The sequence below is a fragment of the Xiphophorus couchianus genome, chromosome 22, assembly GCF_001444195.1.
Source record: "Xiphophorus couchianus chromosome 22, X_couchianus-1.0, whole genome shotgun sequence".
Classification (NCBI taxonomy): Eukaryota; Metazoa; Chordata; class Actinopteri; order Cyprinodontiformes; family Poeciliidae; genus Xiphophorus; species Xiphophorus couchianus.
The window spans coordinates 27,140,799-27,260,291 of record NC_040249.1 but is presented as its reverse complement, the minus strand read 5'-3'; the positions used below and the strand labels follow the sequence as shown (position 1 = coordinate 27,260,291).

General features: G+C 40.1%; 12 protein-coding genes across 14 annotated transcripts; 9 read left to right on the top strand and 3 right to left on the bottom strand.

Moving 5' to 3' along the window:
• Window positions 1-3,002: 3,002 nt before the first annotated feature.
• On the top strand, window positions 3,003-35,238 carry LOC114137445 (potassium voltage-gated channel subfamily H member 8-like). The gene is made up of 15 exons (XM_028006018.1): window positions 3,003-3,467; window positions 12,788-13,021; window positions 13,178-13,309; window positions 14,354-14,499; window positions 14,670-14,928; window positions 16,059-16,216; window positions 17,270-17,477; window positions 19,088-19,459; window positions 19,908-20,107; window positions 21,166-21,415; window positions 24,800-25,014; window positions 31,189-31,463; window positions 33,715-33,824; window positions 33,920-33,972; window positions 34,443-35,238. The coding sequence occupies exons 1-15, from the start codon at window positions 3,392-3,394 to the stop codon at window positions 35,073-35,075; spliced, it is 3,321 nt and encodes a 1,106-aa protein (XP_027861819.1). The 5' UTR covers window positions 3,003-3,391; the 3' UTR covers window positions 35,076-35,238.
• Window positions 35,239-40,047: 4,809 nt separating this feature from the next.
• LOC114138390 (DNA-binding protein SATB2-like) lies at window positions 40,048-65,501 on the top strand. Its single transcript, XM_028007612.1, has 12 exons — window positions 40,048-40,226; window positions 45,394-45,642; window positions 48,378-48,557; window positions 51,281-51,407; window positions 52,208-52,331; window positions 54,588-54,690; window positions 56,940-56,990; window positions 57,107-57,639; window positions 57,715-57,936; window positions 58,850-59,002; window positions 61,815-62,006; window positions 63,372-65,501. Exons 2-12 carry the CDS (start codon window positions 45,438-45,440, stop codon window positions 63,984-63,986), a joined length of 2,505 nt encoding a protein of 834 aa, XP_027863413.1. The 5' UTR covers window positions 40,048-40,226; window positions 45,394-45,437; the 3' UTR covers window positions 63,987-65,501.
• Window positions 65,502-81,731: 16,230 nt separating this feature from the next.
• Window positions 81,732-87,599, top strand: LOC114137536 (protein boule-like). The gene is made up of 11 exons (XM_028006183.1): window positions 81,732-81,939; window positions 83,108-83,260; window positions 83,342-83,433; window positions 83,537-83,591; window positions 83,660-83,735; window positions 83,838-83,986; window positions 84,071-84,148; window positions 84,228-84,263; window positions 84,339-84,455; window positions 84,571-84,642; window positions 85,470-87,599. Exons 1-11 carry the CDS (start codon window positions 81,904-81,906, stop codon window positions 85,611-85,613), a joined length of 1,008 nt encoding a protein of 335 aa, XP_027861984.1. The 5' UTR covers window positions 81,732-81,903; the 3' UTR covers window positions 85,614-87,599.
• A 1,623-nt stretch (window positions 87,600-89,222) lies between these two features.
• Window positions 89,223-90,105, top strand: LOC114137512 (gamma-crystallin M2-like). Its single transcript, XM_028006144.1, has 3 exons — window positions 89,223-89,381; window positions 89,466-89,708; window positions 89,784-90,105. The coding sequence occupies exons 1-3, from the start codon at window positions 89,373-89,375 to the stop codon at window positions 90,057-90,059; spliced, it is 528 nt and encodes a 175-aa protein (XP_027861945.1). The 5' UTR covers window positions 89,223-89,372; the 3' UTR covers window positions 90,060-90,105.
• Window positions 90,106-90,167: 62 nt separating this feature from the next.
• Window positions 90,168-91,043, bottom strand: LOC114137514 (gamma-crystallin M2-like). The gene is made up of 3 exons (XM_028006145.1): window positions 90,951-91,043; window positions 90,576-90,818; window positions 90,168-90,507 (listed from the first exon to the last, which is right to left on the bottom strand). The coding sequence occupies exons 1-3, from the start codon at window positions 90,957-90,959 to the stop codon at window positions 90,238-90,240; spliced, it is 522 nt and encodes a 173-aa protein (XP_027861946.1). The 5' UTR covers window positions 90,960-91,043; the 3' UTR covers window positions 90,168-90,237.
• Window positions 91,044-93,408: 2,365 nt separating this feature from the next.
• Window positions 93,409-94,409, bottom strand: LOC114137883 (gamma-crystallin M3-like). Its single transcript, XM_028006713.1, has 3 exons — window positions 94,355-94,409; window positions 93,976-94,244; window positions 93,409-93,873 (listed from the first exon to the last, which is right to left on the bottom strand). The coding sequence occupies exons 1-3, from the start codon at window positions 94,407-94,409 to the stop codon at window positions 93,604-93,606; spliced, it is 594 nt and encodes a 197-aa protein (XP_027862514.1). The 3' UTR covers window positions 93,409-93,603.
• A 1,494-nt stretch (window positions 94,410-95,903) lies between these two features.
• On the bottom strand, window positions 95,904-96,787 carry LOC114137515 (gamma-crystallin M3-like). The gene is made up of 3 exons (XM_028006146.1): window positions 96,760-96,787; window positions 96,321-96,587; window positions 95,904-96,227 (listed from the first exon to the last, which is right to left on the bottom strand). Exons 1-3 carry the CDS (start codon window positions 96,766-96,768, stop codon window positions 95,949-95,951), a joined length of 555 nt encoding a protein of 184 aa, XP_027861947.1. The 5' UTR covers window positions 96,769-96,787; the 3' UTR covers window positions 95,904-95,948.
• A 535-nt stretch (window positions 96,788-97,322) lies between these two features.
• On the top strand, window positions 97,323-98,162 carry LOC114137516 (gamma-crystallin M3-like). Its single transcript, XM_028006147.1, has 3 exons — window positions 97,323-97,382; window positions 97,480-97,728; window positions 97,836-98,162. Exons 1-3 carry the CDS (start codon window positions 97,368-97,370, stop codon window positions 98,112-98,114), a joined length of 543 nt encoding a protein of 180 aa, XP_027861948.1. The 5' UTR covers window positions 97,323-97,367; the 3' UTR covers window positions 98,115-98,162.
• Window positions 98,163-99,938: 1,776 nt separating this feature from the next.
• Window positions 99,939-100,716, top strand: LOC114137517 (gamma-crystallin M2-like). Its single transcript, XM_028006149.1, has 3 exons — window positions 99,939-99,973; window positions 100,046-100,288; window positions 100,384-100,716. Exons 1-3 carry the CDS (start codon window positions 99,965-99,967, stop codon window positions 100,657-100,659), a joined length of 528 nt encoding a protein of 175 aa, XP_027861950.1. The 5' UTR covers window positions 99,939-99,964; the 3' UTR covers window positions 100,660-100,716.
• A 1,554-nt stretch (window positions 100,717-102,270) lies between these two features.
• On the top strand, window positions 102,271-103,089 carry LOC114138443 (gamma-crystallin S-1-like). The gene is made up of 3 exons (XM_028007701.1): window positions 102,271-102,370; window positions 102,437-102,679; window positions 102,767-103,089. Exons 1-3 carry the CDS (start codon window positions 102,362-102,364, stop codon window positions 103,034-103,036), a joined length of 522 nt encoding a protein of 173 aa, XP_027863502.1. The 5' UTR covers window positions 102,271-102,361; the 3' UTR covers window positions 103,037-103,089.
• A 690-nt stretch (window positions 103,090-103,779) lies between these two features.
• Window positions 103,780-105,940, top strand: LOC114138301 (gamma-crystallin M2-like). The gene is made up of 3 exons (XM_028007480.1): window positions 103,780-104,142; window positions 105,236-105,478; window positions 105,581-105,940. The coding sequence occupies exons 1-3, from the start codon at window positions 104,125-104,127 to the stop codon at window positions 105,851-105,853; spliced, it is 534 nt and encodes a 177-aa protein (XP_027863281.1). The 5' UTR covers window positions 103,780-104,124; the 3' UTR covers window positions 105,854-105,940.
• Window positions 105,941-108,387: 2,447 nt separating this feature from the next.
• Window positions 108,388-117,096, top strand: LOC114138388 (ETS translocation variant 5-like). 3 transcript variants are annotated; one of them, XM_028007608.1, is made up of 13 exons: window positions 108,388-108,539; window positions 109,897-109,962; window positions 110,051-110,132; window positions 110,220-110,267; window positions 110,448-110,498; window positions 112,610-112,718; window positions 113,031-113,273; window positions 113,359-113,636; window positions 113,753-113,815; window positions 114,453-114,521; window positions 114,660-114,811; window positions 114,912-115,013; window positions 115,106-117,096. In XM_028007608.1, exons 2-13 carry the CDS (start codon window positions 109,915-109,917, stop codon window positions 115,337-115,339), a joined length of 1,479 nt encoding a protein of 492 aa, XP_027863409.1. In that variant the 5' UTR covers window positions 108,388-108,539; window positions 109,897-109,914; the 3' UTR covers window positions 115,340-117,096. The 3 variants fall into 3 exon arrangements, with proteins under 3 accessions (XP_027863409.1, XP_027863406.1, XP_027863407.1); XM_028007605.1 differs by having other exon boundaries at window positions 114,912-115,019; XM_028007606.1 differs by having other exon boundaries at window positions 108,429-108,539; window positions 109,874-109,962; window positions 114,912-115,019.
• Window positions 117,097-119,493: the final 2,397 nt, after the last annotated feature.

Genomic DNA, 119,493 nt, shown 5'->3' with positions numbered 1-119,493 from the left:
AAGTAAATTGCACAGCTGATCGTTTTTAAGTTGACATTATGCTTGTAGTTGACAGAATTTGGGTAGAACAGCTTACATGTTCGGCTTTTTAACCCAAATACATAACTATCACAAAACAATCTTCCACTTGTTTGTTCCTGTTAATTAAATGTAGTGAGATATTAGACATCCCTTTTGGTAGTGATTACGGGATAAATATTCCAATAGCTTGCCATACATTGAGCTCTCCACCTCTACATTCGTTTCAATTGTGCGTTATTTCCTGCAGGTGGCAGTACATCCTTGCCAATACAACTTATGGGCTGCAGATGCCATGAAGAGGAGCAAAATAACGAGTGATGAGAATCTGTTGAGCAAATCTATTTTTATTTTAACCTACCAGCAGCCAATTTTCCTCACCACGACCCCAAGCCCAGTCTCCGTCTTCTATCCCCCATTCGAGAGGCCTGTCCTTCATGAGAAAGTCACCTCTGACCCGCAAGACGTCCGTGATCCTGTGCGCCTGCTTTTTCTTAATTCTTACAGCTGCTGCAGGTCTGTAGCATCTGTAGCAGGTGTAGAGCGTTCAATTTAGCATCTGCCTTGTTTGAAGACCTGACTTTGTGACATGACATGACTGTACATGGACATTAAAATTCTTTTGAACATTCAAGTGTGACAAAAGCGCAAAGAAGAAGAAATCTATGTGGTGGAAAATTACTACAAGACAGATAATACTTGTTCACAGCACAACATGAGTCGATGTGTCTATAATGAGAAAAGCAGTCAGTGACATCAAACATAACTCGCTTTATGCCTTTGAAAGTGATTGGAACAGAAGTTCACTTAGACTGGTTTCTTCTCCTAGAGACATTTGGGAATCCTGAAGTAGCTAAAGTGCAGCAGGTGTGAAAACCTTAGAGCCTTGATGTTCCAGACACTCCGAAGTGATGACAAAGTGATGCTTTTGTTATATAAGAGACATTCTAAGTCAAACAGGGATTCCCACATGAGTTTTTCTTACAAAAATGGATGAAGGGTCTGGTCAGTCCAAAACAGCCACAGGCAGTTTTATGGCATATTCACAGAAACTTAAAATTAATATGATAATCATGCTGTAAACTTCCACGTTTATTTTCTTTCTTTTTTTTTGTAGGTGAGAGAAACGTAGGACCAGCTGACTAGAAGGGATCTTGTCAGCTGAAACCAAAAGAAGATGCTGTCTCTTGCTCAAAATAAAATCCATACGCAAAGAAATATATAATTTGGATCCTCACTACCTCTGCTTAGTTAAAAATGTGTAAATTAAATACATTTTATTGTCAAAGTGAAGACTGAATGTCATAAAAGGCTGGTTACCAAACGTCTCATTTCATTTGAAGATGAGCAAAATTTAAATACAAATTTAAACACAATTGGTACGGATGAACTGAAGTTACTTTTTCTTTACTCAATCAAGACAAGATCTGCCCTCCCAAATCAACCTTCTGACGACATCACATGAGGCATAAACCAACTAATCACGGTCTGTTTCAATGTGTCAGTTTGTGTCCTACTTGAATTTTTCCTTCTTTAATTAAGTACTTAATTAAAGTCTTCCTTCGGAGCGGTTTATTTGGATTCTGTTGTGCAGCAGGAAAACGTTGAGCGGCAACTCTGAATGGTTTTCAGGAAAATCTGGCAACAATAAACCACATGGAAGTAGTTTGCGAAGAGCATCAAGCGGCATATTGGAATTGGCAAAGTTTATCATCAAAGGTCTTTTTGCAGCCATTTCGAGTCAAGTCGCAATAAAACACTTATAGAAATCTGGTTGGTGTCTGCAATTAACACGAGAAGTCCTGATGTTTCCTGCAGAATGGCTGCCTTATCTGCTACTGCTGCTCAAAAACTGGTCGCCTGGCAGAAACTATATATTATGCTATACAACGAACCCAACCTTACCAGGTGGGTACATGCTGTGCTGCCTCAACCGTCATCATCCGAGTCAACTGCAGAGGGAAGAAGCGGGAACGAAAATCGAATGCTTTCACGCTGAGGCGCACCTGGAAAGCAAATGGTGCTTTCCAGGTGCACCATTTGCTTTGGTGCAAATGGTGCACCAATCAGAATCGACATCAAAACACCAGCTGGCCAACCTGGATAAACGTAAAACAGAAGTATTGGATTTATTTCTTTGGTGCGCTTATAAAAAGTTCGTATTTTGTGAAATTCGGCAGTGGGAATCCATCCTCCGCGTCTAAAAAATTGCAATATAATGCTAAAATATTCCATGTTATTGATTGTTGTCCTGCAGTGAATGATGAGTTTATGTTAAGATCATTTATCAGGTGTGTGAATAAATTAGCCTCTGAAATTTTATAATCTGTGAGCGCCCGCTGATGCTAAAAGTTTTACTTTTATCAAAATAAATGTTACAGAGGACGTCGAACCTGACCTCATTTCAGCCCCATACATCCTCACTTGTTTGCAGCTTTTCTTTTCCTGATATGCTGTATATTCTTATTCAGATCACCTATTTCCTCTCACCCGTCCTACATGATTTCATGAGTTCATAATCCATAATCCCTGAGATCATAGGTCAAACAGCATAATATGGAAACATCTCCATATCATGATACCTAAGCTGGAAGTTATCCTTGGAGTGACTCTAAAAACACCTACCGGTACATGAAAAATTAACATTAATACATAACGCATATTTCAGTCGTTAATTGCAAAATTAATTTAATCTTGATGAATCTTTTTAATATGCCAAATCCTGAATGAGTTGCTCATTTTGTTCTGGAAGTGACAAATTCAGCAGCTTCAAGTGTGAAACGCGACAGACTGAGATGGTAATTTATTATTAATAATAATAATAATAATAATAATAATAATAATAATAATAATAATGAAACTTTCATCAGCATTCACCAGGAGATTAAAGAATGGGAGGTGAGGAAAGACTCAATTTCAAATATGGGGGAGGGGGGAGGGAAAAAAAGGAGAGAGGAAAAGCTTTTTCAGTCAGCATGCTGAGGAGGGCGAATGTGTGGAGTTAAGAAAGTGTTTGAGCTGAAAAGGAGGAGAGGCAGAGAGGTGAGAGGGGTGGGATTGCAGCACATCCGTGCGTAAATGTGACCATCCTCGCCGTGGTCCCTCCATCCCTCCATCCCCTCCGTCCTCGCCCCCCTTTGCCTGCCTCTAGCGGCTCCATCTCTCCGCCTCTGCGAGCCGGGATCACCCGCGCGGTGCTCGGCGGAAACAACCACGGACCGTGGAGTCCCCGCTGTCTCGGCTCGGCGCCCTCCTCCAGGGCTTGGGAGGAGCGCCGGGGAACTCCTCCAGGTTCCTGCCGGGCTTCGTGACCACCGCCGCGGAGAGCCATGGCTCGGAGCGCAGGGAAAGACGCGGCTCGACGCGCTCCCGGATGCCGGTGATGCGGGGTCTGATTGCGCCTCAGAACACCTTCCTGGACACCATCGCCACTCGGTTCGATGGGACCCGTGAGTGCACCAATCTCTGTATTTCAGTGCGAAACCACCATTTAAAAAAAAAAAAAAAAATCACTTTAGGGACTTCTTTTATTTCTGCTCTTGGCCAGATTTGTTTATTGTAGAAATATGAAACTCCGGGGAAAAAAAATAACTTGCTGATTTGGGAAATAAATCATGGTGAATTAATCCACAGATGTAAACTTGTGTAGGTCTAGTTGCTAATATGAAGACAGAGAGATTCCTACTTATGCATGCAGCAAAGAAGTTGTGAATTTATTTTAAAAAATGGACATAAGAAGTGCTAAGTGACCCATCTAATCTACAAGGATTTTCACAAAAGATAAAAAAAATATAGAATGGAGAGTAGTAATCATATATTTTTCAACATTTAAACTACCAACATCAACTCAATTTATAACAATCGCATGTGATAAACCAACGTGGCATGTATACCTCTAGAGAGAACCCAGTGCAACCAACTATTCCAACTTATCTTTATTTAAATAAACAGTGTTCATACATATTATAATTCCTTGTCAGTGCACACTCTCTTCGCCAACAAAGGCGATAACCTAATTAATAATTAAAGTCTAAATGTGTGTAATTTAAAAGCCGTAAGACAAGCCATGGAGGGGAAACAAGACAGCAAAATGAAAGTGCTGTTAGATTAACGAGGAAAACTGTCACATGGTGAAACACGGTGGCGGTAGCATCATGATGGCCAGCAGAAGAACAACCATAACTTATGGAACTGCTTAGGTCGAAGCATTTAGAATGGTCCAATCAAAGTCTGGATCTAAATGCAATTGAGAAATTGATGCTGGCCACAAAGTTAATTGAAATCCACAAAAAGAAAAGGTCAAGGTGCATTCACTGTATACTCAGAATGCTAATAATTGCGTATTCTTTTCCAGCTTCGTCACAATTACGCACTTCTTTGTGTTGGTCTATCTCATCAAATGCAAATTACATTCAACTATAGTCATATTAAAGTCAGTACACCACAAATCTAAGGTATAAGATCCAACACAATCCATAGAAACAGAGGTTTCAGAATCAGAAGACAAACCAGAACACGTTTGAGGCTTTGCAGCCTGGCCACTGCCACTCTGTCAAAGTCTTACCTTTTAAAATTGAGAGCAAGTTTGGTTTCCCGCCACCCCAACAAAAACTCAATTCAGTGGAAAAACCAGGTCATCACTTTTACTATGCAAATGTGTGGTCTCCTGACAGCATCTGTGGTGAGAATACATTCAGCTCCTGCATAATGTACTACCGTCCTTTCAATCTATAGTGGTAATTAATGCAGATTTGTAATTTATTCTAAGGCGTACGCTGAAATGTTTGAACGTGACAACTGTCCGTCATGCTTCCACACAGCGCCGCATTTAATCCACATCCAAACATGCCAGTCAGTCAGTCGGCTGGTTGTCAGGGCAGGACAGGTAGGGGGTGTGGGAAACTGAAATTGACTGTCAGGCTCCGATTAGCAGCTTGTTCCCACTTCTGTCGTTGTAGTGTCATTTTTCAAAGATTTAATCATTTCCTGTCCGATCTGGCGATGTCCTGAGTCGCTTTTGACTCCAGTTTTTATCGACTTTCAGTCAGCCTTTGCCGCAGAGTCGGCCGCAAGCCTTGGCTGTGAGTTTCCTGCCAGCTTCGCACATCTGCAGACTTAAATCTTCCACCGATTCCCCTCGGTCAGAACATCCGCGGAGCTAAATTTCCAAGTCTCGCCAAAGACTTGGAAATTCTTGGCTCCAAAAATAACAATCATCGGAGCGACAGAGCAGATTTGAATCAACACAATGAGGGGTCATTCATTAACACTGCCAAACATCTCCCATCCAAATACTATTCACCTGGTTTGCTCTCGCTGCAAATCCCAGCTCATCCCTCTGAGTATTAACCCCACATTTAGTGTAAAGAGACTCCTGTCAATCAATACGCAAACCGTCATTGTTTCAGTTTAAGCGTCTTACGTAACGAGGTCCTGAAGGCGCATGCCAACAAGCACGGAGGTGCTCCGTTCTGAAATGGAGATCCAAACCAAAGGAAATGTATATTTATAAATTTATATACAAGATAAACATTGCTGGTGTTTGCCACAGTCATATTTTTGCTTTCATAAAATGGAATAATCAGTCAAATACTGATAATCGGGGATATCTGGGAGAATTCTGTTTTCTATCTCTCTTAGAAGCTAATCAATAATCACTACCCGCTTATTCAGCATTGAGCATAGTTAAATAGTTTTGTCAATTATTAATTTACAACATACGTCTTCTGTGCTCATTGTTAGATATATTAACGGTTTCACACATTTTGCAACCTGAGCAATTTTAAAAGCTTTATTTAGTAAATTGTGTCAAAATGTCTCAAAAAAAACTCTCGAAAAGAGTTCTACAGTCCAGTTTGGGAATTTAAACCCACAAGTCTTCCTAGTTCAGTTCAGTTCATTCAATCAAATTCATATCTGGATCATTACAATCCGTCTTCTTTCCTCCTCAATTCCTGGTGACATAGATGTGGCTTGAGCCGCACATCTGCAGGCAGCTGCAAGCAAAAACCGACTGAAGTCGTTATCCGGGCTAACCCCCGCATCACCCCGAGGGATGAAATCATCCCTCTGGACAGACTGCAGGTGTTTTCTGCAGGTAGATAGGTGAGGCTTATTTTTTACTCCCAAGAGCCCAAAGAGAAGACTGCTGATAATTTGGCTCTTGCCTCCTCTGATTCATTTGGATTCCTCCATAATGTGCTTCTCAGCTCTCTCATTTTGAAGTGTTTAATCAGAAAAAGGCTTCACTCTGCATTGAGAGGTTGGTGTGCTGGTTACCTAAGAGATGAAGTCCTGAAGTGGTGAAGTCCAACTTTGACAATACGAGTTTGTCGCTGTGACTTTCACCATCCCTAAAGTTTGTTTGATCTGCATCCAGAGAACATGTAGATTTACATATTTTAGATGCAAATGCAGGCGGGATAAAAATGCAAACGATGTCATTCAAAGTGTCAGTTTGACTTTGCGTTTGGATTAAAAAAAAAAAAAAAACAGATCAAATCTGTACTGTGTGATACGAATGAGGGTTGAAAAAGTTAGAAACCTGGACGATGAGCGCAGATAGCAATACTTCAAAAGACTATATCGTCATTTTCCGTTGTAGTTGTGTTGAGATATGTTTTGAAAAAGTATTTTAAAAAAAGAAAAGAAAAGGCACAAAGAAGTCAAGAAAGCAGCTTAATTTGCGGAAGCGTGGGGATGATACCTTTGGAAATGCTGAACTTGGGGATCAAAGCAAAACTAAAATGACAGCCAAGGCTAAAGTAGTGAGAGGAAAATCTCCAAGACAAATTTTAGTTTTGTAGAAACTAAAATTTATCCAGTAAGGAGGAGGAAGTCCTGAGAAGTAACAGCGGGGAGTGGTTTGGAGACCTAACACACCAGCAACCTATGGAGAAATTTAAAAGCACTCTGACACAAGCTGCGTCTGATTGTAATTCACTAAAATGGTGAAAATATGTTATTTCAAAAGATTAAAATTATTAGGATTTTGAAGATGCTTCAACTATTTTACCATCATCTGAAAAATGGGACACAACAGATTTGTGATAACACACAAAGAAAAAGTCTAGCCAGGGAACACCAACTGGATTTTATGCGAACAACTTGCAATTTCTTGAAATACTGGTTAAACTATGATCCAACTTTATTCCTTTGTTTAATGTCATGGAAAAGTATAATCAAGTGACCATCAAGATGGTCTTTACATCAAGCTGAATATCAAATTAAATTCAAAAGTACTTTATTGATCCCGATGGGAAATTAATCCTATTCTCCTGGAGCGTTGGTTAGGAACAGGTACACCATGGATCAAATAACTAACAACCTGATCTGTTAACAAGGAAATCAGCACTCAAGTTTGGTATTTAGGATCTCTAATTCAGACTCTAACGTACCCAGTGCAGCTGAACCGCAGTATCATTTCCAAACTATGTCATGCTGAGCGACCACTGCTATCTCTTTTAAACACAGCGTAGTATCTGATGTGCAAAGATTTCCGTACGCTGTGCATGTTTGAGATAACAGCAAAAAAATAAATAAATCACAATTTCACAATTTCTCTTCCAATGTGCATGATGCAACCCAGGGCAACCCAACAAGAAGAACGTACAGTTTTACGTCGCTATGTAGGTTGCACATTAGAGACAGAGCGGTGAGGATGAATGCTAACACAACATATTTCCTGTTAGCGTTGGTAGAATCAAGAGGATTGTTTTGCAATTGCTTTGGAAAGCCAGGGAAACTTCATCATCGAAAAGGAATCTTATTTTAAAAATCTAATAAAGGAAGTGAAACAGTTGCTCTCAAGCTATTGTGATAATCACTGTGGAGGAATTTTGGCCCACTCTACTTTACAGAATCCTTGTAAATCAGTCTCACTTGGGAGTGTTTCAGGCTGTTTAGAGGTGAACCTGCAGATCATTGTTCTGTTTCATAACCCACTGGGCTTGAACTGAACGTCACAAACCATCACACTGCCACCGGCATTCTTAACAGTCGGCCATTCCTTGTAGATCTCACACAAATCATAAATTTTTGCAACTGCTTCTTCCACACGTTTTCCTTCCACTCGATCTTTCATTCATATGCTTGTGAACAGCCAGCTTATTTTAGCACAGACCTTCTCGCGGGTGGCCTGAACATTTCTGTATTTTATTGGTGTTATGTAACTAGAACTTATTGAGAAAGTGAATTTATGTTATTCAAATTATCATCTAAAGAAACTGTGCGTAATGGATCATATTTGAGTTTCGCTTACTGAACTGGATAGATTTTTTTTTCTCTTCTTTTTTGATTACGTGTGGCATCATATGCTGAATCACGATGTTCCCACCTCCAAACTTAAACTGTTCAGTTCTTTGCATCGATTGCGGTGGTGTGTTGGGTTGGCTGCGAGCCTGGCTGCCACAGCCACAGTGTAAGCACCAGGGTTTATCGGGGTTCCCTGAGCTCAGCGGCTGAGCGTGACGGGGGTTTGGAGTTCATCTCGTCGTTATTACGCCCGGATAGCAGTGGGGATGGGACGGGCCTGCCTGGCGTCTGGGGAGAGAGCAGGCGCTGAATGAAAGAAGAAATGATCCGAACCAAAAGCCAGGAGGGAAGTAATGGCGCACCAACAGTGTAACCAGATTTTTTCTTACAAAAAACCCCAAAACAAAATAAATGAATCAATGAGTGGAAAACAATTTAAAATATTTAAATGCAAAGATCTGAGTTAGTACTAGTGCGTGTTCTTGCATTTATTTCAGCAGGAGTTAAAATAAAAATGTCTGAGTGCAATAATTGTTGATTTTTTTTTTTGTATATTTTGTCAAGCAACAACCAGAACATATAATTTATATTTCTAGGATTTCACATGGCAGATCAACACATAGGAGTGTGCATTTGTGAAATGTGAAAGAAAAGATTCATTGTTTTAGCATGGTTTTCATGTAAAAATCTAAAAAGTGTGGCTTTTATTTGCATTTAGCCTCATTTATTTTAATACCCCATATGATGACAGAATTTTATTCTTCTTTTTAATAAAATCACAGGTCAAATATCAACATTTGAAACTGGAAAAAATATTGCTCTTTAGAGAAAACAACAGAAGCTAATTTTAAGACTTTAACATCTTTAACGTGGATATCTTGGAGTTATCTGCTACAGGTAAGACATTTACTGCCCATAATCTTTCAAGAGAAGCTCACTGTAAAAATAAAATAAAAAAATCTGAATAATCTCTTAAAATGCTCCTTTTTTTGCCTATGACATGAAACAGTAATAATTTGGTTGACATATTCTCAAAAAAAAAAAAAAAGTTAAAAACCAATCATTAAGCCACAATTCAAGCAACGACTGGGTTACTTTCCCTAAACAATACAATGTTCATCTTTTCTGCCAGTTAATCATCCCAAGAGCACAAGACTTGTTTTTTTTTCTCTGCAAAGTGATTCATCCAATCCTATTATACTTTCTCACACTCTTTAAAGTCTCTGGCGGCGTCATACTTATGGCTCAGAGTCACAGTGAGCCTCCGCCCCCTGCTTCAACACACAACCTCTTGAACAATCAGACAATATTACAGCCTTTCCCTGTCTATTTAGGACACCTGGTGGAAATGACACGCTCAAGGAGACGACAACGCCGTCGCTGTTGTCGGCATAAATCCGTCTGACTCACTGCACTTTGCGTTCTGTGCCAAGATCTACTGCTTGGAGATCTGTATTATATTTGCAAGACCTGAGCAGTAGGTAGAAGCTGGGAAAGAGATTAATAGCTCACACAGAAAATTATTAAAATGAAAGTTTGACCGGGTGAATCTAACAGGAACAAGTCAGGTCGTTTTTAAGTGGGGTTTTGAGGAGAGGATGCTAGCAGTCACCGTTTCATCTGCTTCAGATCCGTTTTTCCTCGAGGCTAAAGATCCGATCCGACTTATTCGCCAAGCACGTTTAAAAACAACAAATGTTTGATCAAAGAGAGGTAAATAACGAGAAAACGTAAAAATAGCAGATGAAGTCAAAAACAGACATGAAACAGTGTTAGGTGCAAGCAAGTCATGCTGTGTGGAACTGTAGGGAAAAAATGATGAGATTTCAAAAAGGATCTAAAAGAAGACATGAAATACAGAATACAATCATCAAGGTGTGAGGTAATAAAGGCGTGGATGATGCTTTCAAAATCCTGCCTGGACAAATTTTATAAAATATTTGACAAATCTAAGATCCAGTATTTAATGTTTTTTAAGGTAAGAGAGGTTTGGAAATTGAACAAATGAATGGATCAAGACCTGTATTTTTTTTTGTGTAAATCAACGCCTGCACGACAGCAGTGTGGCCCCTGCTGTAAACCCTCAGCAAGGGCCACACTTGTTGCAATACTTGTGTTAACAACACTCAGGACACAAGGTGGATAACTCATTGTCACAGATGAACCCAGACCAAATAAAAACTGAAGGTAAAGAAATATTATAATGGTTAAAAAAAAGTTGTTAAAGTAGGTGAAAGGTCAAATCTGACATGTTTGTGTGCACTGCACCGCATTCAGCCTCTGTTTTTGTTCAAAAGAAAACCGTTTACCATATAACCCATGATCAGCTCCTGTAGAAATAATACCACTTACTTTAAACTCTAGGATTACACATTATTTGCTTTTTCATAACTAAAAAAATCACAGATAAAATCTTTAGAAGCGTATCACTTACAAGTCAACTATGTTGTAATGAGCAATTCTCATATACAAGCCACAAAACGTCCCCTTTGCACATGTGCTTCCTTCAGCACTGAGAGGCTGTTTGTCAGACTCATGTTTAGATTAACGTTCTTTGTTAATATACAAATCATAAAACACCATTATCCGCCGTTCATCGTCTCTGCTGATCTCTGCTCTGTCCGCTCGTCTTCTCGCTCCCATCATTTATGCTCCTGCCTGTTCCGCCTGTCTTTTTATTGCTCGCATTCTTCAAAGCGAGCGCTCCCGTCAATCCGGATTCATTTACGTTGGGACTTTAATTATCTCCCCTGAAAATGAATGATTCGTCGGCTTCACTTCTTTACATTTCATTATGTCCTCAGTCCAGATTGTTCCAATACCTCAGGCTGTCAAGTCAAAACTGCGGCTTTTATCACTGCCAGATAACTTTATAGTTGTTCACGAGCACGAAATCGTTTTGATTCGCAATCAGTGCCAGTGGAAAGCTTTAAAAATATTGTTGTTTTTGCTCTGACTCTTTTCCAAACTAAAAAAGTCTGCTGAAAGTGATTGAGTTCAAAATGTAGAAATTATGTCAAAACTGTCCATATTTCTACAAGGATTTATGGACTTTTGAGTGGTACTGTATTTTCAGACTCAGCAGAAATCAGTGACCAATATTTGTTTATCTGTGTGTGGACTTTGTTCATTTTGTTGTGTATCTTGGAGTTAAATGTCTATTTTTAGCCTCAGGAAAGCCCTTCGTCTGTATGAAAATATCCATACATAAAATCTGAATGAAGGATCTCGGTGAGAAAATCCCTCTGCTAGTGTGGGAATAAATGTGTGGATGAAAACTGAATTGCAAAATGTTAAATTTAAGTTATAAAGATTAAATAATAAGATGGAGCACAAAAAAAATATTTTCTTCAAAGAACAATTTCCAAATTCCAACCTTGAGAACACTGCTAATGCTATGATGGCTGCAGGCTGATGACATACACAGATTACTTTTAATAACCGCCTTTGCCCCATAGCTACAGGTTATCTTTGTAGCCCAGAGCAATATATTTTTGGATTTTTGCAGCAACACTTCTCTAAAATAAAGCCTTGTAGAAGGAATAGAGGTGGTAGAGCAGAGGTGACGTGAACTAAAATGGATAAGAAGAGAAACAAGAGAGTATGGTAGTAAAGTGGAGTTCATTGAAAATCAGGAGGCTTGCTAAATTCTCATCAAAGACTCGCCTTCAAAGTGGGATGAATTGCTTTCCAGAGCTTAGACCCAAATGGAGAAGGAGACCAAGAGAAGATGTTTTTGCATAAATGTTGCCTTCTGTGAATTAGCATAAAATCCTGGGGAAATTGTAGGTCAAGACCTCTCGACTTCATATATCATGAAAAGCGTGAAAATGACGGGGCGAGTAGCGCAATTCATCTTTAAAGAGGCACTTCACAATTGCCCCACATTCATCCGGCGGGCTTTGTTTATGAACAGCGGGAAGGAAAACCCAGATGTTTCTTCTGAAAATTACGCATTTCAGCGCTGTCATGTAAACACAGTATTACACGATGCTATTGTTTTTGCTCTTCATCACATTTACACAGTTTCACTGCACATCAATTGTTGTCTCATCAATACAGAAAAGAAATTCTCCCAAAAGCCTTGAAGATTATTGAAATCTTTTGGTAAATGAACATTGGAGCTCTCCTAAGGATGCCACTTCCACATAGTCTATCTTCCTTATTGTTGAACTCTGACCATAGCTGAGACAGAACAAGTTCAAGAACAGATGACAGACGACCTGCAGACCTGTTAATAATATTTTTTTTGTCATCTCTTCTTGAATTTGTTCTGTCAGTCGACTTTAGGTTGTCAGTTTGGTTTTGATTGTGTCAGTAGGTTTGTGACTCATCTGTCCAAAAGAAAAATTGGTTTTACCTAGCTTACCATTGTCTGACAAAAGAAATTTGAGTGATTTAAAGCAACTAAGTGTGAAGGGACAAAAGCAACAATAACAAAAAAATTAACCCTGTGGTACCACTAACTGTCTTTTCCTTCCCTGTGTGGTGTTTTCGTTTTCTTCCCTCTACCCAGACAGTAACTTTGTTCTTGGAAACGCTCAAGTCCAGTCCGTCTTCCCCATTGTCTACTGCTCCGATGGCTTCTGCGAGCTGACCGGCTTCGCCCGCGGCGAGCTGATGCAGAAGAGCTGCATGTGCCACTTCCTGTACGGCGGCGAAACCAGCGACCGGATCACCTCACAGATGCAAAAGGCTCTGGACGAACGGCGGGAGTTCAAGACTGAGATCGTTCTGTACAAGAAGAGCGGTAAGGGGAAGGAACTGTCACACTCAGTCATCTTCGATCCATACATACATATATATATATATATAAATATATACATATATATATGCTGTATATATATGTATATATATATATATCACTGCAAAAATGATGTTCATGTTTGCACTTCTTCAACAAAAGGCTCCAAGTTCTGGTGTCTGCTGGACATAGTTCCCATCAAGAATGAGAAGAGCGAGGTGGTTCTCTTCCTGGTCTCGCACAAGGACATCACAGAAAATAAGGACCTGGACCAGAGCAATGATTCTGACATCGGTGAGTGAGAAAATGAGAAAAAGAAAAAAAAAATCCAATTCCACTGTAATTCACATGAAATGATTCAGTGGAGGGACTGCAGCTGAGCTTTTATTAAGAAGGGAGTTTGGTAAGAGATGAAACAAATTTTTTTCAGAAATGTATTGGGTTCTTCCAGCTGTTTCGCTTTGGTTATGAATTCTCCTTTCTGCTCAGGACTTCCTCCCATTTTGGTGAATAAACATGCCAAAGTGGTGAAATTTGTGCATGATGGCAGCCAGGCCAATATGCTAAATACATTAAAATGTGGACACTGTGCAATAAAAAAAAATACTCTGTGGTATTTCATTTGCAAACACAGGAATTGTAGGAAAAGTTCAGTCTGCATCCTTTCTTTCTGGGGATTAGAACTGAATGAAGATGGTCAAAAGAGACCTAAATTATGAACGTGTACCACTTCTTTCTGTAAGCTTTTCTCCCTCACCCAAAATCTTTGCAAATATACGCTTCCGGAAGGAATGGGATTGTTCTGAGGATGTGATTGATTTGATACGGCTTGTTCGCGAGAAAATCTGGCCTTTCCCTGAGAGGAAAGGCCAGGAAAACTTTTATCAACGCTCTGGATTCCCCAGTCCTTCTCTCCGCAGTCAACAGTTGCGCATTCCTGCAAGATGCTGTTCGGCTCTTTGACAACCATAGTAATTAATCCCTGCAACAGCAGCAGAGGGTTGTAAGAAGATAGCTTTGCATTTCCACAGAGCTGCTTCCTGCCTTTGTAATGCAGTCAGAAGAAGCAACTGATAAATGCAACACTGAAAGATAAGCTAAGGCCTGCAAATGCAGAAACTGAGACCAATGAAAGCTGTTTAAAACCGTAATATTTTTTATTTATTCATTTTTTAAAAAGTATTTATATGGAAGTCAAGGGAGACAATACTTAATAAGATTTAATAATGTATCATGTACAATTCGTGGTTCAGTATTTGCAAATTGTTCTGTGGTTTTACGTGAATACTGAACAATGAATAACTTGGCTTGTTGGACTTTTTTGTGGATTTTTTTCAGATGAGGAAAAGGGATTGGAGGTCCATCAGGTCAATCGGCCCCCGGGGTGCAACATGGAGCGCCGGCGCAGTCGTGCCGTCCTCTACCATCTCTCTGGTCATCTCCAGAAACAGGACAAAACCAAGAGCAAACTGAAAATCAACAATGTGAGACATACTGTGTTTGAACATCTTTTACCAAGCGCTGTTGTAATCCAGGTGGATGGGTGGTAGAGATTGAAGCGGTGACCCGTTAGAACAAGTATTTGTTTTGAGCCTTCCAACTTTTTATGGTCTCTAGGGTGAGTTTTTGGTTACACGTGCTTCTCTGTTTGAAGAGTGTTCTCGGAGCCAATGCCAACCCAATCCCAGAGTATAAGGTGGCCGACGTCCAAAAGTCCCGCTTCATCCTCCTTCACTACGGTGCGTTCAAGGCCGGCTGGGACTGGCTCATCCTTCTGGCCACCTTCTACGTAGCCGTCACTGTACCCTACAACGTTTGCTTCACCGCTGTAGAGATACGGGAAGACGGCGCCTCGGCGGCCAGAAACCCTCCGAGTGTCAGCGACATCTTGGTGGAGATACTTTTCATCATCGGTAAGGTTTCTATGTCTCATATGCATTTATTTATTCAATTATTTTACTTTGGCAGAAGCATTACTGATCTTTCATCTTTGGTTATCTTTTTATGATGGATTGTACTCCACCTACATTTTATTATTTCCTTCCCAACATGGCAAAACTGAGGTGTGCCATGTAATCGGATTCGTTGAAGTGCTGTACAGTTTATGCAGCATATGTTATCCGTTACCCTCAGCCCTTGAAACAGCTCCCTCTGTCACAATTTGCCGTTGACTGTCTGAGTGATTTATTTCCCTGAACGATTTCACAAACCAGGTCAAGCTCACATCCCATCCGTAACAAACTCCAGGTCTGGGTGAACACAGTTTGCCCCTGTTTTATTTTTTAGTTTTATTTTTTCATATTTGCAATCTGGGTCAGCCTGAGAGTGAAATTTGTGGTACCTGACCAGGTGTATGAAGAGATAACTTCTGTTTGGGAAGGAGAAATACTCAGTACCCACTGATAACTTGTCTTACACATAAAGCAATGAAATCTTCCATGTTTTTTGAGTTTCTTGGGACTAAAATAACAAAAAAAAACAACTAAAAAATGAAAGCTGAATTTGTTCAGTTATTTTTTTATGACATAAAAGCTTTGTTCATCTAAGACGCAAAATTTCAAAGACAGAAGAAGTGCGTGAGAGTGTAATTACGTTTTTACAGCACTATACATCTATAATGTGCTGCTGATTTAACTGTTCACAGCCTTACCACACTATATACACTGGCACCATTTTACTGTTTGCCACAGGAAGTTGTATAAATGGTGTCTGTAAAGCGCCTGTTGGCTATATTTGAGTTTAAATGGCTTCTTTTCTAAAGCTGCTGCAGGAAGTTTGTGTAAATTTAAATTTAGGTTATCTGGTAGCTCTTTTTTACTTCTGGTGGTGTTAGATTTTTCAGTTTTGGTTTGGAAATTTTAGAATTTTTTATTTTTTTGCAATCCTCCTCGTTTTATTAAGCTAAGCTACAAATTTTTTGCTGAATATTCCCCATATGGTAAAACAATAAGTTTTAAAAATAAGCGTACGTCCCAATATTTTGTGCCGCAGAAGTAAGTGATTGTCGTTGCCTCTCTGTTCATACACTGTGTTTACGTTGCAGATATTGTCCTAAATTTCAGAACGACCTACGTTAGCACATCGGGGCAGGTTGTGTACGACGCCCGCTCCATTTGCATTCATTACGTCACCTCCTGGCTGTTTGTGGATCTGATTGCAGCGTTGCCCTTTGACCTTCTGTACGCCTTCAACATCAGTGTGGTGAGTCTGACGCATTCAAAGACGTCCGTAAGCCGACAGACCTCTCTTGTAGGAAACACAAAAGGTCACTCCTTCACTTCCCCGCGTTTAAGTGTGCAGACGTCATTCGATTTTACCCCCGGTAGCCTCCCCCTGCTGTTAGTCTCTCTACAGGCATTGACTTAAGTAGACTTTAAATAAGGCTGCAAATGTTCGGCTAACACCATGGCAACAAAACTATATCAAGTGCGCGCAATTAGAATGTGGACAACAATATTTCCCTGAATTCCAGCCCTTTCAAAATGTGTTTTACTGCTCCTTCAAGGCAGAAAAAAACCAAAGACTTCAAGCTTCATTGTGTAACTCCTCATTAGTTAGCTGGCGATTAGGCTGATAAATGAGGAGGCTGAGGATAAATTACAGTTTAAAGGAACCAGATTAAATAAATGATGCCAAGCGGATGCAAGCTGTTGAAAATGCCAACTGAACTGTGGGGAGCATCACTAGATCTTTTAGATCTCTACAAAATAAATGGCAATGAAATTATTACACATCAGAGAATATACAATAAATTTATAACCCTGCAACTCTTCCACATTGCGTTGAGTCGCAGCAATGGGACTTGACTGTATTTTATCTAGGATTTATGCGATAAACCGACACAATGTAGTGCATTTCGCCAATGAAAATCAAAAAAGCAGCCAAGAGGCTCATGGTAGCTCTGGAATAGCTGCAGAGATCCACCACTCAGCCTCAGCTGCAGCGTAAGCAGATTTAGTTTTCTGACCACCTGTTGCTACTCAAAAAAAAAACATGATGCTGCAGGAAAATCTGATCTATGATAACCGCAACAGGGTCCCAGTTTCAGTATAAACATATTTATCCATCACTAATCTCTGATCAGATGCTTATTTAATCTATTGTAAGTCTGTACGGCATTTCTGAATGCTTAAGTGTCATTAAAAAAATTAAAGTCACTCAAAACAGTGTACTCCATCTCAGAATAACTAATCACTTCCTAATATCCAATTATTCTTACTTGTTTCATTTTATTGGACTTCAACCTTTTCCCAGAACTTTGGGGTCCACCTGCTGAAGACGGTGCGTCTCCTTCGGCTTCTTCGCCTCCTGCAGAAGCTGGATCGTTACTCCCAGTACAGCGCCGTGGTCCTCACGCTGCTCATGTCCACATTCGCCCTCCTGGCACACTGGATGGCCTGTGTCTGGTACTTCATCGGGCGCAGCGAGATTGAGACCAATAACCCCGCCTCCTGGGACATAGGTTGGTCTATCAGTCTGCTTGGATGGATGGATGGATGTCTTTCCATCATAGTACGTCTAACATAATAAGTCCCTCATCATTCGTTCTGATGATCAACCATCATCTTAGCTGAACTCTTGTCTTCTTCTTCTGTTCAAAGTCTGAAGTTTTTTCCTTGAGGCTCAGTGAAAAGTCAAAAGTACTGACGTACATATTTCAGTGGCTGTCTCTGGCATTTAGAAACTCAATTGCTGAACCTTCCCAGAAAGCTCATGTATCACCAGACGTAAGATGGTCCTTCATAGTTTGTAGCATGTGAATTACTTTCCGGCAGAGCATCCAGGCACTAGGTGTTTGCCTGTTCTCTTCCTGAGAAAACACTTCTAATTCTGGAGATCCGTTCCCCCTCCCACTGCGCTCACCAGTGCTAAACAACAACACGATGAAGGTGTATGTGAAGCTAGTGGCTATACTGCTCTGGGGATTTAAATCAGAAAACTGTGATTAAAAAAAGATTGCGACTGGTCATAAACAAATGGAAAGGTCTCTCCTCGGATGCAAATATGACCATAAACTGGGGGTGGGCTGCAGCGCAGACGGTGAAGAGGGTCAGCCATTAATCAGAGGGTGTGTAATTGAGCAAGATAAAACTGCTTCCGATGGGCAGAGCAGTGCTCCTACACTCAGGGTTAATGAGTATGTGGATGCATGGCTTTTAAAATGTCGCAAAATACAATCACAAATTCAGAATCCTTCATCTGTAACCCTCAGCTGCTTTCATATTGTGATAAAAGTGAGCAAGTCTTTTTAAAAACATAGCACACTGAACTATAACCATCTAAAGACAAGATAAACTCTTAATTTAAAGGCAAGACAAAATAATAATAATAATAATAATAATAATAATAATAATAATAATAAAAAAACTTTACTCAAACAGATGCATTCTGGATCTTACCTTGTACTTTCCCCAAACTTTCTTGGATGACACCAGATCCTTTCCTGACTCTTAAATGTTCCTTTTCAGATCTTCACTGAAAATAATAGTTTCAGGAACTTGCATGGTAAGTCTTGGAAAGTACCTAAGGGCTTTCTGAAAGGGATAAGAGCCAGAAAGTTCCAGGAAAGTAGTTGGCAAGTAACCGTTAAGTCTTGAGGAAGAAATCTTTGAGTTTTAGTATAGAAAAGGCCGTAAAACTCTTATTTGTTTCCACACCAAAAGAAGGGATTGCAGCAAAGTCAGTGATTCTATTCCATCCACTGAGTTTGCTTAGGCTGCAAACTTTTTACCATTTCGGTATTAGGAAGTTATTTACTTACTGTATGTACAGTATGTACCTAACTAATTGTTTTTAATTTCTATCAATGTTTCCTTCCAAACAACAAATAAAAATGTTGCATATTCACTGAAAGGAAAAAGTGACCAATCTAATCTGCGCACAAAAATAAATGTATCCTGACATCTCCTGAAATGTTAGAGAGCCATTACTGTCTATCTGAATTCACAAACATGACAAAGTTCCTGCTGCACTCCAAACATTGTTTTCACTGCAAAACCTTAAAGAAAAGGTCACCTATGCATTCTCATTAAGCTAGCGACCTCTTCTGGACGGTCCCTCTTCTCCCACCAGGCTGGCTCCATGAACTGGCTAAACGTCTGGGAACGCCATACTTCCTGACTCCTCTCACCTCCCTGCTGGGCATTTCGGATTCCCCTCACGGTGCAGTGACAGCCGCCAACTCCAGTCACTGGAACGCTTCGGGGCTGGAGGTGCTGAATGTGACGGGGGCGGCGGGCCCGAGCCAGTGGAACGGCACCAGGACCAGACTGAGGATGTTGAACGGCTCGGGGATGATGCTGAGCGGCGGGCCGTCTGTCAGGAGCTCCTACGTGACATCGCTGTACTTCGCTCTGAGCAGTCTCACCAGCGTGGGCTTCGGCAACGTCTCGGCCAACACCGACTCCGAGAAGATCTTCTCGATTTGCACCATGCTGATCGGAGGTGAGCTAAACCTCAACAACTGTACTGAGGATTATCTTCATAATCTGATGATTAATCTGTTAAAAATGTATACATTTGGCAGATTTTCCTTTTAAGTTAGGTTAAAAAAAGCAACAACAACAACCACTCCAAAGCTCACTGGCATTACCAAATCTTCATATCAACCACCAAAGTTTTTCTGCTCCTTCTGCTGGTGTTTTACGTAGATTATATGTCAACTGGATGTTTGAGAGGAAAACCAAGAAACAGCCTACCATCACAAATGCAAATGCATGCCGTTTTCTGAACATACCTCTAAGTATGATAACAGAAAGGGAATTGCCTTATGAAATCTTTGAAATACTCCTCTCCTGGAGGTTTCGGCAGGAGAATATAAACAAAATACAAAAAACAACAAGAGAAGAGTCCGTATAAAGCCCGTCTATCCCTTCTGCTGTCTCCTCCGTAGCCTTAATGCATGCTGTGGTTTTCGGAAATGTGACGGCCATCATTCAGAGGATGTACTCGCGTCGCTCCCTCTACCACACCCGCACCAAGGACCTGAAGGACTTCATCCGTGTGCATCGGCTACCGAAGGCCTTGGAGCAGCGCATGATGGAGTGCTTCCAGACAACCTGGTCCGTCAACAACGGCATCGACGTCAGCGAGGTAGGAGGGCTCAACTGCATGAGCCAGACATGGAACTTTTCACCTTCAGACACCAAAGGCCGAGGTAACGTACGCAAACGTCGAGACATTCAGAAACGACTCTGACATGTTATGTCTCTCATTATGTGGCATTCAGCAAATATAAATACTATTAAGCAGAGAAGCTGTTTGTAAATGTTTGGTTTTTGAAAGGTCAAATGTCCAACAATCACTTCAATTCTTTGAAATGTGTCATAAAGCGTAAAACGTTTTCATTTGGATTGACTTTGCATGTAGCAGTAGGATTAATTTGATCTGAGGCCTCCTTTCAGTGGACAGGGAGGATTTGGGTTGTGTTTTGGCTCCCATCATGCTGGAGTGGTTCTTAATTTAACAGATTAATGAACAGACATGAAGTTCAGACTTGGTTGGGCCTTTCCATGAATTCAAATCGAGATAATCCTTTTTTTTTTAAACGTTAAGATGATGGTAAGCAGACTGTGTAGTAAGAAGAAGGAATAACTTGCGTTCCATAGATTCGATTTTACTTTCAGTGCTCTGAAAAAGTATCTGTCTCCTTACAGATTTATTTTTCTTTTCTTCATGTGACATGTAAATTTGGCAGATCATCAAACTAATTTTAATATAAATCAACGATGAACTGATTTAAATTATGACTTTTCTATCCAAATCAACTGATTTCTACAGATTCAGGAGATCCTTTGCCTATTACCTGTTGTCAAACAGGTGCTAGCGTAGGTCTGGTAGTATTTAAATAGAAATTATTTTTAAAAAGGCATTTAGTTTTACTCAGGTTATCTTAATTTGATATAAAAATCAGTTTTATGAGTTGAAGCATTTGCTGTAAATTTGCGGAGACGCTGCGTAGCTGTTTGCTAGATGCATGTATCGGTTGTGAATATGTGGGAAGGTGAAAGGTTCAATTTTGCCAGTTACTTCCCCCCTCCCACACAGTAATGGTCAGAGAACGAAGCAGAAAGAGAAGACGTCTCTTAAAGCAACGTAAAGACTTGGGTGTAGCCCATGTAGTGATGATTTTCTCCTGAATTTCTCCTCAGCTGCTGAAGGACTTCCCGGACGAGCTGAGAGCTGACATAGCCATGCACTTGAATAAAGAGCTGCTGCAGCTGCCGCTGTTTGAGTCAGCCAGCAGGGGCTGTCTCCGGTCCCTATCGCTCATCATCAAGACCTCCTTTTGTGCTCCAGGAGAGTTCCTCATCCGCCAGGGCGACGCTCTCCAGGCGATATACTTCGTCTGCTCAGGATCTATGGAGGTTCTGAAGGATAACACCGTTCTGGCCATTCTGGGTAAATGAAACCGTGTTACAGTGACCGTCATCAAAAGCTTACGTCCATGTTAGCTCCAGGATTTTATGTTCTGCTTCATCTATCATCGGTAAGCTCATCAGATTCGGTGCATACCAGGCGTTCGACGCTAATCAGAGCCATTTTTCCACCTGAATCTTGAAGGTCTTTTTTGTTGAGGAGTCCAAACCAAAGAAGCCCTCCTAGATTCCAGTAGGAAGGTGACTCAAAAACTGACACGTTGGAGCTTGGCTTAAGAAAACGTAGCGAATGCTGCATCATCATCGAGAAGAAGAAGAGTCCAATTATGATCAAAATCACTATGAACTCCGTTCTGACAAACGTTTCTGAATGATTATTGCAACCTATAAAAAGGACCTATGAGAAAAAAGAAGCCATTCAGCACTTATGAAGTCATTGATCATTCAATGTTTTGCAGAGAGTCAGAACCTAATCAAGCACAGGCTCAGTGTTCACAAAGCTGCAGTAATGTTGGTATTAAGCTGCCCCTCTGGAAAAACAATTCACTCCCCATCAAGTGGAAGATGGAGTTTCACTGAGACGGTTAGCAGAGCCCTGAGGTCCTGATAAACTTTAAACTGCATGAATGTGAAATTTAAACTCACTTTCCGACACCGGTTAAACCCTAAATGTTGGTATCAGGGATCAACGCTGGAAAATGAATTCCCGTTTGCAAATCCAGCTCCGGTCCAAACAGATTTCCGCAGTTTTTGCTTTCTTTGTCATGCTCAAAAATGCTGAGTGAACAGAAAAATCCAAACCAGAGTCTGAAATCTTGAACCTAAACATCAATGGTGCTGCCCTTCTTCACAACAATTGATGATGTTGTTGTGATTCTTTGCCATCTATCTCAGATGCTAGACATAAACGACAATTAGTCCTTTCCGTCGCTCCCCAGTTGTTTGTCTCTTCTTTGCAGAATTGTTTTAATGTAGGCACATTGGATTATATTCCATAGTGTTTAACGACGAGTACAGTAGAAAAAAAGAGCACAAACTGAAGCTTTTGTAAAAGGCCATTAAAAGTCTGAACTGAAAAACAACAGAGTTGCTTTAGCATTGCAAATCTCCTTCAGGATTTTCTGCTAGAGAGCAAAAAGTATTATCAATCCTAAAGCAGCAAAGCAGCTCCACATCACCACACTGCCACCACCATGTTTGACAGTGGGTATGATGCTCTTTGCTAGCTTAATGCCAAACTTAAAGTACCATTTTTGTTTCAACGGTCCACAAAATATTTTCCCAAACGTCTTGGGCACCAAGATGTTTTTGGTAAAAGTGAATCGGGCTTTTGTTTTTCACCTGTTTTTGAATTTCAGACTCAAACTCAGAGTTTCGCTTTCTGAGAGCTTTTTGCCTTCTTCATGTTGTAAGACAAGTGCTGTTTTAGTAATCTCTTGAATTCTAACTGAAATAAAAACAACAAAAAAACAATCCCAGTTTGTGGATAAACTAGAAGGGCACTTGTATTTTCACACAGGGTCAGGTTGGTTAGAATAGCTGTTTTTCCTAAAAGATGGAATCATCATTTGAAAACTGCTTTTTGAAGTTCAATCTTAAAAATTTGTTTTCTGACCAAAAAAAGCAAAAAGTGAAGAAACTGGTAGCACAAGTGCAACCTGTAATTCAATAGGATAAAAAAAGACAACAAAAAAAATTCATAACCAAAGAAAATAATGAGTGGGAAAAAAAGCTAAACACTTCCCCCTTTGTTGAAAAGCCTCAGACGTGTGTCAGTGTTACTCCTCCAGATAAAAGAGCCTCTCCAGGGTCATGTCCCGCAACGTGAACGCTGACACTCCTTCCCGTCCACAGAACAAGGATAAAACAGAATACAGAAGCACAAACAGAATCCCAAACAGTCCTGGAAACAGTTCAGCCTCATACAAAGCGCCGACCAAAAATTACCAACGCAGCTTTTTAAACCAAAGGCCTAACTGCTGTAAATAATAAAATGAGCGCTGCCCACAGAGGATAGATGCCGTGCTCATTAGTTTGATGCTCGTGCGCCGGCATGTGGATATTAAAACAGCACTGAGCTCTTTCTGCTCCCTCCTCCTCGTGTGTTTTCCCAGAAACACAAACACACACACACACACACACACACACACACACACACACACACACACACACACACACACACACACACACACACACACACACACGACACTCTCTCCTGTGCAAAAGGAGAATTAGGAAATGCATGTGCTATTCTTCTTCCTTGTTGTTGTTCTCCCTTACATAACCACGTGAGCACTGAGCGGCTTTGGCAGTGCCACTTCGGCTTTGCGGCGCAGGTGGAAACGGTGCGCAAAGCAAGGAGGCAGAAGCAACAACGAGTAACACTGGGCCACTTTGCTTTCCAACGCTTCGCTCCGCACAGAAGAGAGAACACAATCAGTCGTGGCTTTGAAAGTTTTGTACAAATAAAAACCTGGCACATCTCTTGGAAGTCACCTAATGAGTAAAACGTGGTTTGAAATGTTACCTCAGGTTTGTCAGAGAACAATACTGAACAAACATGAATACTTACAACAGAACAGCCACTAGCCGTGTTTTGAACAAATTTGGCCGTCATGGAATCATGACACGACTTTGACACAAGGTTTCTAAAGTGTTTGCGTATTTTAGTTATTTTGGTTCTTGTTCCTAACCCCTGCAAATACAACTCAACAGCACCAATCAGTTTGTTTTTTTTACCTAAAAGCCTCTGGTGTGTGCAAGGAAGATGAAGAGAGATTTGATTTTCTTTTTCATCTTCACAGTTGAACACCAATCTTTAAGAGAGGGAAAGTTAAGGGAGAATTAAAATATCTGGAGAAAGGATGGTCTCATAATCTAAGGACTTGCACATCCTTTCTAACAGCAAAGTGTGCAAATACTTCCAAGGGAAAATGTGGGATTCTGACAGACTCCGGAGAAAGAGCGGCGAATGCCAAAACTGAATCAAAAGGTTATTCGGCGTGATATTAGTTCAAGGTTGTGAACACTTACAGAACCAAATTATTGCGCATACAGATTTGCTCGTATTTCAGGTTGTCCACGTATGATATGGCATTTATTCTGTTCAGTGCTGAAATGATCCTTCCTCTTTACAAGATTCAGATAATATGCATTAAAATTTGTGGCTTTAAGGTGGCAAACGGAGAAAAACTTTAGAAGGTATTAATAATTCAATATTTATTTGTATCACTGTTGTATTCTTAACACCGATCCTTCCATGCCATGCATGCTTTAAAAACTACAACACACCGAGTGTTAGAAGCCATGTTACGAGACACAACTTCACTGGGAAAAAAGAAAAGATTTTCTCAGACAGTTTTTTTTTTCACGCCCGCCTTCAAGTACCTGTGTCTCTCCCTCTAAGGTCGGGGTGACCTGATCGGCTCCGACTGCCTCACCCAGGAGGAGGTGATTAAGACCAACGCCTGCGTGAAGGCCCTCACCTACTGCGACCTGCAGTACATCAGCCTCAAAGGGCTCCGCGAGGTGCTCTGCCTCTACCCCGACTACGCCCAAAAGTTCATCACCGAGATCCAGCACGACCTGACGTACAACCTGCGAGAGGGACACAGCACCGAGGTACAGCCGCAAGTCGCTGTCAGCAAAAAAATAAAAAAATAAATAAAAATGTTGGTTTTGTTGGCAAGGACGGCAGTATCAAGACATATTTTAAAAGATTTTAAAAAATATAGCAAGTTTTCTATGACTTGTATGCATGTGTGGTTCATGGTGAGTTAGGACTGCTCTGCGTTTTATCCAGTTGAGGTGATTTCCAGCATTTTGATTGGTTAGGGGTGCAGCACAAGGGAGGCAATAGTCACTGGGTTCTTAAGCAAAAATATGAATCCACTGATGTCAACAAACAAGGGCCGCGTTTCTAATTAAACTCAGAAATGAGAAGTTTTAGGTTGAGGTAAGGTTCGAGATAAGGACGACTTTGGCTCCTAGAAAGGCTTGAGGTCAAATCGCTGAGTTAGAGATTGAAAAATGAATCACAACATACCACACAGTGTGCAGGACTGTTCTGTGCACAAGCCATTACTCATATCTCTACATCTTGCTTCCAATAGGGCAGACCTTCCCGTAATCCTTCTTAAGTTTTGATTGAAAGTTTGAAAGACTCTCTCAAAGCTGCTGCTACTTTCTGGCCGGCTCTCAGTCTGACGCTTCACGTTTTCGCTGGAACAATGAAGAGTGGCAAGCAAAAAGAAGTGCTTTGTCACAAGCTTGAAGAAAAACAGATGAAAAGGTTCTCTGGTCTGATGAGACCAAAAGCAACCTTTTTGGCCTAAATGGAAAGTGCTCTGTGGCGAAACACGGTGGAGGCAGCATAATACTGTGGGGATAGCATTCAGCATAGAAAGAAGAACTGGTTAAGTTGATGGGCAAACATGGAAGAAAACCTGAGACTGAGGTGTAGGTTCATCTTACACCTCAGTGTAAGATGAATGGAATGGTTTGGATCAAAGCATATGTACTGGAATGGCCCAGTCAAAGTCCAGATCTAAATCCAATTCACAATTTGTTGCAAGAGCCAAGCTTACTGAGTTCGCCACTATTTTATAGAGCTGGTGGAGACATTCCCTCAAAAGGCTAGCAGAAACAAAAAAAAAAGTTTTTTGTTTGTAAAAAGATTGAAAAACATGTTTCCTTTCTCTTCAACATTACACATTAACAATTTGCAACAAATAGAACCAGAATGAGAAGAGTCCCAATAAAGTACATTGACGTTTGTGGTCTTTAGAACGTGGAGAACCTCAAGGGACCCTAACACATCTGACAAAATGTAATGTCTGTTGCTTGTTTCATAATGGGTGACTGTGATGTTCTGATTATGGAAAGCACTTTGCACCGCCTTGCTGCTGAAATGTTCTACACAAATAAACTTGACTTGACGAAACGCAGAGTCCTCAAGCTTAAACTTGCACTCGTCTCCTAAGAAACGCAGGAGGAAAGCCATCCTCAGCCAGACGGAGCACAAAATCCCCTCAGCGTGTTCCACCTCTGCTGAGCAGCTTTCTCCTCGTTCGGCATGCTCTCTTGTGTTCTCCTCAGATGCTGAAACGTCAGGAGATTTGTCTGGAACTGTGAAGACAACCGACTTTCCGGTTACCATTTCATTTGCTCTTTCTGGGTATCGCTTATCCACCTGCTGCTATCAAGAGCTTTTAATAGCCTCCTTTCATTTTAATCAGCAAATGCATAGTGTTTCCACCAGCTAAATTACAGTGATCCAAATTACTCTTAATGCTTTTTTTGTTTGTTTTTGTTTTTTGTTAGCTGATTGTTGATTGCGCCTTATATCACATGCAGGACTGTGGGAAATGATTTGCACCTTCACAGATTTCTCCTGTTTTTTCTTTTCTTTTTTTTTTGGTGTCACACTTAAACGTTTAAGTTGGGTAAATTAAATAGGGACAATTTTCAAGCATGAACACCTTATTTAAGGTCATGCTAATTGTCTCAAATGGATTTCACAATTCAGATCTGCTTTACTGGCCATATTGGGTTCACAAATGAGGAATTTGACTTCTTTGTCAAGCGATCACTGAGTACAGACCTAAAGCATAAATATGTAAGGTATAGAGGGATGAAAGTAGAGCACAAATTCAGAAAATACACACGAGTGGCAGTTTAATGTGCCATCTTCAGTGGAAGAGTCCAAACATGATTAAAGGCGCTCCAAAACCTTCATTTTTGCATAATCCAAGTGTGCTTTAGATTAAGGTCGCAAATGTATAGCTTATATGTCTTTAGTCAGGGGTCTGCAGGGTTCAGGGTTCATCTGTGACCTCCTGGACCAAATGCTGATGCGCTCCCTGGAGTAATTTTGGTTGGCCGGGGAAGGTGTTCCACGTTTTATTTGTGAAAGAGAAATTGATTTTCTAACTACTAGTGGCAATTCACGGCTCTCCACTCTTTACATCTAACATCCGGCTCCCACTTTTGCCCAACTGGAGATGTTTGATCAGAGTTTATTTTTCTACCTCCTGCATGACCGCTCACAGCACCCTCTCTATCTTAGACTTTTCTAATCTACAAACTCCTCTTCCTCCAATTTTAAATTTTTTTTTTACACAATGCCTTTGCAGTTGAGAAGGATTAGCCATCTGGTCTGTGTGTGTGGGGGGTGAGCAGAGGAATCCACGGTTTCTGCTTGAGAGGCCGCCAACAGATGACAGACACGAGCTGCGGATTCAGATGCTGGGAATCTCGCGTCGGATCTCAGCTGTAGTCCACACATGAATGAATAGCTTCTGTTGGAAACAGCTAGGTCACATTTTCTCTGTGAGTAAACATGTTAATTAGAGCAGTGATTCCAGGGAAGCATCAAGAAAGAAGAAAGAGGGAAATGTGCACCCTTCGCTTAAGAATTAAAATATCACCGCAGCATGTTCTGAGGTTTATTTTTTCACCTCAGAAGTGCAGGTGCATTCTCAATAATTGGAAATATCACTAAGAAGTGATTTTGCTTCGGTGAAACTAATTTGATGTGGATTCCTGGCACACAGACTTTGATATTACAGAGGCTGACAGAGTGCTGGGTCTAGAGATGTTAACGGGAAGTTGAGTGGAAGGAAAATATGCGGTAGAAGAAGGTGGATAACCACTTCCAAACTGCTGAAAACGATTCACTGAAAAAGAAAGTTATACAGTACAATACATAAACTTACAGAAATGTTATGTAAGGTATTGGCAGCTACTATTTTAACATCACTTAAAATAAGAAGCCCATTTTTCAAATGGTTTTATTTTGTTTACAGACGACGCTGTTTAATTTCAGAAATCAGAATCTCACAGGTGCAACTGCAGGTTTGGTGTTGTGGAGCCAAATTTCGGCCCTCAGCCAGGAGGTAAGCAGGTGGAGAGCAGGAGATGGCTTTAATTAAAAAGAAAAAAAAAACTGCACATCAACGGGAGCAGCTCTTATTCTGAAACACTGCCAGCCAGAACAAAGCAACGCTCAGAAAGCAAGGATCCAATACAAGAAACCTGAAGTATGAAGTTTTCTGCATGCTAAATGCTTATAGGGGCTGACGTTGCTTTTTTCTGATTAAAATAGCAAACGATTCTTTGTCCATTTGGGGGATGTTAATAGACTGTGTGCAAAGTATTGAACTTTCACCCCAAGAAGGTTAAGCAATACAAGCAATGACACATCATACTTGAGACACATACTTACAGGACTTTAACAAAATAAAGCAAATTTTAGATACACCTTTATGTGTGGCAATAATATAAATAATAAACATTGTGACCACAATTTTAATGAATATAAACCGAGAACATGAACTTAAAAGCGTGCAAACCAAGCTGGAGCCACAACCAGCAGCCAGGTGGAGGTTATTCACCCAACTCTTTTCTGCCCTGATGCTCCTTCCACTCATTGCCCGTCTTTATGCCAGCTGAGCTGATCTCCTGACTTCAGCTTCATGTCTGCTAGAGAGTCCTGTCAGTCCTCTAATTTCATTCAGAGAAGCCCCGCTGCATTAAAAATCTTTGTTTTGTGATTTATTTAAAGTATTACAACAAAATCGCAACTCCACAGCGTTTCATTTGATAAAGAGCAAATATGACTATGTTGAAAACAGTGATGAACTTCTGCAAATCTGGGTAAAAAAAAAAAAATTAGAAAAAGGGGAAATTGCCTGCATAGGAGTAAGCATATTACATGCAACATATCTATGCACGTGCAGGGAATTCAGTGGCGCATCCTCAATCGACCGCGGTGAGAGACTAAAAATAGCGCCGTCAGATGGGTGGGGGAGGGACAGGGTCATCCCTAACTGGATAAAAATAGAGCACCAACCAGATGGAGACAAGACGATAGAACATCAGGAATGAAGGGAAGTGGCAGGGGAGGAAAAGAGGAAGAAACTCGCTGATATTTGCATTCACGTGCCACCACACAGAGTCACAGCCGTGTCTTCACCGCGTCTAGATCTATTAGACTCTTCTCCTGAAGGCTTAACCTCACCCCTTACCCTTACCTCAAGCCATGCTTCACCTTGAGATTAAATTATTAACATCATGTCACTGCAGCGGCCACGATGTGACTGTGCAGAGAATCCCACATTACAGTTTCATAGACCTACATAGCGAAGCCCGGCAGATTTGTCCTTGCACAAAGACGGAAAGTTCATCCTCAGTGTGGAATCCGAAACTGCTCCTGGCTATATTTCAGCTTGCAAAAAGCATGCATGGTGCCTGCATGTCACCATGCATGATTACCCTCGCAGAATGCACGCGTTTACATCTGAAAACACGCATTATTGTGTTGGCACGCTGCTTTTTGAGGCGGCACGTGCTGCTCTCACATAAACAGACACTTGATTCTAAACAGTCCCTTCTCCACTCACTCCGCCCCCCCCCCCCCCCACCCCTCCACTGCTCCTCCACAGGCAAACCTCTGCTAAAATTAAACCTCTGTGATCTATAAATACCAGTCGGGCATGTGAGCCAAGAACTGGATGGAGAAGACGGCAAACAGAGGGTGTGAGACGGGTGACAGAGGGAGATGGATAAAGAGTGAAGGGAAGAATGAAAGCTGTGTTTTAATCAGCTTTGAGAGAAAATGTGCAGAATCCCCCCCCAAAAAATAACATGCATGCATGTAGCAACAATGACTGCAGGTCTGCTTTAATGCAACTTGTTGGGGTTTACAAACTAAACAAGGCCCTTCACATTTTTCATCTTAAGAACTCAGACGATTTCCATGCCTGCTTGATTTTGAATGGAGATGCTTCTTTGCAGTGCTCTCTGTTAAGCTGAATGGACATCAGCACTAATGCGGCTCTTGTGAATGGCGTTCGTTCCCTTTCACTTTTACTTTTAGTGACTCAACTGCACCCCCTCCTGACCCAAAAGGGAAATGACAGCAACCGTAGTCAGGCATGAGAGGTTTCAAAAATATGAGATCATTACTGTTAAGGAACAAATAATGAATAAAAAAACATAACACTATGTGCACCCAATAAAGAGACCGTTGAGTATGTGCAACATTATAGGAACATTTAGCATGCAGGTTTTTGTAAGTGATTATAATAAGAGAAATTAGGCATATTTCTTAAATGTGTGAGAGAAAGTAGCAATTCACACAACATGGCCAAGGTGAATAATACTGGAAACTTGGTAATCTCAACTTGGACAAAGAACCCAAAATGTTTAGTTTAAACTCAGAAAAACTTACAGTTCAATGTTGTCTCCGATCTGGCAGAGTTTTTTTTAAAACTTGCAGCTGGTGTCTCTTCCCCACACTTCTTCGTAGCATGAGTACTTTCTATGAAAAGGGCAAACAAAGAGTAAACAAATGTAATAACTGCAATACATCTTGTTGTAGCTCTATCTAAACAAGAAAACAGCAACAACAAGGGCACCAAAGTTGTCACAAAAGTTAAGTATTTGGGTTTAAGCTGGTCTGTTCAGTAAAAGTCCAACCGGTGGTGGATATACTCTTCTGAATTGGCCAGACCACAAAATAGCACTCGTGGAAATGATGCAGTAGAGGCAATGGTACCAAAAGGTTTATCTTCTAAGTAAGGGACACAATTAAACATTGTATTATATGTATTATATGCAGTGTTTTTGGATGTCTTTTTATTATAGTTGGTCATTACTCTTGTTTTATCATAACTGTAAGTAAAAGAGGTTGTTGAACAGCAGCTGTTAGCTTGTAAGTTGTTAAGAATATGAGAATAAGTTTTAGAACAGAGGTCAAGAATGTCTCTCCAATTTGTGATTTCCTTCATCCAGGCAGACTATGAGAGCAACGGAGGCCTTGTGAAGAAACTCCCCTCCATCAAGGAGGATGAGGAAGGGTCCGGGTCTGAGGGGGAACACTCTCCTCTGCCTAAGATCTCTTCCTTGGGGAGGTTGGGCCGAGGTCTGCGCTCTCCTCTGCGCTCCCCGCTGCGTTCCCCACTGCTGCCACCGCGACCTTTCAGGCCGATAAGTGAGCCGGCTCGACCCTCCAGCCTGCAGATCCCCGTGGTGAGCTTCAGCTGCCTGCAGCCGGACCTCAGCCCTCGGTAAGGAGCCAGTTAACTTCCATCTCTGTTGAACTTCACCCCGGCATTGATCTGGGTTAGTAGGATTCAGTCCTATAGAAATTCTTTAACGAATGTTTTCATTGTATGTTTTAAAAATGCAAAGAATGGGTACCTTTGCATATATCTTACCGTTTTACAGTCGCATCTCTGTCTAGTATGGAAGTAAACCCATTCATAAACCCCAGAAGACGGATTGTGAATCTAGGCCACTTAGACACACTCTTCAGGTCTGTAGATATATGGAAGTCTGGCTGGTAATTGTCATGCAGGTGTGTGCTGCTTCTCTCCAACAGTCCATCATCTGCTGTCGCTGAGCACGACCTCTGACCTTCCATCTTTTGACAGCTGGACAACGTCTCAGAAAAGCTCTCCTTGTAATGATGTATTTTTAGGCAGGTGCAGGAAGTCTCTGGCATTGAGATTTAAAAAAAATAGAGGCAGGTTGCAAGGCTACAATGGTTTCAGGATCCTGAAGTGTTTCTTCTTTTGTAAAGACTTGACAAGTCTCAGTGGCTTTTTGTTTACTGTAACCTGGACTCCAAACTGGCACCGCTCTCTCAGACCACATCAGGATGCAGGAACGATACCACAGGTATCGTCCATGCAATATACTTTTCTGGCCATGACCTGGATGTCATCTGGAAAATTTTGTACATATATGGAATCCATGTCTAATGGTAAGACTATGGTCTAACCATTAGATCAGAGTCCAAGAAACAGTTAAGAAAGAGCAAAATCCTCAAACTCACAGTCCTCTGGTAGAGGAAACTAAGTTGAACCAAATCCACCCAGGTGATTAAGGTGAGTGGGAAGTTATTAAAAATTTGAGGTTTTTGCACCTCCACCATCAGTTTCAGCCACATCACAGACAAGAAGTATCTTCATTAGCTTATCAACTTCATTTGGAAGGCTGCATAGTTTCTAGTATCAGTGGAACCAGAGTAGACCCATCATCACTGAGCCACCACCATGCCTCCAAATGGACACAATGTTCTTTTCAGCATAAGCTTCATCTTAAAACTGACAAGTTTCAGTTTTTATTCCGATCTCAAAACTGTTTTTGGTTTATTGATGTAGTTGTAAGCAAATTGGAGGCGAGTTTTCTTGTGCTTTTTGGGTCAATAGTGGTGTACGGCTTGGAGTTCAAGCATGAAATCCTTCAAGCTTAGGTATGTCCTGTGTATGTTCAGATCTTGATACAAGTCTTTAACAGTCAGTCAGGAGTTTGTAACCAAGTGATTCCTGAAAAATCTGCAGGTGGAAGTTAACTTCCTCTCTCTGCCAAATCCAGTTGTAACTACTGTTCTAAGCAAGAAATGCTTCCTACTATATTTCTAGGAAGATTCAGTGACTTTGTCTAGTTTGTGACTTCTTCTCTGAATGTTTTAGAGAATTATATCACCATATATTTAACATGCAACAAAATGTTACTATGAGCAGTCCAGGTATTTGAGGTGTTTAACCCAAAAACCGATGATGGGGCCAATAAAACCATTTATTGCTCCTGAAACTGCATCTTATTTGCAAAACGCCTACTTTTTAGATTAATTCTAGGTAGGGGATTAAATAATTTTCGGCACAACTATGAATGCTGCTTATCAGAAATCACCCATGTTTTGCAACCATGTTTTGGTTGGAAATTCCTGCACAGACAATAACAGTGCTACCATTAGCACTGCCACCTTTTTTCTGCAAACTGTCTCATTAGCATAAATTGACTGAAGCTATTCCTGCTCCCAGAGGGACGGACGTCGCTTTCGCAGCCCTGAGGAGAAGCTGTTTTGAGTCCGCCATGAGGAGAGGCAGTGGATTAAATCATGAATCAAGTCGAAAGTAAAAATTTTAATTGAAATGTTTGCTGATAGTCTCTGGCTGTGCCTCAATTATATCTCTAATTAGAACTTTAATAGAACTCTGTGGGATTGGTTTATTATTACAGCATCTCTACAGCACTAATGACGACCCTCTACTCTCTATCAAGTCTGGTGCTAAATCTAATTAGTGTTTTGCTTTTTTTTTGTTTTTTGTCTGCTGTGGAGACTAAGGGTCTTTTTTTGCTTTAATAAGGTACATTTCGATTCCAGTCAAATGCAGTGTGTGCCGTTGTTTTAAATGATCTGCTGCCCCCATGTGGAACGTCTTTCTTACTGCATCATAGTTATTTAAATCAAGCTAGATTCTCACTCACTGATTGAGATGACTCCAGATCTTTTTTGCTGTGAATCTTCAGGTTTGTGGATGGGATTGAGACTGAAAACCACACCAGCTCGGCTCAGAGGTTTGACTTTTCTCCCAGTGCGACGCAGAGTTTTCTCCCCAGCCCTGATTTAGCCACCCCAGGTGACAGTTTGCACAAAAATTACCACAAAAAGCAACAAATAAGTCGATCTACGTTTAACAGCTTCCTGTTTCAACGCACTGTTATGTGTACCCAGGAGCCCAGGACGGAGGAGACACCATGGAGACTATTGAAAAGCTAAAACATGAGGTAAATTTGCTCCCCCATCTAAAAATGCGAATAGTAAATTTTCTTGATACATTTTTACAGAAAGAAGCATAGATGTTATTTACTTTATGTATTTTTAGTTCATTCAAGTGTCCAGGAACTTTTAATGAGCAGGTTTGTGTTTTCCTGGGGGATGAATATGTGATAGAGGTCCATTTCTATCCTTTAAATGTTTCAGATGTCAGACTCATTATAAAATCAGACTAAGATAATCTGAGTAAATACAAAATGCTGTATTAATTTATTGTCTTATTTCAAGTGTACAAAGGTATTTTTACTAGAAACTTCACCAAATATTTGGTAATATTTTGTGTTTTTTGCCATGCAAATTGGAAAGAAATCCTAATAAAATATCATGCGGTTGCTGTCTGACCTCATTAATTGCCCAGTGATTTGCACAAATGCTCAACAACTTGCAGTGTTTCTCCTCCATCTCTCATCTCTTTCCCCAGATGTGCATCCTTTTACGCCAGGTAACAGCTGTGAGTCAGGAGCTGCAGGAAATGACCCGCCTCCTAAAGCCTCTCTTCCACAACTCGTCCATGCTGCTGATGCCCTGCACCGTGACTCCGCCCCCCAGCGTATCCCCTCGCTGCTGCTCGCCAGGCCCCACAGTTTTAACCCAACAGGCTCCAGCGGATCCGCCGGACAGACGAAATGAAGCTGACCTCCACTCACCCCAGCTGGACATGGGAGCCGAGTTTCAGGGGCAGTTTGATCCCCTCCGTTGCTCCCTAACCATCTCCCCTCCCCCTACCTCCCAGCAGATCCACCCCGCTCCCCCGCTCTCTCATCGCTCAGCTCCCCCTTCGCTCAACAGCTCCCCTCATGAGCACGCCGCTGTGTCGCACCCCTGCCTTTCGACGTCTATCCCCTCCCTCCCATTGGTCACCACTCCCCTCCTGGTAGATTTATCAGAACCAGGCACCAAGCTGCAGACCCTGACCCTCCCAGCAGCATCCCACTCACACATCCAGCCCTTTTTCCAAACCTCCAGCATGGCAACAACAAACTCCCAGATGCCCATACTGAACCTGCATGATGTGCAGCTCAGCTTCGTCGATGAGGGACGGCCGTCAGTGTGACGGGACTTTAAATCAGATCTGAACCGACGGAGGCGACACGACTTACTGCATGATGAACAGTCTGCCTGAAGTTTGCCATGTTACAGTGTAAATATGATGTTTTTAAGCTGTTCTCATGAGCACTCTGTATGAAATCTGATAATAAACTTGCTAAGCAGTTTTACTTTATGGGTTTGGCACTTCAGTGATTTTAGAAACAAATTAAGGGAATTCTGGGAATTGGAGAAAGTAAATCCTCAGGTTTGAATTATTAACTTTACAGATGCTCCTCTTTGTTAACTTTGGGCTTTTAATGATTTATTTTAACTATTTTCGTCCGGAGTGGTGTAACTACGACTGCCTGGTGGCTCAGTTGGTAACACTGTTGCCTTGCAGCAAGAAGAATATAATGTGAACTGCATTTAAAACCAGAATTGAGTTTAGATTTTTGTTGTTATTGTTTTAAAAATCCCCAGATGGTTGAAGCGATAAAAGGCTTCAAAAAAGTTGAAACCAGCAGTTTAAATACACTGAATAGGAAAAAAAACTATTTTGTTCCTTATTCCCATGACAAATTGAGTCACACTAGACTTTTGTTTTGTCTTAATTTAATTCGAACTACCAAAATTATTTATATTCTCGACGTGCCAGTGGCTTAGCCAGAAGAAAATAAAGTTTTCAAACAAAAACTCCTTAATCTGGTAAGGACTTGCAGGACTTAAGAGGTAAATATCAAGATTTGCATGTTAAGTGCACACACACTTACACAACTATGCATTGAAATACTGCTGTATTCTAATCAGATATTTAATCCTTCAAACTGAAGTGCTGTTTTTTTTTTTAGATGCAGGGTCACACAAGGATTGTTGTTTGTGGTCTCCTTTGATGTATCTTCGCATGTGTTTATGTAAAGTCTCATTTTGGCCTCTTTTATGCCATCTGAGCCCTCTGTAATTGAGACAAGTGCTTTGTCATGGGAACCAGATCCAAAATATGACTCCATGGTTCCACTGCTGCTCCTGTTCCCCCCGCCCCGGAGAGAAGATGAGGAATTACTCCACAAAAAAAAAAAAAGAAGTTCAACCACTGGAAACCTCACACTCTTTGATGATTTTGCACAATTTCAAACAAAAAGAGGTTCTCTCTTGTCTTTCTCATGCAGTGGGAAGGGAAACAAAAATCAACCTGTCAGCTGTCTCCGCGCTCACTAAACCGTAACATTAACAGACGCCTCTAACAATGATTTTCCTGTTTAAATTTATGCTTACATTAAAAAAAAGAGAGGAACAAAATAACAGTTGGACTGCTTTAAATTATGTCAGGTAAGTGGAACGCAATGGGAAACAACCCACTTTAATCAATCAAAATATGCTGCAACACATATTTATATAATTTCTGTTTAAACTTAATAAAGTTTGTTCTGGAAATATAAGAATATGATGACATTTTTAATAAATAAAAAAATTCAGAAGGTACAGTTTTGGCATGTTATGAATCCAAGTATGGAAACGCAGCGCTCTCATTGGTTCAACGTCGTTACCACGGAGTCACCACAGTGAGGCAGCATTTCTATTTGTACCATCTATGGTGGCCACTTAACGCTACTGCAGTCTGGGGTCCTGCTTAGGTTTCCTGCTGGATGAACATTTGTTAGGGAAGAAATTATAACTATTTTTGTTAGAGCTGTATCAGCAAACAGGAAATGTCTCTATTTTTGAGTCCAAAAAAATGTGAGGTTATAACAGATGGATTTTATTGCACATTTAGTTTTTTGTGTCTTGTTGTTTTTCCCGTAGTTATTTAAATAATAATATGGTACAGTCTGTGTGTATTCGCTTCTGTATGTGTGGAATGATAAACTGCAGTGGATCAATGCACTGATCCATCATCACTGATTATGAAAACTTCACACTGGTCCCCATCCAACTTGGACCCTGTACCTGTCCAGTGTTTATCCGGGCTCTGGGACATACTGTACATCTTTTAGGTGAAATGAAATCTGAAAAGAGCAATCGTCTGAGCCTTTTTCACCTTAACCTCAAGTAAGATGCTTCTAATCTGCCATCCCTGTTGCCACTGTACGCTTTTGTCCCATAGTTTTTCCTGCCCCCAAACGTTCCATTCATCAGCTACATACAGAAACTGCAGAAAGTTTCTTCAACGTCTCCAGCCAAAAAAACGAAGCTATTTTCCAATTAATTGTACTACTGTAATCAAGATGCATACTTCCATCTGAGATATTAACCCTATATGCCTATTTTTAACCATAATACAATAAATACAAATATAAATTTGTTTCATAATTTTCTTTTTATCTATGTGGTTGCTGACTTGCCTCCCACCTCTGGCACTAATTAAGATAATAACATTATTTTGTAGCCCTATTGATTATATTTTTCTAGCATTGCATTTTTGTTTTTGGAAAATAACCCTATAGTATTGAAAATGCTATTAATTATTAAGTATTTTTCTTAGTATCAGGACCAACTTTGAAAATTTAGGTACGCAACAATTCCCCCCTCTCTATATACAATGCTATTTCCTTATCTCTAACGCATTTTTTACTTAAAAATTGCTTCAACAACATGTGATCTAAGTCAACTGGAGGAATAGCCAAAATGATTTACTCTGACACCATAATGCAACCAGACCCACATGTCCTTAGTGTGCTGCCAGTAGAGCACACACACACAAAATAAAAGAAAAAAATCAAAATTTGATATTACTTGACTTTTAATGTTTTAATGTCAATTTTGTAGAGGAGCATTACAGTTATAAAGATATAAAAATGAGCAAATTAGTACTGGAAGTTGACTTTTCTGATTGTTTTAAGTGCTTGCTCCTAAGTTCATACACACTGTGTAAGTTAGGTAACATAAACACAATCAGGAGTGCTTGATGATGAACAACATGACTCTCTGCTGAAGCAGGTTAAGACCCTGGCATGCTTTCATTCAAGCCTTGGGAAGCCACTGCTAAGCCTACATGATGCTGAGTGACTTGCGGTGGAATGTCAAACACGTTTAAGATGATGCTGCACAGGTGGAGTGTTGGCAGCGACGAAAACCACAGAGGAGGAGGCAGACGGGCTGAGTGGTAATGATAGGTGACGATTCCTCCATCTTAAATAAATCAAAAACTGCTGACCACGCTGTTGGTTAGCAGCAGGCCTGTGATTTGGACGAGCCGGCAATGAACAGACCGCGCATATTTGGGAAATCCCGATCAGGATGGCCTAATTTTTGTTGCCCTCCTTGAAAAGAAAAGGATATATGTTTTTGATGATTTATTCGCTGAGGCATTTTAACCTCTGACCAGTCATGTTATTTTTTTCCCCCCTCTGTTCCCAGTCATGCTGGGCCAGCTGCCACATAGTTCCTGCAAATGAGTAACAACATGGATCCTGTGAAGTCATTCCCCTAAAAAAAAACACACAATGTGCAGAAAGACTAATAACAACTCATGAAGCAATTAAAATTGACCTACTAAAATAGATCATAAAACTAAATACTAGCCCTTTATAAAAGAAATCAAGGTCATGCGCTTTACTGTATAGATTTGTTTCTATTACAGGGAATGCCATTGACAGGACCATTACTGTCATTATAGCCGTATTCTCTGAACGTTGTCCCTTTCCAAAAGAAAATCCTCCTGACTCAGCACTACTGTGTTAACCTGTGTCTTGTTCCTAAATAAAACCATTTGCAGAACTACTACAGTTAACTTTGGGTTAGTAACTAACTAACTCTATCTGACTGTATTATAATGTGTAGTCAAATTATTCAGATTCTATGTAGTTAGATGAAATGGAGCCACATAAATAAACTAAATTGAAGCCATTTCAGCTGATTTATGGGTACACCTAAAAAAAAATCATATCGTGGAAAAATTTCAACAAATTTTTGTCCCTCATGTTAATGAATGCAGAAGAAAACATTACAAAAAGGCGTCAGAAATGAAAAGAGGCACTGACTGCACAAAGGATTGTGGGAAATGTTGCATTAAGGGAACAGGAATATGAACATGGGCTGCACAGTGGCGCAGTTGGTAGCACTGTTGCCTTGCAGCAAGAAGGTCCTGGGTTCGATTCCCGGCCGGGGTCTTTCTGCATGGAGTTTGCATGTTCTCCCTGTGCATGCGTGGGTTCTCTCCGGGTACTCCGGCTTCCTCCCACAGTCCAAAAACATGACTGTCAGGTCAATTGGTTTCTCTAAATTCTCCCTAGGTGTGAGTGTGTGTGTGCATGGTTGTTTGTCCTGTATGTCTCTGTGTTGCCCTGCGACAGACTGGCGACCTGTCCAGGGTGTACCCCGCCTCTCGCCCGGAACGTAGCTGGAGATAGGCACCAGCAACCCTCCCGACCCCATTAGGGACAAGGGTGAACAGAAAATGGATGGATGGATGGATGGAATATGAACATTCCAGCTTGTATCCAAAAAAGTGGTGTCAAGGAAATTAAAGTATGTTTTATAGTTTCCCTTTTCACCAGCAGAGGGGACAAAGAACTCCGCCTGAGAGTGATGTGAAGCCGAGATAAAACTTCTAAAAAATGGTCAGAACTTCAGTATTTTCTTGAAAATAATAGATGTTCAGTCAGATGCACCCACTTCTAATTATACAGTATCAAGGTGTGACGTTCACATATTAATCACCTTCCATCATATTCCCCCCCCTCCTCCTCCTGTTCTCCTGCCATCACAGCATCTGGGACATTAATAAGCTTTTCTAAATCTGCCATCACATTACTCATTTATGGTTTGAAATAATTAAGAAGCGCTTCAAATTCCATCCCAGCCTACAAGATCTCAAGCTAAACACTTACTTGGTGTTTTTTTTTTTGTTTTTGACTTAAAAGAATGTGTTTTTTTGTTGTTGTTGTTTGGAAGGAAAAAAGATGCAGTTGTTCATACATGTTGTTTTGCCTCAGGATCTCCCTCCCTGCTTTTGCTCCCTCCCTCCATTCCTTCTCTACATGTGTCATTTTACATCTCCTTACCGCGTCGGCAGCAGCAGTCTGCCCTTGTCACTCCTCCTCTGTGCATCTCCTGCTCTGCGTTCTGTCAAGAAAAAGGGGGAAACGTTGGGGAATTCATATTTTTTCCAGGCTGGATTCACTCGTTTTCACCAATGGATGGAGTTTGTCGCCCGGCGTGCACAGTGACTTCCTAAAAAGTGAGTGAGTATTTGCTGGAAACTTTTCTATCAGGCGTGGAATTGAGAAATTTTCTTATTTTTCTTTTTATGAAGAACTTATGTGAACTTCTAGAAAAGCCTGCAAAATAAGAATTGTTCCACTTATATACTGTATGGCAATATTCTGTTTCTTTCTATGTAACTGCAAATGAATTGAACCTGTCAGGTGTTTTGACATTTGTTATAATTTGGCTAACTACAGGCAAATGCATCATGTTTTTTTAAATGGTCTAGATTTCAAAACAGCAAAAAATATATTGTATTTTTGTCATCAGTTTTTATTTAGACAGTTATTCTTATTAACACTTAAATGGTTGGTTACTATATAATACCTACTGTCTGCTTCTGGTCGACACAATTTCAAAATTTAAGAAAATATTAAAGATAGTTGCTGCGTTTATTCTGAAAATAAATGCAGCAATTTTAAGTTTAGCATAAAACAGAGGGGTGGAGGGAGAGCAATAGTTCAAAACCTAAATAGTCCTAGTTTTAAAGCAAAAAAAAAAGGGCCAGTATGGCAATAAATAACTTTTTGTCCAAAACTTGACTCAAGTGAAGAATATTTTACAACAAGATAAATTGTTTTTACTCAAATTTACTTAAACATGTCCAATTTAACGTCTAGAAACCTGAATGTTTCAGTTTTTAATGTCAACAATCACTTACCCACTAACCGCTCCCCCTTTTAATCCTACAATTGGTTAAACGCAGCTGCAGCTAATAAAATTATTAATATGTCCGATTAAGCATTCGCCTGAGCATGAATAATTAGCCGTTTTGTTGTTTTCCTCTCTCACATTAGGATTACATTGTAATTTTTGTGCTCCACTTGGGACACCTGGATCAAACGGAGCCATTATTAGCCTGATTTTATTAGCCGCAGCTGTGTGTTTTTGTAGCACACCGAGCTCTGATTTTATTTGGCGTTGCCTCTCTAGTTGGAATTTAACGACTGACGACGACCATACAGTGAGTGATAATGAGCATTTATGTATGCCGAATTTTATACAAGGACATGAAGATTTAGGAAGCGTAGTAAAACATATTAATTTGACACAAATTAGCTGTTATCAGTGACTTTTTCTCTATAAATGCAGATTATTTCAAGGTAATTTGGTATTTAAGGAAAAACTACTAGACTTGTTTTGATAAATTTTTCAAGGTGAAGTAACAATGAGACTTATTAAGCTTATCGAAATTGCTTACAATTCTTAAACGTATATAAAATAAAATGTCAAAAGGCTAACATTTAAAGGTAAAGATGCTCTTATAGCTTTGGTTTGAAACGTTCACGGTTGAATCACCCAAAAATGAATTTTTTATTCTTTTTTGCTTGAACACAAAAAGATGAACTGTGGCATTTGAAATAAGCATATGAGTGTAAACTATATAAGTAAAATATAAGAATTTGGTCATTTCAAATAAGTTAAAGTAGCTTATTAGGGGGAGAAATGTTGAATTTTGAAGTGCTTTGATATTTGTTTACCCATATAGGCTACATCCTATTCTCTGTTTCATAGATTCACGTGGATGCAGTCAACATATTGATATTATTTTTATTTAAAGTAGATATATGCTTGGGGTGTGTGATTATAATTGATCCACAGGAGAGCAATATACATTTTCTAGGCCAATTAGGCTCATCTAATAATTGATTCCAATTCTAGAAAAGAAATCCAACTTGGAGCCACTGCTTGTTTTGATTAGAAATACTTGGCTATTTTACCAACTTGTTTGTTTGAATTCTCTGAAAACTTTCCTCCCAGGTTTAATTAACCTGCTGTCCAATTAAATCCCCTTTAAATCATATGAACTCAAGAGAGATTTCATCAGACCCAGACCCCCAGAAAGACCCTTAAGCCTCTGCTACACACCCTTTACATTAGACCCCTGTCTTAATAAATCAACTTTCATGTGCGCTTTGTCAATCAGTGGCTACCGAGTGCATGCCATTTGTCCTCCATGTGTGCTAGTAAAGTGAACACAGTCTGTGCTGGGAGTGTGTGGTCCCTTAAGCTGTACACCCACCTAATATGTTGCTTGAAGTGGGTTTTAAATGCGTTTTAGGCCGCCCAAAACTTAAATCAAGACTTTCATTGTGAGTGTTTATTCATTTAACATTTAAATAGATAGTAATTAAGTTGAAAATTTAAGGAAATAAAATGTGAAATGGTCCTTTAGTGTTTCTTTTCATTTTGCCTGTTTTGATATAGGCTCTCGTAGTTCGCCTTGCTCTGCATGTTTTTGGGTCACGAATGACTCAAGCTTACACCATTTCTTTTTTAAATTTCCATAACATTTTCACCCAGAAAAACATTATGAGTGGCAAAAATGTCTGTATTGTTCTAATGCATGTCATTGATGGATTCCATACCTTCTTATTCAGCAGTACTTCTATCATTGTGTCAAACATTTCCAAAGAAGAAGGCTATTTTTCTTTTTTTTTTCTTTTTTGACCTCTTGAAATTTTTTACGACACTCTTTTTAATTCAAGTTGCATATTTATTCCTCATGCAATAGCTTTCCTTGTGTGTTCTTCAAACACCACAACCATCCTTTTTTTTTTTTTTCTGTTCCCACATTTTATGTCTCCCTCATTAATGGCTTGATAATTGCTCTCGTTAGAGGAGGAAATATGAAGCAGGGGAGAAGTGGAGGGGCAGGAGGGGGGGCGATTATAATCCATTACCCCAAATATTCCAAAAACGTGTTTATTAGAAGCAGATGAAACTCAAGCTGAGGGAGCACTTTGTACGTCTGAGTTGCATCAAACCTTTCCTGCGCGGTACTAAAATGCATATTTGAGGGGATTTACTGAGAAAAAAAGGGGAGCAGGGGAGATGAGTTGACTGGAGAAGATTTTAGATGGGTTTTTTTTAGGTTTTGGTGGAAGGGGTCATTAAATCAAGATAAAGGATTGATGGGTGAATTAGAAAAGGCAGCGTGGGATGGACAGCTGCACCCAGAGGGACTCTGATGGAAGGAGATCGGCCTCTCAGTGATGCAACATCTGTTGTGGAGAAACATAAGAGGGAGGACATTTTGGAAGGAAAAATTGGCCACACACTTGACTACAATGTGCAACTAAAGTGTAAAACTCAACTGTAAAATGGTCATTTGATTGTATTTAGGCATTTAGGAGCAGTGAATCAAAAAATGTGTTTGACTCAGAACAGAGAGCTTTAAATACATTTATTTTAATGTGATGATTGTGGATTGACTCTCTTGTCCTCTCTTCAGCGACTCCTGCCGAGTCTGGCTCGTATTAACTCTGTGAGAGTTTGGGCAGACTCAAAATTGCTGTCATTGTGGAAGCAAAACAACGCAAAAAGAGAGGAAAGAAGCGTTTAGTTTGCTGTTGGCTCTTTGTTTTATTTTGTTTTGTTTTTTTATGACTTTGATTGTTAAAGAAATTTAGAAGATCTGACTTCTGTCAATTCTAGACAATTCAGGTATAAGACTGTCACGGTCTTAAATCAGGTTCAGCAAAAGAAGATATGATCTAAAATTGTTCCTGTTATTGCACAAATTATATTTACATCCAGATTACCTATGACATTTATCTTTTGTTGATACAAAAACAGAAGAAACGATGAGCACCACTAAATGTAGTCATATTTTGGTAAATGTGCGTTTTGGGCAGAATTTGTTTTGCTTTTCTGCTCTTTATAGAGTAATGCAAGTTTAACAAACTGTTATTAGCTGGTTAGTTGGGCTTCTTGGTTTGTCAGCTAGCCAGCAGTCGGATGCCAACTGTAGTTTTAAAGTTGCTTTATAACAATGAACGATGGGTTGCGTTCCTTTAGTTTCTCCATCACTGCATGACGACTGCAACCCGAAATGTTTAAGTTCTTTCAAGTGACCAGAATGGGTAGTATCCCCTTTCTTTTCAGCCAGCTATCTGGCAGTGTGCAGCAACAAGTGTGGGAAGGGCAAAAATTCTGGTCACTCTGGCCTCTTTGGCATCTAAAAAACACTACAGGTTGCAGAAATACAGCCGTTGTGTAGTTAAAACTTTACAGAAATTGGGTCCTTTGTGCAATAAATGAATAACAGTAAATGTTGGCCGAAGTTCACATTACACAGAGTTGCAACAAGCTACATTAAAATTTAATTTCATACAGCTTTATATGCCATTTGATCACATCTTTAAATAATCTTTTGGGAGATCTCAAACTGTTAGCTTTGCTAAAGGCGATTTATAACTCATTTTGCAAATGCGGCTCATTTAGCCGCTTCTGCATCTGATTTAAACATCATTGTTTAATGTTTCTTTTAACAGAAATTAAGTCGGTCAGAGCATAAAGCAGCATTATTTTCAGGTCCTGAAGTCAGATTTAGAGCTTATTAATCGTTCCAGATGATCATAAGTTATAAACCCACTTTTTAAAGTATCTTGTATTTCGTAGGAAAAAGTTTAAATCGAGTCCAACAATTTGAGTTTTCTAGAAAGTAAAGAAAAGCAAAGGCGTGTTTTGGTGAGTAGTTGTTTAGAAACAATGGGGGGGGGAATTTGTTGAACTCAGGTCTTAGATTTCAAACTGACTTTCAACAAAGATTATTACATTAAAAATTCATACACAAATACTTCCGGGTAAAAAAAAAAAAAACAGCTTTATGGATTTGATTTCTATCAGCAGGATTAGGAACTTGGACTTTGGCTTTACTGTGTGCAGCTGTAGCTAAAGGAATCCTTCTAGAAATGTGAAGATCAAATACAGAGACTTAAAATGACTCTTTGAGCTCAGTTGTATTTATTTGTAACTACAGTGCATTGTTATAATGTTCCGTCCACGCCTTAAACGCCTTCACGTCTTTCATGGTAGCCTGTTGTGTACTCCTGTGTCTAAACAGAGGATAATAAACAGTTCTGTATTTAGTCTGCTGTGGCCTTCCATGCCTCCTTTTTCTGTAAATAACTAAGATATTGGTTGGTTGTATTGACTAAAAAAAGAAAAAACGCAGAGTAAGATTATATATCCTCTGTGAGTAAACGTACGAGCAGTCTCATGTCAGAAGTGACGGTTCTGCATATGCTATTAAATCACGCTGGTGTTTAAGTTTTAAGACTGTTCCTCATACAATGGCTGTAATTATCGGGCCCTTTCTCGAGTTACGACTGTAGATCTTCCCCTTTCTCCACCAGCGTCCTACACCGTGCTGGGCGCTCCTCTCGAAGGTTATCTTGGGATGGAGCAGTGCGGAGGAGCAGGAGGGGGGCCGGAGAGCCCGGACCTTCCTGACCGAGCCAGCCCGGAGGAGAGGGGGGCAAAACCCGAGAGCCCAGCCTGCAGCGGACCCCCGCAGTGCAAGATGAGCCGCCTGGAGGTGAACGGCAGCCCGGCTAACCCGCAGATCCAACAGAACGGCGGCACACCGCTGAGACCGTTAGGAGGTAAGGTGTCAAGGATTCCACACAGAGACCTGGGCGAACATCTAAATATATAGATTTTTTTTTAGATGTGAAATTCTCATGTACTTGAGCATAAGCAATAAATCAGTGAATCCCATGATAAATTAACATGAGTGCAATATTCAACAGATGCTCACCTTTTAATATCGATGAAAAGCGTTTTGAGAAACGCTTCAAATATTTGACACCCAGTATAACCCAGTTAGTTTGAACTGAATGCCACTTTTGCTTGTTTTCCCATCTAAACTGATTTATTTTTATTTTTTTTATGCAATTTTGGTTACTGAAACTTTATAATCAAATTTACTTAGTTTCAGTTGCTTTTATTTTGAATATTTAAAATGTTTTTCAGTCCCAGTGGGATTTTTTTGTTCTTTTTATAAATTAAAGGGTTTTTTTTATCTTTAACCTGCATTAATAAGCCATTCATATAATATTAGCTAAAAATAGTCTCAAATAGTATTGTTTATTGCAATTCTAAAACCTCATTATTGTTGTTTTAGTTTTTAAAAAAATTTTCTTTAGAAACTAAAGTTGTTTTGATCTTTGAGAGGGTATACTTGTATTAATAGGCCATTAATACTATCATAATTGTTAAAAAAATGATCTCAAAATAATATTATTTTATTGCAATAATTTCTGGAACAATTTATTGTCCAGCAAAGTTTGTTACCATGAGAGGCCTGTTTTGCATGAGGACTGGAAAAATGACCGGAGAACTACGTCTGCATTTGCCACACTAAGTCCAAATTAGAAAAGTTTATAAAGACATGATTGTGTATTTCCTTTTAAAAAGTTATAAAGGAAACAAGTTTCACTGGTTAAATCTGAAAAGGTTTCATATTTAGTGCTGTCAGAGAAAAGAAACTCATGTTTTTGAGCAAAGTTTGAAACAAAAGTAAAATTAAATGCTGGAAATGTTTGAGCTGAATTTCATTAACTCTTATTTCTGACTCTGTCAGGTAAAAGGGATGATGTAAAAGTCACATATACAGAAAAAAAGCACTTTTTATTTTATTTACCAGGGCAGCAAATTGACCAGAATACACACATAACGCCCTAATCTAGAGAACATCATCATGCATCATCACACAAACTATCTGTTCACACATGGACGCGTTGTGCCGTCGCCTCCCTCCGCCCTTCCACTGAGCGGTCTGGTTATTGGCCGATGGCGTGCCTGGTGCTGCTGCGGCTTTGGCTCCGGCTGATGTGTCCCGTTCTCGTCAGGAGAAGGATTGATAGCTTGCTAATTAACAGCTCCTGTGGGACAGACTGGTGGACTGGATGGGTGTGAACTGCTGCACAGCTCTTCGGCGCTCTGAGTGCCTGCCCAAAAAAAAAGTATAAGAGAAAACCCAAGTCCGGCCCAACCCGCTGAAACCGGTTGTACCGCTGCAGTTGTGGCGCAGCTCCTGAGTCCTGGATGAAGTGCTTTAATAGTGGTTCTGGAAGCGAGTTTTATCCCATGTGGGTTTTAATATGTGGTTGAAGCATAAATGCAGTTGTGCAACGTTACGACGAAATGCATTCACACAGTCGTCTCCCCGGTTGTACAAAAAGACCACCAAGCTGGCTTCCTCCAGAAACATGGACGGTACTGAGCAGACGACACAAACACAGAAAGGGCGACTTTAATGATGACTTCCGGAGAAATACTGGTAACAAATGAACTTAAAATAATCCGTTTTCTACGTGTTGCAAAGAATAAGTGAGCCAGAGCCTCTTCCTCTACATATTCTGCTGAATTAGGTTAGGAAAAGATGCGATACTGGTGAAGGTTGTGATAAATTTAAAAAATGCAACTATTTTATAGCCCTACTTTAGATATTTCAACATTGTCAGCTGTTTCTTTGTTCAAACATGGCTCAAGATAATGCAGAGCATCAGTATTTAAATCTAAAATCACTGCATTTAGGTCTGGATTTGACTAGGCCATTCATGCTCACGAAGATGCTTTGCTCTAACCCGCTCCGTTCTACCTCTGGTTGTGGGTTTAGTTTTGTTTGTCCTGTTTAAAGGTCAACCCATCTTCTCTGACCAGCTTCATAGGAATTTCACAGAATTGAAATAACCTTTATTGTCCCTCAATGGGTGAATTCAGGTGAGTCAACAGTAAAATGACAGAAAGATCTAGATTCACAAAAGTAAAAATCATAAAGTATAGTCGGGGCTAAATTACAGAATAAGAAAGTGACCATAAAAAGCATGATGCTGCCACTACCATGTTTCACTGTAGAGATGATGTGTTCAGGGTGATGTACAGTGTTGGTTTTCCAACCCCTCAGCGTTTTGTCTGGCAAAAAAAAGCCTAAATTTGATCTATTCTGGCTTGAACTTCTTTTGGTGTGGCTTTCTGGTATTATGGATATGAATGTTTCAGATTTTTCTTTGTTGGAATTTTATTTTATTTTTTTCTATGAATCTGCCACATAAAACTGAAACCTTTGCATGTAACGTGATCAAATCTGAGGATTTGGGGCAGCACAATGTGTTTTATCTCAACTTTTTCAAGTCTGCTGTAAACACTAGAATAGAAACAACCTTTATTGTCCCACAAAGGAGAAATTCGGGTTGATTTGTGTCCCTGGAATCTCACGTTTAGCTCTTTAAATGTTTGAATTAAAGACTTGGAATGTGGGACAAAATGCAACATTTCCTTTAAAACGTGTTAATTTCCCATTTGTGAAAGGTGTGTACGCCTCTTTTCACGGCAGGTTTGATGATCCCCATCTACTGCGTGGTGGAGCACGCAGACGCAGCCGGCAACTGCGACAGCCGCAGCGACCGTCACGCCGAGTTCGTGCTGGTCCGTAAAGACGTGCTCTTTACGCAGCTGGTGGAAATGGCACTCGTTGCCCTGGGATACTCGCACAACTCAGCAGCGCAGGCTCGAGGTAAGTCGATGGAAGATACAAATAGTCTTAATTTTTTTTTTTTTTTTTAATAGCTTGTACTAAAAGATGTACTAAAACTAGTCATTAGGACCCTTTTTTGCACCTGTTCCAATAAAATGTTATGAGTTTTTGATTTTTTAAAATTTTTTTAACAAAGCAACCCCAAAGTTTAAGTAAACTCCATTGCAGGTCGTTTCTGGGTTTTACAAAGTAACAAATAATGACAAATAAAATCTTTACTGATGTTTTCAGTCATCCTTACTAAAATTAAATGTAGCTGGAGTGCTTTATTTTAAAAACTACAGCTTTTCTCCCCTATAGGTTTGGCCCTACCGTTTTTAGCTGCCTGAACTTTGGCAGCATATGAAGTTTTACCACCAACATGCCAGACATTAAGTGGCCGTCTGCTCAGTTTATCCACTTGAAAGGAAAACAGTTTTTCCTACCACTGTGTTGTTGCTGATGAGTAATTATTAACGGAAGCGGCTGAGTTAAAGTGCGACTGTTTCCCAGATGTGCTGGCTTTATCAGACGACATGAAACATGCAGGAAAGGTATTTTATAGATAAAACCTGTCTGCTTTCTCTTTCCTTATCTCCTCCTGCGATTCAGTCTGGTCTGCCCACTCGGCATCATAATGGCTAACCCCAACAATAAGCTTATATCAGACAAACGCCACTCTTTTTTTCTTCTTTTTTTTTCTCCCCCAATCAGTCTGAGATCCAACCTAGAAGCCGATGGTGTTCAATTTGTGATAAGGAGAAGCCTACAGACATGTGCACAGGGCACACACATAAAATAGAGCAGTTTGACATTCCTGGTGTCCCGTAAACACAGGCCACTCTGACCAAGTGGCCAACGCCCTGCGACCCGTCCCCTCCTCCCCCCCTGTCCTTCACCTCTCCTAAATAGCTAGGTTTTGTTCTGAAAAATAAGCCTTTTCTTTTCAAATAAATAATTTTTGGCTGGAGTCTTGCATTTTTTCCCCCAGTGTGGTTGCAACCAAAATTATACAGAGTCTCTTCTATTTTCTTCTGTGATTGAATTGCATCTTGCAGGGTTCTGACTGGATGATTATTTTTAAACTCCTAACAGATTCTCACTGGGATTTTCCTGTAGTTCCACAAAAAAAGCCATTTCTTTTCTTGGGGGGGCCGGGGGGTTAATAGTCGCTTCTGGTTTTTGTATAAGCTGAGGTGACAAATAAAGGTAATAAAACCAAAATAAATCTCACTTAAGACCCTTATTTCTAATGAGTAATGACCACAGAGGAAACTATTTGTCCTGAAGTTTTATGTAAAGCTGCCCAACATTCCCACTGGAGGCTCAGTGAGCCGCTGAATGAGCAGCTCCAAGAGAAAACAAAACTACCTGAGGAGTCTTTACATAAGATTAACAGTACAAAGGTTCATAACTTTCTTACACCAGTCTGTTAAATACGATTCAGTAAAATCCCGAATTGTCCTGCAGTTGCACATTTTCTTCTGGCTTGCTTCAAATGCCAAGCAGTCAAAATAAGATAAGTTGACAAAATGTGAAGTTAGTGTTATCTGAAACAAGCTGAGTCACTGCAGTGGGAAAAAATAAAGCAAGTGATTCAGCTTTAAAAAAGATTATTTGCTACAAGTAATCAAGTAAAGTTTGTCCAAGTAAATATTAAGTTGTCATGTTAAAGAATGAGAAAATGTTGACAAACTTAATTTGATTACATGTAACCTTTTAACTCTGTTTTTTGTGTGTGTATTTTTTTTTCATTGTCTTTTTCAGTGCCAGACGGGGTTTTTAAAGTTTTTCAAAATTGCTGAAATGTTTTATCATAAAGCTCTGATGATTTTCAAGACTTTTACTAAGAAAGTTTTGGAATTTCAAGATTTTTCTGAAATGATGCAAAAAATTCTCTAAAGAACTAAAACTATCCGTATTGCCAGGATTGTTTGTTTTATTACTTTTTTTTCAGAGAAAGTATCAAAGAATATCAAATAAAAAAATATATTTATTAAGTGCAGTTTGGTGATGAATGGCATTTTATGTGACTTGTCCTAAAGAAGAGTATTACAAATGTTTATTTTTAAAAAGCAGTATTTGTTTGCTGTGTCAGGCAGTATTTGTTCATACAATTACCAAAAAAAAAGTCTTAACAAATCATTCTTGTCACTTTTATTGGTCTCGCAATTATACCACAAAATATCATGATAAAATCATAATAAATCCATATTGCACACCCTTCGATTTAAGCGTAGCATAATGCAACACTGCCCTTCCCCTACCTGTTGCTGCACCTTGCCTGCAGAAAGAAAGACCGGACTGGAAGCATTATTTTCCAGGCGCTTCTCATTGCCAGTAATGAGAAGCAGATATGGTGCAGATAGATGAAACCTGCTCACATTCCAGGTTTGATTCACTCCTTGATCTTTGCACTGATTTCATATTTCTCCTCTGATTAATCAACTAGAGTCCAAATAGACAGTATTTTTGTTTCTCTTTTCCTCCTTGCAATTAAAAGAAGCGTCCATGCACACGCAAACAAGGCCATCCAAGGCTACACAGCCTGTGTTTGATTTCTGGAGATCCTAATGTGATTAGGTGTGTTTACATTTGTGCTTCCAGTCGAGGGTCAGTCTGAGGCTAGGTGAGCGTTTGGGCGACGCTCCAAGGCCAGGACAAGCACGTTCCGATTAAAGGAGATTTTTTTACACTTGAGCTCTGTTTGTGTTTTCTTGCAGGCATTATTAAAGTAGGACGATGGAAGCCGATGCCCATCCATTACCTGACGGACGCTCCAGAAGCAACAGTGGCGGACATGTTGCTGGATGTTTACCACATGGTTACGCTGCGGATTCTCTTGCACAGGTCAGCTCACTGCAGGGAAACTGGGTCAAAGTTTCAACTTCAGCTAGCAGGGGGAATGATGGTGCCTCAACACTACCAACCTAAATTGTTTCTCCCAAAACGAAAGGAGTTATTTTAAAGGTCAGGAACGACCGGGGTGGAAAATGTAGCAAAGTTTACATGACTGAAACACGTCAACGACATGCAGATCACTAGGCTAAGTTTCCCTGGCACTTAGCCCTTTAAAAATCAAACAGAAATCTAGCAGAAGCTTGTTGTTGACTGTAAAGTGTGTAGTTTCTCTGAAACTTCAAACCAACAAAATATTAGTGCTGCTTATCAATAGATATATGCCATAATGTTGAATTTCCACCTTGTTTGGATTGGAGAAAAGAATTTAAAAAAAAAGTCCTCTCAAATCTTTTTAAAAATAATTTTATATTTGACGTATACCAAACTAGAATAGGCAAAGTTGAAATAAATCATTTAAAACCTCATGTTGAGTGTATGTTTAATTCCTAAACATATTAGAAGAGGTGAGACGGTTTGCCATAACTTTTAAAACTTGACCGAAAAGAAGATTAACTCAATCATTATTGTGATTGTGGTACTTGTCTAAATTCTTGGCTGAAATTCTTGGTTTTACAAATAAAAGGTTGACTTTAGGACCAAGATCTCTCCCAATTACTGCAACACAAATATCCTGAGCCCTATTTTGTGGTTCACCAATTAAGTCTCCAACCTTTTTTTACTAATTTAAGAACTGTGTGAATGTGAAATATTTTTTACGCGTCAGCTCCAAATGAATATTTATATTGCAGCTTTTCTCGGCTGGAGGATCTGCCGTCGGAGCAGTGGACCCACGCCACAGTGAGAAACGCACTCAAAGAGCTCCTCAGAGAAACCAACCAGAGCACTGTGGCTAAGGAGAGTCCCCTGTCCCAGGTATCTGCTGCAAGACCACACTACACTCTAGGCAGGTGCAAGAAACAAAAAAAATCCGTTCGGATATCGCATTCCGAGGCGGTGGAGTTAGGTTTTGATTCACACAAATGTGCAAGCAGAGATAGCCAAGTATTTTCTCTAAACACATGTTTCATCATCAGTTCACCACACACTTAGTGCAGTATGTAATCTGACTCAGTCACACGCGCAAAATATCGATACCATCCCATGGGAAAGGATGCAAGCACGCACACCTCAATTATCCTGCTGCTCACACACACCCTGTAGTCATTAGCCTCCAGTGTGTCATTTCGACTTGTGATTTATACACAAGACTTAGTCATGATGTAATTAGTGATTAGGGGAAGCGTGTGGGTGGTGTACATTCGCAGCCTGACTCATGTGAGTTTTCATCTTCAGCATTTCCCATGTTGAGTTTGTGCATCCCCTGCTCTGCGGAGGTGACCACAGGTTATATTAGGAAGGGAGGGCAGTAAGTGTTAATAAATCAGCACCGAGTCTCAAAATACCGTCACTCCCAGCACAAATACGCAGGTGAAGTGGTGTCAAAGATGAGTTTTGGAGCACTGCAGAGTGACATCCTCTAAAGAACTGTAAAATAGATTCGCTTTTGTGAAAATGTATTCACGTTTTGTCCCGTCACAACCGCAAACTTGATTGTTTGCAGCGATTTCGTGTGACAGAAGTGCAAACAAATGTTGCTTGGTTGTAAAGAGGAAACAAAATGTTCCAAGAGTTTTATTCATATTCTGCCCTGCTGAGACAGCACTTTTAAGATATGACTCCATCAGGTTTGCAGATCGAGAGACTGAAAGGTTTCATCACTCTGTGCAAAATTGATCAAACTCAGTCAGATTGGATGGAGAACATCTTTGAATATACTTTGAATTATACTCTCATCAACAAGCTATTTCATTTGCCAGTTTTTTTTGGTGGGAAATGGACAAGTACATCAGGTAGAACCGAAACTCAAAGGGCTTTAGATGTTTACCTTATTGGAAGAAAAATATCCTGTTTGCGAATTTCTTTGAAAGGCTCCATTTTTTTTTTTTTTTTTTTTTTTTTTTTTAAGGAAACAAAAACAGGAACAGTCTATTCTCAGAAATAACAGGGTTTTGGTTGCTCTTTGTTAAATACAGCAATTGTTTTCAAACAAAGTTAAGCTAATTAAACGCAGATTTGGGTGCATCAAAGTCTTTTTCTTTTTTGAGTAAAAGTCTCTGGATAGATGTGGTCCTATTTACTATGAAATTAAAGACGAGGCAAAAAGCCTACTCGTAAAAAGACAAATACTTTGTGTTGCCACAAATAGCCCTCTGGGATGCACTTTGGACACCCCTGGCTTAAAACTTTGACTGGTCCATTCTAACAGATGAATATAATCTGATCTAAACCAGTATGTGTAGTTGTCCTGCAGGAGGTGTTGAATGTTTTGCAGCCTCTAACAGGGTTTTCCTCCAGGATCGCCCTATGTCCTTCTCCATTCGTCTTGAAGTCAACTCTGATAGCTTGCCTGCTGATGAAAGCAATCACCCCCAAAGAATGATGCTGACACCACCATGTTTTACTTTGGGAAAGGTGTGTCGAGTATGATGTGTCGTAGGCCAGAAACTTAAATTTCACACCAAGGATCTTCTTCCATCTGTTTGCCGTGCCCCGTACGTGGTTTGTGGCAAATGGCACTTTTATTGCTTTCTTTTCGCCTCCCTTTCATGAACGACATTTGTTTGGAGAATCTGGCAGACAACTGTTTGTCATGACTTACGCTCTTCTTGTCTGGTCTCTCAGTTTAGTCAGAGCTCCACATTAGTGCCATAATCTTTCCATTTCAGATGATGGATAGAGCAAGACTGTAAAATATTCAAAGCTTGTACACTTGAAATAAACAAGAAGTCAATATTAAGAAATTATTTACTTAAAACAAAATCCTGTAGCTTGCTGAAAATGTATTTGTAAGTTCGTTTTGTCAACAGCATTTTATTCAAGGGTGTCAGATTTTAAAAGGTTGAATGGAAATGCATACCGCACACTTCATGTTTTTATTTGTAAAACCTCAGTTATGATCTATTTTTTGTTTGCTTGTCTCAGCTTCAGACCTTGACATTTCTGGATGCAATTTGACAGACTGGTTCAAATTATTTGAACACAAAGCACTGTAGTCAGGCCTTCCTTTAGCTTCAGTAACCAATGAGCTCAGGCTAATGTGTTTTCCTGTTTGTTTATTTTTCCCCTAAGAGTATGATCTCAGCGATTGTGAACAGTTCCTACTACGCAACTGTCTCCACCTCCAAATGCCACGAGTTTGGGCGCTGGTACAAGAGATACAAACGCTTTAAAGGTAACTTTAAACCCACACTCCAATTTTAAACGGTTAATAAAATAAACTTCATCACTTTCAGAAGGCAGATGAATGTCAGCAGCAGGTTCCCTTTGAGCTCTAAAGCACTACGTTAGCCTCTGAGGTTTCTGCTCCCTGTGAGGCAAATCCCCATTTTTCATCACAACACAACGATGTTGGAAATGTTTGGTATCTGTCACAGTCGACAGCATGCAAAGATTTACCAGATCAGTTAGTAATTAGCTGCAGTGCTTAATGCCATTTGAATTCCTGAATAAATTACAGTTGTAAGATGTTAGGTTTTTTCTTCTGTTTTTTTTACTAAAAGCCGTCACAAGAGAAAATTGTTCCTTTATATTTAATCAGTTTCAGTAAAACTAAATTGTTTATGGTTACCCGATGTTGCAAATGACTTCTTGTAGTACACAACTGATTGTAAGAATTGAAATCCCTTCTAAAAAAAATTTTTTTTCCAATTGGGTGAGTTTACAATTTTGTTGTTTTTTTTTTTTTTTTTTTTAATACAGCTATGAATTTAAGCAAGGTGATTCTATATACGTTTGGTATAGATCTATTTGGTCTATACAAAAGTTTTAGTAAAAAGTCTGAACCATAATATCAAATTTTGAGGACTTTTCTTGACCTTTTACCTCCTGATCTTCTTGACAGCCACATGTGTTGTCCTCTGACATCAACAACATGTTGTTCTCCACACCGCCGCCCCAAACTGAGTGCTTTGTCATTTTTGAGTCCATTCTCAGGAAAGCAGGAAAATGGCTGAATGTGAAAATCCCAGTAAATCATCAGTGTTAAAATGCTCAGACCACCCCGTCTTCCATTGACAAACATTCAGAATCCATTTTCCACCTCATTCTGCATTCCAGCAAGTCATCTTCAGCATGCCTGTATACTATCTTGATCGGCAGAGTCACTATCTTTGATGATAATGACATTCCTTAAACGACTCACAAAGATAGACGAACTTCTACTTAAATGATTACAAAGTGCTCTAAATCCAAATTCATAAAATGGCTTCAGACGTTAACGCCAAACAACTCCACACCAGATTAATCCTTTGTCTTGGCACTGGTTTCTTTTGTGTTTTTTGTAAATATGTTTATTCTCTCATTTGTGGCGTTTGTTCCCTCAAAAGTTGTCTCCCTGCCATCACGTTAGAAACTTTGACAGTCTGCCTCCCCTGCACCTCAGCCACCAGCAGTGTTTATACAGCTTTTTTTACTTAATGAAACCTCCTAAAGACACTCAGACACTCTAAAACCGACACTTACTGCTTGTCATGTCTTAAGTTAATAACTCACCTACCCAAGTGCCTTCATTTTCCTGATGTTTTCACACTCCCCTGTCCGCCCCCTGTATGCATATGAATATTTACCTCGGCCTTTACATGCCGACTGTGCTGCATGAGACGTCCGTCAGCGACGGCTCTCGTTAGGAAGGAACTGTCACACATGGTTCACATTAACGTCACCCTTGATACACATGACAAAACTAAATGCTCTTAACTCCTAATGGAAAACAGCAGTACCTCCCTCCCCCCAAAACACACACACACACACGCAGTCTCTCTAAACCAGCAAACACCAAGAGTCGCGCACGTAAAGAGAAAATCTGATGCCCTACCAAGATGTATCAAGTTTTTAAGTTGCCAAATAATAGAAAATGTGACTATAAATACAGAAAATGACCATTTAAAATATAAAAGCAGCATCCATACAACATGGTAGTTTCATTTTAATTTTAAGTAGACCCGACGTGTTTAATCGTGATGAATCGATGAAATTAACTAAATTAGTTTAGTTATCTATTAATTGTTAACTACAGTATACAGACTCAAAATGCCTTCTGATGGGGGGGAAAAAAAAAAAACTCAAAACTGTACAAACAATATGTACATTTCTCATTTAACATAAAAATACCTTTGTCTGTAAACAAAATTTTGGCTAATGTGTAGCTTTAGCTTTAGTTCAGATTTACTACATTTTTGTATTTTAGGCAATAAAATATTTCTCATTAAAAAAGGAATTGAACTGTTGTATCTTTTCATGCACTTGTAAAACTGTATGAAAAGGTGTAAGTGTTTGAAAAAACATCTGTAGAATGGGACGTTTTTTAAATCCTGTTCATTGCATGTTTCTCAGCTTCTACAACTTGGAAAATCAAGCAATCTGGTTTAGAGCAATTGTTGTGGATTTTATTTAAAGACTTGCTGTTATGTCATGTCACCCCAGGTGAATACAATGAAAAGATGTGGTCCTCACTGGAAAAGTCGGACATAAAAGGTATTTGTGCCTACTTTGTCCATATTCAGTATTCACAAGTTCAACTGTTTTTTTCCCCTTTTTTGGGAGGGAGTGTGATTTTTATTTTTTTTATTTTTTACTGTGTGTTGGTACAGTAGAGAGAGATTTGGACCTGAGTATCCTCAACCACCGTCCTCCACCTCTGCTGCCGTCTCCCGGCCATTTGGCCACGTTGGGCGCTCCAGGAGCCCTTCCCATCAAAAGCACCCTGGGTGACGCTCACTCCCCCCCTCAGCCTCACAGTCTGCCTCATCCTGCCGGCCCGAACCACCCTAGACCCCCACTCCGTCCGCAGGCCTCCACCCTGCTGGGTCACGGCGGACTGCTGTCCTCCCAGCTCTCCCCGCAGCTCGTTCGCCAGCAGCTCGCCATGGCTCACCTCATCAACCAGCAGCTGGCGGTCAGCCGCCTGCTCGCCCACCAGCACCCTCAGGGAGTCAACCAGCAGTTCCTCAATCACCCGCCCATCTCGCGGACCTGTAAGGTGTCTGGGGTCGCTGCAGACCCCGGCCTGAGCTGCTCGGGTGCTGAAGTCTCCTCTGACATCTATCAGCAAGTCAGGAATGAACTGAAAAGAGCGAGCGTTTCTCAAGCCGTGTTTGCCCGCGTTGCTTTCAACCGCACGCAGGTAAGAGTTGCTGTTCCAGATTTAGCGCTGTTGCAAAGAAGAGAACTTCATAAAGTGAAGCTGGATCTCCTGCAGGGGTTGCTGTCGGAGATCCTTCGGAAGGAGGAGGACCCTCGCTCGGCCTCGCAGTCTCTGCTCGTCAACCTCAAGGCGATGCAAAACTTCCTCAACCTGCCAGAGGCCGAGCGAGACCGCATCTACCAGGAGGAGAGAGAGCGGAGCACCAGCACCAACCACGCCACCACCCACATCTCCAGCAGCAGCAGCTGCAGCAGCAGCACAATCAGACACACACAGGTACACACACACTAAACTCTGTGAAGGATTTTTCTTATATAAGGAGCTGATGAGGTGTGTGTGTGGGTGTGTGGGGTATCTGATTACCCGCTGTGGCATACCATCATGACTGCATCCTCCGATAAACAATGCGGGCGATTACATTGCAAAAGCTAATTTTTATATTTTAAAATATTGAATAACTTGTAAGTTAGTTTTGTCTTATTTCAAAACTAACTTGGTAGTTTTTGGTCTACATGTAAGTTAGACCAAAAACTAACTTACAAGTTATTTTACAGCAAACAATAAGAGCTTGTTGTAAGTAAATTCCTTAATATTGATGAAAAGGTACTAGTTATAAGTGAAATAATCGACCAGTAGAAGATAATATTTTTTTCAAATATTATAAGTTAAGTTTTTTTTTCCAATGGCAAATTATTTCAAATGTTACTATTTTTTTCATCAATATTGACTTAAAACAAGCTCCTATATTTTGCTGAAGAGCTACTTGTAACTTTTCTAGATTTGATTTTTTTTTTTTTTTTTTTTTCAATGAACATATTTAGAACGGCCTGGTCAAAGTACAGACCTGAATTATTTTGCGACCAGATATAAAAATTTATGTTCACAGACGATTTCCATCCAATCTGACTGAGCTTGAAAGTTTGCGAAAGAAAAATTGGTCAAATAATTCATTTTCAAGATGTGCCAAGCTGGTAGAGACCCGACCCAAACCCTAGCAGCTGGAACTTCAGCAACGCAAAGCCCTTTACTTGAAGTTTATATACAAATAAACAATACAGTGTGATTCTTAGATTTTTATGTATAAAGAAAACCATGCAAATTTGACAAAATATGAATAATTTAAAAGAGTAAGACTCTCTTTACATGGCTCTTTTTTTTAATCATGTTTACATTTTCTGTCCCTTCCTAGACTAAATGCACCATCTCCGGTCCAGAGCTGCAGCTGAAGCTCGACTCGCTCGCCAACATCACGTCGGGGATCTACGAGGAGATCCAGCAGGAGATGAAGCGGGCGAAGGTCTCCCAGGCTCTGTTCGCCAAGGTCGCTGCTAATAAGAGTCAGGTCAGTTTCAACAAAAAAAACGCCTCCACACCCCTTGATGTTACTGTGATAATCCAAACACGCACAAACACCAGACTATCTACAAAAACTCAAGTCTAAACCTGTATGAATGATTTCCTGCTGCCACAGACTCTCCAGATAAAAAAAAACAACAACAAAACATAAACCCAAAAATATTCAAAGCTTAAAAACCTGAGGCTTCTCTGATTCAACTTGAACATGTTTACACACATTAAACTCCTGTTATACAATCCTATACACAGACACATAGAAACACTAGCTGAGTTGATCATGTTTGAAGGAGCTGATGAGGTGTGTGTGTGGGTGTGTGGGGTATCTGATTACCCGCTGTGGCATACCATCATGACTGCATCCTCCGATAAACAATGCGGGCGATCAAGATCAAAGCGCAGTCTTGCACTGGAGATGGAGACAACATCAGGAGAGTTCAGAGTGAAAATAACAAATCTCTGCTGATTCTCTGTGCAGAACAGACATATTTTCATAGCTGCAGAAAGAATCTAAAAGAAAAAAAAATGCCCAAGAGTTGAAGGATGAGGCTGTAAAAGAAGCAAGACACAGATGGATGATTGGTTTAGTAGCATTAATTCATAGGATGAAAGCTGCTTGTTAAACAGCTGGTGGCAGATTCTGGGTCAGAGAAAGCGATCTTTGCACATTCTCAACACTCTACTCGGATTCTGCTTCTTTTCCAACCTTTACCTTGGGAATAACATTTGCTGTTATCTTCTAAGGTGTTGGGAGAGTGCTAACGAGCTAACATGGACCACAAGTTGCTGAACTGAAATTACCTCATGTCGCGAAGAAATACAGAATATAAAATGGTGTATACAATTTAAGACTTTTTCTCATAAGGAATTAATTGGAACACCTGTACATTCATTCTAACTTCGTCTCTAAGTTCTCCTAACTGAAGTGAGAATGAACATTATAATATCCAAAAATGTGTCTGAGGTCTTCAGGAAGAAGCTTATGGGTGTGATAACGGCTTTTCTGCGTCTGATGCGCTCGACATGTTAAATGCTCAACACACTCCATACAGTTCAAATCACGCCCCACTAGACGCTCGAAAAGAACCGCAAAGGGCCCTCGACGCTCCTCCTCACAGACTTTGAATGTAAACCAGACACGCCTGACGCTCAAAACGTGTTTGGTGTGAACATTTAGATGCCCAAAAACACAACCTGTCTGGCAAAGCTACAGTATTCAAAAAAAGAATATCTTCCTAACTGTGAGGCATTGTGAGTCTGATGGAAGACTCAGTACCGTAGAATCCACTGGACATAAAACATAACATTCTTTTGGAGTTAAATATTTTATCCGCTTCTTTCTGTTTCTGTGCCTTCGATCTGTTGATGGAGACGTTTCAGGTGACTCACGTCCATCATGTTTAGGCATCTGCTCTGACTCACAACCTCGGAATAACATGTTCCTCAGTAAATCTGATAATATCAGAGCTACTTGTTATCAGACCTGTTGCCAATAGGAACTTACTGCTTACTAAGCTACAGCTGATTGGACATTCCAAACACCTGAAGTCCAAGGAGATCGTCTTATGGCTGCTGATTTTGGAGAGTCTTTGTCCTTATTTAACCTGGAAAAATGGAAAAATTTATTCCTCGGTTAACCTGAAGAAAGACATTGAAAATCCAGCTTGTTCAGCTCATTTGATAAAACCCAAACATCTTTTTTTCAATCACATTTACGTATTGGCAGTAAACTTTAGCTGTGCTTTGATTTATTTAAAATTACTTTTATCCATTTTATGTCATTGTGTTTTAGGGATATTTGGCTCCATAGCACTTCGATCCAACTACAAATTTTTACGTGTTCTTCATAAATAAACGCTCACAAACATGCATTTAAAAAATGTATTTAATGACAACAAAAAATGCATCCATTATTCCCTTTAATTTTGCTCTTCTTGCCTTCTCTAATGTTTGTATTTATTCTGGTTAGTTGGAGAAAACAGCATCAGTCTCTCAGAGGAGCTTAGAAACAAAATGTTTTTGTTTTTTATAACTATTTCATCTCTCGATTCTGCAAAATAGTGAATTGACCAATTAAAAACTAAAAGAGAAAATTATTTTTGTCTCAATTTGCAGTCAGGTTTTGTTTTAATATTTGAAAGTTCAGAAGTGTAATATGAAGAAGCGCAAACATAGTTGAAAAGCTTTTCCTTTAATGCTCACGCTTTCCAAAAGCCTCAGGTTTTTTTTTTTTATCCAAGAGTCATCTTGACATGTTATGAGTTTTATTTTTACTCTTTTCAGTTCATTTTCTGAAAGTCAAGCATTTTTTTCACTTTGTTTTTGGCAGCTTGACACTAACCTCTGATTTATTAAAGTGTGAAAAAGCCCATAAACTCGGAGGAGCTGCTTTTTTAGATGCTTTACAGAAAAACTTGGCAAGCAACAATTTTATTTGGTTTTGTAATATTAAGCTGTCATAAAATTGCTTCTGTTTCTGTGGCTGCATTGACAAAAATCTGTCCAAAATAATACATGAGCATAAAGCCAGCAAAGTGCTTTGTCAAGAATTATGACCATCCTGTTTGTATGGATCCCAAAAAGGGTCAGATTTAGAAGAGAACCTGTTATGTGAAATCCACATTTTGTGCTGTGGATCTCCCAACGGTTCTAAAATCATCCCCGCTGGTTTTTGGCAACAAGTTGATGTTTTTTGGTGTCTGGAAAAGCTCAGAAAGCGAGCTCTGATTTATTTAATTTTTCCCCCCCTATAGATATTTCAAGGTTAAATGAATAAATTCTCCTCTTTCTGTTTGTTCTAGGGTTGGCTATGTGAGCTGCTCAGGTGGAAGGAGAGTCCGAGCCCTGAGAACCGCACTCTGTGGGAGAACCTGTGCACCATCCGACGGTTCCTGGCCTTACCGCAGGTCGACAGAGACCAGGTCTACGAGGAGGAGTCCAGGCAGCAGCACAGCGACAGACTCCACACCGTCCTGCACATCCCAGATCAGCAGGTAAACGGGATTCAATTTGACTAATTCAAGCTCGAAAATGCCTTCTGTTGTGCAAACTTTAAAAAAATAAAAATAAAAATAGCTTCACTGTAAAATCAACCGGTTCTGCACAGAAAACATATCTGCCTGATCCCACCACCTGCTTCTCTCTGCCACCCTCCTCTCTGTCATGTTTGTCCCATAACTCATTGAAAATAGAAGTGGTAAATGACCGGCCCACACATTTCCTGCTAAACACTCCTCCATCCCACCCTCTCCCCGAAACCAAAACGCTCTCCAGTCTGGCTCTAACCTCAATATTATTCAGAACACAGCCTGTAATTATTGAAGCTGAGAAAAAAGGAATTGCCATTATCTTTATTTAGGTCCTTTAATTTTGATGGACCACAGATTTATGGTGTAGGATTCCTGTGTTTGGGTGTGCTGGCCACCCCACCCTGTTAATAGGCTGTAGTAGTCTGCCTGTTTGTGAATTTGGGAGCTTAGTGTGCATGTCAGAGGTTGATGGAGGCTGGTCAATCACACTTCCTCTTGTTTTTGTTTCCTTTGACACAGCAGAGGCAGACAAGTCGAGCTGCTCATTTGGTAGCGGAGGAAAATTTTGAGCTTATTAAGCGTCACTGGATAAATCTTTAAAAAGATTCCATGAGAACAACTGGAAAGAGATGTATCAGGAGTCAGAGTTGCAACAGCAAATTTTGATATTATTGAGGTTTCCTCCAATGGACCAGATAACATCTTCAGTAAACCGAGTCCACCTCTGTGTAATTTAATCTGAACATCAGCAAACAGCATCTTGCAAACCAAGGCAGTTCACTTTCCCTAAACGTACAATCAGAGCTGCAAGGTAAGCGTTTAGATCAGGGGTCTCCAACTCCAGTCCTCAGGGGCCGGTGTCCTTCAACTTCGACATGAGTCTCTGCTTCAACACACCTGAGTCAAATGGTCGGGTTATGAGCAGGACTCTGGAGGACCTGACTGCACACTGAGGAGCTGGGTTCATAAAGTTGTTTGAGATTCTGAAATGCTTGAATTTCAAAATGGTGGTTTGAGGGTTTACAGAAAAGCCAAATGTACACATTCAAATGACACAACATTTATGAACTGTGCCATGCTGTGAGAGTTCTGGTGGAACCAGCTGCATGCTGTCTGGAAAAAAAAAAAAAAATCCTCGTACTACTTCCTGTCTTCATTGTTTTTGCTGGTAGTGACATTAAGTTGTTGATCATGTAACCCGTGAAGTGTTTCAGTTTTGTAAAGTAAATCCATTTCGATTTATCTTGGTTCCTCGTCTGAACGCGAAAACTTTTTATCCAAAAATTGTTAGTTTCTTTCACACCTTGTTCTCATTTCTCTCTTCTTCAGCCTTTCCACAGACATCCTCTTCCTCCTTTAACCACTCCATCGCCAGTCCATGAAGAGCCTCAGCCCGTCTCCCTGATGCCATCGTTGCAGGGTCCAGAGGACATGCCGCAGCGAGGTTTGAGTCCCGGCCTGGGAGGCGGAGCGAAGAAGTCCAGATCTCGGACGAAGATCTCCCTGGAGGCCTTGGGGATCCTGCAGAGCTTCATCGGCGACGTGGGACTCTACCCAGACCAGGAGGCCATTCACACCTTGTCAGCCCAGCTAGACCTTCCCAAACACACCATTGTCAAGTTCTTCCAGAACCAGCGCTACAACGTGAAACATCACAGCCAGACCCGAGAGGACGACCAGGAGAGCTCCAGCCCCAGCGAAGGAGGCGCCTGCGCCACCGAGAGCAGAGAGGAGGAGGCCCTGTCTCCTTCTGAGGAGCTCAGCGAGGACGGCAGGGGTTCAGTGGAGATGTTCAGAACAGAGCGGGACGTGAACGACGGCGAGGCGGAGATGGAGGCGGAGAAGGAAGAGGTAGACGATGAGAAAACCTCAGGACCGCCAACTTCCTCTCTGTCTCCCTACAGCAGCGTGGACAGCCCCCACTCTGCTGAACAGCAGAGATAACAGCAGCGAAGGATCCCATCAAACCCCCAGAGCCTGTGAAGAACCACCCATCATCATCATCATCATCATCACTATCATCTTTACCAGAGCTGCTGATCAGAGCTCGTTAATATCTGAACAACTGTGGACAAATATTTATCCAAGGACTGATTGAAACATGACCTGAAGGTAGTGTGAGGATCTTTGAGGTTGGACGTGGCCTGCAGAGGATTTTCACTTTTTTCTTTACCCCAAGTTGATTGAAAATCATCAAAAATGTAATTGAACTACGAGAAAACTCTTATGGAAGGCATTGATTAATTAAGTTTGATGTTTTAGTTAAATATCTAAATATGAAATGCCATTGTTCTCAGCCAATTTGCTCCTACAGTCGTCTAAACTGCTGCTAAACCAGCCAAAGTAAATCCTTTCTACCATTTATTTTGCATTTCCAACAATTCAGTTTCTGTCACCACCCATTTTTAATCCAGTAATTTATAAATTCATATAAAAGCATGCATATATGTTATATGCATAATTTCACATAATTTCTACCACTTACTCAGGTTATGTTGGACTAGAAAATCTAACAATGTTTCAGTTTAACGTTTTGTATCAGTAAGCAGGGAAAAACTTCTGCCCAAACTTCAGCTGATTTATTTATATATATATATATATATATATATATATATAATTTGAATCATTCCCTAACCCATGTCCTTTGTAAAGGTGCATCTCGATATCCTCAGTTAATTTATTTCAGTAATTTAATTGAAAAAGTTGCTCATTCTAGAATCTTCACACACAGGGTTTGATTTATATTTTAAGCATTTATTTCATTTAATTTTGAGTGGTTGAAAGTGAGTGAAAACCCAAAATGTGAGTTCTGCATAAAACTGCTAAAGGATTTAAATGCAGAAATATAAACATACTGACCAGGACGTCCATGCAGTTCTCGGTCAGGACTACTTTTGCATGAACAACTGCGGCGTAGCAAAGATGGTACGCCATATATTGGTCCTTTATTTCTTTATTTTCTTTATTTTGGTGCTGTAACGAGAGCCATAAAAAGTCAACCATCCTGTGCTTATCCACACTGTGAGTAGTTTACACAGGAAAGAATGAGGTGATTCAAAATTATCCCCAATTCTTTTTTCCTTCCCTTCCACTCAACTTTCCATTAATAGCTTTGGGTACAGCTCTCAGGGTAAGCTGCAGAAGAAGATCGAATCTGTTTTTTGGCTATTTGGCAGGTAGGCAAGGATTCTTTATGTATTCTAATTTTTTTCTGATTGGTCATGTTTTCCAAAGAACTGAATATTGGGTTTTCATCAGTTGCAAACCATAATCATCAAAATTAACAAAAAAAATAAACACTTGAAATATGTTAATTTTTAGAGTGCAAAACTCTATTTTTCAACGATGATATCCACTGAGATGTTCCTTTATTGTACAGAGACTCTTCATTGACTGATCTGTATGTGAAACTGTCACATAAGCCTCTGTTGATAATAAAATAGTTTTACAACATCACTCCAAGACATGGTTTGGTTTCCTCTTTTCAATTAAATTTCACCATTAAAAAGCCAAATGGTTTAAACTGAATATGAAATTTTCATGTAGAACCCATAATTTGAACTTTTTTCCTCAACAGAATTTGAGTATCTGATCGTTGAAATGTTTTTAAAAAAATAGTTCTGCATATAAATGTTCATTCTGCTCTTGATCTCGTTACAAACCATAACTTAAGGCTCACAAACTGTAAAATGACTAGTAAATCTGAAGAATGTGTGGCCTCTGACCATACACAAACCAAATATACACTAGTGTTCGCTGCCATTGGGTGGATTTTTCAGCCATGTTTAATCTCCCATAACATTTTTTTTTTTTTTTTTTTTTTTTTGCATAAAACTGAATATCAAAAGGCTCCACTTCTTCTTTTTATTTTATTTTCTTTATTTAAAGGTTCTACTATGACCAGTAAGTGAGATTAATTCAACTTCTACTGTATCTCTCTATCATACCTGTGATTCACAACAGGAGTAAATCTTCAGCTTTGTGGATGTCTGTGCTGAATTATCGGATCTGGGAATCATTAGGAAGGGATTAATTTATGAGTCCTGCTAACTGTGTGCAGCTTCTTGTCTTCTTGACTTGCCAGAACACCTGCTAACAATTTGAACATGCTGCTTTACTTCTTCACACTGGTGCTGGAGAGCCAGGAGGTTGGCGTGTGAGGTCCTCTGTAATCTGTAGCTGTCTCTTCAGAGCAGATTAAGGAACAATAGATTAGCTCAAGCCTTCATACCACTTCCAACTTTTATACACAGACTTCCAGTGATATTGGATTTAAAATACAAATGTGTTGTATACTTTTAACTTTAAAATAAAAAAAGCATGTGGAAAGGAAATGAGAACAGTAAATGGGGAGTTTTAAAGGGTAAAAGTCCATGAGCTCCGTGTCATGTAAACGTTGCGTGAAGTATTTGTGCTCTCATGTCGCTTTTTCCTTGTGTTCATCGGCTGTTTTTTAGTGTGATGAAAACTAATCTGAGATCAGTTAACTCATCAGTGAGTGCCGGTACGCTCCACCGCTTTCCTGCTCACACAGCTGGCTATTAGAGCCGTATGGCGAGCTGATACATGGCCATTAGAGGTGTGTGTATGCGTGTGTGTGAGAGAGAGAGCGAGCTGTGGGACAGGGACGCAGGTGCTCCATGGGCTGATATCACCCAGGATGCCCCAGTTGGGGGGTGTTCAGGTTATATGGGTAAGGAGGCTCTCCGTGGAGCTCGCAGCCACACCTGTGATCCCCTGCTAAAGTGTTCACACACACACACACACACACACACACGGTTTCCTCAGCTCCTGCACTGCAGCACGTTAATATACACTCTGATAAACAGGCTAATACTCGCAGTGGCAGCACTTTACACACCATTGAACGCAACACATGGCTCGGAGTGCTCGCGCGTGATGTTTGTGGAGGTTTTCTGAGTTAATCTCGCGTGGACTGAACACAGTGAGCAGGTACGGCAAGTCGAGAGGAAACAGCTCGGCGAACTGTTGTTTTTCGGCTTTTACTCGAGATTTTTCTGCGACAACTCTATTAAAAAACGTCCACGCGGCTCTGGATGACGCGCTTTTAGGGATTATTCCCACTGGATTGTGGCACATTTGCGACATTTACTGTGATGCACGACCATAACAGACGAGGTTGCGGCCGCTGAAGCTCAGCAAAGCTCAAGAAACTCCTTAAATAAGACTCGAAACGAAAAGAAAGGAAACGTTGCAAAGTATGAGACGGAAATGTTATGATGCAGATGCAGTCATTTGTTTTAATGAACTTCATATCAGTGTTGTTTAAAATTGTGCAGAATAAATTCTGTTTAGGGTCCAATAATGACTCAATGACCTAAATCTCTCGCTGTTGGTTTAGAAAATTATGTAGGTTCTTCAAAAATAAAAGCACTTCCTGGATTGAATGTTCTGAAAAACAACCAAGTAGAACAAGTTCAGTTGTTGAATTAGGTTTAAAAACAATGATTTACCAGACATGTCTGGTGTGTGAATGGTAATGAGTTGTGAAAATCTTTGTGTCGCAGTCCAAAAAGATGCATGAGTGTGTGTGCATCTATGTCTGATAAAATCGATGCAGAGGTGCATCGATTTTATCCGATTTTATGGTCGTCCTCTGAACCCTCACCACCCTCCATACTTCTTTCTTAAGTCATGAATTAGCTGATAACCAAAATGTGTTTTGTTCAGTTTTATGAGTCCTGATTAATCCCAGACCCATAGAATGGAAACAAAATCACTTGAGCTTAAAGTTTTCAAATGGCAACACATCTTTCCCTGAGCTAAAGAAATTGATAAACAGCTGAGACAGTGTAGTATTATATATATATATATATATATATATATATATATATATATATATATATATATATTATTTTTGTTTGTTTGTTTGTTTGACCTGAAAGGTTTCAGCAGAAAAAGAACAAATTTGGGAAGGGGCAATGACTTTTTCAGGAAATTTTAGAGATGCGTTTGCAGGCAAAGTGAGGATTAACAGCACCGACTTGTTCTCTCTGCCATCGGCCGAACATGGCAACACAAAGCCCTGACAACTTTGACACACACACACACACACACACACACACACAGATGGTAAAACACACCCAGAAAACAACCGAAGATGAAACGAGTCAGCAAACAACCACATCACATCTCCTTGAAAAACAAACATTTAATTATAGCAGCTATGCCGCATTATTGGCAGAGCGGCGGGTTTTGATGTGCGCCACTAAATAGCGTTACTTTGAGCCAGTAACATTTTTACACCCACAAAAAGACACTCAAAGCAAATCCCTTTAAGGGGAAAATGAAAAAGAAAATTCCAAATTAATACGGCTTTAGCTTCTAACAGTCTGGAATCGGATAATTTAATGTCCCATTTCGAGTAATAAAAGGCTACATTTGTGGAAAGCACAAAAACTTGCCACCAAATGGATTTTATGTCAAATTATGGAGCTAGCTCCTCATTTATGTGCAACAAATGGACTCATTCTTGGTTATGTCTTGGTTTTCTCTGAAACGAATCAACAAGTTTTCATAAAAAATGATTTTGTTTGCTGCAGCTAAGAGAATATTTAACGTGTTAAATCCACCTAATATTGATTTAAGTTCCCTGAGAAGGTTTCTACTGGATGGTTTGGTGAGGAAATGCATCACCTCATTTATTGACACGCCTGGGAAAAATGTGAGCATAAAAGGAAAGCACAAAGATGAATAAATCTTTTATAGCTGTTGCTTAATCCTGTGCCTGTAATCTTGACAATGACTTTAAAACAGATCGTTGTGAGGACTTTTTTTTATTATTATTTTCTCATGGACTTTTTCAATTCGATCAGATGGGACAGAAATAAAAGCTAAATAAATAAAAATAACACGACTCAGCCTGTCGTTTCTTTTTGTCGCGCTCCGAAATTTTAAAGGCGCGAGAGAACATGGCGCCCAAGTCAGAGGCGTGTGTTTAGGACAATCAGAGCTATTGATACATTTCATGTTAAACAAGGCTGACTGAGAATTTTCCTGTGAAATGTGACTCCGAATTATTTGTGGAAAATTTGCTGATATTTTTTTTTTTTTGTGCATCGTTTCTGAAATATTTGAAAGCAAATGCAGCTTGGTAAGCTGAAATACGTCGACAAAATGCTATTTGAAATACTTTTTGGCTGGTGTGAAAATCATCAGATAGTGTAGTGCCGTATGACAAGGTATGAAAACATTAGATATTTAATGAAAACTGAAGCGTTGTCGTACTGTGAAGAGATTTGTGGCTGATTCAGAACAAAGATGGTTTGTACAGATAAAGGCAGAATGAGGAAGGTTTCTGTTTGACAAATTCATCAGATTAAGAGAGCAGCTGTTAAAATGTCCTTACAAAGCAGCAAACAGTTATTTGAAGCTGCTGCTTCCTCTGGAACCTCAAGGTGGAGGATCCTCCAGAGGCTTGTGGTGCATGAACCTACTATTGGGCCCCTAACCAGAGCTCACAAGCAGAAACGGTGGCAGTGGGCCCAGCCGTACATGAAGATTAATTTTCAAACAGACTTGTTCACTGATGACTGCTGTGCAACCCTGGATGGTCCAGATGGACGCAGTAGTGGATTGGTGGTGGATGACCACCACGTCCCAACACGGCTGTGACATCAGCAAGGAGGTGGTGGAGTCATGCTTTGGGCCGAAATCATGGGGAGAGAATCATTGGTCGGCCCCTTCAGAGTCCATGAAGGTGTGAAAATGACCTCAACAAAGTATAAGGACTTTCTGACTGATCACTTTCTTTCATGGTTCAAAAAGAAGAGCCGTACCTTCTGTAGCAAAATGATCTTCATGCATGACAATGAATGCTGCAAGGAATACCACTGTGTCATTGGCTGCTATGGGCATAAAAGGGGAGAAACTCATGGTGTGGTCACCATCCTCCTCTGACCTCTGACCTCAACCCTATTGAGAACCTTTGGAGTTTCCTCAAGCAGAAGATCTGAGGGTGGAATGCAGTTCATATCAAAACAGCAGCTCTAGGAAGGTTTTCTGACATCCTGCAGAGAAATTCAAGCAGAAACTTTCCACAAACTCACAAGTTCAATGGATGCAAGAATTGTGCAGTTGCATTGACCAGTTAAGAAAATCTGAGAAAATATCACTTACATAATAATTTGGAACACGGTGTATATGCTGTGTTTTTAAAGAGGGCTTTAGTGTTACTTTATTTGGTTAGTTGTTGTTCATAACACCCATGAATACCAGAAGTATGGAGCTAAATTGGGCCCATAAAGTTAGTTCAAAAGTAAAAAATAAATAAATAAAAATGAAACTGAACAAAAAATTTTAACTGAAAAATTATTTGGAAACTAAAAAATAAATTGAAGCTGAAAATAAAAATTTGAAATTGGGAAAAATACAATTTTGAAACTTAAAAAATTGTCAAAACTACTTTTCAGTTTCAAGATCATTTTTCTGTTTAATTTTTTTTTCCTTTTGAGCAAACATTATGTCCCCAATTTAGCTCCATACAAGGATTCGTTATACAAAAAGTTTATACCAACAGGACCGATATTAATTTTAGCACAGAGATTCTGGAAAATCAGTGACTCCCCCGGTATTGATTAGATATATTCAATTTAAAGATTTTCAAGATTTCGGAGTTCATTAGCGTTAAGGGTGTTGTAAATTACCTGTCAGTATTAACTCATTTTCTCTAAAGTAGGTTAAAATAAGAAAAGGAAGAGACAAAAGTTTGAAATTACCCCCAAGAGGTCAGGAAAATGTCAAGATTTGAGGTTAAAAAGCTGGAATGAAATAAAATTCCCTATTTTGCTCTACATTGAGGAACAAATTTATGCTCAGTCACAGAAATGCTTTCCATCCTGGAAGGACAGAAAAACAAAATGACATGGTTATGAAGGGCGGGGGGGGGTCTTCTCATTTTTAAGCTCAGACATCCAAATATATGTCCACAAGCTCTACGAAGTGGCATTTTTCTTCTTCAGTAACTGTCTCCTTTAAATCTTAAAGGGTGTTGATGGTAATCTTCAGAAGTGGTTCGTCTATTGTGGTTTCTAAACAGCAAAATTCCCTTTTAACTCCAATACATTCCAAAAAAAAAGTATAGGAAAGGATGAAAAACTGCTTTATACGACTGCTGATTAATACTATTGTCACAATTGGTTGGAAAACAGGAAACGGGTGCAGAAGCAAAATTCTTAGTCATCAGCCAAATATTTATTGCTAAATGAACTTATCTTGAAAGCTGATTATTGTGGAGTTTAAAGGACTTTAGGAGAGACGTTTTTTAAGAGCTCTGGAAGATCTATGTCATCAGAGTCAGTCGGTTGAGTTATGAGTAGTCATTATCTTCCCTGCAGTAGAGAAACACTTAACGTAAAATGGCACCTGTTTGCACACAGGGCAAAAAGCTCAGCATCATCTTCCACCTTGATATTTGATCTTTGATATTTGTGGCAAATTGCAAATGGCCAAGTTTACAGACACTCCTGGCTGCCAACTTAGCTGACTTAGAAACCATTGCAGCTGATGACTTGACATGATTTTCTCAACGCATGAAGTCAAACAAAAGCTAGTTGTGTTACATGTATTCGTTCAGTTTCACATAAGTTATTGACACTGATTGGACCTCAGCTGATTTTTTCTTTCTTTCTTTTTTTTGTCCTCTAAACAAACTCAGACGGAGTAAGTACTGGTGTTGCCTCATTGTAAACCAGTCTAGTCGTCGAAGAACCACAGCTGGGCAAATGGTTGCGGGCTCCCGGCACCAGCTGCGGATTCTTGTACAGAAAGAGCTACCAGGTGTTTGGGATTTCACGCTCCTCCCCTCCTTCTCCTCCTCCGCTGGCTCCCACTGCGGCCTGCTGGACCGTTACTGGGTTGGATTGGCACCGGCTGTTACCCCACAGCGCCACACGGGCCGACAGATTAGCATGCTTTACTGCATGTCTTCCCTCACACCGAACACCACAAGCAGCCGAGAGTGTTTGAAGTTTATTTCGATGCACTTGAGGAGAGTGGCTTCCAGGAAAACTTGTACGTCCCCCTCACCCCCGTTCTCTCCGTGTGTGTGCTGCTCTTTCTGCTTAAAAGTGGAAAAATGCATCCTTATTTTTTTGTTTGTTTGTTTGTTTCCTCCTCAAGCATCGATTCTGGAAAAGTGAAGAAAATCCAGTCAGGGGAAAATATTAGAACATAGATTTTCCTTAGACAACTTTCGGCTTCTGAATGGTTTCTCTATTTTTGTCTGATTTGATTTTGATAACTTTGCTCCTCTTTTTGGGTTTGCAGATTTTACGTCATGTTTCGTATCCTTGCCTAAAGCCTACAGGTTGCATTATTTTTTTCTGTTTATCACACAGAACTCTGTTTTGCATTACCTGGACTTCCTGCATGTGCAGCATATTAAGGATTGTTTATAAAGTTCTGTTTATTTCCTTCAGCTGCCCGGTTTCCTGCACCTGAACCCGTCCAATATTCTCAAACGAAAACTTAAACTGACCTCTCTTCATGGCAGCAAGAATTTCCTAGATACATGCTGATGTCATTCCCACTTTGTATTGTAATACGATGCACATGAATTGACCAAACTTTTACCTTTTTGGTTAAATGTCTCTCAAGAATGGCCTTTTTTCACACTCTATCTAATTTTTACCCTATTTTTATTTCTTCAAATAATAGATTCCTCCTGGTATTGCATTTAAATGTTTCAGATCATTACACAAACTTTAATGTAACTTGAGTAATATGAAAGTTTGCGTGCATTTTTGCTTAAAACATGTTTGTTCTTCCTTAAGAAGTTATTCACAGTGGGTAGAGTATCCAGAAAGTTTACTCACGTAGTCGTAGCATAACGTATGGCATGGTAAAGCTACTCGTAGAAGTATAAAAGTAATTTTTTTTTTTTTTTTCAAAAAGTTACTGAAGTAAATGTAACTTTTCTACCCAACTCTGCCTTTGGATGCCCTAAATGTGCCTCAGCTTAATGTCACAAACTGATGGCTGGATGTTTTCCTTCAGGATTTTCTGCCCAAAGAGCAGAAGTCATGGTCTCATCCTGCAACAGAAGGTTGCCCAGGTCCTAAAGGAGCGAAGAAGCGCAACACCATCACACTACCACCACCGTGTTTGACTGTTTCTGAAGCAGCTTCCTTTGTCCACATCAGTCCAGACGTCTGTAGTGTCTCTTTGGAACAGGAGTGGTTTTTGCCGAGGAACTGTCCCATGGAGGAAATCTTTCCTCGGTCTCCTTTTGTTATTGTTGAATCATGATCTGAGGCCAGTGACATCTGCAGAGCTTCACATGTTATTCTGAGTTGTTTTGTGAGTCATGGATGCTCCAGTGGAGTCTTTTTTTTAATAGGCAGGAGGGTTCACAATTGTTTTTTGTTTATGCCATTGGAGAGTAATGGCTCTCAATGGGGGGTCCTGAAGTCTTAGAAGTGGATTTCTAGACTGATAGAGGTCAGATGTGTTAATTTGATGCGTTTCTTTTTGAGATTTCTTCGTCTACTTCATGTTGTCAGACAGATTCTGTTGTTAAATCACGGTTGATTCGAGATTATATTTTCACACAGAACCAGATTTGTTTGGATTGGGTTGTTTGTTTTTTTTAAATAAATGTAAACATCATGCATAAACCATTTTTATGTTTTTCTGATTGTTTTCTTTTTTGCCTTAGTTTAAAGCCTGACTGATCTTAAATATGTAAATATGCAAAAAGTGAGCTACAAAAAACTCGTTTTAAAGGTTAAAACCTTGCAGAAAGGAGTTTTACGTCTCTGCAAATGAGAGCGAACACAAAGATATACTTAGGAGCATGTTCATAGAAATACACGGATAGTGTTTAGCCCAAGCAGCCTAAACAACTGCTAACAATTACAACCATTAGTGGTTTGGCATTGCCAGCACCCACTCTGCCTGTTTGTAATATGATGGAGCACAAATGTCATAACAGTGGAGTTTTGAGACAAACAAGATGCACTACCAACTGGATGCCCAAAGTCCAGAGGAGAGGAGTATAGAAGGTCTGGAATCAGTCTTTTGGAGAAGGATGAAGTCTTCATTTTCTGCAGGTTGAACAGAAATGGTAATAATGTCTCACTCTGATGCTGTAGACTAAAATAAATCGACTAAATAAAGTAAAACACAGAGTCTCTGCAGGACCAAAAGTAGCACTGAGATTACAACTGTGATTTACATTTAATAATTCATCCATGTTTCTAATAAATAATGGTATGTGTTCTTTTTGCGTATTGGATTTTGTTTGATTGCTCCTTTTCCCTTATTTGCCATTTCATTGAAGTGCAGATCAGCTGCCAGTTTTCATTTTTAACTTTCCCTCAGTCTGCCTGTCTGCCCTTCCCTCCCAGCTGCACCCTGTTAGCAATCAGGGTGCCTGTTAGCGATGTCAGGCAGTTCACCTGTCAGTTTAAAGCATCTTGTCGCACCTTAAAAGTTGAAAAACTGCAAAAATATCAGAAGACAAACAAAAATTGGCAAAAAGAAAGCCTCAAACGCAAACAAAGGAACTGCGGAAATACAAAGAATCCAAACTCTCAGTTCACATAAAGCTGAAGCTGCATTATTTGGGTTCAGGAGAACCGACGGTTCGACTCCATCAGGACACAGCAGGAGGGTTTTATTGAGCAGCTTTAACTCAATTAGGAAAAGAGCCTTAACGTGAACAAAACAAGGTTAGTGGGTCCTGATTAGGGGTGTGTGTGGGTGTGTGTCTGTGTGTGTTTTATGGGAATATTTATTTCACACAGTCACCTCACACGGGGTTATGCGTCACCGTTTTGTGTAAACAGGAACCCCCTGTATAAAAACAAACCAAATTGTGCATTACAAAGTAAGTGGATGATTTAAGGTGGTATCAAGAGAGTCCATCTGACCTGTTTGATAATTAAAACTAAAGTGTAAAATTAATAACAGTGAAAATGCTTCAAAACTCTTCAGATTTTCCCAGGCGTCTTTCACATTCATGTCTGTTTATAACGCTGCTTTCACAATATGCAAACTCTGCTGATTAAACGCCATTTAATGTATGTAAAACGGTTAAATATTTCACCCAAAATGAACCAAATCGTTTATTCAAGCATCCGTATTTGATGTGGATAGCATGGCAATCTAATCGATGGTGGTTATAGTCAGGTCTACAACTCTTTTACATGCAATTTCTGGTCAGATGAACAATTTTTGATGATTGGTTACCCCTTTTTTTAACATCAATTTGAAACATAATTGAAACCTTGAGAAAGAAGACTGTAGTGGCTTATGGGTCTGGGAAAGGGTTTTGAAGAGATTTAAAGTCAATCTTACCGCCCAGCACAGACTGACACATGCTCAGTGAAGTCTCTAAAAACCCTAAAATGTCATTGTGGGGCCTATAGTTGGCATTTAAGACTCTTGATATCAAAGTCAATCAAAAGCAGGCTGCAAATACAGGTAGTGTGATGAAACTTTTCTCCAAAAGATTAAACATGACAACTAGTCTGCAGATTTGCAAAGAAAACACAGAGAAAGACCAGAATTCTACCACATGGAGACTAAAGCCCAGTTTTCCAATGTTCGTCCCGTCGAATAACATGTGTGAAATCCAAGTTTCTCTCTCTAAAGTTGCCTCTCTTCCTGGTAGGCAGCAGCAGCCTGTCCTACGCTGGGACCGAAGCCTCCTCAACAGACAGCAGCCCTAATTTCATTAATTATAAACCAATATGCTGCTGGCAGTCCCTCTGGAGAAGACTTTACCCAGCACTGGCATCTGTTCAGCTTGAACACAGCGAGGGGCGAAGAGACGGAGGGAGGAGAAAACAAGGACATCTCTGACTCCCACCACAGGTGAGGAACGGTACTGTGCAGGCGAACAGGGGGAAGGGAAGTTAGTGACGATGTAAATCTTTGTAAATACACATTTATTATTTATATTTCCAAGAATCTGTGCTTAATTTTTTTTTCTTTTGCCTTTCTCAGCATCTTAAAAATTGTTAAAAAAATATATATAAGAAATTATGTCTACTTGTATCTTACATTGGTTTGTATAATGACAAAATGTTTTTTCCCCAGAAAGGCTGCAAATGAAATAAAAATATTAATGTTTTTTTTCCCCCAAGAAATCAGAACTACAATGTCACTAAATGAACATCATCCAAAGCTAATGCAGTGTAAAGTAAAACTGCTGTGTGAGAAAGGGGGAAAAATTTTAAAAACGTTTAGTCCTTTAACATTTAAAGCAATTTTAAGTCACATTAAACTAAAATTTGAAATCCCTTTTTCAAGTAGACAGCCTTTAAGACAAAAAGAAAGCCAAGCTACAAACCAAAAATAACATATTTTAATGTTTTCCAACTTGCCATTTTTAATAAGCTTTTTTTGTTTGAAAAGCTAAATGTATATATTTATTTATTTACTTTACAATTTGAGTCATTTTACATTTTAATCGCTTTATAAAACTTACTGACAAATCAAAATTAGGCTGGGTATAAAGGTACCACAAATAAACATATGTTGATAAAATGATTTCAAGTTTGTAATGTAAAAACTGTGAATGGTGTCAATTTTTCACATTTAGGCTTATTTCTGTTTTGAAACGGTGAAACTAAAGGTTTCGCTTCAATCCTATATTCACTGCAGTTGTACCTCGTAGACTTTGAACTATTTCATTGTGTTTTATTTCATCTTTGTAGAAACTGGTGGTTAAATATCGAACATTTCTAAACCAGAGCAAAGATTCGAGGGAATAATCAGAAGACTAAAAACATAAACGTCACGACAATCCTATACCAAAAACAAGTCAGATCAAAGTCTAAACATGTGTTACTCAAACATGTTTACGCTCGCAGCGTTTATCAATTAAACCCATATATCCACATATATATATATGCATTGGTAGCGGGAATCAAAATGCTGCTTTCTGTATCACAGAGCAGATTTAATGTGATTTTCAGCTCTAATTAGAGTTAAGTCACTTAGTGTATCGTAATGATGTTTAGCTCACGGAGCAGTGGTAGCCGTCCATCAGCCAAATGAAATATTAAACTGACCTACCGCTGCAGTGTGTTTGTGCGGGTTTATATTGGGAGATGTGTCGGGGGGATTCTCGTGGAACAATGTGTGTCTGCTGCATTCCTTACAGTAAATACACACAGGCGCGCTAACGCACGCATTCCTGACCTACATTCACCATACACAAAACAACGGGGTGTCAGGAGAGGCAGACCGGCGTGTGCATGCGTGTGTGTGTGTGTGTGTGTGTGTGTGTGTGTGTGTGTGTGTGTGTGTGTGTGTATGCGTGTGTGTGTGTGTGTGTGTGTATGCGTGTGTGTGTGTGTGTGTGTGTGTGTGTGTGTGTGTGTGTGTGTGTGTGTGTGTGTGTGTGTCGGGGTTGAAAATCTGCAGGTGCACTGGGCCGTGAATCTAATGCAAAATTAGTGTTACCTTCCTGCCGAATAATTCATGAGCCCGCATCCAAAAGACTGCGGAATGACTCAACTTGTCGTCCCCTCTGTCTTTGTCACACTCCCCGATGAACCATGTTTTATTTAAAACGAAACATGGAGCAGAAGCTGGTAAATAAGCGCAGCTGCAATTGGCAATTGTCTGATTTGATCCTAGATGGATCTTTGTGGGCCAGAGTTTAACACTGAGATAAATAAACAAACAACAAAAATGAAATACTGCCTTGAGTATTACTTTGCTCATATACAAACTCAAGTTTTTGTCTTTTTACAAGCACAGAAAATGGATAAAGTCTGCAGTGTTGAGATTGCAATAGACGACAGACAATGCCCTGCAAAAGTATGACTGCAATTTGAAGATATTAAGTGCAAACTTTATTGTCTATTGGACTGTCATGGGTTTGAGTCTCAAGACTTGTAGCCTCCGTCAGCTTTTTTTCCAGTATTGTTCTACGTTCAGCTGCAGCCCTCTTCCCCGTCCCTGCTGAGCAAATCGTGTCCCCATAGCACCATGCTGCCACCACCAAACCTCCACCGTTAATTCATCTGATGAAGAGGGAACCTTCTTCCATATGTGAGAAATAGCAAAAAGGGCATCTTATGGCTCGCTTTCGTCAATGGCTTCTGAGTTGTCCGTAATGTTCTTTCTTTAATGGAGAATCCTTTGCATAATGATCTCCAGAAGGTTCAGAATGGTCTCCAGAACAGAACCATCCTTCGTTATTAAATATAATTTCCTTATATTTTAAGGAATATATCATTTTGAACATAAAACTTTCGCTTTCTCATCTCTTCCAGTCCCTTCTACAGTAAATCCCCTATCAACCAGGGTTAGAGAGATTGCAGTTTTGTTTGGGGGGTTTTTCCCCCCTAAAACTTAAATTAATATTTTTCTTCCCTAAATCAGAACAAGTTTTACCTCCAATAAAGGCATTAAGAGTAAGAATACAAAACCGTGTCTTTGCTGAGAATTCACTGGCCAGAACTCAGTTGACTATGTTTACTTTATTATAGGTCAGTGTGTGCACACCCACTAACTATAGCCGGGGCCCCGGCATATAAAACCCTAAATAATATGTCTACATTTAGAGAAATCATCGGGTGTTGCTGTGGAATGCAACACCATTGTGGTGAGGCATTTTCACAAAAGAACAAACAACCACTGGAGAAAGCCATAAAAGGGACGTTCTCCTTGTGCTAATGCGATTCAGTGTCAGGAAAACATGTGTATTTAGGGCACTTTATGGACTGATTATAAAGTCTATTATGATTTTTTTTTTTTGCTTTAACACTTGTTTGAGCTTCAAATTGTTCCGAATTTGGTATGCGAGACCTCATATACCTTTATGATTGACAAGGCTCATTGATAAAAGTTGTTGTTGAGACGCACTGATATTTTGGTGGGTCTTTAATAAAAACATTGATTGAATCTTAATGTGTTTTTTCATGAACATTTCCTTAATGAAGTCATTATGAACCTTTTGCATATTTCAGTGTTGAAATAAGTAAGAATTAAACTTTAGACCCTAAGTAAACTATAATTTACTCCAGCTTATTCAACCTGTGCATAATCTATCTTTACTTGGTGTAACACACCATATCAGTAACGGAATTTTAAAAGAAATTACTGAATTTAGGGGCGTGTAAAATTAAAAACACCATTATATTTCCATTTCCTGGCATAAAGAAAAGAAAATATCAAAGTACTTTGGTTTCAGCGGGACAACCACAGAAGAATGCAGATCGATACGATGCACTTTGTCTTCCTCCTTTTGCATAAACACGGTATATCAACATATTCACTAAAAAGAAGGAAAAAAACTGTATTTTTTGCGTATATTTTATCCTTTTGAGTATATTCAAAATTCCTAGTTTATGACCACATATGAAGAGAAAAAAAAGCTGATTCTGATACAAAATGTTGATTTTATAATAAGGTTTTGGTTTACAGAGTGGCCATCACTCAGTGCAAGCTAACCTGAACTTTGAGATGCTTGAATTTATGCCTGTTACATCCCACAAGCTTTTACCAAGTTTATAGCGAGAAGACAGCTGATCCTTTTTGATGAATTCTTTAAGATAAGACCAAAGAAGCCTTCCAGACGACAGGTGAAACGCATTTACGGCTGCTGTGACGTTTATCACTGAAAATCGAAGCAAACGTGCAGATATAAACCTGCAAAGTGTTACCACGAGCAGGAAAATGTGAGTAATTAAACATTAACTCGCCGCTTCCCATTTATTTGTTTCCCCATGAGGACATGTTGGTTCCGAAACACGTAACTTGTGGACCTTGTTTATGTCCGACGCACTAAATTTGACAACAAACACTGTTGACAGTAAATCCCTCCTTTCCTTTATAGTCTAAACACAGGCACGCAGAGATGCGCGCGCACAGCGATTGGAGCGCCATAGCGCGCGTGCACACTCAAAGCCACATATCTATTGTAACACAAACAAAACGAAACAAACAAAAAAAGAAGAAGAAGACGCACACAGAGCGACGTCGGGGCCTTGCAGCTACCTGAGAGTTGGCTCGAAGGTGAGCCATTTTATTTCCCGCCTGCCATGTAAGGCACGCGCCGCGCTCCAAAGCCATTTCAGTCGAGCTCCTTTGTTGAACCATAACATTACTCGCCACCGGCCCCCTGCACCTCCTCCAGCAAACCCACTGCCGTTTGGAATAACAGATGAATAAATGGATGAGGGGGGGAAAAAACAGTAGACTGAAACCACAGTGGAACTCAGCAATGGTCAGCCAGGCCCACCACGCCTCAGCAAATGTTTGTCCAAACCTGTTATTTCTGGCATTGTACTGTCTCAAAGAGATCATTTCATTCTCCATAAGGAATGCGGCGGCTATAAATAGCCTGTAGATGAAGGAGGGGAAATCAGAGATTTGTAGACTAATTACAGAGCTGGAGTTGAACCCTTCTGTTATGGTTCATTTTTCATCAACCTCTGTCTCCAGGACTGTCTGACTGACTGACCAACCGAGGCAAATAGGACATTTTCTCAAAGGGACACGAACATCTGAGCTGATTGCTGACCTCTTCGTTTCAGCGTGCGAGCAGCACTTCAACCTCGTGATCCTCGAGAAAGACAAAAAAGGACGTGAATGGATGCAATTATCAAACACACCCTTCTCGTTTTGCTCCGACACATTCACTGTGCATTAGGGGGAAAAAAAATTGGAGATGAATGACAAGCAGAGGTGGGGCCCAAATTAGTCAGACGAGGGCGGCAGTGGTGGGAAATGCTACTGTAACACTGGAAAATGTTCCAAACTCAATAAAAGAAGAAACAAAGACATAAAACGTGCAGGTTATTGGAAGGAATGTGTTCCTTCTGTTTGTGGTTAATTAATTACTGCTACTACTCAGTAAAATAATGTAATTTCCTTTCAGATGGAGACACTTTGATGTCTTTGTACAGTCACTTTGTTGTGGCTGAGGGAGGAGAAGGGAAAGGTGGAGGCGTCCGAAATCACTGACAAGTTTATGACCTCCAGGATGATTATTTCAAGATCAGAAAACGTTTGTTAAACCATTACTTTTATAAAATACAACTATAATCATTATCAGATCTTTTCTAAAGGACAGAGGATCCGATATTTATTGGAAAAAAACAAGGAAACTACGTTTAAATTATTGTGGAAATGCCGCCCCCGTGTGGGACTAATGAAGAACTGCATTACGTTTGAAAACATGCCGTTTATTTTGTCTTTTTTATTATTATTTTATTTTCAGTATTGTGGCATAATATTTATTTTTAGCTGTTTAGACTACTTACATTTCCACCCCATCATCTGGACTAAAATGTGTTAACGTTATGCATATCATGTGTACAAGTATCTTCGACTCTCAGTCAAGCTGGTAGAGCGCCAAATTAACTTCGGATAACCCCTAAAGGTTCGGCTAAACTGGAGTTTAACCGTAACTTTTGCAATATAATCTTAATATAGACCTTTAGGAAACTTTTCTCTGAAGGTTAGTTATTTTGTGTTGAAAATTAAAAGAAAATACTCTACAAATGTTCCCTACACATTTCACTATACTGTAGAAAACCAACTTCTTGGAAGGTTCCTTCGAGGTTCTTTAAATATTATCTAGAACATTTACGAGAACCTCTTGAACTTTCTTTATGTTAGTTTCAACACGGAGTCTGCAGTTTTGCGTTTTCAGGAAACGTTAAACAACGACTTTGCCGATGATAATAATAAAGTTTCGTCTCCATGGTTACCTTAAAGTTCCACGATCACTGCCCGACTGAGGTTTGCTCGGGGGTCTCCGGCTGACTCACACCGTTGGAGGCGACTAAACAAGCAGAGCTGCACAACTTTTGCGGGCCATGTTTAAACTCGGATTATAGTCCGAATACATCTTTAAGAGGCAAAAATTATTCGGATGAATGTGGCTATGGAGGTAGAGAATCAAAACACGGTGAGTAAAACTGTCTTTACGGCGTTGCTAGCCGTTCCGCTAGCCGGCGATGCTAACAGTTCTAACGTTTTTGACGTTGAATATTTTCAGCAGGGACTTTCTTCTGTTTTAACTTTGCTGTCAGTACGGTATCGCCATAACATTACATTACAAGACATAGTTGGGTCAATTTTTCACCAAGTTAAATAAATTGTAGGCTTTTGAAGTACAGTCTTGGTCAAGCTAGGGTGCGACGGTGCAAATTAAACGGAGGAAATGGAAAATGTATTATAAAGATAATGAATTTATGCTTAAGAGCGGTCCTGTTCGCAGCTGGCAAAATGTAAAATGTATTTTTTGTGGTAAAATTGCAGTGGAAAATGGTTCGTAATCTAGTTTGTGTGAAGTTAGCATCTGATTCGTAGCTTTCAAATGCCAAAAAAGGGCTATTTCACAGTTTTTTACGGGATCCGCACCGTAGCCTTTTGTTGAACTTTCATAAAATAGAGTAATATCCTTTAAATAATTCAATATATGTCTGACATGTCTAAGTATTGTGGTTTTGTCAAGCATGGCCTCAATTCAGGTGGCTCCAAAGCTCCCCAAACGCATTGAAATTGTTTAAAAACGCTGAATTAAGATGCACATAATTCTCCCAAAACCATCCAAAAAGCTACAATCTTAATGCCAGAAAAACGTTTGTAAGTTAAAAAAAATTCAAATAAACATTTGTGTTTTTATTAAAATAATAAAACAACCAACTGTCTTTTAAATAATTGTTAATAGAAATAGAGCAGGGTTCTCCAACCTCTGGCTCCGGCGCTGCATGTGAGTCTTTGGACTTTCCACAATGGCTCTTATTAACTAATGACACTAGAACTACTAGTAATGGATTAATTTAGATTTATGTCTAACAAATTGTGAAATTGCCTCAGCTTCAAATCAGATGTTAACTCCAGTGTTGTTTAGAATAACAATTTTACTCTTGTATCAAAAGATGAATATGATGAAAGCTGTTGATTTTATCTCAAAGTGTAAAAAGTTTATTTAAAAATGCTCTTCTAAGTAGTTGAGATCTGCAGGTTCTCCCTTTTTTTTCCTCCTCACTGTTTATTTTGTGAAATGTATTGAGCACGACAATGCATTTTGGGATTCTGTTGCTTCTCTAACATTGCTTTGCTTTTTAAAGCTCACATCCTGCCCTTCGTCGCTTAATGACAGCAGCTCTTCATCTTCAGATGTCTTAAATCAAGAGAACCCTCTGGAGAGCCTTACTCACCACCCTCCCATTCCTGGCACCATCATTCCCAACCGGATTTTCGTTGGGGGAATCGACCACAGGGTGAGATTTCCTTAACGCGCACCACTGTGGGACGGAAATCAGTCCAGTCCGGTAAAAAGAAATGTGTCTGTTTGTTTTGAGGTCAACGAAGGCGACCTGCATCAGATCTTCTCGCAATACGGTGCAGTGAAAGATGTGAAGATAATAATAGACCGCTCAGGAATCTCAAAAAGGTTACTTCCTTCCTTCTGTCCTTTCTTTTCTTTTTCTCTCTACTCCCTACCATTTTAAGCATGCTTTATAAATCTTTTGTTTGCCTCCTGTTTCTTTGAACAGATACGGGTTTGTTACATTTGAAAACCAAGACGACGTATTGGGAATCCTCAGTAACGTAAGTGCCATGATGCATCTGCATCCGTCTCATCCGTCCGGGTTTAATCGCGTTGTCTTCATCAAAAGGCGACTGAAATCTGCTTTAAAGAGAAGAAGCTCTGCATTGGCCAGGCCGTTAAAAAGAACCACTCTTCAGGAAAAGGTAAGCTGAATTTCAGCCAGCTGACTTTCTTTTAAAACTTTCCGTTTAGATGGATTGTCTTTCTTTCTTTTTTTTTTGTTGTTGTTGTGTTTTTTTTCTCAGCTAAGAACGCCCGCATGGCCAACCTTGACCCTCAGATGTCCTGCGGGACGTTTTATCTAACCACATCCACAGGACATCCATACACCTACCATAAGGGCGTGGCCTACTTTCACTGCCCCAGTATGAACCCTTTGGCTCACCACTGGTCGGTAAGGAATCCGACCATTTCGCCTAAAATCCCGCCGAACGCTGCATAAAGTGTGGAGAAGTTCATGGGAGTTGGTTTCTTGCAGCCTCACCCTCAGCTGATGCTTCCTCAGTCCCATCAGCCTGTTCACCCCCAGCAGTCACCTGTGTATCCTCACTACCAGGTAGCAATAGCACTTTTACCTTTAGAGTCAATTAATTCATCAAGATAGTAGCTATTTTATATTTTCTGGCTTTTTACAGGACATCGCAAACCAGTATCAATGGAACATCGCTCAGGTTTGTGAAACAAATCATCGTTCGGCTGTTTAGGTGAATTTCCCCACTGATCAACCCTGATGTGTTTGAGTCCAGGTGCCGACCCCTTTTAGTGCAGCGATGTACTCACAGCAGCCAGAATATCCTTACCAGCCCCTGGATGGAAGCTCCTACCTGCCTCCTGGGCCCGCCATGGAAGGCAATACCCCAGAGGTACCCAAGATTAAAAAAAAAAAAATGACAGGATTATAATAAGTTAATGTAGATTCAGTTTGTGAAATGTCTGATTTAAGATGTTATAGCACGAATGCTTGCCTCTTGTTTGCAGTTTTTAGAGTCGACAGCGCCACATTTTTACTCAGGAATGACGCCGATTGCTCTGCAGCATGACCCCAGAGAGGTAAAATTCTCCCCACTAGATATCGCAAATGGTTAGATTTAGGGCTGGGACGATTAATCAAATTGATCACAATGAATCAATTTTGAAATAATTGTCAACTAATTTAGCAAATCGATTACTCGTTAATTGGAGTTTACAGACTCAGAAAAGGCTGTTTGCTGAAGAAACAACACACTAAGAGCAGTTAAACCAAAACTGAACGAAAAATATATACAGTTTTTGCGTCTAAGACAACATATATCTTTGTCTGTAAATATATTTACCCAAAACTCTTTAAGTGGCATAGTTTTATCTTCCCCTGGTTTAAAATCTTAAAAAAGAAATTATCCTATTAATTACCTTTATCCAAATATTAATTAATTCAGAACATAGTCAACAAATTAGCCCTACACTGCGCTGAGAAGTCAAGAAGAAAGGGCTGAGCTTTTCACATGTTGAATTTATCTTTAGAAATAATGTTATAGCCTAAAACAGCCTATAAAAGAAATGCATCTTTCAATGTATTTCTTATATAGCATAAAAAGACTTTAACATGACAATTTGTTTTATCTGATTAATCAGTTAATTATCAAAATAATTGATTAATCGCTTACTAAAATAATTTGTAGCCCTAGTTGGATTTTGATAAATGTTTCAATGTGACACAAGGTGCCTGTAGTAAAAAATGAATTTGTGTCACCTTTCCCAAGGGTACCAGTAAATCGGTCACTTTGTGTGCATAAACGGAATCAAATCTAACCCTACAGTTGGTGGATTTAACGTCCGTCCCCGGGAGCTTGATGGTGTTCGCCTTCACTGAGGCATTTTCTGTTTTTTTCCCTCCATAGAGTCAGCTGTTCCCCCGTCCGCGTGTCCATCTGAAGCCGAGGCACCGCCGCTACACGCACCCAAAGGACTACTACCATCTGCCCGAACCCACAGAGTTGCCGGACGCCGCCGCATTTCCCTTCCACGCCCCTCGTGTAGGCTAACCAGACGACGTCTTCCCAAGCAGAACGTGCCACACTCTCCGCCGACAGTTCCTACTACTTCTCCACGAATTAGCACACGCTCATATCTGCTCCACAGCAACACAGTGAAACTCTGCGATGCTTGCTTTTAATTTACACTTTAGGGTTACAGTTTTAACATCTTTGCACTGAAGGACATTGTTCACAACAAGGCTTTGAGAACCGGCAGGGGTTTCAAAATAGGTTCTCTACTGATTTTTGCGAACAGCGCAGCTATCTTAAATGTCACATTTACACAATTCATGTTACTGGAGGACAGATCTAATGATCTTTTACGTGAAAAAAAGCTGCTGCGGCAGTATGTCATCATGGTGCCTTTCTGTTTCGCGTCAGTGCGGAAACATCTACGTTAAAATCCACAGTTAATTTTTTCTCTTGGATCTGTGCCTGAATATAGAGGGTGAATGCTTCACCGTTGGTGTTTTGCCGTGTAGTGGTTGTGTTTCAGGGTCTCGGAGCTGTAATATTAAGGCGTTTTATCAGCGTCGACCCTTCCAGGGACTGGGTCACATACTGGGTTTTTAAACAGGGTTCCTACATAGTCTTTAAAAGAATTTGATGGAACTGTTTTCCAGAACTAGAACTACCAGTCCCAATTGCTACATTATAAATATCTGGATTTCTGAGAAAAAAAAAAAAAAAAGTTGCTCCAATCAACCATTTTGGTTCGTCTGATAGCTTTAAAATAAAGAGGGACAAAGAAGTGATAGATTCGTTCATCCCATTTCTCCCATCACTTTGTCCAAAAAATATCCGTTGTGCATTCCTCCAACTATTTGTTAGTCTGCTCATTTAACCATCCACCCATCTATCTACCTGTTAGTTTGTTCAATTATCTATCCATGTATCAGTCTGACTACACATCCATCCATCCATCATGTACTGATAACTCTAATTAGAGCCTTGAAAATGATAGAAAGTTGTCCTAGAATATGTAGGAACCCTGTTGAAGGCACTTCTTCCATCTGCCTCGCTTTTATTGCACATTCCCCTTTGATAGATGTCGATTATTGACTCGAGTCATAAAGGCAACAGGCTTACTCTGTACCATGTGCCACTGATGCATGTTGAAGTAGATATTTAGAAAGTTGTCGTTGCACAGTTTGTCCACAAAAGTACTACAGTGGCTCTTACATTGTGTGCTTTAACGTTTCAGTGTGGACGAATTGTGCTGAGAACTGCTTTGAAGCACACAGGAACTGATCAGTGCTTTTCCACTGAGCAGCTTGGCGTGGGTTTTGTTTCTCACACGTGGAGCCACCTGGATTTGTCCTGTGAAGAAATCCTGGCCGACACATTTTAAAAGAGAAATAAGAAATTCCATGTTTGGAGCGGATCGGAGCTCAGCATGCAGACAGGTCGTTTTAGGAACTGATTGAAGCTTCATTTCTTTGTCACAATAGTTTTAGCATTGTTAAAAACAGAGGAGGTGCTTCTGTAAATGTGCCTTGTTTTTCCCCTTGTATTTTTTATTTAATTTTTTTTACTTTCAGACTTTTTAACATTTTAAATTTTTTTCCCCTTATTTTGAAGTTCAAAATACTGTAAAAAGTCACTTCTTCTTAGAGGACTCAACAAAAAAATTCCTGTATTGAGAGAATTTAACTTTACATCCACTTCAGGTATGATTAGTGGGTACTGCGACTAGTGTGTGCTAATTGCTTTCATTGCATTGCTTTGTATCTTATTGTACTTTCCTATATGCTTTATGGGTGAAACCCAGTGTTTTCTATTTAGACCCAAAGCACATTGTAAACCTAAACAACAATCCAGTTGATAAATATATAGTTTTAATATTGTAAAGGTGATGTACAGCGTATATTTGAGATCTAAGTACGCTGCTTTGTAATGCCTTATATTATCAGACAAGTTGTTGTAACATTGTTGTGGTTCAATGTGTTTGTAGTTTTCAATGCAAATAAACATTTTTGCTTTATGTTCCATGAAGTCCAGGCGTGTTCTGTGACTTGGCGATCTAGACTGAATACATGGATCAATCGAAATGAAACGCTCTAAACATTAGAGGGGAGGTGTTTGAGCGTGTGATGGCAGGGTCGGTAAGCTGCCAGCAGGGCCACTGGCCCTGATGAATCAGGGTTTTATCTGAATGAATGGATAAAAGACCTTGGCACGACGGCAAAAACACCTGCCTGCAAATTACAATAACAAAAAGACCAAGTCTCGTGACACTAGATCGAGGTTTCTAAAACAGCTGGGTTTTTTTCTGGGAATCTTTTACGCTGCTTTATATAAAAACGTTACTTACTACACTTTTCGGTTGGCACGTTTTCAGCTCTCTTAATGTTTCTAATAAAAAGGCTGCATCTCCAGCAGACCAGTTTTGCTTTCCACCATATCACCTGGCCACTGAAGGTGGAAAAATGCCGCATAGGCTACAGTCATGTCCACAATCATCATATGACTAGAACAAGTGTTTACTTGCCTATCAATCGGCATAAACCGTCCTTGTCATTCAGATTACAGTTTCATTCCAATCAAGCTGAATCCGATCAGAATATTTTGGTTAGGGCCGTTACATGGACACATTTTATTCCAGTCAGCTGTTCAGAATATTTATGGACATTTACTTATGTCCATGTAATTGTGTCAAGGACTATAACATCTGTACATGGAGCATCTGCTCTAACTTGCCACGCAAAAATCTAAAGAAATACAGCAATGGATCGTTAACACTTAACAAGTGTTGCACCAAGTGTCTGCAACAGACACCCAAACATGCTAATCCAAATGTTGGACGTGATTTTACTTTTGCTAAATGCTATTTCATCCATTCCTCTTAATCTGCTTTCTGAACATTTTGGTTTTAATCCAGAGTGAGGGTTCCCCCAATTGTTTTTGTGCTCTAAAAGGATAGCTGAGGGATTAGCACCTTTAGACTTCATTTTATTCAGCGGAGACAAAACACTACAAAAGTGTAAACGTGTGGTACCACTGCTGAAACTCGATGATGATTAACTCACCCTTTCCTGACTTTTCTTTCTTTACCAATGAACAATATTCCCAACACTCCTTTTGAGCTTCAGCATCTCAGTCATTAAAAAATTCATCACTATTGGACATTAAAGGCAGTTAGAGTCTAAATATATGATTGATTTGCAGCGTGTGAAAGCATCACACTTGAAATATAATAATCTGCCAAGCACTCCTTCACAAATAGGAAGCGCCCAACATTGACACTGTGATGTCAGAGACATTATGCATCTCTTATTAACATGGGTTAATTGGACTTGGTCGACAATCAGTGGGGTTAAACTTTCCATAAACTTTTTTTAAAGGCAATAAACTGTAAAGTTGTCATGTAAAAAGTATCCTTAACCTAATTAGAACAATCCATCTTCCCGAAAAGACCAAAACCTCCTATTTGTTGTTCTTTATGTATGTGGATTTTAGGATCTGTGCAAGTGTGAAACTATTGGAAAAACAAGAATGCAAATCACTGTGGTGTTTTTTATTCTGCTGATACTGGGAGTGGTGGCCTTCGGATAACTGTCTATCAATAGTGATGAACATGTGGAAAGTGAACAACAATAAGCCATCATCGCGCCGCCGTTCATCGCTATACATAACCAGATTTGTGTTGTAAAAACCAATTTGGATGACAATACTTTATGCTGTGCCATCACACGGCTACTTTATATAAAAGGACAACGGCGCAGAGAGCATCTATTGAGCATCAGTCTGGCCTCCACTAATACAGCAATGGGAAAGGTAAGTTTATTACATGTTGCTAAAAAAAAGAGATAATTTTCTTTGGTTTATTTATATATACTTAGAGAAATACGACTTTTGCAGATCATATTCTACGAGGACAGGAATTTCCAGGGTCGCCATCATGAGTGCATGAGCGACTGTGCTGACCTGCACCCTTACTTCAACCGGTGCAACTCCATCCGAGTGGAGAGTGGCTGCTTCATGGTATACGACAGGCCCAACTACCTGGGCCACCAGTACTTCCTGCGCAGGGGGGAGTACTCCGACAACCAGCGCTTGATTGGCATCAATGACTGCATCCGCTCTTGCCGCATGATCCCCATGGTAAGAAATAAATGGAAGAAAGGCTTAAGATCTACCCCTGTAATCTGCAAAAACTCATAAATGCTCCCCTTGCAGCACCGTGGCTCCTACAAGATCAGGCTGTACGAGCGTCCGGACATGGGCGGCCAGATGCAGGAGATCAGCGACGACTGTCCCAACGTCCAGGACCGTCTACGGATGTCCGACATTAACTCGTGCAATGTGGTCGACGGCCACTGGCTGCTCTACGACCAACCCAACTACAGGGGGAGGACCTACTACCTGAGACCCGGCGAGTACCGCAGATACAGCGACTGGGGTGGTGCCAGCCCAAGGATCGGCTCTCTCAGGCGAATCACCGACTTTAACTAAGATCCTCGTTCTTCCATCTGTTCCTAATAAACATGCTTGGCTTAAACTGTGTGTAAAGGTCATTGTACCCAAATGTCATCCTTGGGGAGTCTCTTCATGTAATCAGAAAGCATTTGAATGGTTTACTTGACTTTATTTGTAGTATCTTACATACACAACATTTTGCACATCCCGTCTTTCACATTGTGATACGCCTGACTGATCCCACCCTGGGGCTCAAGCTTCCCCACTCATGAAACCTCCTGTACTGACCCTGGAGCAGCAGGAACTGGCGCCCCCTGTAGTGAGGATGCTCATAGAAGAGCCAGTTGCCTTCCGTCACGTTGCAGGAGTGCACATCGTTAAAATGGAAGCGCTCATACAGAGAAGGGCAGTCATCAGTCAGCTCCATCATAGTCCGTCCAAAGTCTGGGCGCTCGTAGATCGTCATCTTATGAGACCCTTTGTGCTGCAGGAAGATTGCACTTATCAGTTGCTTCTGCTGTGAAATTTGGATTGTACCTTGAGGGGTCTTACCATGGTAATCACGCGGCAGGATCGAACACAGTCGTTGAATCCCATCCAGCGCTGGTAGTCTGGATAGTCGCCCTTTGTCAGAAAGTACTGGTAGCCCATGTAGTTGTTTTTCTCGTAGACCATCCAAGCTCCACTGTCCACCTTGATGGAGTTGCAGCGGCTGAAGTGGGAGTGCAGGTCCGAGCACTCGCCGCTGCACTCATAGGAGCGGCCCTGAAAGTTTCTATCCTCGTAGAAAATGATCTGTCAGGAATGCAGGAAGCGTTGGATCAAGTTAAGCACAAATGGAAAAGATTTGCCTCCACTTTTCTGATTTTGGTAAAGTAATTTACAGAAACATAAAAAAAGTACAACAAACAACACGAGGAGCCTTACCTTCACCATTGTGTTGGCTAATTTTGGTCACACTGTAGCAGCAGCTGTGGGCTCCCGGCTGCATTTATAACCCACAGATGACCTGCAGCATTGTGATTCATAACAATGATCGGACCTGTCAGCTTTTTTAAACACTGTACCCCACAATGCATTTCAGCTGTTTGCTTTGAGGTGCAGCTGCCACCTGCATTTGTTTGACGAATGAGCGCTCATGGAACTTGGAGCGATCTTCCAAGCATACGCATGGGTTGAACTGGACTGATGCAAATAAAAACACAAATTTTTAAAAATCCCACATTTTCATTGTTAACATTTCTTTTACCAACATTTTGCAAACATGTTTAATTCTGCTCATGTTTTAGGGCCTCTCTTTCTAGAGGATACAGTTAACACCCATACTGTTTCTAGCCTTTGTTAGATCTGCTGTATATTCATCGGATGTATTTTAACATTTCAGAAGCATCATTTTTATCACTACTCTAAATTTGTGGGAGCACTTCCACACCTACCATGGTTCTATGCAACAGACGTCCTACATTGGCTTTTATAACAGTAAACAATTCACAGATTGTGATTCACTTTGGTGTCAGCGTGTCAACAGCTTGTTTTTGGATAGCCTCCAGGGTTTTGGTTCTTGCTTTTGTTTGACTGAAATCCCCCATATTGTGATTCTCTCTTTGGGGCTGAGCTCTAGAAAAGCAATTTTCAATACAGTCTGCATGAGACAGATTTAATACAGAGCAGCAGGGGCCACATTAGAGCTGTAACGTTTCAGTATTACCCAGATACTTGAAAATGGTCAAATCCTACACATAACTACAGCATGTGCTGCATTTATTTCTGCAAAATTGATATTTTTATAATATCAAATCCTATTCCACAGCCAAATAAAAGGTATAACTCTAAACACCTCAACATTTTGACTTATGCTGTGCTGTCTAAACTAAGACTGAAGTAAACTTGCAGAGGAAGAAGGAAAAGTAAGTCTATTCATGTAAATTATCTGTATCCAAAGTCTGTTTGCTGTTTTGCTTATAAGTTCTCAACAAAACCTGGCAGGCCAGTCCAATATGGACAACAAAATATATGTAGGCGGGTCACCAAAATATGCATTTTGCTTTTTTCTAGCCTGCAAGCTCCAGCTTCCAAACATTCCTGAGAACATCAAGTAAATCTTTGTTATAGGAGCAGAACGTATACAGGGGTGTCAAACTCCAGTCCTCAAGGGCCGCTGTCCTGCAACGTTTAGATGTGCCTCTGCTGCACCACAGCTGAATAGAATAATTAGGTCATTAAGGCTCTGGAGAACTGATCTACACAAGGAGGAGGTAATTAAGCCATTTCATTCCAGTGTTTTGTACCTGTGGCACATCTAAAAACTGCAGGACACTGGTCCTTGAGGACTGGAGTTTGAGACCTGTGACGTTTGAGACTTGTGATAGAGAATGATCAGGTTTGGGGACTTTATTGGACTTTATCACCTAATTAGCTCCAAGATATCAATTTATCAATGAGGAAAGGCCAATATGGGTAAAATTATGAAGTCTTCTTGAAAAACCAAAAAGTATTTTTTCAGCTGGACCAGCAGCAGGAGTTTTATTGATCAACAAGGACGGCAATACAGTTATCAAGGTGGACTAGTTTCTTAACATCACTCAGAGACAGCATCCTTTCTGTTTTTGAAAAATCATGGAGGGGAAAGTTGAATACTTGAGAGAGCAGGTTATCATGTTAGAGTATATTTTCTGGTCAAAACTGTATTTTACGGTTGAACAAGAGTCAATGTAATCTTATCCAAAGTGTCACTAATGGAACCCCATAGAGCCAGAGAATTCTTGATATTTTTAGGAACAGTATTGAGAACTTCTGTCTTGTTTTTGTTCAAGAGAATAATGTTTTTCATCAGTTAAGCATTTATATTTGCTAACTTGACTACAATCTTTGCAGTTTGATGGTTTCTTTACATCTGATGAACATGTGAAACAGGGTATCATCTGTGTAGAATTGAAAATCAATATCATTTTTCCTGATTATATTGCGCAGGAGGAATATGTAGCATAAAAACAGAGGGGTTCCCATTTAAAAACCTTGTTGAATCCCATAACTAACTCTGGAAGGAGTAATTGATGCACTATAACCACCAAAGTGAGCATGACTGGCAGATAATAATGCATCCATTTTGGTAGATAATCATTGCACAGTTCCCTTTCTGCACATGAGAGTTTATTGACAGGTGAGATCCACAACTTTAATAACATTGAGGGAGTATATTGTGAGTTAGAATGTATTTATAGCTTACGAGCTCAACATAATGTTGACTTTCCATGGAGGACACACCTGACTCTGTCCCTGTCCCACTGTTTTTCATCCAAAAGCACTGATTATACTATGTCATGCACTGGACATACTTGCATGTTTGTTTGCCAGTTCTACAAAAACAGTGCATCCAACACATTAGTTCACCAGTTTGAAACCAGTTCATTTATTTTGCGTATCACAAATTAAGAGGTAAATTATACAGTGAGATTGGAATTAAAAGCAAACAATGAACAATAGGCACAAAATCACAGATTCAGGATCAAAGATGAGGTTCCCCCTTTCTGCCTTCCACTGGTCATCATTAAACTTGTCGGCTGAAGAGAAACCATGAGAGTTAGGACTCTGTGATGCGTCTGATTGAGCTGAATCTGACGCCATTGCTGATTTCTCTGAGGTTCTTGTACTCCCCTGGCTTCAGATACAGCATCTTGCCCTCAAATTCAGGCAGCTCAAACATCAGCCAGTAGCCTTCCACCACGTTGCACGACTGCAGGTCCGACATGTTGTAGCTGTCCTGGATGGAGTCGCAGTCATCAGTCAGCTCGTGCATTTGGCCTTCGAAATTTGTTTTCTCGTAGATCCGCATCTTGAAGAGTCCAGTGTGCTGAGCAGGGAAGAAAACAAGCAACTTTAATTAGCAAAGCACTATTTTTTACATTTCAGGCAGTCATCATCTCTCATTGTTTGATACAATAGTGATTATTACCACAGGGACGATTCGGCAGGACTGAATGCAGTAATTGAACCCAATCGTATCCTGATACTCAGGATAGTCCCCTTTGGTCAGGAGGTACTGTTGGCCCCTGAAGTTGGGTTGCTCGTAGACCATGAATATCCCACTCTCCACCCTGCAGGAGCTGCATCGTCTCAGGTGAGACGTGATTTCCGAGCAGTCACCGACGCACTCGTACAAGCGGCCCTGGAAGTTCCTCTCCTCAAAGAAAATAATCTGATAAGAAAGACATAGTTTCAGAGCTTTTTTTGGTCACCCCAAACACTCACCATTGATTTAAAGTACTGTGCATAAAACTATTAACTTTTTGGGAGTGTGTGAAGCAGTCTAGATAGTTTGCACCCTCCATTACCTTTCCGCTCATGATTTCTGTTGTTTTTCTCTCTGGCGCGCTGCCTTTTATGCATCATGTGACATCAAAAGAATCTGCCCCTCGATTGTACAAAATACCTGAGTCAGCTCATCATGGAAATCCCCACTATACTGAACATCAAAGCTGTGAGCGCTGCAGCCTTCCTGATTAAAATGTATGGAGGCAAATGTTATGATGACATTGCAAAGTGAAATTATTGCATGTTAGCATTTTTTCATTGAAGGATTGGCGGCGGGTTATGTTTGTTGGAGAATAAAAGATAACCTGAGTAAATGCAAAAGCTTTTTTCAAATAATTTAATTTATTAAGGATCAAAACGTTATCTAATCCAATCTGATCCGAGTCGGAGCTCATAATTCGACAGAAAGGAAGGGAGTCTGGACAAAAATAGCAAATTATGGCAGACCAATACCAACTCAAGCAACCCACATCACGTTTGCCAAAAACAATCTCAATGTTCTCCAAGAGTTTTTGTAAAATATTCTATAGGTTAAGATGCACGTCTCAACAAATCTGGTGGTAAAGTGATGCACAACTCTATATTCTGGAATGGGTCTGGATACCTCAAGCGTCACCCAAGATATTCAACAGGTCACTTACTACTTCTCTGTAGTTAGCAAAATAATTGATATTTAGAGATAAATCATTCAGTAAAAAAACTGATGAGTTCAAAGATACTCATTTGTGTCAGTTTTGACATAAACAGATACATTTTCATCTCGCCAAGTTGTGCTTTGGCTAATGTGCATCTTTTCCCTTTTTTTTACTTTTTAGATGTATTCTGCCAAAATATGCAAAAGTGCCATTAGTCGGTATCACTCTTAAGCCACTGTCACATTGTTTTGTTTCTTCCCACGTATGCCAGCATGTGGAAAACATGTGGCTCTAAACAAAATTAATTTTGTGGAAGTGACATCTGTCACATCTTTGATCTACTTGTGTCACTTGTGGTGTGTTCCCGTTTGGAAAACTGCACATATATTGGGATCAAATGTGTGGAATTCACAGAGTTCAACTCGGGACAAGGTAAGTAACTTTTTTCACCCCATCACTGTCCCATTTTATTTATTTACTCTTTTTTCATATTTAAGGTTCAATTACCAATCTAGGAGTTCATAATTGTTGCTCTACTGCTGCCCCCAAGTGGTCAGGTCAGTCAAAATAATAATAAAGTAGGTCATGCTGTCAGTTTCACTTTTGATTTTTAAACATCCTGCATGCCGAGTTGACTAAAGCGTCTGCATAGCGTGAAATGAGATTAAGTAACAATATTACAGGGTCATACCTGCAATTTTTGAGTAGCAGTTTCATTGATTCTGTAGCAATGGTGCACATGTGCAACATAACATTGGTGGCATGGTTTGTACATTGTCACCGTTTCATTTCTAATTGCACAGTAAGGTGATGCTGGGATGCTCACATAGTTTTGGCTCCAACATATTTTTAATATGAACTGATGTAATTCCAATTTAAAGAGAACAGAGTCTTTAATCCCTGCTTGTCAAGTACAGAAAAGATGCAACAAAGATACTTCAAAAATGTTTATTATTTTCTTTGATAGTTTCGATCACAGTTAACACACATCCATAACGCGTCTGATGGAGCTGATTCTCATGATGTTGCTCATTCCCAGTTCACGGAGGTTCCTGTACTCTCCTGGCCTCGCGTACATCATCCTGCCTCTGAAGTTGGTCTGCTCAAACATCAGCCAGTGGCCATCCATGACGTTGCAGGACTGGCAGTCAGACATGTAAAACCGATCTTGGAGAGACTCGCAGTCATCCATAAGCTCATGCATCTGACCGCCGAAGTTCTCTCTTTCATAGATCCTCATCCTGAACTGTCCCCGGTGCTGTTAAAGGAAAACGAAAGATTTATTCTTTTCTTTTTTTGCTGGCTCGCCAATTCAAATCTCCTCCTTAAAGAGATAATACAAATATCATACCATGGGAATGATACGACAGGAGCGGATGGTGTCCATCATGGCCATACCCATCATGCCCATCATGTTTCCCATGTACTGAAAGTCAGGGTACTCTCCCCTCCTCAGGAAGATCTGGTTACCCATGAAATTGGGGCGGTCGTACCCCACGAAACACCCGCTCTCGACCCTGCAGGAGTTGCAGCGATTCAGGTGCATGTGGATGTCGGAGCAGTCGCTGCTGCAGTCATAGGAACGGCCCTGGAAGCTCCTCTCCTCATAGAAAATGATCTGCAGCAAAGACACAGGAGAAAGGGTGAGACACCGCTGCTTGTGCCAAGGATGATTAGGTGTTCGGACCAATTTTCTCATACATGTTAAAGCCAATCAGAACCCTGAGTTTTTCCTTTTGCAGGATTTTTTTTTTTTTTGACATGTAAACGGAGGACAAGTCAGATATTACCCTGCCCATGGTGACGGTTTTCGTTTTTCCAAATGATGCCAACCGGCGTTGCTTTTATATCCACCATCAGCTTCAGACCACCTAGTTCACCTTTGTTTGAAACATCATGACTCATCATTAGGTTCACGTGGCCTTGCATTGATTTCTTTTTACGCTACACCTCAATAGTTATTATTCTATGTTAAGTGTAGCTGTGAAAGGTTACGCGAGGTCACAGAAATGTCATATTTATTTTCAGTTTTTTATGACAAAAAGCCAACACTTTCCTACTCTTCAGTTGACAAGATCTTGTTGTAGTTTTAGTCTTTTTCCAGATTCATTACTCATCCTTTACATGAGTATTTCTTTGGATAAAGAGATGAATTAAGTTGTAGGAGTTGCTGGAAGCAGGCATGAAACCCGATATTTAGCTGAGAATAAATGGATTATTGCAGATTCTGATGTACGCTAAAGTCTGCTACCCTTTAGTGCAGCTCTGTGCCACAATATAGAGTGATGACTCAAAGCTTTCAGCACAAGCCGTGTGGAAATGCTACGGCTGTGCAATGTATAAAAAGGGAAAGGGCCGATGTTGGTGCGCTGAATCTCACAATTAGCTCAGAATTATCATGACCATGGGGAGGGTAAGTGAAATTTCCCAAGCATCAGACGCAAAATGACTCAGATTGAAGATCAACTACTGGCTGATAATTTCTCCTGTGCTTTTTTTTTTTTTTGTAGATTATATTCTATGAGGACAGGAACTTCCAGGGTCGCTCCTATGAGACCAGCAGCGACTGCCCGGAGCTCACCTCCTACCTGAGCAGGTGTAACTCCTGCAGGGTGGAGAGTGGCCTCTTCATGGTCTACGAGAAACCCAACTTCATGGGCCTCCAGATGCTGGTGAGGAGGGGTGAATACCCCGACAACCAGCGGCTGATGGGAATAAGTGCGAGTGACTGCATCCGATCCTGCCGTATGATCCCTATGGTAAGTGGAGGACTTCCCCGTCAACAGGTCAATGTTGTCGTTTAAGTCTCACTCACCTTCTCACCACAGACGGCTGTTTGATTTCAGTGTAATTTCTCCCTCCACAGCAACGAGGACCCTTCCGACTGAAGATCTACGAGAGGGAGAACTTCGCAGGCCAGATGCATGAGCTGGTGGACGACTGTGAGAACATGATGGACCGCTTCCGTATTTCCGAGTGCCAGTCCTGCAACGTCATGGAGGGCCACTGGCTGATGTTCGAGCAGCCCAACTACAGGGGCAAGATGCTGTACCTGAGACCAGGAGAGTACAGGAACCTGAGGGAGATGGGGTTGAGCGGCTCCACGAGGTTCAGCTCCATCAGGCGCATCATGGACGCCTGTTAGCTCTGGAATGTAGCTGGTGAAAACCAGAATAAAGCAAGCTGAAATCCAGATGTGTTTGTACCTGTGCTTTATTCTGACCTAAACTAGATGGGAAAGGACGTGTTTCTGCCATTTCTAGTGCATTTATGGGAACTTTTTGAAAATAAAGCACAAGGTTTGGACAAACCCTTCATATTTGTAAAAGTTCCCATTAGCAGAACAATTATATTTAAAATGTTGATACGGTAGAACAACTAATAACGCCTTAAATTACAAATTTTAATAGGTCAAGCGTTGAATATATCATACTATGCATTAATATGCACAGCAAAACCGTCTTGGCATAAGATCTACAGCTACGGTCATCCTAAATTCCGACCGTGGGGAAACAACCAATCAGTACAAAGGAAAATCAATGGTGCTCCTGGACTGGCTGCTTTGCAAAAAACAGCCAATAGCATGTCAAGTGGCATTGCTCCTATTTGGCTTACATATTTCAGCTTCCAAACTGTATTTTTTGAAATATATTTTACAAATGCTTTACAACGAGATCCATGAACTGGCGAGGTTTCCGTAAAAAATTGGTAGTCACGTTCCAGAGAAATATCCACGAAGAGACCAATCTCTGAATAGACTGGAGTCCTTTGTTTTTAATGGATTCTTTCAGCAAATCAGTCTCAAAAATGAACACAAGGAACAGAAGGAATGAGGAACTAAATGCTGGATAACACAATTTAATTGTTTGAATGCAGTTAAACACCTTCTGCGCAGAACGTTTTATTCAAATGTGCTCTTTAGATATCTGTGTGTGGACCATGTTGCCAAACTGTTCTGCGCAGTTGTTCATATATTGCACACAGTTATCTCTCCCAGCTGTATGAATTGAGTCACTGATGTTGCAAGAATCCCTCATCCCAACCTACGGAGGTTATGGTGCAAAATGTATTTTTGACATATTTCTGTCTTCAAATCAAGCTGCAAAAACCGTCACATTGAACTACATTTTGCATATATTGTTTTTAACTTGTTGTTTATCTCTCTTCAATCAAACTAGTCATACACAGCTAGAATCAAAATTAACTTCCACTGGAAAATGAAACAGGCATCATTCTAAATATAACAGGACATAATAAAGGGGGGACATTTTATTTTCTAAATAATTAAGGACAAATATTGTCACTATTGCAAATAAGTCCTTTTTACACTGACCAGCTTTTAGCATTTTTCCACTGGTATTTGGGTGATTTCCTTTGTCAATGATCTCCAAGTGTTTGAAATTGGAAAGCCTCTTTGCCATCACCCTAATCTTTAGCGCTCTCCATAGAAACTCTATCAGAATCAAATCAGTATTCTGGCCTTATAATAGCTACAACTTTTTAATAGTGTGGGGGGAAAAACAGTAAAATAATATCAAAGCTCTAAAAACTGTAATAAAAAAACACCCAGACATTATTTAATTTTCACAGTGTACTGTTCAGGTTATATAATTGGCATATCCCCTTTCCAGGACATTCCACTGACTATGCCCACAACAAAACTGCAAAAAACCTCATTGTTGAAATAATAAACAATAGCAAATTTATGTAAGATTCCTAAAGTACAGATTCAGATGCAGTTAAATGTGAAAGAATATGATTATTTTCTGTCATCCATGCTGTTTGCAGATGATCCTCTATTGTTCCAGCATGTGTTTGATAGAGGCTCATCATCAAGCTGGAACAAAGGCAAATCAAATGACACCAAGCTGTTTCTGCTGATATGCAAATCCAGCTCATTTGGGTATCAAAGACTTGCCACGCTCTGCACATTTTCTTTATGGATAAATACTTTGATGGGCCTGCAGCAAAGAATCAGGTTTACATTGCAGCCAAATGGGGAAGGTAAGATCTTCCACTGGGGTAAAGTGTTTAAAAAGCTACACAGAAAAAATATACTCATGCTTTCCCTTGCAGATCACGTTTTTTGAGGAGAAGAAATTCCAGGGCCGCTGCTACAACTGCAGCAGTGACTACGCCGACCTGCACACGCATTTCAGCCACTGCAACTCCATCCGGGTGGAGAGCGGCGTGTGGGTGATCTACGAAAGGCCCAGCTACAAAGGTTTCCAGTACATCCTCAGCCCCGGGGAGTATGCTGACAGCCAGCAGTGGATGGCCTTCAGCGACAGCGTCAAATCCTGCCGTGCTGTGAAGAACGTGAGAGTTTGGATGCAAAGGCTTCAGGAAACACCTGTCTTAGTTGAATTTAAGAGTATCCTGGCAATGACCCTCCCCCTTATGTTTGTTTTTAGATTTACGGCAGTTCCTGGAAGCTGAGGCTCTATGAGAGACCAGATTTCGGAGGGCAGGTGGTGGACTGCTCTGACGACATCACCTCGGCGTACGATACCTACAAGATGCGCGAGGCCTACTCCTGTGTGGTGACAGATGGCGCCTGGGTGTTGTACGACCTTCCCAACTACAGGGGGCATCAGTACCTCCTGGAGAGGGGAGAATACCGGCAGCACATCGACTGGGGGGCATCGTCTCCTGGTATCGGCTCCTTCCGTAGGATCACAGAGTTTTAAGTGATGGAAGCTTCTTCTAAATGCCTGCACAACCAATAAAATTAAAGCAAAGCCTGACTTGTGTCTTCATTAGAGTTTATTAGAGTTCTGGTCAGAAGTATATATGCTCATCATTTGAAAGTCATGAATATTTGAAAGTCATGAATATTTGAATGTACCTGGCATTTAAGGATATAGTCCAAAAATGTTCAACAGGACTTTGGGTCAAAGTCTGTTGTCCCAGTTACATTTATCCCTAAACCAGTTCTGATGTTGGGGTGATTGATTGTCTAGGTTGTCATCCATTTTCTACAAACCAATGCACTGCTAATTTCAGTCAAACTTGATAGTATTCATTTTGGAGCAGCACCTTTCTTGACTTTACCCTCTATGTCCATGTCTACGATAAACTGACGCATCAGCACCTTCCAGATGTAATAAAGTCTTCCAGGACATCCTAGAGTCCTGGAATTTTCCATTCTGCTCCTCCACACTAGCAGCAGCAGAAATCAGCTAACACTAGGTGGAACTGCTGAACTCATCATATGAACTCCTAAGGGCAATTATAGATGGCATAATCACAACAGCATTGTTATGATTATGTGCTGAAGGTGGAGTGTCTGAAAGACAGAGGTCCAATGTCAAGGATTAAATTGCTAAGTAAAATTTATTTTATGTTATGTTTGATATATGTAGCATTTTTATGAAATTAAAGGTAATATACTTACTTGATTGTGCTGTGAAATGGCTGAAGTCACATGTACGTGCAGAAAGTAGGGGATGTATCCAAATGTTAAAGGTGGGGGAAGAAAATTTGGCACAAACATAAGACAATTTGTGTTTGCTTGAATATTTTTTTGTTGTAGGCATTCTTCTTGGCAATAATTCTTACACCGCTGAAATTCCCGTTTACTTCTCCTTCAGTGATGTCACATTTGTAAGGAAAATGTGAGCTTGTGGCTTGTGTGGCAGAGTTCAGTAACGAGTATTGTCTGCTTAGATGAAATTGAGGTTTTTGGCTTCTATGCAAAATGCTGTATGGTGTATAACTGACCACACACATGATACTGAATGCTAGGGTGAAACATAGTGGTGGCAGTATTATGCTACATGGATGTGTTCCTCCAAGGCAATTCTGGAAGAGGTTTGCAAAAGGTTTAAGACTGAGGTAAAGGTTCTCCTTCTGGTACGAGGACCACCCTAAACATACAGCCAGACCTAGATCCAATTTGGGATCTATTGGAAAGTCTTCACTTCACTAGCAAGAACTACTTTCTTAGCAGTTCAATAAAACTTTAGACATATTATTTTCTGTTTCCAAGTAGAAGTTAACGGTCAGACATATTGAATGTAAAACGTTTATGAAATAGATGGTGCAGTCCAGGGTCTGCACAGCCTCTGGTGCTTTCCTACCTTCCTGCTGGGTCACTGACTCAGCTCTAGGCGCTTCACTACAACCCAAATGTCCTGCAGTGCCCTTGTTTTTGTCAGCACTCTCTGCTGCATCCAGCGGCTTTGGGCCTCTTTGTTCAGGGAAACAGGAGTCACTGCTTCAGAACAATGTGATCCGCCTGGATCAATTTTTGAATCGCTGATTGAAAAATCCACTTTGCACAAAGCAAACCATGTGCTTGGCTTTATTGTTCTTGCTCTGTATAAAGAGCATACCGGAGGTGGCAGGTGTAATATTTTATTCACCACACCAAACTTATTGAAATTAACTATGGAAAAGGTAATGTGATCATTTAATATATACACATGTTAGAGTCACCGACTTAACCTGGTGTTTGTGTTTCAGATCATCTTCTACGAGGATAGAAACTTTCAGGGTCGATATCATGAAAGCAGCAACGACTTCAGCGATCTGCACACGTACGTCAGCCGCTGCAACTCCATCAAAGTCCTGGGCGGGTTCTGGGTGGTCTACGAGAAACCGAACTACATGGGCCACCAGTATGTGCTGAGTCCGGGAGAGTATCCAGACTACCAGTACTGGCTGGGTATCAATGATGCAGTCAGGTCTTGCCGTGTCATTAGACATGTAAGTGGTTTTTCTATCACAAACAACACAAATGAACCACTTCTTTGGCATGTTTTCAGAGTGGATTTTCTTTCTTGACACTCCAAGGTGGGGAATATGTGGCGGATGAAGATTTGGGAGAAGCCAAACTTTGAGGGCGAGTCTGTGGAGCTTTCGGACAACATGCCCACCTTCCATGAGCGCTGGCAGACCAGAGACGTCCAGTCCTGCAAAGTGTTCGAGGGGGCCTGGATCTTCTACGAACACCCCAACTACAGGGGGCGCCAGTACCTGCTGGAGAAGGGCGAGTACAGGCGGTACTCAGAGTGGGGAGGCAGGCAGCCCAATGTGGGCTCAGTGCGCCGGGTGAAGAACTAAGTTCTAGACTGCTCTGTATGCATCTGGGGAATAAAATCAGGATGAAAATGTGATGTTTTTTGTTATCAGTGGTTTCAAACTGTTATAGTTTATAACATATATCAGCCAACAAAAGTCTTTGCCATCGCTGAGGAGGAATTTTGTCCCACTTTTATTGCACAATTATTTTAATTTAATCACAATAAAGAATTTTTGAGTGTTAGCTACTACATCTCAATCATATTTAGGTCCAGACTTTGACTAGACAAATCCAAAATATAATTTTTTAAAATTTTATTTTATGTATTCATTTATTTTTAACCATTCAGAAGTGGATTTGGCGTAATTGATGGTTCTGTCAGCTACAGACATATTATTTGTTCATAAGAAGTGAAAGCACCCCAGACCATCACACTACCACCACCAGGTTTGACACAAGGCATTATGTTTGTTTTTTTTTAAATGCTGTATTGGTTTTCACTTCAGATGTAGAGATAATGCAGCTTCTAAAACCAGAGTATTGGAAGCTGTTTCTGACCTATGCCTTTCTTACAGTTAAATTATGATCTCTGACCTCAACTAAGACAAATGAAGTCCACAGATCTTTACAGATGTCTCCTTGTGTTCTTCTGTGATGTGTCTTTGGATTAAGTCCAGCTCCACGATTTGTGGATGTTGTATTTTACTTTGTTTTGTTGGAGTCCAAAAACCTCCGAAATGGTTCCAGATTGATGGAAGTTTGTGATTTGTTGCTTTTTGGGATCTACTCCATGCTGTCAGACAGGTTCTATTGATCTGAAGTATTTAATAGTGACAAAAGAGCCCAAAGATTTTAAATCCAATCATTTTCACAACACTATGTCTGTTTAATGGTATGGATGTTCGGAGTTTACATCTTTTGAGCAAAATATCAGCATCAACAAAACATGTCAGGGAACAATTGCCAAATCAGCTGCTGCATTAATCGAGAGCTCATTTGAATGACAGCAATTGTGCTGGTTTTGCATTTCATCAGCCTTTATATAAAGGTGGTGGATCGGTGATGCAGTGAGAATTAGGGGGGGGACTTTCATTTGATCTGCTTTGGAGGACCATAACGTCGCCTAATCATGGAGCGCACAGGGAAGGTGAGTACAGGGACTTTTCTGCTACATTAAAGAGCTTGTTTTTTTTACTAAATATTCTCCACCATGGTGATCAGTTTACCTGGCTGCTTTAAACCAACATGCTTTTGCTGATTCTGGTATCAGTGCATCTGTGTTAAGAAGAAAAAGCTCAGAAAAACTGTTGAATTTAATGAAGAAAACAATATTTTTGCACAAGATTGTTATTGTAATTTTTTTTTCTTTTTGATTTTCTAAAAAAAGTTAATATGCATCATGTTTCTCGGAAACAGTTTCAGGATAATCTCTAATATAGCAATACATTATCTCAGTTTATTCATAAGGAAGGAGCTGTTTCATAATGTTGTAATTAATAATGGAAAACAAAATGAAAAAGAATAACATCAAATTTTTCTAAAAATATTTGGTTCAACCATATATATATATATATATATATAATACAATTATTTTAGTTTAGAAATCTATAAAATACAAAGTCAAAATACAATTTTGATTTTTAATTCTTTTAAAATTTGTTGATTATTTAATATTTTAATTATTTCATTAAAGTAGTCAGAAAATGTAAAGTAATATTTTATGTGTCTGAGGAATTAATTCAGTATTACATTGTGCAACAAAACAAATACCAAGTGTTTCACTGTTTTCAATGTATCAAGTAGAATAGAACAGAAATATTCTTTATTGTCCCACACAGGGGAAACCCAGGTAAAGGTGTAATCGCATTCGAAGTGGCATTTTTGATTTCATAACATATTCTTGTCTAAATCTGGTGATTCTCCTATTTTACCACTGGAGGGCGACATTATACTCTAGCTTGAAATCTGTTCCAAGAGCAAAGTTCATTCAGAGGCAGAATTTTAATGAACACATTTTGTTCAGTCGTCACAGAAACAGACATGTAAATGCAATGCTACATCATAGTAAAAGGTTGGTGCTAGAGAAAGTATAAGGAACTTTAAACTTATCTTGACTTGTTGGGTAAAATCTTTAATGCTCTTTAATTAGTGTTTGCTTGCACTTTGGTACTGGTACTGGCAGCCATTGTTGTGGATGCAGAAGTTAGTCAGGTATCTCTAACTGAGACCTCCGCTTTTAGATTTTCTTCTACGAGGACAAGAACTTCCAGGGCCGCTCCTTTGAATGCAGCAGCGACTGTCCTGAGCTCAGCTCCCACTTCAGCCGCTGCAATTCCATTCGAGTGGATGGTGGGACCTGGGTCATCTATGAGAGACCCCAGTATATGGGCTACCAGTATGTACTGTTTAAAGGGGAGTACCCCATCTTCCAGAGTTGGAATGGCTTCAGTGACACCATCCGTTCCTGTCGCCTCATCAGACATGTAAGTCCTGGCAGATGTTTTAGGAAAAAGGTTCTGGTTTCTAATACATAACAAAATAAATGTTCTCATTTTAACTGATTTCTTGATTGTTCACCATCCAAGCCACACAGCACGTGCAGGATCCGCATCTATGAACATCCGGACTTCAGCGGCCAGATGATGGAGTTCAACGAAGACCTCTCTGACCTGCAGGACCGCTGGCGCCAGCACGAAGTCCACTCAGCTCACGTCCAAGACGGGCTCTGGATCTTCTACGAGAATCCAAGCTACAGGGGACGGCAGTACCTGCTGGAAAAAGGTGAATACAGGCGCCATTCGGAGTGGGGGGCCCTCCATCCGGCGGTAGGCTCCATTCGACGTGTCGTGGACTTATAAACCTCCTCTTCAGCTTTGTGATTCCCTTCTCTTATCTTTCACTTCTAAACCTTCATACTAATAAAATATAGACAAACTGCAACAGAATATGTTTTTTTAATGTATTTTTCATTTAAAAGTCTTAAAAACATGAATGTTTTCTAGAGATACCACAGCACCACTTGTGTGGTAACTCTAATTGAGTCATCTGCAGAAATGCAAGAAGGTGAAAGGTCAAATCTGACAGGTTTGTGTGCACTACAACAGATATGGGTTTAGGTGTGTATCTATTTTGTTGTAGTGTCAACACTCGTCTGCTTCACTTGACTGGCATGAGCTCTGATCGAATTAAAATTAAAGTGTATCGCCACCCTAAACAGGAAGGAAGGAAAGAGAGAAACAGATTAAAAGAAACTGAACATTCACATAAACAAATCATTTTTAACGATGGAGATGCTTAAATATAGAGATAAAACGTTTTTATCCATCAACCTTTTTTATTTCATGAGTTTCATTATGCCCATTTCTCAATCGTTTACAACATTTTTTCTTTGATGTAGTCATGGTGAGCTTTGTCCATTGGGAGGTAGCTTATCTGTTCACTAGGGTCACTGTTATTTAGTTTCCACTATCTAGAAGACACTGTCTATGTTAATCCAATCAAATATCAAATCAATAACTTTGGCTTTTTTCCCTTTACTTAATTTGTAAACAAAAACAAGTAATGATTTAGACGTCCAACAATAAGGAGAAAAAGGTCATGCTTGCATCACAATCTGCAGATATGCTTGATAATCAGCTGTGAGACGACAGTGCAATTTCCTGTGACAGGATATGTTGTTTTATATCATGCTTGTTGATCTGCCAGAACGGAAGAATGAAACGGGCCCATGTGGCGTCGTGCACAGGAGTCGACGTGTGGCGGCCGAATAAACAGGAGGCGTTGCAAATCAGTAACAGAGCTGCTGAGCTCAGCTGCTGTTCGAACTGGGACTTTTATCACACGCAGATCCGTTTCTGCCATCTCCCGACGCTGACCGGGCATTTTTTGTTTTTTTTGTTTTTTTTGAGAGGAGTGCAAACGATTAGTGCAGCTCTACCGAGAAAAAAACGAGGGGAAAAGTCCACTCAGGTCATCAGACACTGGGAGTTTCTTTGACCACCAATGGGATTTTCAGCTACTAAAATCCCAGTAAGAACCTCCTCTATTCCTCATTAAACAATCTGAATACAAGGTGTAAAGATTCAAAGTGTAAAGATGAATAAATTGTTATCCGGGATGGACTTACAGAGAGGTTAAAAGTGCAAAAATTGTGTTTGCCCTTGGCTGTAACCAGTTGGTTCTCTCTCAGTTCTTCTTTGATCAGTGGCAGGAACTGAGGATTTTCTGGCATCGCAAAAGCCACAAAAGGAACATTGGATTGTGCTGCATCATAGCTGCAGCTGACCTTTAATCTTCTTATGTGCATATCTGGATTAAAATCCCCCCTAACTACAGTGGGTTTGTTCTCTCTATTGTGCAGAGCCATCAGTCATGGAGGGGAGGGGTGGAGGGTGCTGTTTGAGATTTTTTTTCCCAAATAATCACATGAAGCCTTGGCTGATTTTGCTGTAGCTTATGGAAATGAACTGGAAACAGATCAAAGCAAAACTAAAGGGGGAGAAATTCTGCATCTCACATGGCATAAAAACCCTTCTGCAATACAGGAATACATATTATAAAGTGTTAAGCTATGGATTATTACCCTGAGTTGCTTCTTCATATGAAGTACATGAAACAACCTGTGAAAATCTGGAATTTGCACAACTTTTTTGTAGGTTTTAAATCACAGTAGTTCAATATATTACCACATCTAACTCTGACATGCAATAAGGCACAACGCAACTTTCCCAGTTCTCTGAACAGCAGAGTCACCAGAATACTGTTGTTCCCCTCGTCAGCTGTACAGTGGTAAGCTAAAGCAGTATGCGTTCGACAGCCAGAGGAAAATCATGTAAGTATTTCCATGGCTTCAATATCCACATCAGTATCAAACCTGGCTTGAAGCAGTAACTGGAAACAGAGTCACGTATAAGGTAAAGCCTCTTGCAGCTCAAATGCAACTTGAGTAAAAACTAGACACTACTACTAACCACAGTGTTTACAAATGCCAGCCAATGAGAACAGTATTTGTGTTTCCTTGTGATGTCATCGACTTGAATACACACAAAGCAGAACTGGGAGTTATTTTCATTTTAGCACTTTAAAAGATTTTCGTGAAACCCTGCTGGGGAAATCTTGTTTAAATGTATAAAGTTATAACTTGAGTTGTACTAAATTACAGTGTTGCGTTGTTGTTCCATTGTGTTATGTGAAGATACATATTCAGTCGAAAGATGTTAATATACGTTGATTAAATTTTTATTATTCTAATTGGTGGCTCTGGCCGTTTAAGAACGCTGTGAATTCATGAATGAAACGCAGTCATTCATAAAAAAACAGAACGGACGGACGTCGGAGCTATGTTGAAAGTGATTGGCTCAATTTTCGATTGACTCCCTCTTCAGCCAATGGGAGGGCTGTACTCTGCTTTGCTAATCTGAGAGCTCTTCATTGAGAAAAATCCACAGCCGAGTGTTTATTCGTGGAGCTGCAGGCGATGTAGGGGGAAAAAAACTGCGACCACTTATTTCAAATCACTCTTCCAACAATAACTTCACCACCCAGGTATGTTTTGCATTATCTTATTGATGTGTATATAAAAGTTGGTCGAAACGTGCTTGTTTTTTTTTTCTCCGTCTATCCAGGCGAACCGCAGTGTCGCGGTTTGTTGCTGGCTGTGAAGGGAGCAGATACTGGTTAAAGAGGCGAACGCCATTTTCTAGCAATCAAAGCCAACATGCGCCCATTTCCGCGCATTTGTCGGCCCCGCAGAGCCCTGTTTCTGTTTGCATTGACTGTTTTTTTTAATTATTATTATTATTATTCGTTTTGTTAGCTTTGTGAATATTTTTTCCGTTCTCGCTGGTAAATTTCTCAATGGTGCGCTGCCCCCCCTTTTCTTCTCCACCCCCTCCTCCTGCTGAAGATCAAGTTTCACTTCATTGAGAAAAACAAGGAGGTCCCACAGCGGTCAGCGCCAAACTCCATTCACAATTTGTCCAATTTTACGTTCGGCTCTCTAGCTTAGTACATTTTGGTTTGGTTGGTTTTCTTACAACTATGTCGCAAAACTTAAATACATTCTGTTTACGTAGTTGTAAAACAAGTTGTCAATCACAAATGATCTGTTTTTGCTATCCGTAGGTCAGTTCCTTGAAACTTTATTGTATTGTACTGGGATTTTGGGTGATAAAACTAGCCGAACGTGAGGTTAAACCGAAGCCGAGGTGGACATTTTCCTTATAAACTGAGGATAACTCGTCATCTTGAGAAAACCATTTGGAAATTAACTCCTTATCTCGAACAAACCATGGGGGAAAGTATAATGTGGTAAACATCCACTCTCGGCTTCCTAAGGCTTACATTTTGAAGTGGAAGGGAAGGATAAATAAGGACCAATCTGAAAAGTGTGGTGTGCGTTTGTTCTCCCTTCAGAAGTCGTCTTGTTAGTTAATCGCGATCATGTGGGTGCTTTCATTTCAGTGTTAATGCAACTGTTCTGTTTATTTGAGAGAAACTGTACCATGGAGAACAATATTCATGTGTTCAAATGGCCTAGTCAAAGTTTACACCTAAGTCCTTTCTTAAAAAGGGAAAACGCCTCATGTGCTGTCTGGATATGATTTTGCCCACTGACAGTGAGCACTTCAAGGCCATTGTGAACAAAACCGAAATACATCATGTTTTGCTCTCTCTCATGCTCATAACTCATGATGTCACACAGCTTTTGTTTGCAATGAGGCTACTAGAGCCACAGCTAAGCCCTACTGTCTGGTCGCAGAGGTCAGAACAACATAAACCAATTGAGTCACTTTAAGGGGATGATTGTTGTATGAATGGAGGGTTAAATCAGGTGGAAACAGCCGCAGATCTGATGCATTGAAGTGTTTATCTAACAGCTCCCGCTTGTCCTGCCCTCCAGGGTGAACACCGCTGCAACATGGACGGCTTTTATGATCAGCAGGTTCCCTTTATGGTGCCCGAGAGTGTGAGTTTTTAACCTGCCAATTTTATGTCCCGTTATTTATTGGTGTGTGCATTGCAATCTGATTTGTTTCTGCCGCTGCCGGTTGCAGAAATGCCACACAGAGGAGGAGAGGAGTCTCGGCGACAGACGGAGGAGGTTCTTGGACACAGAGCTGGCTCAGGACACAGAAGGTATATCAGCTTGGTTTACTCTGTCTGGTGTTGACATTTCCAAACGCAGCAGTTCACCTGTAAATTTACTCCGTGTTTGTCTTTCAGAGCTTTTTCAGGATCTGATCCAGCTCCAGGAAATATGGATTGCAGAAGGTAAAAAAAAAACAAAAGGGGGTAAAAAAAAAAAAAAAAAAGCAAAGCAAACATTTATTTAAAAATAGCAGCTACAAAAGCTACCTGCTATTAATAAGACCAAACACGCTGCATGTATTGATTATTTTTGGCTCGGCGTTTAGCAAGTTCTTAATCATCCCGTCTTCTGCCGTCTGACAGCTCAGGTTCCTGATGACGAGCAGTTTGTCCCAGATTTCCAGTCCAATAACTGTGAGTAACTACTTCTCCTCTCGTATTTATAGATGTCACCCACAGTTACACAAGAAGCATTTCATAAAAACGACAGTGATTTATTATGCAAACGTTTATTTTGGTTGAGAATCTTATGTGCGAATCATATTTGCTTACATAACAGAGCTAGATTTTTGTGTATAAACTATGAGAGCCAAATAATGGAGCCATTTTGTTCCCTGCGTGGTGGCGGCTGTGTATTTAATCCTATTCTGTTGTTGCAAATTGCAAATAAAGACGTGTGAAGGGCTGGAAATAGTCTGAGCAAACAGTCCTGCCCACTCACTTGAGGAAAATAAACTGCTTTCCAGATAATGAGTTTGTTTTATTTATTTTTACCCTGGGTCTTGGACTACAAGTAGTGCGGAGGAGAAAATTAGGTTGTGCCACAGCAGCCACAATGTAATAAATCAACCATTAAATCAATATTAAACATGTAAGTTCTTAAATGTCATACGTGTACGCCGCATTTAACTGTTTTGTTCTGCAGGACCCATGAGAAAAAGTAAAATGTCAAACATAATTAAATTAAATTACGATTTGCTCTATATGAAAACTGAATACTCCCGATTTCCGTTCATTTGTTGTTGGTCCCTTTTTAGGTCAAGTGAAATGTAAACTAAAACCGATTCAAACCACAAACCCAAAACTACATTTAATTACAGTTGAAGATTTGATTGTGTACAAAAACTTCTGCTGCCTCTTAATGCATTATTCTTCAAATTTTTCTTATGCTATGACTATTGTTATACAGATATTTGATGTAAATGTACTGAGATTCCCCATAATCCCACCAAAACACAATAAATTTTTTTGTAGAATCTGAACATTGGATTACAGAAAATAACAGAAAGCATAGATGTAAATTGTGTTCCTTAAATTATTCAGTATTTCATTGCATTGTGCATTACCTTTATACACATCTAATTACTTTTATATTGATTTGGCTGAATTTTGGCACTTTTACTCCCCCGTATTTTGACAATGAATTGGAGCAATTTTAGCGCTCCATGCTTTTTCAGAGAGCTCCATATTAATCATTTAAATTTTTCCAGTTTTAGAGCTGTATATTCCTAATGAAACTATCACTTGTAGACCTCCATACATTCACCGAATGTTAGCACATATTGCCTTCTATATATTTGATCCTTTTGTGAAATAAGACAAATAGAAACTGATTCAGCAATGTCACACCAGTTTACAAAATGCAGCAAGAGGTACAAAGAAACCATAAAGGTTTTTTTTTTTTAGAGATCTATATAAAAATATTATGATTTTAATCACACTAAAAGAAACGCAGCATAAATATGAACAGACAGAACACCTCTATACTTTGTGTAAAGCTGTTACTAAATTGGAGAGCTCCTTCAGTGACAGATTGTTGCCTCCTATGTGCACAAACAACCATAATCAGAGGTCCTTCCTCCTAGCAGCTGTTGGCCTTGAAAGCCATCACTGCTCCCAACACATTCAATATTCCATTGTGATATAGATGAACCCAGTCGACCTTTCCGCATCTGTTTTCCGATATCATACCACCGTATACTGCTGTGTTTACAAGCAAAGATTGCGCCACATTACCCAGAGACACACAAATGCGTTGGAGCTTTGCCAAATCAATGCTAGTAGTCACAAGAACAGGAAATGAGGGGGTTATAAGATGACATCCGGGGCCGGTGTATCTAAATTATGTCGTGAATCAAAATAGGTACATTAGGTGCCGCTCCCACACACGCAGTGCGTGTACTTATTGCCGATTTAATGACGGCTCCCGTGACAGAACAACTTCAGGGTGAGGCCATAAAGCCGCCTGCGAGCGTGTCGCACATGGAAATGTTTGTGGCCTGTTGGCGTCACGGCAACATGCTGATGGCAATCTGACGGCTCCTTCCGGGAAAGTTGAGCTCGGATAGAAAAACACACAGAGGAGCAAAAGGGAGCGAGGGGAAAGGGCTCTGCTGAATCTGAGAAAATACCTCAGGAATCAGAGAAATCATGAGGAATGGAAAATCTTATCCTTGGACGTTTTTTGTTGTGGGAGCATGAAACTTCAAATATACTGAAAAATATTTTGTAATGTCTGTTTGTAGTGATGCTTCATGGACCGCCTGTCAGCAAAGTGAAGCGGGAGCCCAGTCCATCCAAAGATTTGTCCCCCTGTGGGATCCCCCAGACTGATATGTGCCTTTACAGTTACAGGTACCAGATAAAGGTTTTACACTGGATTCCTTTGTTCACTTTTTATACATTTTTATGTTATCTTACTACCATACTTGTCATATGGTGAGAGATTTTGGGAAATGACTATAGAGCCAACCTCCAACCTATTTATATTTTGCAAAATAAAAAAAGCCATGAGGATTGTAAACCACAACACTTTATGAAATCTTTTTGAATTTCATGGATTGCAGTTGGCGTGTTGAGTGACTGTAACGACTATTGTTGTTGTTATTATTTTTTGTGTGTTTTAGATTGAGTAAGCTACACTATTTATGTCATTGTCTCCCTTAGTGCCTGTGAAAACAAACCGGGTCCAGCCAATGCACCTGCAACACAGTGTAGCTCCATCCACCCCGCGGGACCTCCACCCTTACGGAGGCAGCTGCAGCCATCCCCACCTCAAATGAGCAGCCGAGCTCCAACTTCCAACCCCTTCCACCGCCAAAACGTCCCACAGGCCAACCAAAACCAGCAGTTTGCGCTGCGGCATACCCCCATCGGCTGCTCGGCGGCGGCTTTCAACACAGACCAAAGGTGAGCTCTGATTTTTACCTGAGTGTTTGTTTTTGTTTTGCGTGCATTTCCACGGACGACTCAAACCTTCCTTTGGTCCTCCCAGGTTCCACCGGCAGCTGTCTGATCCCTGCCTGCCCTTCCTGCCTCCAGAGAAAACCCCGAACCCGCCGTACCACCCCTCCAGTTGCGACGGCCGGCCTCTGTACCAGCGCCACCTGTCGGAACCCGTCGTCCCCCTCCCTCCCCGAGGTTTCAAGCAGGAGCTGGTGGACCCGCACTATCCTGACCCGGGACCGGCTGGTCCAAGTCTGGCCCCGCCCCAAGCCAACTTCAACCACGTCAAAATCAAGCAAGAGCCAAGAGACTACAGCTTTGAACCTGGTATGTTCAAAGTGCTTGTTTTTTTGTTGTTTGTTTTTGTAATATGCATAATAACCTTTGGGCTAAATAATTTGTGCCATAAGCTTTATTGGATCTCTCACTTGTCTCTTTTTCAGAGGTTCAAACCTGCCAGTCGACATTTGGAAAGTCTCCAGTTCTACTTCAGAAAAACATTGCTGGTGAGTTCTAGTTAATGGTTTGCTATTCTCTGCCTTATGGGAGTCCAAACTGCCACAATTTAATAAGTAAACACGGAGAATCGAAAAGTGCCCTAATTTAGGACAGATGAAGGATTGAATCCAAGTTTCAACTAATAACTTAAATAATTCTGTATTTGTAATTATTTTAGAACTTCTTAATTGGACAGCGTGACGTTTTGGGACTTAATGTTGCAGAGGACTATGAAATTTGCAGCTAAATAAAACAGTAAAATAATTATGAATTAATAAAGTTAAGTTCTGTTGACTTGCTTTCATATTAAATGTTTACTTCTTTTCTATTTATCTATTGAGTTGTGACCCATTTGACCATTTATATGCCACAATTTAAGACATTAATAATATCCAAAATTTCAAAATAAACGGTTAGTTAAATGAAACTGAAAGATAATATATTAATATATTTCTAAAAGAAACATAATTGTTTTGTCGATTCTCAACTATCGACACTTTTCTTAACTTTTATTGAATAAATATTTCTTTTAAATTATGACACACACACACACACACAGACATATTTATAAATATTATAATGACATACATATGCCATTAGATGTGTAGCTCTAACTCAATTTTTTATATTTTTCTTTCCCCACAGGATTTGGTTCTGACAGAGAGCCTCTTCGGTACTTTGATGACACCTGTGTCGTACCAGAAAGATTGGAAGGTAGGTTACCTCCACACTGCTTAAAATCCTCTTTTCTTTTTTTAAATGTTATTCTCAGTCATTAGAAATGAGTGGAATCTGATTGTTTTGGTGGCCGAAACAAGACGCGTGAGCTCAGTGTTTGTCTCTTGAAACCAGGTAAAGTGAAGCAGGAAGGTTTGCCGTACCAGCGCCGTGGCTCCCTGCAGCTCTGGCAGTTCTTGCTCACGCTGCTGGACAATCCGGCAAACAGACACCTGATCGTGTGGACAGGACGCAACATGGAGTTCAAACTGATCGATCCAGAAGAGGTGGCGCTTCTAGTCTTAAAACGATCAGCTTTAAACCATTTGTAAGAATAATTCTTTGATTTTAATCATTTTATTGTCTTTTTTGTTTCTTTTTTTTCAGGTGGCTCGCCTTTGGGGCATCCAGAAAAATCGGCCAGCCATGAATTACGACAAGCTGAGCCGCTCGCTGCGGTACTACTACGAAAAAGGCATCATGCAGAAGGTAAAGGCGAGTCATCTTTCTCATCTACACAGTTTCACACGATTCTCTTGTCTTTAAAGAGTTTCTTTAAATACTTTTATTTCCTCCCGCAGGTTGCCGGGGAAAGGTACGTCTACAAATTCGTGTGCAACCCCGACGCGTTGTTCTCCATGGCATTCCCAGAAAACCACAGGCCGAGTTTGAAAGCCGACCTGGACGCCATCTTGCCTCCCAGCGAGGAGGATGGCTTCCCCCTGCCCAGCTACGAGGACGAGGGTCCGTACCTAATGGACGGAGGGGAGCAGTGCGTCCAGGGACTGGCTTTCCCCGACAGCTACCCGTACTAGCATCTGGAAGGGGAAAAAAACACAATATTACTGTATTTTACAAAACGAGGCGAAGCGTAAAATTACTGAGCAACATTTCAGATAAGAATTTATTTTTTTTGTCTTGACAAGAAGTTTTGTTTCTTAAAAATTTCAATGCAACCAGAAAAGCTGGAAATCGGAGTCACTGAGACTGTTAAACCTGCTTCTTCAGCGAAGAAAACAAACTTTAGTTCCCATTCAGATGTCTGTGCTTATAGGCATTTCAAGGATAACTGTTTGAGCCGGCATGGGAAAGGTTGCGTTTTTAGAGGAAAAGTCAGTCGTTTTTTAATTGTTACACGTTGTTTTACGTATGCACAAAATAACTGCAAGAAATCTTAACATTGAAGAGGAAAACGCTGACTAGAAGATGTCCCAACGTTTAAAGATATGGTTTTAATTTTATACAAAAGAATTGCAAGTTTTGCCCGATAAACAAATATTCAGTGGCGGTTCTTGATTACTCAGTGGACCAGCATGCATGCATTCATTGTCATTGTGTTTTTTTTTTTGTTCTCAAATAGAATATTACTTGACTTTCAGAAATCATTTTAAATAATGTTATCAGTATTTCACTTTTCAGTTAAACTTTGTATATACTGCAGTTTTCACGCTTGTCTCAATTTCAAATGTCAGCAGTTTTTTTTGTGTGTTTTTTTTTTACTCTTCTCTAACTGTCGCAGCACTAAATTGGTTGAGGGCACAGTGGACTTAATTTTATTTTTGTTGCTGTTGCCTCCCCCTAATAGATTGACACCCTGGATGGTAAGCCACATTTTTCATATCAAAAGCCGCCACTGCTGCTAAGGAATCTGAACAAGTAAGGTCAGATTCTGGGAAAGAACGTTCTTTCAGCAATTTCTCTTGATTACATATTTGAAGCTGTAACTCTACGGCTAATGTCTGTAGCATTTTCTTCTAAAGTGGCATCTGCACTTAAGCACAGATATGCAGTGTTTTGTCCCTCGCAAACCTTGTCATCAACTTTTTCTTAGTGTTTCAGTTGCAGCTTTTTCTTTTTCGTCGGTTTCTCAGTCCGTCTTTTTTTTCGATGGTGGTAATTTTGTAGCATGGCCACCGCTTTTGTTCTCAAATTTGTAAACTCTGGGACCCGTTTGGCAGCCAAAAACAAGAACCTTGAAGCCATGGCACTCCTTTTGTTAATTTAGTAAGCATATTACCCAGACTGCTCGAAAGGGACGCTCTTGTATTTTCTGGACCGTATAATCCTGAAACATCTATGTTGAAAATGTCTTTTTGTGTACATTTTTTTCCCCTTGGGTTTTAAAGCTAATATTTTTAGCATTATATGGACTTGTATGTATTTCCTATAACGGCTTATGATGAAAGTATTGCTTCTATTTTTTTGGATTCTGTACGACTGCCACTCTTATGCTTATGAAAGGCATGTTTTTTTTTTTTCTTCGAAACGCCTCACCACTTAACGTACCGAGATAGGTTTCTGCATTTTTGTATAATTTGTTTGCTTCAGTGTGTAGAGAAAAAAAAAAAGTGTATAATTATATATGGATATATTTTTGCAAAAGGCTGTATTTGCTTGCAAATATGTTGCATCAGCTCTCCAAGGAGGAAGAACTCTCTGAATCCTTCAGGCAGAAGATGTTCCTCATATATTTTACTATAGATCCTGACGCTGGTGTGACTTTTACCCTCAGATACTGTATGTGTGCCTTCTGTTTATCTTTACTGATAAAATAAACTATTTTACTCTTTTATTTTTGCCTCAGTGTAGATCACAAAAAACATTACGCAAGCCCAATGAGGAGGAAGTTCTTGCACTCTCTGGACATCCTCTAGGGGGCGCAGCTGCTGGGTCAGAGGCTACAAAGACCGCAGGAGGTGCATCTCAAATTTTTAAATTCAGCAGTTAATTCAACTTATTCAATTAAGCTCAAATTTCAAGCCTTTACTTAACCTAATTTAGATAATTATTAACTATTAAAGGATGCAACAACTAGATGTGGAAGCAATAGAGGCCTTTGTCCACTAGAGGGCAACCAAACAACTATACAAACGCCCATTCCCTGAAAATATGCTTTTAACATTAAACAGGCTATTTATCCAGAAGCATCCCTCTTCTGTGTTCATTACTATTATTATTGTTATTACTATTATGATTATTATTATTATTATTAGTTTCCACTAATTACAGTAAAATAAAACAACAGTGAATACAACTGCAGAATAACTCCTTTATTTTGGAAAAAAGAAAGCCAAATGTTTTAAATCACTTGTTTTGAATGGAATACGTGGATCTCAGGTATTTTCCTTCTTCTTTTTCTTTTTTTTAATAAATACAATGGTACGTTATGCATGCAATACCGCATTAGCAGCTGAAGTTTTCATTTTCCACAGAAAAAAGCAAAGTAACACCACAAAATTCCCTCATGTCCAGATGAAGCTGCATGGAAAAGGGTGGCTTGGAGAAGCCACATCATGAGGCGATGTACACAGTTTGCGGTTGTACAGTACACGAAGTTCCTCATTTTTAAAACAGCATGCTGTTTTGTATCGCACATTACTGAAACTTTGTATACTCAACCTCGCCGTTGACTCACGTGGATTTTAGTCTCATTTTGGCACATGTACACAACAAATAGCAGCTCTTAGAGACATTATGTACATTTATTTGTTAGAAAAATAATCGCCAGGAATCAAGATTAGGGTTTATTTAGTCTGAACAAAAACATCCTGTTAATACAAAGATATTTGAGGCACTTTAACTAACCTTTGAGTCAAAAGAAACAAGTTAAAACGGTATTCAGGCAGTAATTAAAGCAAATAGTTATATTTCCTGTTTCCGGTGTATTATTTTGAAGGAACTCGCAGGAAGCGTATTTATAATTTTACCAGCTTTATTATTGGCTGTAATTACCACTTGCAGCCACCAGAGGGCATAAACCCGCCGCTCAAAATGCGGTTGTAGCCACAGACAGGCTGTAGCGCAGTAGTTGGTTCGTTTCCAGCTGGACAGCAGCGATTTAAGTGGGGACCCGGTTACATAAATTAACACGGATATTTATCCTGGGCTCATTTCAATGTCCAATGTTTTTATGAAATTCTTATATGTTTTGTTTTTCTGTACCCTGATTCTCATATTTCTCTTTTACTTTTGTCATTTTTACTGAAATCAATGTTAAAGTCATGAATTTATTTGTAAGAAAATATATTTTTATTTATGCACCCGTTTTACACCAGCACTCGAGTAATTATTAGTGAACAGAATGACTGATGACGCTCTGTGGATCTGCTTCTAATTCATACTTACAAAGAAAACATTAATTTAAGATTAAAAGAGACAGAAGTGTTGGGAAAGAACATTAAAGAGCAACAAAGTCTTCATTAGCCAACCAGGAACAGGAAACCAGCTAACTGCTGACCTCTGCCATCTAGTGGACACAAACAGGAACTGCCACACAATTTACATTATCTGCATTTCCTTCTACTTGAATTCATCTGTATATTAAATTTCTACACACACATAACTCACTACAACTCCTGCTGTTCGCATAACACATTTAATTTTCTAATTATTTGATCAGAAAATAATTTAAGGGACCAAAGACTGCCTGACTCGTTAGTGGCTGTTAAGGTGTAATTTTGTGAAGAATACTTACCATTCACTTTCTGTGTCCTGTCACCGGAGCGAAGCAGTTCGGAACAGAGTTCTGCGATAGCAGGGAGTCAGAGTCATTCACTTTACTCAGTGCTAACAATTAGGAAAAACGTCTTACATCGTCTTACATTGTGAAACAAATTTAACACCAAAGCAAAACTTTGATTCGCAAACAAAAACCTAGATTCACAAGCAAAAGTTTGAGAAGCGCAAATAAAAGTTTATATAGTTCCAAAAAGATTTTATCACAATTTTATTTTTATTTTTTTAATTGACAGTTTTTTGTTTTTTTTTGATTGAATAATTGTGAAACAAATTTAACTCCACAGTTTCTGCTGCAGTGACTCAATAACGATGTCGTGATACATTAACCACATCTTCCCTCTGCCGCCACCTAGAGGATAAAAGAGCTTCTACACTGCTACTTCAGTGACCCGTTGGCCATACCTCGAAACTTCTGAAGCGAGGGACTTTTAACATTTTAAAAGCAAAGTTA

Excerpts from the sequence above, each read along its gene's own strand:
- LOC114137516 (XM_028006147.1), top strand. Across the intron at positions 97,729-97,835 it reads CCTGCCGTATGATCCCTATG|CAACGAGGACCCTTCCGACT; the intron begins GTAAGTGGAGGA and ends CTCCCTCCACAG.
- LOC114138443 (XM_028007701.1), top strand. Across the intron at positions 102,680-102,766 it reads CTTGCCGTGTCATTAGACAT|GTGGGGAATATGTGGCGGAT; the intron begins GTAAGTGGTTTT and ends TGACACTCCAAG.
- LOC114137512 (XM_028006144.1), top strand. Across the intron at positions 89,709-89,783 it reads CTTGCCGCATGATCCCCATG|CACCGTGGCTCCTACAAGAT; the intron begins GTAAGAAATAAA and ends CTCCCCTTGCAG.
- LOC114138301 (XM_028007480.1), top strand. Across the intron at positions 105,479-105,580 it reads CCTGTCGCCTCATCAGACAT|CCACACAGCACGTGCAGGAT; the intron begins GTAAGTCCTGGC and ends TCACCATCCAAG.
- LOC114138388 (XM_028007605.1), top strand. The coding sequence starts at position 109,915 with ATGGACGGCTTTTATGATCAGCAGGTTCCCTTTATGGTGCCCGAGAGT. Across the intron at positions 112,719-113,030 it reads ATGTGCCTTTACAGTTACAG|TGCCTGTGAAAACAAACCGG; the intron begins GTACCAGATAAA and ends TGTCTCCCTTAG. Across the intron at positions 114,522-114,659 it reads CGTACCAGAAAGATTGGAAG|GTAAAGTGAAGCAGGAAGGT; the intron begins GTAGGTTACCTC and ends TCTTGAAACCAG.
- LOC114137445 (XM_028006018.1), top strand. The coding sequence starts at position 3,392 with ATGCCGGTGATGCGGGGTCTGATTGCGCCTCAGAACACCTTCCTGGAC. Across the intron at positions 14,929-16,058 it reads GGAGATACTTTTCATCATCG|ATATTGTCCTAAATTTCAGA; the intron begins GTAAGGTTTCTA and ends TTTACGTTGCAG. Across the intron at positions 17,478-19,087 it reads CCCCGCCTCCTGGGACATAG|GCTGGCTCCATGAACTGGCT; the intron begins GTTGGTCTATCA and ends TTCTCCCACCAG.
- LOC114138390 (XM_028007612.1), top strand. The coding sequence starts at position 45,438 with ATGGAGCAGTGCGGAGGAGCAGGAGGGGGGCCGGAGAGCCCGGACCTT. Across the intron at positions 52,332-54,587 it reads AGGAGAGTCCCCTGTCCCAG|AGTATGATCTCAGCGATTGT; the intron begins GTATCTGCTGCA and ends TTTTCCCCTAAG. Across the intron at positions 57,640-57,714 it reads TTGCTTTCAACCGCACGCAG|GGGTTGCTGTCGGAGATCCT; the intron begins GTAAGAGTTGCT and ends GATCTCCTGCAG.
- LOC114137883 (XM_028006713.1), bottom strand. The coding sequence starts at position 94,409 with ATGCATAAAAGGCAGCGCGCCAGAGAGAAAAACAACAGAAATCATGAG. Across the intron at positions 94,245-94,354 it reads CAGAAATCATGAGCGGAAAG|CTCTGAAACTATGTCTTTCT; the intron begins GTAATGGAGGGT and ends GACCAAAAAAAG. Across the intron at positions 93,874-93,975 it reads CCTGCCGAATCGTCCCTGTG|CACACTGGACTCTTCAAGAT; the intron begins GTAATAATCACT and ends TTCCCTGCTCAG.
- LOC114137514 (XM_028006145.1), bottom strand. Across the intron at positions 90,508-90,575 it reads CCTGCCGCGTGATTACCATG|CACAAAGGGTCTCATAAGAT; the intron begins GTAAGACCCCTC and ends ATCTTCCTGCAG.
- LOC114137517 (XM_028006149.1), top strand. Across the intron at positions 100,289-100,383 it reads CCTGCCGTGCTGTGAAGAAC|ATTTACGGCAGTTCCTGGAA; the intron begins GTGAGAGTTTGG and ends GTTTGTTTTTAG.
- LOC114137515 (XM_028006146.1), bottom strand. Across the intron at positions 96,228-96,320 it reads CCTGTCGTATCATTCCCATG|CACCGGGGACAGTTCAGGAT; the intron begins GTATGATATTTG and ends TTCCTTTAACAG.
- LOC114137536 (XM_028006183.1), top strand. The coding sequence starts at position 81,904 with ATGAATGTGGCTATGGAGGTAGAGAATCAAAACACG. Across the intron at positions 84,264-84,338 it reads ATCAATGGAACATCGCTCAG|GTGCCGACCCCTTTTAGTGC; the intron begins GTTTGTGAAACA and ends GTTTGAGTCCAG. Across the intron at positions 84,643-85,469 it reads TGCAGCATGACCCCAGAGAG|AGTCAGCTGTTCCCCCGTCC; the intron begins GTAAAATTCTCC and ends TTCCCTCCATAG.